Genomic DNA, 119696 nt, shown 5'->3' on the forward strand with positions numbered 1-119696 from the left:
TTTCATTTTATTAATATAGTAGCAAAACCTGCTTGGTCTAAAGCATGTTTATATTGCTTTATTTCTAATATTTCTAAATATTGTAAATCTATTTATTGCAATAGATTTATAATAGGGATGCTTTCATGTTACCAGATGTTTTGTTGCCTTGTTCTGAATCACAGACAATGATGGCAACATGGTGCTACACATACATTGAAACTTGTAAATCAATGTAAATTGGAGGTTTTACATGTAACCATGTACTTGGGAGTTGTAGTGTGGTTTGAAATGCTCTCATCATTGTCGATTCATCTTAACCTCGAAATTTAAAAGTAGCGTTGTAGTTCCCCTTTAATCAAGCAGCTTCAATATATTGTTTTAGATCATCATTTGACATGGTTCCTTATAAGATGAGTAGAATCAACTGCATGGTCGCATTTCTCATTAGTGATACTTACGAGCCCTAAAGCACCTTGAAAGACTCATGGGTTACTGTTGCAAGAAAAAGCCGAGGTTATCTTTGATGATTCAAACACTGTCAAACCCATCAACCAACTGTGGTGTGATACCAGTAAGGGAATCCTGGTCACAGTGGCCCAATGACACAGCCCAGGTTTGAAATGGCCACAGCTAGACCAGAGGATGTAACCTGATGAATGATTTTATTGAATGAGTTGGGGACATTTGTCTCCTGTGAAGTCATTGCTGATCTGAGGAGTGGGATCTCAGGTAGGAAGCTTCTCCATCACATCTCCCTTTCTCACCCCAGAGCAACATATCACATGTTTAAAAGGGAAACAAATACTTAGTAAATGGAAAATGAAGAGAATGTGTCTTTGTAATTCTTTGCTTCTATTCTCAAGAAGGACAGTGTATACCCCATATGCCCAAGATTCCTCTCAATTGCATCCTGGAAGACAACTTGGAATTCAAATACAGAGAAACATTATGAAAAATTCTAAAGTGAGGCAAACATTCAGAATACTATGAGGCAGCATTTTTAATCTATGTTTATCCAATTGATATATAACTGAAGGATTGAATAAAAGGAAAATATATTAGAATTAAAAATGTGTAGGTTTGACATTCAAAAGAGAGTCACTCACTAATTTGGCAGGATTTCTTCTAGACAGATTACTGATATTTAATCCCCTTGATTCTGTCTGACAGACAGATTTTTTCCCATATACCATGTATAGAGAACACCGTGGGTGTAATTTTAAAAAAATGCAGTTAATATTTATATTGCTTTTTTCTCTTAGTAACAGAAAGAACTTGAGTTAAATAAGTCAATCGCAATGGTAATCAAAGAGTCCCTGAAGGCTGTTTTAATGCCCCTTTAATTATAGAACATTGGGAGTTTTGTTTCTTCTATTTCAAAAATAGAGTGGGAAATTCAGAAAAGGCAGAGAAAACAGGTTTTAAGTCTCTCTCCTCATGTAAAGTCCAGCACACCCACAAACAAATCGATTTGAAGTGTTAAACAAATCAATTTTTGTGTTAAAGGATCAAGAGGTTCATACACATTACTTGGCTATCATATTCAATGTTATTGATCAATGCAGAATTGCAGGGTGTCAGAAAGGAGGTAGATATAAGGCATTCCAGAGGCACTGTAATATGAGCAGCTGCCATTGTTTGAGTTTTTGTAGCAGCTAGGACAATCACATTGGTAGGGCTTACCAAGTGACTGGTAAATATTGTATACAGATACAGTAGAGTGCAGCAAATGTAACCTTGATGAAATGAATGCCCAGCCAAACAAAAATTAACCATAGTAAAATACTTTAAAATGCACTGATCCAAATTTATTTACTGATAAATTCCCGAAGATAATGTAAGAGAACATATTTCAAAGTGCACTAGAAATGCTTCATGTTCACAGCACTGTATTTTAAGTAAGTATCGTGTTAACTGTTAGTTCAATCTATTTCTCAAGACATTTTTAATATAGCAACATCTGTCTTTAATAGTTTTATAGTAAGTTTACATTTCTCCTCAGGTGAAATGCAAAGGTGTATCGGTGGTGAAGAAACCAGCTGTAGCTCAAATATTCATTCTTATTCCAATGCCAGCTATTGTACTGTATACTAGGAATACTGTTCTTAAGGTGATCACATTAGGACTTCATATCTAGAGGAATAGGACCATATTTTTCAACAAAGTTTACTAAGAGACATAAATCTGGAGTGGAGCATCTTTAAAGATGTCACTTGTCGTTTTTGTCGTAAGCTTGAACAGCATAATTCCAGGTGCTAGTGATGTATTAATAAAACTTAATTAGATGTTAAAAAGTTGATGTAAATTAAAAAGGTTCTCACTCATGTTGTTACTATTATTTCTGTAATGTATAACACAAAAAAAATTACAAATAAGGTTGCTGTACGTTTTCAATATTTATTGTATAGGTGCATTGCAAAGTTACATACTATTTGTATTGAGTCTATACTGAGTTTATATGTAGAGACCCTTAATACAAACTTGTTTTCAGAAACTAGTTTTATGAATATTTACAGTAATCTTGTTTTCCTGGTTAGTTGCTGGTAGTTAAATAAAATAACAAACAACTACAAGGGCGTTTAATGTTTACTGTTAAGCAATTAGAAAGAAGGTTTGGCAAATATAGTGTAATTGAAATTAACTGAAACAAATGAATCTTTAAATGGCCAAAGATGTAGACCATATGTGATTTCCTTTCACAGAATGTGTTACATTTTCAAAAGCAAAGAAATTGACCTAATGAAAAAAATAAAAGATATTTGTATACACTTTTGTATAAATTTGTCATTTAAAAGGGAGAACCTCAGGCCTTGACTGGCTTCAGAACAGTGAGATGTGTTGTGAATTACAGTCATACTGTAGCTACTAAGCTGAGAGAAGATGAAAACAATCTCTGTGAGGTTGGTAGTAGTTTTGTCTCAAAGCCTTTGCTGAGTTTCAAGGTCTTCCCCACACAACGCCTCCCATTTGCAAGAATGTTCTGCATGAGATGATTCAGGAAAACCGAGGATGTTTGTGGTGAGGACTGAGGTTGTGAGGAAGAAGACTGTTTTTGCCTCAGCAACAATTTCAGAAATGGTATCCCTAGTCAGCATTGCAAACCCTGGGAGGATATAACCTTGGGATAAAGAGTGCTGTGTTTTGCAATGTACAATAAACTTGCTTTTAATAGAAAGTATTACTAAATCTGTGTTTGAAATTACATTATAACTATCTCCCACAGCAGAACATCTGCAGAAAACAATGAAGCAAAATAAACAACTGAAAAAAGAACAGATTCCAGTTGCTGTCAGAAGCTAGAGCAAACACAAGTGAAGAGTTTATTTTTTTCATTTGCAGTACTAGAAGTGAACAATATACAACAATGTTAAGTTCTTGGGGATAATTATACAAAATGACCGAATGTTATAAACTCATATGATAAGTATGAAATATTATATACAGTAGCACTACATCTATTAGCGCTGTCAACAAAGTGCAGGACACATACAGTAAATTCTCAATGTAATACAGTAACTCACACAGTGAAGGACAAAGATAGAGCAAGGTCCAGTACAGACAAAATCAGCAAAGAAGGGACAAACATGAAATTTAGAATATCAGCATTTTATTCAATAGTTGTATATATTTGCATTATGAATAGTAACATACTTAAATTTATTAAAAGCCCTTATTTATCCTTCTTTCTTTAAAAATCAAAAGTGATTCAAATTAAATGTGTGCTTGTTTGAGGTGAGCTTACTGCTGTAGGCTCTGAAAGTCAAGCTATGCAATATATGAACAGTGAATGAAAATAAAGGGTTTTTTCAGTTTATTATGTCTTTAATCGTATAATACCTGGTCAAATACCATAGCTTCTGATACTGTAAGGAGGATTTTTTACTGCTACAGCATGTATAATCCGTTTGCCTTCAAATCTTTTTTTTTCTTCACTGTATCAAGACTATTTGAACTTGAACTTTGTACACATATTAGGCATTGAAAAAAACTACATTTCTAAAAATGATTGTTAAACTACAGTAACCCACCCATGTTTAATTGGGGTGTCACCGAAACACGGGCAAAGCTTAACAAAGAGATAGTCATGCTATTTCAAACTGTAACACCCATTCCAGTCCAGTTCACAACTTAGTATTAAACCTTTAAAATACAACCTTGTCAAGACAAAATTAACCTGTAAATAACACATAATTATTGGATAGAAATATCTGGATCACACAGTAGACACATACTAGTTATACAACCATGTCACCCATGTAAATTAGACTTAAACATTTATAGTACTTATTTTTTTTTACACTTGATAGCTGATCAGTCCTGACACATTACCTACATAACCTTTTTAACAAATCATCACAATGGACATTCAATTCTTTGAGTTAATCCACTAAAGTAGCTGAGCGCTTGTTTGGAACAAATGTTAGATGGTACTATAAACTTGTCACCATGGAGTCTGGCACTTATATTTTCTAATAACATGACTCTAATTGTCTCCAAATGTATATCAACAGAGCAGCTCTCCTAATCCAAGGTATGGGACCCCTGACCTTTGTCCATGTAGAAGAGGTTAAAGACCAGTGTCAATGAAGAAGAGGTTACATAATTACTGTATTGGGGAATTTAACTTCAAACAGGGACTGGGGAAAACTGGAGCAGGTTACCTCAGAGTTACTCATTCTACTGACATGCCACTAGGCTTTGGAGAAGTTTGTAACATCCACCTTCTCTTTTCTGTAATTGGCAGTACTGATGTAACAATTAGAGGCCTAGTCGTACTACAGGACTGGAATAATGGATTGGAAGGGCTGTATCTTGAGTAGCCTGGGGTTACAGTAATGTGTTCCAAACCTAGTCCTTTATTAAAATCAAAGAAAATATAAATCGGAGGAAATCAAACATTGCATTGCTGGGTTTGCGCTTGTTGATTTGTTTTTGTTCTCAATCCAGTGTTCTAGGTTTTTTAATTAACATTGTTTTGCCAGCTATATCACCCTGCAACTCACAACTGACAACCCACTGAAGCTAAGCAGGTGTGAGCCTGGCCAGTACTTGGATGTGAGACCTCCTGGGAAAAACTAAGGATGCTTCTGTAAGTGGTGTTAGTGGGGCCAGTAGGGGGTGCTCACCCTGCAGTCTGTGTGGGTCCTAATGCTCCAGTATAGTGACGGGGACACTATACTGTAAAAAGGCACCTTCCTTCGGGTGAGACGTAAAATGGAGGTCATGACTCTCTGTGGTCATTAAAAATACCTGGGTGTACTCGAAAAAAGTAGGGGTGTTTACTCAGCGTCCTGGCCAAATTTCCCATTGGCCTTTACTAATCATGGCTTCCTAATAATCCCCCTCTATGAATTGGCTTCCTCACACTGTTCTCCTCCCCACAGATAGTTGGTGTGTGGTGAGCGTACTGGTGCACTATTGCTGCCGTCACATCATCCAGGTGGGGCTGCACATTGGTGGTGTTAGAGTGGACTCCCCATTACCTGTAAAGTTCTTTGAGTGCAATGTCCACAAAAGTGTTATATATCAATATATATTATTATATATATAAAATAATCATCATCATCATCATCATCAATTGAATCATTCTCTACAGGTGTTAAACTACTGAAGATTTAAGACTAAGATAACCCATGAAGATCAAGGCTGGAGACCTATGGACTACAAGGTGACAAAAACATTCATTAAGAAGAAATTGAATTATACCGCAGATTATGAAAAGCTCTGTGATTTAATAAATAAAAAGTTACAGAAGTTAGCAATGTATGAAAAGTTTTATCTACTAACCCTGATTTTTGTTTCCAACAGAATTCTTAATTGGGCTATTTAATTTATTAAAATAAGTTGTGTAATTTTAAATTAGAATTACAAATTATACATTCGTTTGGTGAAGCAGCTGAGAACACAGCTGGAAAATATAAGCAAACTATCTCAAGGACTGGTTTGGGAACATTCCCTAATGGCCTTTTGGAACTGTGTGTAATCCAGGCTGAGGCCTGCACTCAATCAGAACCCAGTTGATTACTAAAAACCCCTTATTAGATAGGGTTTCCACTGGGTTGAAGCATGGAGCCTCTGGCAATCAGTAAACTAAATACTGGGTTTATAATTTACAGATACTGGTGGGTGGGTCAAACTCTCATGTTTACAATACAAATTCAACACTCATTCATATTTACATGACCTGTGTCCTGTGTCCTGCTGTGGACAGAGCAACTATAACAAATCCAGGGAGCAAAGACATAATGCTACTGCCAAACCAGTTCTACAGAAGACATTCTAAAAGGTCAGTTTAATAATTTAAAAGGATTACATTTAGCTTTAATTACACTAATTAACTCCAAATCATTGACCCCACTGAATTTAAACTACACAATTCATGACTTAAAAATGTTAAACTTATAATTTTTCCCTTTATGTCTTTAACATACCTAGGTATAATATATCTATACTGTACCTATAGGATCTGTCCTATGAATAAATGTTACTGCCCTAATTCACAATTGTATGTCTTACTCTAGCTATTTTAAAATCACTTTGTACTTATATAAACAGTTCCGTGTTTGAAAGTGATGTTCCATGTTACAAGAAAGGACATCAGGTGAGGTGGGGCAAAAAAAGCGATAAATACATAACAAAACAGAGATTCACTTAACTGGGTCAAAGGAAACTGTACACAGCAATGAATTGAATTCCTATTCTATACATGAATGCTCTTCAAATCTGATTTTATGGCTTTTACACTACAAGGGAACAGAAAAAAGGTGAAGATGGAAGTTGAACGGGTGCTTCAACTGCTGTTGTGAGTCAGTATGTATTTCATTTCCTCAAACTTGGATATTAACCACAAACACAATACCATTAGTGAGACACTGTATAGGCCAATTCATTTGAGTCAAATGTGTTAGTGATGCCCCTGTACGCTATATGCCCAGTTTTCAGTTCAGCTTGTAGAAAAGGAAAGGACAAGCCTTTTGAGCTATGTTTTTGTACATAAAATAAAATATACCTAGATAGAAGTCCAGTGAGCAACTGTAATGTCACTGACAGAAGGACACAGCATTTAAGCCAACAGCAATGGTAAGTTAACCCATACAAACAAAAATGAAATATGAAATATGAAAACAACATACTGTACATATAACTAGGAGAACTGCATAGTGTGGGAAGCTGAAAAATAAACTCTAATGTCAATGACATTCCGCTTACCCAGGCGGAACCAGAACCAGGGAGGAAAAAGATACTTCCCTTTTAGATCCTTGCACTGCTCAACTGAAAACCATTATGAAAACCATTACCTTGCAACAGAGCTCGCTGTATCACCTGCAAATACACAGCCACCACCACACTCATTCAAGGCCCCTCAGGACAATTCCGGATCACCCAGACAGCATCTTGTACCTCCAGCAACCTTATTTACTGTATCTCTTGCAGTAAATGCCCAGCCATCTACATTGGAGAAACAGGAAGGAGACTCGGAGACCGTTTCAGAGAACACGTCAGGGCTGTAAAGATTAAAGATCTCTCCAAGCCCATTGTTTCTCATTTCACTTCTGACGGCCACGACCACTCTAATCTCTCCGTCTGTGTTCTCAAAGACGGTTTTCCGAACTCATACATCAGAAAGACCACCGAAACTAAAATTATTCTGCAGCTAGGATCACACCTTCTCCCTTCCCTTAACGACAGACTACTGTTCTTTTAAATTTTCTCCATTCATTGGAAGTTTCATTTCACACCTCTCTGCACCCATTCTGACTTCACACCTCTTGATTGGCCTCTCTTTCTGTCCCCTGCTCCCGCCTCTCACTCCTCCTCCCTCCCAACCTTTGTTCTCCCGCTACTTTACCTTTGCCTACTGCCCTGTCTCTCTCACACCTGAAGAAGGCTCCACGGCTGAAACGTTGTGTTCTCTTTCTTCTTTTTTTCAGCATGGAATAAACCTATTACTTGTTCCTTTGAAAACCATTATGCCAAAGTACAGCAGCTTGTCCCAGGAAATAAAAATCCAGCTACTGTACGTGTCTGCTTCCTGGTCTGGAAAGGCTCAGTTAGAAAATCTCTATATGGCTGCTTCTTATATTTAGGAGGTCTGGCCTTCTGATTCAATTAATCTACTGACAACACTTGTCACAGGCTCTTGTCTATTCCCACACAGTCAGGGAGTGGACCTAGACTTGGAAAATAAATTAGGGGACAATGGCAGCAATCTTCACATTGTTTTTCCTAGGTAACCATCAATTAGCAGATTCAGGATTTGACAACTCTAGGGTGTGGACCATAGCTGGGAATGACAAAGCAAACAAAAAGACAGAGGAAAAGAAATCCACCACACCCAATTCTTGTCAGTCATTAAACTATACCACCTCTCTGATTCATTTTTCAGTTAGCATACAGTTGAAGCAAAATACTTTTACCGTTACATGACGTGTTTTCTTGGAGGAGCTTGAAAAATCATAAGGCAAGCAAGCTAAAACTGATTCAAGTCCCTGCTTCTTCAAGGCTAGACCAGTGTTTTACTCTTGGCACTTGGGGGGAAGTAGAAGCTGGATTGAGCAGATTGGAAAATCTTGGAATAATCCAAACCTTGCACTTTTCAGAGTCCAGTTGTCAAACCAAACCAGATCATAATGGTTATGTGGTGACCAGAAATTGGGAGTAAACAATTTTTCATTCAAACCCCATTTTCATGTTTGATGATCTCTTTGCTGACTTAGCATGAGGCAAGTTATATTCCAGGTCGGACATGAAATTGGATGATTCATCGAGACACCATGTTACATTCAATACTTACAAGTTTTTACTTACAACTTACCTTGTGGCTTATCATTGGCATGTGTAATACGAACCCTTGCAAATCTCTTACATGAAATTCTAGGTATGGCTGCTCTCTCTATTTATCCTGCTGAACAACCACCCACTGCTGTGCCATCTACACTGTCTCACTGCCGTGTCATGTTATGACTATATCCTGCACTATTGTCTGCACTTGACTCCTGCTCTCCTGCCCTGTATTTCAGAATGCTTATTTTCACATCACTACTTACATCTAAATACCTAATTATTTATTTATCTATTCATCATCTGCTCTTTACATTGTTTTTTTTACTTATATACCAATACTACCTCAACAGTTGCTAATGATTCTCGGTCCCCCCACCTCGTGTGTGTTCTTTTGTGTTGTACTGTGACATTATGCTGACTGTTTGTAGTGTTTTGTGCATCTCAGGCCAGGAGAAACTATATTTCGTTCTCTCTTGTACATCTGTATAGGTGAAGAATGACAATAAAGTGAATTGAACTGAACTGAAGTAATCTATTTGAAAAAGGATGGTACTTTTTTTATGTCATCCTGTTTAGTTTCATGTTTTTATTCCACAGGTGAGAGCTGGATAAGAACAAGGTGACAGGAACTTGTTTAAATAAAATTAACAAATGGAGTTGACACAGGGTGGTACACTGGTGGTACTGTGCTCATAGCCTGTCAAAGTCAAAACCCACTGTTATTATACGTTTGTGTGGAGGTATGAGATAAGATAAGACTTTATTGATCCCGAAGGGAAATTGATTAATTCTACTCCTCACTGAACACTCTTGGTTGGTGTCTTATGATTCACAACTATTGTATAAGGATCTGTGTGGGACTGATGAAATTTCATCATAGCAGGCACAATACAGAGAGTTTCTTTCTGTCCTTTCTGGACCAGATGAAACTGTTAATATTTGATCTTACTAAATATGAATAACATTATATGGTGAGTCTTAACAACTTTTGTAAACGTTCTGCATACTACTTATGTTTTTAATATATCTTCTGTGGAAGAGGAATAAAAGAAAGTTCCTTAATTAAATTTCATCAGGTCACATGTAGAATACTAATGGTTATTTTCTCTATAAAGACAAAAATAAAGAATATGGACTATGAGATCAGACAGTTATATACAGAGGAATCAAGATGAGCTATTGGCTGAATTTAATATAGGTCTACTAAGGTCTACTAAGCTTTCTCAATACTATGTAATAAAAGCTCAAAGCTGTATCAGAAAAAAAAGTTAAAACAGCTGTGAGTAGTTCTTAAAGTGGGAATATACTCACATCTAAAGTGGGAGGTGTAGTGTACAAATATCACTGAAATAGATTTAGATAAATATTAGGTTAAATTAAAGTAGTTATTAGACTTTAGTTCAAGCATGTATTTAAAGGATCGTGAAATTTTTACTTTAACCTTAAAGTGAGGAGGGGGAGAAATATCTAGGGTGCTGTTTTGTTCGGAAGTTAAATAAAAGCAATGACCTATCCACCAATTACAGATCCCAAACATGGGGTCTGATGGAGGCTTTCTGTGAAGAAGATCCAGTTGAAGAGTTGTCATCACGTTCTGGATGTAGAATTTGTCATGTGTGGGTGAGCTACCATTTTGACTTGGTCCTAGCAATACAATGATCTTTAAATTCAGAAAACAAAAATAACAACTAATTCACTTACAGTGTATTGTTGCAATGTATTTTTTATGAAATAATTATATATCAGCTCAATAGTAGGGATTAATTGCAGCTCAGAAGAATGTTACTGAACTGTACATTAATGCATAAAGTAACACACACCCAGCATCTAAAGGTGTGCCCATTGTATGTCATCTACTGTTTCCAGATAGAGGTGAGCTACATGCAATGCAGGGTTGCTTTGCATTATTGAAATGCATTTTTTCTACTAGCAAGATGTTATCAATGCACTCACATTCTAATTGCATTGCATACTGTACGCCCACAGCACACAGCCATTACTGTTCAACGCCCTGGTCCAAAATAAATACAAATAACCACTGTTACTAAGAGCAAACCATACTGTAGGAACCCCAGAAAGCAAAAAAAAAGTTTTGGTTAAAGTGTTTGGACTAAACCTCACAGGGATTCTTCCTAGTTGGTGGATCGATTTTCCAGATACAGTACAATGTTCAAGTGGACCCCTAAATTCTCCCTAATTTCTGGAAGAAATTGTATCAAATTCAAAAGTCGCTAAATGCTAAGAAGGTGTTTGGTGGAAGAAAAGAGAGGGAACAAGTTTTTTCCTAGAGTAAAAAAGCTTTCAAAATCCATCAATCCATCTTCTAGCAGGTGAGCCAGAGCCTATCCTGGCAAGCAATGGGTGCAAGGCGGGGTACACCCTGGATGGGACGCCAGTCCATCTCAGGGCACACACAGATACAAACATGACCACACTCACACCGAGGCCAGTTTTCCCAGAAGCCAATTAACCTACAGTACCAGTACCACAACTCCAGAGGACACCAGAGCACCTGAAGAAAATTGGGTTGTTAACATGAAAAGAATTTCCGGAGGACAAAAAACTTCCAAAACTTGTCAGTGATTGCAGGTTGAAAAATGGTGCCCTGGAAACATTTTGGATGTAGCACATCTTGCAAAAGTGTTTAGTACATAAGCTGGTGTGTTACTAGGTAGACATTAGAAATACATTATAACATGCAATATATTGTAACATACAATATTTCTAATTTGGTTTACGTTTGTTGTTACATATTATGCAATCTTTATTAAAACATTTTAATTGTTCTTGAAATACACTGACAACAACTGAAAACCTACATACTGTATTATATTTTCTTTAGAGTAGCATTATAAAATATACATATGCTAAAAGAAATATTCCCAAAATTGAAAAATGTTTTTTTTCCATTTTTTTTATTCTATCATCATCGAATGTGTATTATTGTGTTTAAGAAGGTATGGTACTTTTGAGCAGTGTTGCCTAGAATACATCAGAGTTCAGAATATTATAGTCTGAACTCATCAGAGTTCTTATAAGGCCTTATCTGAAGTATAAATGACTTGCTATATAAATGGGTCTCTAGGTTCTCATTGTAAAATAATTTGTTCTCAGTAAAGGATTGAATAAAAGCAATACTAGATGGATCAGAACTGAAAAACGTCACAGACTTCCTGTAGTTAGGTAATACTAACAATATGATCATAATTAAGCAGGTATTAAGTCCAAGCCTTGAAAAAAATGTTCTGCTACAAGGGAAGGTTACGGGACTGAAAATAAAGCAGTGAAGTAGTGATATGATAGAATGTGGATTGATGTGAGACCTGTTGTGAAAGAGAACATTTTAGAATGGTAAATAATAGACATTTATTCTGAAGGCTCTCTTCCCCTGACATTGATCTCTAAAACATTTTTTTTGTCCAGAACCTTGATATTTCCTTTTATTTAGCAAAGGGAATATCCAGCCATTACAGCAACCTCCTTGTTTAAGGAGCAGGTAATGACCACAAAAACACATTGCTTCATCAAATTCCCTTCTGCTTATGATATTTACAGACAGAAGGAGAATATAATATAGGGATCTATCTCAGATAATGTTCCTTTTGATTTTTGAAAACAGAAAGGAAATAGTATTAACAATCAGACCAGGTGAAATAACAGAAACGTTCTTTAATTAAATAAGATTTGGCTAATGATATATTGTCACAACAACAGAGAGGACAAGACAGAAAATTGGAGAAAAAGACAAGTGAATCATAGGACAATCTTCTGGAAGACAAGAATTTAAACCTTTGTCCAAGTGTTGTCACCTGGTTCTGATTAAGAAACAGAGAAAATGTCAGAAACAAGAACAGGGTATTTGACTGACGAGGTCTGATCTTGCTTCTTTGGTAGGTAGATGTTTACTGAGATGATAATTTTATATACTGTATTAAAAGAAACAGGTATTTCTTGAAAAGTCTACATATAGTTTTCACCACTGGTTTCAACCACATTATGTTTAAGCTTCCTTACATTGTTTGAGCTTTAAACTAACCTTTTGCTTTAACTTTTTGCAGTGAGTTCAGGATTTTGAATAATTGGATCAAATATCCTCACAGTCTTCTCTATTCAAGGACTAAACAGGGGCTTTTCTTTTAACCTTAGTCTGTAACAAGCTATCAGAAAAGGAACCAAACAGGTCACTCGTCCTTGAACATTTTGTGTGTCACATTTGATATACAGTATATGGTCTACAAGAACCAGAACAGAAACATAGTCTTTGAAAAAACAAAACCCTACATTCTGAAAAAGATTTTTACTTTTTTACCGCTGTTTCCACCTTGCAGCAGAAATGCCAAGACTTTGTGGAAAATAAAACATTCAGCCTCACAGAGCCAGCATTACTCTGTGCGCACCTCAAAGTAATATACTGTAGTCAAGGTTAGTTTCCTACTGTAAAAAAGCACATGACACTAATTATACAGGCTAGATTAATAGACATGGGATTGCAGGTTGGCAACTCATCTACTTTAAACTCTCCAGGAGCTTCTGAATATCTATAGCTCTCACACATTGTATATACCTATCATGTGTTTGTAACATAATTAAGGGTTTGGGAATAGTTAGGATTAAGTTGGGGTTATATTTAGGGTTGAGTAGGTGTGAGAAAGTCTTGAGCTAATCTACGCCAACCATCCAAACCACCAGCATTGGGGGTGAAGGTTAAAATTTAAATTAGTGAGAATCTGCCTCAGCACTAGATATGAAATCAACAAATGATTAAAAACAATCTAACATCATCCAAGAACTCTGATGTTTGCTGTTTTGTGTGGTCATAATTTTCTTTCTGCTTAAAATATGCAGATCTATACTAAAGAACCCCACAAAGGTGAACAGGACAAAATCACAGAACAAACATGAATGTGCATCTGTGCATGTTCTTTGTGTGAAGTGTATATGCAATGTCAATACATATGTTTTTGCACCAGGTCAAATTCCAAGTACATGTAATGTACTTGGCAAATAAAGTGATCCTTTACAGTGACAGGTATTTTTGTTTGAGAAATGAGCACTACTGTATATTACTGCATACTTTCATTCAGAAACAATACGTAATGATATGTATTATTTTTGGTTGTTAGTCTTTTTATGTTTCTTTACTAATTTGTAGGTGGTAAAAAGTAATAAATGAAGCATTTCTGTGTTTTTCTCATCATACCCTTTTGTTAACTTATAACATACTGTACTAAGTGTCAAAGAAATATCAATCTAGGCTACGATTTTACCATGTTACACTTGAGTGACTTTGACAGTCTCAGAGGCACTAAATCACCCCATTACTGAGAGTTTATTGGTAATAAGGTTATTTCATCAAGCCTGGTGAAAATCAAGAAAGAAACTCATATACTTTACTTATAAAGAGATGTTGGAGGCTGGAGTTAGTCCAGCACCCCTGTCCATCTGGATCGAGACTACGATACTTATAGCCAACTATTTCTAACCTGGCAAGACATTACAAAAACAGGCCACATTTTGGGAAACCACCTGACACCTCAATGAGATCAATGTGGAGGTCCAAGTGGTCTGGGCAGGACTGTCTAGTTGCTACCGCACTTGGAGTGATGGAAGTAACCTGAATGGTTGAAACTATAGTTTCTGTGCCAGGACCTCTCTTGCTACTCTTTGTTACGGCTCATCCTGACATGACAACACGCCAGCAGGATAACACGTCCTCATGCTGTGTGAATAACCTCTGACTTTCTTGTGCGAGAGTTATGTGACAATTATGCCACGAATTCCCTATTTCTCAGACTTAAAGGCTGTTGATTATTTGTAATGAGCTGGGATAACATGTGGCTTGTAGGGTTCAGAAATCAGCGAACAGGTCTTTTCTGTGCTTATACAGTATATGCTTATCCAGATTGTTCAAAAAGAATAATCCTGAATCCCATAAGACTACCTACAAACAGGTGCTAAGTCTGGGTCACCGATATACACAAGCACTACCAGCAGAATCCCTCTCAATCAACCCTTTTGATGAGCAGTGGTACTGAGCCTAACTCATTTAAATGTCATTTAAATGTCTGAGCACCTGCTAAAATGATAAAATAAGACTTTGTCATTTTCCTGATAACATTGTGAATTTGTTGCAGTTAAAAGTGATATGTTTCTTTGCTTGAATATATATTACATACATAGAAATGCCTCTATCAAGCTGCTCTCCAGAAAATTCCTGAGAAAAGATTAAGTAATGCTAAAGGATTTTCCTGAACTATTTCTTGCTATTACAGTGAAGTGCTTTTTTAATATTTGATTTTTATAAATTGAAACATTATTAAGAACAATTTATTGAGCACTATGCTTTACTAGATTACAAGGCTATGTCAGTTTTATTGTTTAAGCACAAAAGCATAATGTCAATAATAAAGGAAACAATGTCCCAAAAATGTGCACCACATCTGTCTTTAAATTTAGCAAAGTACCCTGCTGAGACTTAACTGGTAGAGCTGGTAGACTACAACAGTATACTTTATTGAATCATGAGATACTGCTCGAACTGTGTCAAATATAACGTTTGATTGTGTGTTAGGGATTTTGATACCATTTAAAATTTAGATTTAGTTTTATTCCCTTTTCTTAGAACCTGACAGAAGATAATATCTCTTTCCTTTTACAGACTCATTGACTCAAGCAATCCCAAAGCCCTTCCACACACAGCTACAGGACTAAAGGACTTTATGACACACATGACTTGATACACAAGATTGTATGGGACAGTGGAGCTCTTAAACATTTATGCTGTGCTGATGTGATGAGGTCATACCAGGCTACTGGCTTTGTCAAAGATTTCTCAGAGTGGGGTTAATTTGGAACTCATTACAGCACATCCTGACCATTGTTCCCAATTTCAAAATACAAAGTATAAATACAAATACAAAGTACTAAAGAGAACATACTCTGTTTCCAAATAAACACATTTCTTCATTTGTGATTAGCATATACAGTATGTATATAAAATAGATATAAATTCTATCCATCCCTTTTCTAACCACTTTTATCGAATACCCAGTCACAAGGACCTCAGAGCCTATCTACAACCTATCTCAGCAAGTAATGTGCGCAAGGCAGGATACACACTGTATGGGATAACAGTCCACTCCAAGGTCACACAGACACAAACACATTCACACCAGGACCAGTTTTCCCAGAAGCCAATTAACCTACCAGTATCTCTTTGATCTGTGGGAGGAAACCCACATAAACACAGGGAGAACATACAAATTCGATGCATATAGCACCCCGGGTTTCGAACCCAGGCCCCATTGTCGCAAGGCAGAAATGCTTCCAATGTTCTACTGTGCAGCCCTGCAGAGAAGATGATAATCAAAATGATATTGACACCTGTCATAAAATTCAGTTTATGGCATTTTTTTCTGCACTTTCCCATCAGTTTTAATTATCTCACTGATACAAGCTCACTGATACAAGCTGTTCTCACTCTCCACTCCTATCTCATCAAGCTCACTGTACAACATTTCATTGAACAATTAGAAGACAGGTAAAACCAGCACTTCAGTCTGCAAACCTGTTGCTCCTCATCCTGATTGAAGTAATTTTGGATTCCGTCTGGTGGTGCTCTTACTGTATGTCAACTGTCACACTCAAGGGAGTATCTGAAGAAAATATGAAAGAGGCTGTGTATCCCCATATACAGTACAGTATATCGGTAAAGAAACAATCTCAGTACGTAAGGGAAGGAAGAAAGTTAACAGCCTTAAAAGGTCTTGGCTTGGTACAACACTAAATATGTATTTTATCTCAGGTTGAGTAATTAAGTGACTCCTGTACATAAATTGCCTTTATCAGTCTAAGTACATACTAATTTGCGAGGCGGCCTCCTATGAACAGTTTGGCCCGGTTTGCTGTTGAGGCTGTACTCATCGATAAGAATTAGCAGTTTTCAAAATGTAGCACAAGCTGAGTCTGCTACATAGGAGTTCACATACTGTACACAAGGACAACAAACGCATTTTTTAAGTACGGCTGAAATGCTAACGCCACAACAGATTTAACTTTAGATTTTGTATAAATATAATGAAAAATATGTAATGTAGAAATAAAAACTTTAAAGGATATTAACCTTCCTGCATTGTAAATCGTCGCTATTTGTCCATAGTATACAGTATGTGGAAAAAAATGTTTTGCAATTATATACCCACATTATCTCAGGGAAAACAGAGCTGAAATCTGGTAAATAATAAAAAGACATGGTTCATATCTGATGGACGAAAACAATTAAAGATAAAAGTCTATCGTGGAACCTTACAAGTTAAATTAATTTAGGACCAATGATAATCTGGTTTGGTTGCCTGAAACTAAATTACTTGCGTTTCACATAATTTGACAAAAAAGAAAATGTAAATGGAAAGTGAATTAAGCCACTCGTAGTTAAAAAAACCCAAGTTAAACAATTCCTTTATTGATAGAAATGAACGTGATTACGGCACACCAATGCGAACACTACTCAAGACTAATTTACTATACAAGCAATAATTTACAGGCGAACTGTAGCTCCTGCAAGAGCCAGCGGAGAAAAAAAAGGGTGATGCAATCCAAGGAGGAGGTCCGAGACTGTGTTTCCTTTTCCCAGAGGCAAACATGAAATTCCTGAGATCAGATCGGCACTCGGCTACCCAATAATATTGTAGTATTGTGGAGCCCTGCCCTACGAGTGGGCTGGGAGGAAATCCCCCCTCCCATTTACACTTGTGTTGGGGAGTCGGAGTTACTGGTTGAGAAAGCAGGCGGTGGACGTTACCGGAATTATTCAGTAAAAGGGGGAGAAAAGTAAGATTTATGCTTCATTGCAACTGCAATTTATTATGCATTTGTTGCAGGTGTGATTAGATATTGTAAAATGGGTTGGTCTTATGTACAAATTGTATTTTAAGTTTTTTTTTCTTTCCGTTGTCAATAAGGACAGAAAGTACGTCTGCAGCCGTTGTCTTCTTTTCCCAAAGATCGGATGTAAAACGGTTTGTGTAGCGCCAAGACACTAATTTTCTTTGAACCGTGTTAGAATAATTAAAGAGACATTTTCTAAGGAAGAATTTTGCATTGTTTATTTTTTTAACAATGAAGGATATGTACCTGGATGCAACTGGTACAAACGGTGCGAGGTTTTTTAAATTTGCAATAAAGTATAAGTACACGCGGTAATTAGGGTGCACTGCGTTATTAGTAGCGTTCGCACCTTTTATTTACCAAAATTGATTTCTTAGACGTTGTGCCAAATTTGCCTCTCTCATTTGGATAGTTTAAAAGCGTATTATGCTTTGGTTTCTAAGGTGTAACTGCAGAGAGCTGGGTCTGGAGCTGTTAGGGGTGTGCCACACTGTACTCCTAATCTCAGTCTCTGTTACAGCACTGCTTCCCATTTTAAGCGAGACGTTGACAGTCGAAAAAAGATTGAGTTTTTACAGCGTGCAGTACTTTTACAGCGGTTATCTGTGTAGCAGAAGGAGCTTGGTTGAGGTGCAGTTTGGATACATTCAGTTCAGAAGCAAACTGAGCCAGGAAACGACACAGTTCGTGTGTTTGACCCAGCTGAGGCAGCGTGGTCTGTTAGCTGGATATCCGTTTCCGAGCGTGTTTTGGGATTTTAGGAAAAGCCATTTAAAAGCTTCAGGCTAAAAGATGTGTGACGCTGTTAGTCTGAAATAAAGATGTTCACAAATTTTGAAAACTTAAATCTTATTTTAAACTCATTTGTTTCAGAAGAATTTGTCAGGCTCCAGGCTTCATTCGGAATAGATTATGTATTTCCTTAGTTATATCTTACATGAAGAGGTACTGTACTTTATTCAGAGTACTAATTCAGTCTGAAATATAAGTGTTTCCTCTCGTGTTATCTTACGGCATTGTTATGAGTGTAATGAATCGTCGTTTAAAGAAAGGGCTTGTATATCACGAGTAATATTAACGCCAGCGTTGTTACGATGAACCTGGCAAGAATGAGTTGCAAAAGAACAAGTAAAGGTTTATTCCGTACTTAGAAGAAAAGAAACGCACCGTTTCGGCTGTGGAGCCTTTTTCGGGTGTGTCAGTCTCCACCAAACGTTGTTTCTTCTCTTTTCAGCATGGAATAAACCTTTACTTGTTCCTTTACAGCCTACGCATGCTGACGCAGCTACCTACTCGATCTACAAGAATTAGTTGTATTCTTGATAGTCAGGTATTGATAACCTCAAGGAACACATTTCTTTGTAACAGGCGGCCTTAACAGCTGTCTCTGGACAAGAGCACCTTTGTCCAGAAAGCTCGGGAAAGTCTGATATGATTTCTCATAGGTGGTCAGCACTGGTATACTCATTTTCTATGCATTATCGGGTTTATGATATTTGATTTTTTTCATGAAAATATCCGTCTAATAATAAGCAGTGATAGCTTAGGAAACTAAACAACCTTTCAGATCAAAGAGTATAGCCATCTGGTAATTGTCATACACTTAGTTACTTAGTTTTTTCTTTCAATTGTGTGAGTAATTAGGGTTTCAATCTTTAGAGTCTGTGGATGCCCCAGTGTGACATCGCACTGTACATTCTTGTTGGAAAGTGCATCTGAATAGAAGCAGGTCCTAACTGGTATGTCAAAAATAAGAAGTGTACTGGGGGGGGGGGGGTATTGAACACAAATGAACATTACAGAATGTGCTGCTTTTATGGGTTTTTTCTGGCATGATGCCAGAATAAAAGACTGAATGTTTGGAAGTTCTGTACAAGATCTACAGAGCCATGTATTTGTAAACTTTGTTGGAGTCCTGTCCTGGTTGCCAGTAGGCCTTTGTTTTGAAGTGACAAACTCTTAAAGATGGATTTCCACTGGCTTCAGTGCTCTAGTAGGGCTTAGAATTCTTTTCTATTCTCTAGAATTTGCTTAGGAATGGCTAAAATCTGCTGTCAAGAAAACTGATTCCAGTGTTGCATTATCCATTAAATAGTCATCCAAAATATTAACATTTGTATATAGGTGTCTGGGACCATTGTACTGTTTCACTGTCAAATCTAAATGCTTCTATTTGGTTGAATATTTTAAAGGCAAGTTCAGGTCCTGGTGTCAGGTAATATGTTAGCTTTTGCCAAAAGAATAGACACGATTTAGTTTTGATAACCATTGTATTAACCGTTTCACCTCTTTGCTGTGGTTAGGCAAGGATGGCCAGATTGTGTATTTAACAGCTACATCCATATTTTGGAGCTTAAAAATAATATTTTTTTGAATATTGTCAGCAAAATGGACAATGACACTCTGAATTTCTCTTTTCAGAAGAAAATAACCCTTGTCCTTGCATAATAGTAAATACAGCCGAATATACCATTTTGGGTGTGGTACTGACATGGCTATAAATGAGTTCTGTACATGGGTTTTTAAATGCCTCAGGCACGGGTGTGGCCTGCATGTTTTTTTTTTTCTGCTGCTTCTACATTTAAAGGAATTCTCTGTGATGTGACTGATGTGATCTTCTAGGTGTGTGGCTTTTAGTGAGCAGAAGGAATTATATCTGAAGCTCTGCAGCCTCTTCTACAGCAAACAATAACGAATAGCCCTGCAGTTCCAGCTTCCATAAGTAACATTAGAGTAATTTGTGGAAGTAGATGTGTTTTATGACCTTGGCATTCAAATGGAAGGTTCAACCTGCTATGAATCAAACAAGCCCAGTAAATCCGCCTTTAAGGGTACTTGGCTGGATTCCAAAACATTCAGTGTTGCTCTTTCCGAGTGGTGTTCTAACTTTTCAGGTATAAGGTATGTTATTTTTCCTTCCATAGTGGATATATAGTGAAATGTATGGAGTCTTTCGGTTATATGTAAAGGTACATTCTTTTGTACTACATAATCTTTAATTTTTTTCTTACAGGAGTGTTAAGTTTTCCGTCTACAATTGTTAGTTTTGAAAATAAATTAGCACGAATTATGTAGAGCAGCCTTAAATATTCTGTGTTGCGTTTTACAAATGGCTCCTCAGAAGATTGAAGAGATGTGGACTGGTTTGAGCTAATGTGCTTGCCTAATGAATAATTGAACTACACTCTACTCTGCCATTGCCACATCCTGAGGCATGCGGCATTCCTAAGATTTTTCTACCCAAACATGATTTTTTTTTGAGATGATGCACGTATTTTGATAACTTGTATTAGGACTGTTCACTCCTAGGTTGAAGAAGGCTGGTGTGCAAGTATTCATTACAGCTCATTGCTAAATGAATTAAATTAGTTTATTATAAGCTTATTTCGGTCCAAATTTACCATTTCTCTCAGCTCATCAGTCGCTGCTGTGACTGTGGAAACCTGTGAATACTCCAGCCATCCAGGAGAGCTGTGTTGTAGGAAGATGATAACTTTTTTGAAATAACTCGCAAAAACATTTGGTGGTTATCGTCGTACAAGGTTTTATTTAATTTTAATGAATTTATTTTTTTCTTAAGACAAATTCAACAAAGAGAAATGTTTGGTCTGCTTTCTGTATCATCTCTTAATACCTTTAAATCTTTATATGCACCCAGTTGGCAACAGGAAGATAGTTAAGCTTGCTGCGTATTGTTTTACAAACAAAACTCTAAAGAGAGTACTCTAAAGTTGATCCTTTTAGACTTGATAAATTGTCAATTTGGCTCTTGTAAATTTGAGACTTTTTCATACCATGACAAATGTATTTCATGTTGAGTACGTCAAGGTCAAGCTTTAAATAAAGTTTAGGACCTCAGCTGTGCACCAAACTTTGAAAAAGAGACTTGAGCCTAAACAATAAGTGCATCCTTTATAAGTTTCTGTTGTCCTGCTATATTGTTATTCAGATAACAGTACCTCTACATATACTGTATTGAGGGCACAAGAAGCATTATTTCTCTATGCTTAATGCTGCAGAGACTGATCCTAAGAATTTGTCTAGGTAAAGTTAGTGTACTAGTTAGTTAATGCAGGTACCTCAGCAGGTTTTGTGATCTTTTTTATTATCGTCCTCCTGACACTGCAGCTCAGAAAGGTATATCGATCTAAACACCCTCGGAAAAGGGTGCTGCTTTAGGTTATGTGTCAAAAGCTGAAGTACAACAGCAGACATTTTCACTCTGTATTAATATTCATTTTCTTTCTCCCAGAGAAGAAAAGTATGGCTGTTTGTTAGGGTGAAGTAGTTTTCAATAAATGTAGAAGAGTCCTTGTTGATATAAATGTATAGTCTATCCACCAATATTTACTAAACTTAAATAATTTTGTGTTAAGTTCTGCAACTGTGTGCATTGTGTCCTATGCAGTACACTGGAAGGATCTCATATTGAAAGGATTTGAACTGGAATTTAAAACTCATAAAGGGAACTGAAATGTGCAAGTAATATAAACAATGTAATTACAGCATAAACTCATTATAAAACTACTATGTCGGAGTTAAAAAAAGTTTGGTGTTAAACAGTTTTTAAATATTTGTATTAACCCAATTAAAATGGTTTCTAAAAGTTAACACTGATCTACCAATTAAAACTGCATGTTGCCTAACTACTAATTATTTTTTCATAATTAATATTCAGTAGATTTTTCTCTTTAGAGTTTGATTGTGTTTTTCTTTTTATTATGTTTTTAGGGTGGTGTTTGGAAAGTAGATTTATTCTAGGAAAATGGTTGCTATTAACATCCAGTACAAATTATCCTATAATCATTACTAATACATATGCAGGGAGAAGCTGATGTAATGTTAGTGGCGTCTTTACTGTTGTTACCTGACAAAGCCTAGAGATCTTGTGTTTTGGACAAATACTCAGTCATCAGTCATATAATATATCTATAGCATTTTATTACAGCACTTCAAAAGAGAAACTTTGGTTGTAGGCCCTGTTTTTTATCCAGAAAAGGCTAGTTGGTTTTTTTTAGTACAATGTAAAGGAAGTTGAGGGGAAATTCCTAGGATTCCTGATTTTTTTTTTCTGTCTTGAAAGCGTTCTTTTCCTTAAGCTTGAATGTATTATGTATAAATTTAGAAGTGTTCTGAATTCTCATTTACACTAAGTTCATGTTATGCTCTATATTTTAGATTGATGTGCGGTAATTCAAATAACCATGACTGCAGAACCTGGGTCTTACACAAAAACTAAATGTGGATTTTAGATGCTGTATTAAGAAGTTAAGACATCCTTGTTACATTTTGGCATTGGTATCATGCAACAATTCGTTCAGGAACTCTTATCTGTAATTATCGAGCTTATTTTGTTGCTCTTCATGTTAGGACCCAATTACTGTATGCGCATGATGTTCTTGGTTTTCTCATGTGACAGGCATGTCTAGACTGGCCAGAAAGGCAGGTATGTGATTGAGCTATACTTAAATACACATTCAATACACATCACTTTGTATATGGTTATTTTTGTTCTTTTAAGACATCTTTGGGTTAAACCCAGACTTGTCTTTTCCACATCCTGCCACTGTCATTTTGTTTTGGTCTATGGACCGTTAATGGTGTCATAAATTGTGACTGCAGTAGTTATTGTTCATTTCTCCATTATCAGTACTGTATTAACCCTAAGAGGTGTTGACTCCTAGCTGTCGCTAGCAAAAATGCACGATAAAAACATCTGAGATGAAAGACTTTTGAACTTTTATATTTTGACTTTTGACTATTATTTTTTTATTGATAAAGATGACCAGCAACAGTGGTTTGCTACTGGGAGTTGTAAGATATTTTAAAGAGTTTTGTAAAAATGTATAATTTTTAGCAGTATGTTTTTCTCATTTGACATTGTTAAATATATGTGAAGTTGTTACTGGTGGGTAAAAATACGATTTTGGAACAAACACTTTTATAGATACATCAGGAAACGGAGAAAGCAAAAACATTTGTTTTTTAGGAGCAATTACAGCTGGCAGAAATGTGACTCGTGGCTAACAGCGTGAGTGAGAAGCGTTGTGGCTGCTTTTATTGCTTTTGGAAAACGGTGAATATCTAAGTACATATAATTTTCCCTACAGAAAATCCAAATATAAAAGCACATAATTTTGCTGTTGATAACCAAAGGTTCTGTTCTTCTACTCAGTAAATGTTTATCAATACTAATGATACTAATTCTTATTTTGCTACAATTCTTTATTTTACTTATTTTTTATTACAGTAATCATTTTTGTTCTGTTTGTTGCTGTAAGGGTTGCTGACAGGACCATACCAGGAATAGAACATTTCCAGATATATGCTGTTACTATATCATGAGGTGCTTTTTACCTGTATTGTCATCAAAAGTTTGTTCTATGTGAATTGCAAAAAGGAGAAGAGCGTACACTATGGGGATAATGAGACTGGTATTGGCTCATGGTCTGTCTGATCTGTCTTTATCCTTATTAGAACTAAGTTTTAAATGATTTTTTTTGTCATCTTCCCCCAGCCAGCATCTGGTACATTTTTAGGCTCGAGGTACTTCAATTAAGATATTAACGGATTGTTAAATAAGCCACTTGCCATCTGTGCTCATTAAGCATTAAATTCTGGCTTCCTTACTTTTTGGAAATCAGCCAACTAACATAATGAGTTATTCTCTAAAGTCTGTGTGGGTACAAAAGTAGGTGTGTACAGTAGCCTTCAAATATATTCATATCCCTGATGCAGAATGAACACCTGAAGAAGGCTCCACAGCCAAAATGTTTCTTTTCTTCTCTTTTCAGCATGGAATAAACCTTTACTTATTCCTTTTCACTATTATGTTAATCCAAAACTGAAAATGTATATGTCTTTCTGTATTATTGTCCTGTGTCTAATAATACTTATTCAGTTAGTAATTGAAGGACTCACTTGCTAATTTGGTAAAAAAAAATAGGCTGCTTGATAGAAGCTTTGCAGAGATAGGTTTGGGCCACCCTTGACTGTCATTAATTTAATGGAAGAGAAGAAGCACCTATGGTAAATAACAAGCACGTATCTGACACCCACGAAACAATCAGTTGTAAACGCACAGCCTATAATATCTGGGAACTCCTAGGACATCATTTGCAGCCTACATATTAAAGGTCTATAGTCTGTCTTCGTGGCATCAACATGGTCTAAGTGGGACGTGGTATGTGATTATGCTCTTCCTTAGGCTAGTCCTCATCCCAGCACCCCTCCTTTGTCTGTTGCCTTTTGTTGCAATCAGCCACTTAATTCAGTCTTTAAATAATTTGTTTAGCTCTTCAATATGGGTTTGTCTGAGGCTTTGAGACACCCTTAAAATATCATAACTACTTTGCCGTTTCCATCTTGTAGCAGCAGCTAACTGAGAATTTAGATGTTGAGATTTTATTTAGCCACCATCTGTTAGGATGCAACTAGGTGGAGCTGCTACTAGGCGTGGAGCCCTAGAGCCCTTTATTTTTACCTAATGTTTATCCAAACTACAGTGTGCAAACTCTTTTGTCAGAGTATCTTATGAGATTTACCATTTGCTTTTAGGTTGTGTTGAATACTAGGTGCTTACAAAATGGAGCATATAAATACTGTAAGATGCCTCAATAAATCCACATTGTTGTATTCAGACAGATGTATAGTCTTAATGACGCTCACAGCTACAAGCCCTGCAGCAGTCTATCCAGCAGCTGTATTGATAGCACCGTAATAGTATTGTGAGAAAAGAAACGGGCAGAAGTTTAAGTGCATCACATAAAACATTTGAACGATCGAGGCATAGTTGATATTGTATGTGTGAACATATTATATGTATTTAACTTATTAAAATGACACTGAGGCAGAAATAAAGCTTACATGAATCTATCAAAAGTGGGGAAAGGCAAGTTTGAAAGAAAATTGAAAAAATATCATGTGCTCCACAAACAATTTAGAATAGTTACAACAGTGCCCTAACCTGCAGTAGACTGAATAGATCACATGGATCTCTGTAATGATCAGTGATTGATTAGAGACAGGGATGTTGCACATTTAGAGCAGAGACTAATTTAATTACAGATTAAAGTTGTGGACTGGTATATAAAAATGTAACAGGGTGGAATGCCATTTTGTGTAATTAAAATAAATTTGGTTTCGATGTGATAGCAGGTTTAATCTCTCTAGGACTTTTATGTGTAATATGTATGTACTTACTGTAGATCTTGGAAGCTAAACAGTGCTGGGCCTGGTCAGGATTAGGATGGGAGTCTTCTATGGAAAACCATGCTGCTTCTGTAAGTGATGCTGATGGACCAGTAGACTGCACTCTTCTATCTGTACCAGTATTTCCAAAACCCAGTACCCCAGTATGGTAACTAGGGCAACTGTTGTAGAAGATGCAATCCTTTGGATAATCTGGATAATCTATTCTAATGTCTTGGTCATTAAAGATCACAGAAGTACCGAATAGAACAAATTAAAATCTTAATGTTGAATACTGGGGAAGTATTTACTTGGGTGTGATTCACTGAGCTACAGAAGTTGGTATATTTCTGTTTGAAAAATGGAAGGATGTGTAAACACTGGTCAGTCTGGTGCTGAAAAAAGAAAAAGCAACTGAGGATATGGTATTCAGAAAAATTGCACATTTTAATCAAAAAATGTTTAAACTAATATTAAGAGGTTTGCTTAGAATGAAGGTGGTTTATGAAGAGATTTGAATTGAGTTCTTGGTAAATAGTAATTGAAGCTGATTTATGGCTTTGTATTACTCAAAATAGCTAACACACTTCAGTTCTGCTGTGCCTTTGTAAATTCACATTCTCTGCAATTTTGTCATTGGGATTTTTGGCTATTTCCTGGACATTGTCCTATAAGTAACAATTGAGTCTTGTTCTGAACACTGGCTAATTATAATTATAATGTTACACACTTACTCTTCCAAAAACCTTGAAATGTTTCTTAATAGGACATTATAGTAATTTGGTGAGGGACCCTTTCTTTTTTGATATACTTTATTCAGATTAGTAAAGTGAGCTTTAAGTGCGGTCACACTAATCTGAATACTTTCTAGTGACCTTTTTTGTGACTAATTCTTCTAATGAGGCATAATATCAAAGTCTTCTTGTAAAAGAATACTAGCAGTTGTGAATCTGAATTAATTTCAGTGTAAATCAATTTGAAAGTGGGACACTCTACCATAGATCTAGGAAGGGTTATTTGCTTTGTTGTACTTTGGGAGTAAGTTTTCAGAAGTCTGCAATATAACAGTTCTTAACTTTAATAAAACCTTAACTATAGAGGAGTGAGAAAAATTACACTTGTTTGTGATACCCCTTTAACAGTGAATGAACCACAGATACTGTACACTTTTTTTTTTACTGTATGTTTTTTTTTAAACTAAGTGTTTTAGTGACACACTCTGTTACACTCGTGGTGTGATTGTGGAGTTAACGGAGTTAAGTTTGTTTCCTCTTGAATTTTTGAACACCTCAGATTGGGAGGAGAGAGAACCCATTGTGAATTCAAAAAAAGTACAGGAAAATAATGGCTGCATTTCTTCTAAGAAGGTCAAGTTGAAATAAAACAACTTATGTGCTCTTTTGTTTGTCATTAGGATAAGATATGAGCGGTTTCAGCTATCTGTTATTATTTCTTTCCAGACTGTATACAGATTGAGTTTTCTCCTAGTTTGGTGAAATTCTCAGCTTGCATCAGTGGATTTTTTAATCTGGCTTTGTGTATAGTTGTGTTGGAGATATTTGTGTAGTACCTTTATTACCTTTACTGAATTGACTTGCCTTAGATTTATGGGTCCACTCAGTGCTTATGTACTAGAATAGTTCCTGAGCAGAGCATAACTTCATGTTCTTTTCAACCTTTTGTCTTATTGGTTGCTGTGGAAAATGTAAGACATCAACAGAATCTTGTTCTGATATGCAACCTTTTGTAAAATAATAGGGCAGAATGTGTACATGAGTCTCCATCTGTGTTCTCATCATGGTTGCAGCAGGCAACACCAACATTGCTGCTGTTAAGCAAGGTAAGGTTTTCATGCCATGAAACTACAGGATTGCTTTTGTACCCCACAAGACAGAATTTGCTTTCCATTAGGCCTTGCATTTGGAGGGGAAGAAAGATGATAAAAAGGATTCTTAAATGGTAAGAGGGAGACTGGGTTGGATTACGCAAGAACGTTTCCTCTTGAGAAATAAGTAAGTCCTAGTAAGTCTTTTTTGTGTGGGGTGATACTAACCTGTAATATCCACCCATCCCACATCCAGCTAGAAAGATCATTTGACCATTTTGGCATTCTGCAAAAGAAAGCAAGCTTCTTGTGAAATTTTCTTGTGGAGTTGGCAGTTGCATTCTTGGGGTATTTTCACAGTCATCCAAAAGGCAAGAAGAAAGATATGAAGCGTGGGGGGAGTGGAGGGATGATGTCTGCTGACCCTGCTGTATTAAATGTAAAAGTGGCTTAATAGTGTAATGACAGAGTTTTACAAACCTGCATGTGAGAATGCTGTTTGTTTTCTATTCAATATTTCAGATGTTGAAGGCAGTTTGTCCACTGTAGTATATAGGACATTTTACAAACAAGACATGGCCGATCAGCTCGTCTTGACCATATGGTAGTAGCTAATTGAGCCGAAGATCTCATTAGGCCATTTCTTAAAAAATGCTAATGTATCAATTTCAAAATCTAGGCTGGGCAGCTTGTTTCATACTCACACAATACTTTGCATAAAGAAGAGTTTTCTTTTCTCTTTGCTTTGCCAGTTATAAATGAATTTATGGTATGTATATATCTATCCATTAGCTGCTTCTTAGCACTGAGTAGGGTCAGAGAAACTCCCCAGGCCTATCCCAGAAGCAAAGAAGGCAATGTTGGACTACATCCTGATATGGGACTGGCAAGCTAGCATCTTCAGTCAGGCTTCTTCTTGTTTTGGATGCAATGCATTGTGTGTCAGAACATTACCAGAAGGAATTGCAAAAAGGAATGAGATCTAAGGTTCTTTCTGGTGTACTCCAACAAGTTAGAACAGACAGTGGCATTTTAATTACAATCAAATTAGGTTGCTTGAATGAACTCTTTAACGCTTTTGTAATAGAGACATTTTTTCTCTTCATTTGAGAGTAGGCCTGTACTTAATTACAAGCTTCTAGGCATATTAGCTCAGAAATTAATTTGTACTTGGAACTCGTGGAAAATCTCAGTTCAGTTGTTGCCCCTTTTCTTAAAGACCTCCATACTGTTGCATGGAAACATAGCAGTGTTGTATGTGAGATCAGGGTGTCTCGCCTGTGATTAACAAAACTCACTCAAGACTCCACCCCACCACCACCCATGACACTGCAAAGGCCTCATCAGTAAGGAATGCACTTTTGCATGCACAAAATGCACTAATTAGAAGAGTTATCTTCTGACTAGTTGTGCTAGGAAATTCTGGAGAGCTTGGGGGATGTCAGACCTTTTTAGTATTTGCTTGCTTTCAAATGTCAAGTTCAGGTTCAAATCTGTCTGATGGAAAAACATAGAAATCTAATTGTGAGACATTTATGTCTTCCTTGTTTACTGTAGCATCTGAGCCTGTTAAATGTGACCAGAAAGTGGTAGCAATTAGGAAACTAAAAATGCAAAACAAGATGAGAGAAGGCCATTTGGCTCACGGTACTTGTTTGATCGTGAGAGCTGATCGAATTCAGCAAAGTGCACTTTTGTTTTTCAGGAAGAAAAACTTTAGATAAGCGATGGACAAATATAGCTAAGTTGGCACATTGTCTGGATTTTGTACAGATGAGGATTTGTAGTATACATTAAGAAATAGTGTCAGGTTCTACATTGTTCTACTGTTTACTGACTGCTTTTCTATACTTAAATGGTGTGTAAAGCAGTGATTGTTTTATTTTCTTGAAAGGAGCACAGCCTCTTTTGTAAAACTTTTTTTTACATTATAAGCGTGAAGAATGTTGGTCATTTTTACTGCATTTTGCATTAGGCCATTATAATAAACACGTTCTCGTGCTTTTAGTTCCTTAAAAAAATACAGATTTCTTTGAGGTATTTTTAATGAAAAGGTGAAATTGTCAAATTATGTCATAGATATATCAATAGCGAGAAACAGTTATTTTTAACTGAATTGTTTTATGAACAAGCCTGAAGGAATGTCAACTGAAGTACAGGAAATTGAAGGATGTAAAATTGGTGAAGAGCTGTATAAGCATAAGGAAACCTGAAAGTCCTGCCAAGTCGCTGGAGAGTGTAATGCATTTGAATGTGTGAAACTTGACACAAGGAAGGTAAAGTAACTTTTGTTGCCTGCCAGTGGAATTTACACAGGACTTAGATTTAGACAGCCTTGCATTGGTTGACTCCATCCTCCTACAGAAAAGTACTTCTTAGTGTATCTTACGGACTGCAAACTCTGTACTTTGTGTTCTCAGATCACAGCTGTGCTGGGTGGGTGATAGGGCATATTGTTGTTATACATGGGTTCCAAAGGACAGTAAAGACCTTGGACCAAGCTGTAGTAAAACTGTAGTCTTTTACTGTGCACTTTGTGTGTTTTTTGGGTTGCAAAAAGGGATTGTGATTTGAAGGATAGTAATGTGTTAAACATCTGCTGGATGATTGACATTTTTAACATGTTAAGAAACAATCACATTTATAGTTTGATGTAAAAGTTCAAATATGAATTTGGTTCAGTCTAAATGTCACATTGTAATCATCATTAAGTTGGGCATAAATCATGACTTCACAAAGTTTCAACAGGTTAAGGCTAGATCATAGTATCCATCTAGTTTAAAATGTGAATAATGTACCATAAAGATACAGTATGTCAGTGATGAGAAACATGTTGGGTTTTACAGTTGAGAAAGTTTGTGAACCCTTGGAATCACCTCTTTTCCTGCATTAATTGCTCCTAAAGTGTGAACTGATCTTCATCTAAGTCATTCTTAGTCATAATAACACATCAACACAATCTGACTAAACAAATAACACACAACTGTACTTTTTAATGTCTGTATAGAACACATTGTTTAAATATTCACTGTCAGTGCTGGAGAAAGTATGCAAATTCCTTTAGCAGCAATGACCTCAACCAAAGTGTAGCTTTTGATCAGTCCTGCATATCAGTGTGGGGGTATTTTGGCCCATTCCTGATTACAGAACTTTTTCATTTAAGTGATATGTTTGGGATGTCTTGAATGAACACCTTGCTTCAGGTCATTCCACAACATTTTCAATTGGTTTAAGATCAAGAGTCTGACTTGACCATTCCAAAATCGAAAATTTCCTTTGTTTAAGCCATTCTGTTGTAGATTTACTTCTGTGTATAGGATGCTGCATGATCCAGCTTCTATTAAGCTGTAGATCACGGGCAGATACCCTGATATTCTCCTGTAGAGTTTGCTCAAACTGTTTTGAAACTATTGCAAGCCATCTGCTCCCTGAGGTGGCAAAGCAGCCCCAAACTATAATGCTTCCTCTACCATTCTTCATAGCTGGGATGAGGTTATTGTGTTGGTATGCAGTGTTTTGTTTCCTCCAAACACAATATTGCAAATTTATGCCAAAAAAGTTCCACTTTTGTCCCGTCTGTCCACAGAACATTGTTCCAGTAGTATGGAATATCCAGGTGGTCTTTGGCAAACTTGAGATAGGCAGCAGTGTTTTTTTAAGAGCAGTGGTTTCCTCTGTGGTATCCTCCCATGCACACCACTCCTGTCCAGCGTTTTTCTTATTGTGGACTCAAGAACACAGACATTAGCCAGAGCAAGAGACAGCTGCAGATCCTTAGCTATTAACCTAGGGTTCTTTGTCACCTCCTTGAGCATTGTATGACGTGCTTTGCAGTGATTTGTGTTGGATGACCACTCCTGGGTAGAGCAGAAATGGAACTGAATTTCTTCCATTTGTACACTGTCTGGCTTAGAAGTCTTCAGAAATGCTTTTGTAGACTTATGAGACTTGACAACTTCTGAGGTCCTCTGAAACCTCTTTTGATCACTTTGTTTCACTTTGACAAACATGTCTTGTGAAGAGCAGACTCTGTGGTAAAACTTGTACTTTTTCAGAAGTTAGGGATCCAGCGGAGACTCTGTAATTGCTAATTGCAGGTCATCGTTGTAAATGAGAATTTCGTTCCCTGTTGTACAATAACAGAATAGAAAAGTGCTTGAAGGGAGATGGGCAGCTGCAAAACAAACTGAAAACAAAAGGCACTGCATATGTAATAGCAGATCATCTGAACAAAACTCCTGTTTTTCCTGTCATTGGAAGGCATTTCAGTTTTCATTGCTACATTTTTGCTGCTACATTTTATTAAGTCTTCGTACTGTGCGTTGACTGCTTGGTTTCTCTGCTCTTTAAAGCTTTCTTCTGCTTTATCACACAAGTAGTAATGCTCCAAGCCCACTGGGGAGCTGAATTTACATTGTGAATGTGAACTCAGAACGCAGAGGATTGGATAGAACTGCAGTTTCACTGAGAACCAGAATGAAGAAATACTGGTCTCGCCATGTGCTGCTTGAAGATTTTTGAGTTCTGGTACTGTAGTTTTAAGGCTTAAACTTTGATAGTTTTGAAACATTGAGAATAAATTTCAATTGGCAAAACTACAGGTTCTTTAAGGTTTAATAAATGTGAACTGTGTAAAGCATAGCTTCTTTGGTACTGACCTTGAAGATGAACCTTGGGAAAGAATGTCTTTTCCTCGCCTTTCTTCCCTTGTTCGTGTTCAGAGGTTAAATATAGATGTGCAAAATATTAATTTGTCTTCTTTCCTAGTAAAATTATACTCAGATAACCTTTAGCAAAACAAGGTCAGTTTTTCAGTTAAAAACAAGAACAGTTTTGTGCACATCTGTGATTCTGACAGCTGGAAGATGTAGCAAATATAGTGTTTTACCAGAAAAACACACAAACGCTTCTCCGTAACCGTTTCATTATGTGCCTGCATAAGCAGACGCAGACCTTTTAATCTTAATTTCTCAACCTGGTATGTGGTACGTCGGAGAAACATCTATAAACATTCCTGTCCATGTTACAAAAAACCCCAATGTTGGGCACATCTGTTGTTTCATTTGCAGGAGAATGGAGAAACTGAGACTTTGTGTTAATTGTATGTATAGACTGGAAGATGAGTGAGTAGGTTTTACTCTTCTGGGAGGAGAGCGGAGGGAAAAAAAAAGATCGCACAGAAGGCTGCTCTCATTCGCTGGCAGGAAGTGTTGTGACTTGCCGACTGAAGTCTTTGTAAGTCAGACAGGAATGCTGGGTTTCCAGATTAGCGCGAAGGGCGTGGAGGGGATCACTGCATCTGCCGGAGTCTTTTAAAAGGAACTGCAGCTGCAGGTCTGGTCTTATTTTGGCTTCTTTCTTTCTAATTCTTTGTTAAAGTGAGAACTTTCCCATAAATGTTTTACGACGGGGTGGAGGGGTTGTTTGAAGTTAATAACTTTTTGCGTTTCTGCATTTAAAAGTAGAATATTTTCTGCCCCGTGCTTTTCTCTTACTTCATTGTAACAGTGCTGAGGTCTGAGCAGTGGGTCAGTTGTGACATGGTTGTATTTGCTTTGCACGCATATGAAAGTAATTTATTTCAGAATGCATGGTGGTATTTTTTGGGGCATTTTTTTGGCAGATATCAGTTGAGGGGTGATATGCCGAAGCAATATACTGTAGTCTAGAATTCTATAGCAATATAGAATGAATGGAGCCTGGATCGTTTTTGTAACTTAATAAAAACTGAAGGTAAATCGCGATTTCATTACCTTTTTTATTTATTCAAAGGGAAACTAAGAATCGGGAAATTCACCTTTATTAACTTTGTGCCTGTTTCTATAGCATAATGAAGTGTGGTTTTGAAACATTCTTCTCTTAGCATAGTATAATTAATTTGGGTATATTTGTATCTTGTATTTGTTCTACCTTCTGTTAAACATGAAAGAGTACAGCAAGTTTCTTGAACATTAGCCGGCAAAAAAAAGTAAGGGTGTTCCAGGAGGTGGGGAAGGAAAATCATATTGGATGTTTTCCTTGCCCTCCTCAGTGTACTTAGACAGGCACAGCACGGTAGCAGGGCCCTGAACCAAGGCTGCCAAGCCTTGAGGTAGCTAGTTTGTGTCAGCAATGTGGCCCAGTTTGTGGTTGTATATGGATTTTGAAACGCTAACGTGTGGCATAGTTGACCGATGAGGTATACATTTAGCTTTAGAATTGAAAAACGTTTGTCATGACCATGCAAATGGGAGTTTTGTCACATGCATTCCAGCCAGACTGTAGTTGTTAGCTACTGCTATGCTACTTTGAAGGTCAGCTTTTAAATCAACATAGGCTGGTGGTGCTTGTTTGGTAGGGGGAAGGGCTACAATAGTAGGTCAGATGATATCAGTTTCAGCCCGTCAGAGGATTATTTGAAATGGAATCTCTCTTTCCTGCTAGATTTTGTTTAGCAAGTATGAAGTGGATATGATTTATGGTGCATAAATCACACTGTTTATTAATGCAGTTTGTTAGGAGGAATTTAAACATCAAAGTATCACAACTATGTTGAACATCTTCAAAAAAAAAAAGTCAAATATCCTTGCACCTGATCTGCTTTTCCCCTTTCTGATAAAGAATATTAAACCATTTCATCATTTGAAAAATGTATTGCATTGGTTTCAGTGGTCTTTGGGCAGCATTGGTGTGTCACATTGCTTTAGTGTCCTTTCAACCAATACATTAAGGACTCATTAAGGACTCTTAGCTGCATTCCTTTAGCTTGAACCTCTTTACCAGAAAGGCAAGAACCAATCTGACCTGATGCAAATGCAGTTCTGAAAACAAAGCGTTTACATTCGGGAAATGCAGTCGTAACTACTTAAGAGTCTTTATGTTCTGCAGTACTGTATCTGAGTGCATGCAAAGTTTATGCTCATGGGAATACACCAGGAAAGGAGGTTCATTTTAAACGAGCTCTGGGCACACACTCCAGGTGCTATTTAACTACCAGATCATTTTACCTTGCTTTGTGATTTTGAGTTATAGGAGAATGTATATCTAAAAAAACAATCTTCAGTATATCCCCATGGCAGGTGAGGTCAGTGCTCGTAGTTCCAGTCTATATCCTATATCCCCCACTTGGACTTCTATCAAAGAAAAAATCTTTTGTGTCAACTAACATTTACAAATAAACAGAACTAGGCCAGTCAGGTTGTTTATAAAGTTTTATTGATTCAGCCACCCACTTCCTGCTTCTATGTTATTTACTACTGTTAACAAATAGAGTTCTGAAAAAGGACAATGTTGCTGTGGCCTGTAAAAGTCTTATTTTTATTGCTCACATTAGGGTGTATTTTTAAAATTAAACTTTAGATGTTGATTGGGCTATCTTACTAAGAGTTTCATTTGGCACAGCAATGTGTGCTCAAAGCTGATGTAGTCTGCCACTCAGAGCTGTGGCTTTCATCTCGGTTTTGGAGAGACCTGGAGCCCTTTTTTAACAACTTACCAGGCAGTGGAGTATATGAATTATAGGCTACATAAATACTTGTAGCAACATTATAGGTTATAGAGACTATAAATTGTTTATCCTTTCCATTTCATTTGTTGGGCCTCATGAGTAGCTTAATTGGTAAAGGTTTCTGACTGTCAGGCAGTTTGATCTCTCTAATCCAGATGATGGTGTAGAAGTTGACCATGATGTCAATTTCCAAATTGGTTGCACACTGTTAGCTGAACACAAGTATGGTTTCATGGATTTAAATTGGCCAGGATATGAGGTTGTCAGTGAGTGCAATTACCTGCACTGTTAACTCAACTGCAAAACCCTGTAGAACTGGCTATATGTAAAATATGCTTCTCACATGTTAGTATTTTGGAATAAAATTGTTCACAGTGGTCACTCTTTCCCATGCTAGTACACAGCTCATACCTGTGACCTCATCTGATTAATGATTGAATCAACTGGATTTAAAATTGGGGGCATAGCAAGAAAAGCAATTTAGATATTAAGCAAAAATGACCTATTTTAGCATTTAGTTTTCCCACATACAATGAAACCTTTTACTGGGTTGGTACAAACTGAATATCAGAATTACATGTCTCACACACACTCTTGACGGTAAAGAGTATAGTCAAACGTCAGTTGTGTTGAGTCATTAAGCTAGTCCCTGATGTGGTGGGTTCGAACACTTGAGATCCAGTTGGAATGGTGTAATTGTTGCTAGTTTATTATGTGTTTTCCTCTCAACACTGCAGGAATCTTAATTAATGGTTAGCAGTCTACATATTCAGGGCATGACTGTTCCATATGCTGTGAGATGTAACATTGACATTATACAGGCTACATCCTTTTCAATCCAAGACTTGATTTCTTATGTGAGGGCATATGAGTACCTCTGAGAATTAATGGAAGTGTTGTTGTCATAAGAGGCTCCTTGTAACCTGCTCATAGTGTTACACAGGCTGAACAGTGGCCCTCTTGTTAGCACTGCTGCCTCACAGCTCATTGGTTAGATTCCTTCCTTTAATGCCTGTCAGAGTTGTGTTCTTGTGGGTATTTTATGGATTCCTTAGTTTCCTCCTTTGTTAAAGACAGGTCGGATTTGATTGACTTCTGTGGATTGTGATCCCCAGTTTTTGATTCAGGTAAAGAAGGCGACTGCACTCTGCAGCTCATTTCTTTACTTTGGTGCCCCTGATCCCTAAGAATAGATCCCTTAACTTCTGTTTACAGAACTAACAAAACAACAAAATCTGTGTTAAACTCCATACTCCATACAGTTTTCAAGTTTCTGTAACACAAGTCAGTATAAAGATCCGACTGGAAGGTTGCTCTGTGACCGAATGATGCAACATTGTAGATCAATGAAAGGTAGATCTCAAGAGTTCAGTTTTGCTTGTGTAAAGTAATTCCCTTCAACACACTCTGAGATTTGTTGAAGGGAATGACCTTAGATTGTGATACTACACTCCTTGATAATGTTCTCTGGTAGTTTAAGGTGGGCTGTGTTTAAAACAACAAGGTCACTAAAGAATTATTATTATTTAACACAAGATCTTTGCATTAAAATAGGCATACTCAAATAATCGTAAGCATTTTATAATAAAGGTGTATTTGGATTGCTTCAGTCCTCAGTTGAACTGTTTTCTTTAAGTGATTTTGTTTCTTAAATTACCCTGCCTGTTCTTTGCTTCAGAAGTGTGTTGTTTACCTGAACATTTAGGAAAATGGAAGTTTGTTTCAATATGTCCCAAACAATTAAACAATTCCTGACTGTAGCTGTCTAAACAAGTCTTAGTACATTAATGATGTCTCTTGCATTGATCAGGAACCTGACACCTTTTCAGACATTCATCTTTTTGGAATATGTCTGTACTTATGAATGACGATAACCCTGTCAGCAGATTACATTGTAAAATCTGAGCTGAACCACTGTCAGGAGTAACTCTGTCACTGATGGTTCCCCTAACTTTGCTTTAAATTTGAGTCAACCAAGACAAGACTCATTTGAGCCTCCACAGGTTGCTAACATTGTCCCACCTCTGTTGCTAGTCACCTAGAAAGTGGGGACGATAAGGTCATGTCTCTGGTATCACTCTGAGGCTGATAATCTCTCTAGGGCAGGTGTGTTGGTTGGGATGTTCGCAATGTCCACTGTCCTTCATGTACAGGGTGCTGCAAATCTTTTCCTGGCTAAACCTTCTGGTACTGGAGTCAAGGCTTAGCAACAAGCCTTAGGATTGTTGCATCCTTCTTAATGAGTTGCAGATAAAAAAGTGGGGTCTTTTCTACAGGTTCCCAGGTTCATCATTTGGTAGATCAGCTTTGGTTTAGAGCCCTTAGAGATTTGTTGGTTTGGTTGTTACTCATAAGGTGATTTTTATGCTCTTTTAAGGAACAGAGACTGAGAACTAGCTGTTTCTCGATATTGCTTACATTGCTTCAGGATTTTGTTCTAAGCAATGCCTGATTCTTTTGAAAATCGGGTGATTACACATGTTTAAACTAATTCAGGTTCAATCAAAAACCTGGAGTATTGTTAATGCACTGAGTGCTGAAATTAAGCAGTGCAGGTTCTATATGTGGAACAGAAATCCTCTCTAGGTAGAGCTTTGCATTTTATGTAATATGCGTCATGCAGTATTTGCATGAGAGACAAATGAATTTCACTGGCACGCATTTTTCAGATGTACATTGGCTATTAAAAGTATTCACCCCCCTTGGACTTCAATATAATATATTGAATCAAAATATATTTTACTGGGAGTTTTTGCCATTGATGGACCGAAAGCACTCTATAATGTCAGTGAAAACGATTCTGCAGATCCCTCCAAATTAATTATAATTATAAAACAGATACCTAATTGCATACAGTATGTATTCACCCCCTTTGAGTTAATGTTTGGTAGAGGCATGTTTGGCATGTTTGAAATTACAGTATGAGTCAGCAGAGATAAGTTTCTACCAGCTTTGCACATTTGAACACCACAATTTTTGCCCATTCTTCTTTGCAGAATTGCTCAGTTTCTCTCGGGTTGAATGGTAGAACTCGGGTTGAATTTGGTGAACAGTACTTTTCAACACCTGCCACAGATCCATGATTGGATTGAGGTCTGTGCTTTCACTGGGCCACTTCATAAAATTGCCCTTTTCTTTTTAATCCACTCCAGTGTGGCTTCGGCTGTATGTTTTTGGGTCCTACTGCAAAAAGAATCTTCTCCCATCTTCCTTGTATCTTGTAGACTGCAGCAGACTTTCCTCATGGATTTCTCTGTACTTTGGTGCATTCATTTTTCCTTCCATCTTCACAAGTCTTCCAGGCCCTGATGCAGTGAAGCTTCCCCATAGCATGATACTGCTACCACCATGCTTCACAGTAGGGATGATGTTCTCAAGATGATGCTCACTGTTATGCTTGCGCCAAGCATGACACTTACCATTGAGGCCGAAAAGGTCAAAGATTAGTTTCTCAGACCATAGGATCTTCTTCAACTTGGTCGCAGTCTTCCACAGGCCTTCTGCCAAAGTATAGTCAAGATTTGATTTATTTTTTCACTCTCCCATGAAGCCTAAATTTGAGATGCACACAAGCGGTTGTCATAAGCACAGTTTCTTCCATTTCAGCCATGAAGGACTGTAATTCCTTTAGATTTGTCACAGACCTCTTGGTGGCCTCCCTGTCTAGTTTGCTTGGATGATCATTTTTGAAGAATGAGCATCCAAGCATATTTTCTACATTTCTTTATAATGGACTTTACTGTGCTTTGGGGGATATGTAATGCCTTGGATTTGTTATACCTTCCCTTGATTGGTGCTTTTCAATAACCCTATCCCAGATTTTCTTTGAAAGTTCCTTTGTCTTCATGATGCAGTTTTTGTTTTGAGCTGTATAAATCAACTGTGGAACCTGCCAGAAATGGGTATATTTAAGGAGGTGAATTTTCATGCAATTACTTATTTTCTGTTTTATGTTTGTTTAGAAGAATTCTGCCTTCAATTTGACATTATAGAGTGTTTCGTTTTGATCAATAGCAAACAATTCCAAATAAATACATTGTGATTCTATATTATAACACAGTAAAATGTGAATAAGTCCAAGGAAGATTAATACTTTTGATAGCCACTTTATACTAGTGTACAAAAGAGACCACCACAGCAGACCTCAAACTTTCTTATTCAGGTTATTTGGGTATACAGCTCATACAACTCTCTCAATTGAGTTAATCAAAATTGTACCAGACCTTAAAGAAACCCCATGATTGTTTTCTTGTGAAAGAATGCGCGTGTTCCTTATTTCAGGACTGTTGCCAGGGAGGCTTTGGTATTCAGCATGCAGTGTCAACTAGTTTTATTTCAACTCCCTGCTTGTATCAATGCTGAAATAATGAACTTTGTGCAGTTTGACTTTAATTTCCTTGGCTTGGTTCTTTGAGGCTGCAAGCAGAGATGTGACTTGAGGGCAGTAATAGTTCTTTCTAGAGTGTAGGCGTCAATTACGCATTTCATTTTCTGGTGTGGCAAGGAAAAGGTTTATCTCTGCAAAACTGCTTTCAGACAGTGTGCAGTGTCCACTGGTCTTTTGTGCTTTGTTTCAGATTTAGCTTATTAACTTAATTATTTGCAAAGCGGGAAGCGTTTGATTGTTTTCATTGCCTCATTCAGCTGATGGCTAATAGGACGCCATGAAAAAAGTTACACACCAGCACTGCATGCTACTTTTCCTTTATACCTGCGCCGAGATTCCTCCACTGTACAATCAAGTAAATTGCTTTAATTAAAAATGTTTTTTATGTGATTAGGTCATGCAATAAAAACACACACCCTGCGTATTCCTTATCAGATGAGCTGCTCCCTTTCATTTCTTCCCCCAAACTGCTGAGGAAACATTACAATCTATTGTGATTTTTCTGTAATTTTAAGTTTCAATACCTTCTTTCTTTCCTCTCATTCTAATCCCCTTGGACAAAACACAAATTTAATAGTTTTGTTAAGATCAGCTTGTTGATAAATGACAATTGATTTAAATTGTAAAATCTAGAAACGAGGGACTAGATCGTGCTGTATTGTCGACGAGAAGGATGTACAGATTTGTCTGAATTCTCAGATGACCTGAGCAGTTTTTTAAACTGGCCCAGTTATGCCAGTAAGGTAGTTGGAATGTGCAATTGATAGCTGCAGTGGAATTTATACTAGACACAGGAGCACTTAAAGATCAGAATTGGATAGCCTCTGCAGATTCATCTGGGGCTTGGTGAGAGTTTGTAAAGCTATCCAGTTACTCAGAAAAGTAGACCGATCATGTAACTGAAAGCTTGGGTTGAGTGAAAGCACTGCAACAGACAGTGCAACCACTGTGTTGTGACAGTGAAGACTGCTTTTTTGTTCTGTTATTACCAGGGTATTACCAGCTGCTATGATAACACAGCTACACTTTTTTAATGTACTATCACACAAAAGAGTCAAGAACATAATAAGGTTATTATGGTTATTATGGGGCTCAGGGATAAAGTCCTGGCCGATTTTTGAAAAAACAGCTTGTTCCGCTTTGTGCTGCATGTGGATAAGCAGCCTTTGGTCATCTCATTTACAACCCCTTAGCAGAAGTGTTGTTTTTTTTTACAGCTAGCATTTGAGATGACAGCTATGGAACAGCCCTGTGATATAATTTTATTTATTATTGGTAATATTAAGAAATGTTGCATTGCTGTCATCCAGAAATGAATACACTATAATAATATTTTCTAATCTGACCTCTGAACCTTGCCATGCTTCCCACAGAACACTTCCTCTTTACAATCATTCAGACCCCCGTTTCTGACACAGTTCTTGTCTGCCATCCTCTTGGATTGTATAAACCATTTATTTTACAAATTCATAATGTAGTTTATTTTGTGAAATTCAGAGGTGTTATTCTGTAATTAAACTGTTGGGATTAATTTGTCTCAATTCAGAATAATTTTCATAATCGGGTCACAGCGGATGGCTAAATTGCAGAACTGAAACCGCTGAAACCTTTATCAGTGTTACTGTACTAAAGACTATAAACTGTAATTGTAGCACAGATGCATTATAATTACAGTGCTTTTATACATGGGAAAAAAATGTTCCTAGAAAAAAATCTCATTACATATGTGATGTCAACTGTGTGTGTTTTTGCAAATTTTGGAGATGATACGTCCTTTCCATGATGCTACAGATTTGTTTAGAAACAAATGGAAATTGTACCATACCCTGCTGTGGTACGGGACGCTTGCTTTCAGAAGTAATTTATCATTGAACATCTTATTGATGCTTCCGAGAGCATAGTTGATACAATAGTCAAGGTTCTATTTATCCAGTCATTTCTGTTACCTACACAGAACACCCAGCCATGTTTTTATCACTCTGCTGCTTGATTACTATGCAGTAGGGAAATTTGTAGAAGTGAGGTGTGAGTGTCTTTTCATAGTCTATAGCTGTATATATGTCAGACATTTACATATTCAGGATGTTTAACCAGTTGGACAGTCCTCACATACAATAGTTCTTAGATTATATCTCTTCTCTTTCCCACACCTGCGCGAGTCTCAATAGGAGCATCAGTATTATTTTGCTTAACTGAGCTGACAGTAGGTTTTTGTCATTCATGCGGTACTGCGGTCTGAAATAAAGGGATATGCATTTTAAAAAGCTAGTCGCCCCTGAGCCATTGGTAACTTCAGAAGAGCTTTCCAATCCAAAGTTTTGACAAGTAGTACTTTGATGTTTCTAAGGAAGATTGACTCACTGCATTCATTGGTCTGTGCCTTGAAAATGTGTGTTCAGGAATGCAATAAAGTTTGTGCCATATTGGTCTATCTTTGCAAAGCAGTTTGCAGGGAGTGGGATGGGGGTGAGCACCAGTGATGGCCTGCATTTATACATTCACTCTTCCACTCATTCTCTCTTTTCTGTTGTTTTAATTACACATTTCTGCTTGCACATGATAGTTTTATAAGATGAAAAATAGAGATTGAGGATAAAAGAATCACTTGTGTAGCTTTTTTTAAACTGTGTGTGCAGTGTATCTGGAAGTTGTCTATGGAATTTCAGAGTGCAAATACTTCCCAGAAAATCTCCCACTTGCTTGTGTATTGTCCCTTGTGGGCACCAGGCTGCTCTGGAATCCTCTCAGTCATCGCCCCTGGGTGTTGTGGCTTCCTTCTCTCAGCCTTGAGCTTGTGCTGTCTGGGATTGCCAGCGTCAAGGCTCTCCTATTTTAAACCTACGGTGCAGCACTGCTGATAGGCTACTGTTCACAACACTAAGGAGGTTTTTATAAGGGATTCCACTTTTACTTGGAGTATGGAGTAAAGCCCTATTTTACACTTTTTGTGTATTAGTTAAAAAACAAATCTCGTAGTTCAGCAGAGGAAATAAAGGCATGGTTTTGCAGTTGTTTTGGGAGACTTACCCTGGTCATTTCTCATCTTCTTTGTTTGGTTTATGAATTCTCAGGTTCTTCAGAGTCTTTTTAGGGAGGCCAAAGTTAGACTTTAAAAATGCCAGCTCCTCAGTGATGTTTATTCAGTTCTTTCTCTTTTAGTTTTTTTAGCAGCCTGTTGCTGATTTCGTTCTCCTCCTCACAGAACCAGTAACAGTCTTGGAGCAGAACCGGAAGGATCTCAGAGGGAGATGGCGGGCAAGATCTCGAAGGACGAGCTTGAGGAGCTAAGGGAGGCCTTTGAAAAAGTCGGTGGGTGTCTCTCAGTCTTTGACTAATTGTGGATTCCTGCCTCAGTACAACCTGGAAAATCCTGCTCACCCCCTACAATCTTTGCCTTCTAGCGTAGGTTTAGCTGCATGAGCAGGTCTTCTGATTAGGGTGCATCTTAAATATTAACTAACAAATTCTGATTGTTCCTGCTTGGCTCTGTATCATAGACTTTTTGATTAAAACCCAGTTCAAATTTTCATCTGGTTATTTGGCTTCGAGTTTCTATTGGAACTGAAATGTATTTTAAATACTGCTAGTTTCCTGTGTTTCTGAGCAATAAATGCTTTCTGATTTTTTGGTAGCAACTGCAGCCATTTTAGGCCATGATGATAATTTACCTTTTCCTCCATTGCACAATGGGGCTTAAGGACTAATTAAGAAGGGTTCCAAACAAGAGGAGGCCAATCGACCCGTCTGGCCCTTTTGGTACTTAGTAGCTTATTGATCCAAGGATCTCATCCAGCCTTTCTTAAAGAAAAACAAATGATCAACTTCAGTTACATTTCTGGGTACTGTAGCTTGTCCATACAATCCTTAGATAAAAATGTGCCTCCTATTCTCAGTTTTAAACGCACTTCCGTGAAGTTTCCTCTTGTTTCCATTCCTTTGAATGGCCTTCTTTTCAGCAACTGGGAGCCTTGATAGTCTGTAAATTGTTGAGCTTTGTTTGATAGCTGTATTAAAACAGGAAGACACAGAAATTGTTGTAACTACAGTCTACTGGGAGCTGATATGTTCCCTACTGTGGTAATCAGATGCTAAATGGCTCGATTAAGAACGAGTTAATTGTTACTTCTAAGAGGACTTAATTTCTTTAGTATTTTTAGATTACCATAGTTCTTGCTTAACATTTGCCTCCTTTTCTTTTAAAGTAGAAGGTTTTAATCCCCCTCCCTGCTTCAACTGCATTTTGTCATTAATTTTTTATTAGAATTAATTAAAATTAGCTGAGTTCGTTTATACAAGCATTTGAGTAATTGCTTACTGCAATTTCCCGAATCAGACACATGGCAACGGAGACTTCAAATAGATGACTGCATTAACTGATAAAGATAGCACATTTATTTTCTCTTAAATTGGGTTCTTTTTTTACAAGGATGGCCTAATCATTTGATGTCTATCAGCCCAGGAAAATCACACAACCAATGAATGATTATAGAATGTCAGTTTCCAGAAATATGATTTGATGTTATCCACTTTATTTTATATCCATGAACTCTAAACACAAGTTCCAAGCTCCAGTCCGGTTTATACAGGCCACTCAGAATCACCTGTTTTTTTTCATTTAGGTACATTTGGGAGTTGCTTATCCATTTAATATTTTTATCAATTAAGGGAACTCAGATTTTAGATGGCTAAAAGATATTCATTAAAAAAAAATCACCTGTTCTAACTGATCACAGTTAAGTTGTTTGAGATCTTTTGAAATGACTGATTTAAGGGCTACATATAAAACCTGCTGAATAGAGTTGTAGTGGTACACTTTTGGAGGGCTAATTCATTTGATTTTAAGTAAATACTTAAATGCTTACTTGCTATTGTCCAGGAGTCTGCAGTAGTTGTCTTGGGTACCCACCTGGCCCTTCTGGTTTTTGATTAAGCTCTGCCTCAAATGAACAAATATTTTAAAAAAGGCATGATAAAATTGTCCAGATCTCCTCTCATTGAGTTTTTAAAGTTAGGTTTAATGTTCCAGACTCTGCAAAACAGCGTGCTGCAGCAATTATCATTCTCAGAAACAAGTCGAAATCACCTCCTTATGTCAATGTTAATACCAAGACATATTAACCCCAGAGGGAAAAAAATCTAAGCAGAAAAAAAACCTGGGGCATATATAGTACCCTGTACAGGTGTCATAGATGAAAATCTAAAATGCACATTTCTGTGAGCATTCTGTTTGGTTTATTTTATCATTGTTTCATTGTAGATCTCAATGGGAATGGCTACATCTGTGACTATGAGCTACACGAACTATTCAAGGAGGCTAATCTTCCTCTCCCTGGCTACAAAGTGCGGGAAATAATTCAAAGGCTTATGGAGGAGGGCGACAAAGACAAGGATAACAGGATCAGCTTTGATGAGTTTGTTTCTGTAAGTATATTGATATTGAGAAAAGTGTTTGTTAAAGGGTGAAATAAGGAAGCAAATTATTTTTTATTGTATGCTATGAAACCTGGCAAAGAGTATGTATAATGTGTCATTAGATTCAATGCAGAAAGTCAATAAATGTTACACTCCCAATTGATTATCCTAAGGCAGACCAGTACAACAGTCAGTAAATTTGGGTTATAGGTCTAAAAAGTAAGATATGTACTGCTAGAATTCTAATTGTTATGAGTCATTGGGGCATGATGTTATTACATATTTGCAGGATTGTTTTTCAGTAGTACACACTGGTGAAATACACAGTTCAGCAGTAACAGCAGTACTGTGTTTGTGAATATACAGTTTGGAACAAATGTCTTGACATTTTTTCTTCTCTTAATTTTACTCCTGCTGAAGATTATAGTGTAATAAAACTGATTTTGTTGAAATGCCCCTTTGACACTTAAGATTCCATTTTAATTCTTGATTTAATCACAAGTGCTTTCTTAAATACTTGTTTGGGTGGCTCTTTTGTGTTCATTTGTGTTCAATACAAATTTTGTGTTCATTTGTATTTCAGTGTGCTTGTAATCTTATTTGTTTGCTTTAACCCCCAAAGACAAAGCTCTGTTGCAGAAGTATATAAACTGAAAGCCCAGCTTATATCCCAATTGTACTGTAGATGTTACACTGATTTTCCAAGCATTTTAAGCCCTCTTTTTTAAGACATTTTCTCCTTTGACAATAAAGATTATCTAAGAAATTCGTTTCCACATTCACCTAAGTGTGAAAAGTATATGACGGGGATTTTACAGTTTATTTCAGCTATGCTCTTAAAGAGAGAATATGTCATTCATCTTCAAAAAGTAGTCGACCCATTGTTCCTGAATGTTCAGATGTTTCTTAGTGTTATTACAGTGCTTCAGCTGTACCATAAACACAGTTGTCATTTGTTTTTGTACTAGACCGTGAACCAGACAAGCTTGTGTGAGGTGGGGTGTTATTGTTGCTGTGGCATAGTGTAACTCACAACCCATTCCATATGGCTTAGCAAATCATTATTTCACTATGTGGTTCATTGGTGTTTCAAGAAGGTCACAATTAATTTCCTTAACTGCTGCTGAAAACACTTGCAACTTAAATTTCAGATTATTTCTTAAACCTCTTTTCAAAAACATACTATAAGCACTGTGTATCCTAGATGAATTTCTAACAAATCTGTTGTTGGAATGGATCCTACCAGACTTCAGCAGCTGGTGAAATCAGCTTTCTTGTAAACTTTGCTTTACTATTACAGAAACAGCAGGATAATTAAAAAGGATGCACACTGTAATGTTAAGGGGAGTTATTTACTGAATTACAGTGAGCATTCTCAATTTCCTTTTCTTCTGCAGGCCTTTTATCAAGAAACTGCTTTCAGTTTGCATCTTTAATTTTAGCATAAAATTGTGTATTATAAATAGGGTATAGTGTTTTAAGAGCATACATCATAACTCGGTACAGGTTAACACCCTAAATGTACTAGATACTTAAATGTAATCACAGACTCCAAGATATTGTAGAGGTGGTACATTCTGTGGCCTGAGTATATAGGCCAACATCTAACACCCAACATAACACTATCTAGGGTTGGGAATACACAGCAGGCCAGCATCAACTGACAGCCCTTCAAAACTTAGTAAGATGAAAGCTGTATGCTGAAATAATCTTTAAACCTGATGGCAACAACAAAGCCAGAACAGGAGTAAATGCCTTATAATTATTATGGACTTAAGCATTTATTGCTTATTGGAACAAACCAAACTAATTCAGCTTTCAGAATGCATCGATACTGTTGCTTTAAGTTAATTAAAATCCATGGCTGAGTGCTACATGACTGCTCCCCATTAAAGCCCAATCAACTGCACATTTCTATGGTGTTTTATTTCCATAGCAAACTTGATTTATTATCTATAAGCCTGACAAGTTGAATATAGTTCAGGTGGGTAGCTGTGTCAGCATGTGTAGGCTGCCAAGGAACAAGTAATAGGTTTATTCCATGCTGAAAAGAGAAGAAAGAAAACACAATGTTTCGGCCGTGGAGCCTTCTTCAGGTGAATATAGTACAATGTCTAGGGGGGAGGATAAGAAATACTGGAATAGTCCTGTGAGTGATACTATGCCTCGCATGGGTCTTTCAGATTCATAGTACAGGACCTTCTATAGGGAGTGGAGAAGGCAAAGACACCGGTAGAGAATGTTTGATCTTAAAGAATTAGTGCCCCAGAGGGCAAAGCTAATTCAGTTCTTTCTCTACTGAGCCTTAGTTGGCACAGGGCAGTATTATTCATCTTAAGGAAGTGATGCAAATCAACCTCATAGAGTTTTTTCTCTTTAATCCCTTGTAGTCAGGTTACAAATTTTCTATAAGGCTTTTGGCTAAGTTTGCAAACGTATCATTAGCACTGAAATGGGCAGAATTTGCTGTATAAAGTACAGCACTCCAGACAAGCTGTTTTGAAATTTTATACCAGCGAGGGGTTTAGGGTTTACAAATTCATCAATAAATTGAAATGGCTCGTTCTTTTTTACTGCTGTAAGGCCAGCAGCTAGGTCAGAGCAAGCCATAGACTCCACATACACCTGTAAAAAATATATTATAATAAAAAAAGGAACACGAACAATTAGAGGTTCCTCAGTTGTTTTTGTTTTTAATTTTGAACACACAATATTTTTTAAGGATTTCTTGGTTGGATAAGTATGCAGCACTGGAGTGAACAAACAGATTTTCAAAGCTTAAGAGTGAAGGCAAAATGGCATTTGTAATTTATTGCTCCAAAAAATCAGTACTTTTACAAACAGGATTTTAGTTAAATATGATCTTTTTATTATTTCTGTGATTCATACTTTCTTTCGCTTACGTAATTATAGATGGATCTTAGCCATTTTCATGGCAAAAATGACCAACTTTGAATACCACAGACAGAGCACGTGTCTGGGAGAGGATGTAGAAAACAGAATTGAATGCTTCACAAATAGTCAGCTTGCACTTTAGTGCTCCAGCTTATTGTCTAGAGGCCTATGTTTGTTATAATTCTGTGGCAAATTCGAATTAGTTTTAATTTGATATATGCTTGCTGTTATATGTGAACGATCAGTAGGTTATATTTATCCAAAGCTTATTCAAATTGCAGTTATATTAGCAGTGTTGTTGACTGAAATGAATATGAATGAAACAGACTATCGATATAAACGTTTTCAATATTGACTGGGCGAACAGCTGATGTTCACAAAAAATCATCTCAATTTATTATTGCCCTTGCCTTTCAGATTTTTCAAGAATTAAAAAGCAGCGACATTGCCAAGAGCTTCCGGAAAGCCATCAACAGGAAGGAGGGAATTTTGGCTATCGGTGGCACTTCAGAGCTTTCCAGTGAAGGAACACAGCATTCTTTCTCAGGTACGCTGTAAGAGGCCAATCAGAGATCCATTTTGATATATTTTTTTTTTTCCTTTTCAAACTTTTCAATTGAAATATTTTATTGCGCTTTAGCAAAATGTCATTTATAACGGAATCTAGTGTAAGTGAAAATATCAGATATCTTGTGTATTGTCAAACAGATTTCTCTATCAAAGACTAATTGATCAGACTCTTTCTCTCTAAAGGAGTACAGTCTAAGTATAAAGTTTGTTGCTTTGAGTATTTTGTAGTTTAAGTCATTTCCTTGCATGTTATTCCTGTTTGTAGCAGTTGCCTTATGTTTGGAAATCAAACCATAAGTTGAAGAAGAACTGGGAAAAACCTTTCCCATAGGACAAGTTAAGGGCGAGAGCCACACAAAGAGATTAGTTATCCTTTTTAAAGTGCTTGGTTGATGGAATAGGTGTGCATAATGTTAAATATTCATATTTGAGTCAGATCATGCAGATTTAGAGGTTGTGGTCTAAATGGATTTCTAATTGATAGAGGCTAGAAACACTATATAATCTGTGGTCATACAGTTTTATCAGGTGAGCCAATTACAGTTTGTGGGATGTCACCTGTTACTCTCCTGTCCACACTTAGATGTGATTTTGACTCAGGATGGACATTTTGAAAGATCCTAGTGAGTAGGCTTCATTGCTATGACTTTCAATGTTAAGACATTCTGTACTGGTCTATTTTTTGCTTGTTTAGAGTTGAAACTTGAGTGTGTAGATTTCTAGAACTGACGGTAATTGTGAGAAGTGTCCCCTATTATTAAGACGTTATGTTTCATGGTTGGAACCACCTGACCATTTCGTTTAAATTGCATTCTGGCAATTGTATGATAATTTTCTTTTCTAGAATTCTATGTGGTCTTCTCCCAAAAATCTGTGGGATTGAATTAAATAAAGTGGTTATGTTGCATTTATTGTAAATGATGTCTACATAGAAATCATTTTTGCTTTTTTCAATGTGTTTAGAGTCTTAACTGTGTAGATTGAATGCAATTAATTAAAAAAAAGTTTGATGGTCTGATTCAAGTACAACTGTTAACTCCACCCAAAATATCCTTTAAATAGTCATGGGACACTTCAGGAATTGTGTGCCAGAAAGGTGTAATAGTTTGACTTTTATACATATTTAAATATATGAAACCTGCAAACTTGCTCAGTGCTTTTGTTTTAAATTTTCCAATATTTATGAAGTAGTCTTTGGATAATCAGAATGTGAAGACAGGTAGAAGTATTTAAGTTTTTAAAAATAAGCTTTTAGCAGAGTTATAAGAATTTTTCAAAAATGCATATCTGTTTAATATTTTTACTATGAAGTAAAGACCAGTATTGGTGTAATAGCTTTAATATGTTTTTATGTACAAAAATAGTCAATCTGTGAATATCATCGCAGTCTTTAAGAAAATTTACAGAAGTATGGTAAAGCTTAATATTGAACAAATGTTCCTACATTGAGAAATTGAACAGTGATTTTTCCTGTTGTTGTCTCTGCATTAACATGCACCAGGTGGTACAAGCATGTTAGCATGCTGGTGTTCAAAAGCATAGGGGCTGATAGGCTGGCAAACGTCATACAGAGCTCTCTTCTCCTGAAAGGTGGTGTGTTGGAAAAGAAAGAATAAACCTGGGGAAATTAGTTGAGGTTATTGGGGCATATTAAAATCAATAGAAGGGGTCTTCTGCCTTGTGCTTTCATTAATGACCTTTTTATCAGAAGTCCCATGAAGATGTAGGAAACTACTAAAGGTGGACTGTACGCATAAGACCCAATGAAAGAGCGGGCAATAAGTTGGACCTGATGTGTACAACCGAGGTTTTAGCCACACTGAGGAGGCTGCAAATTTACAAAATGCGTCACTTATGTGGGGGAGAACTGGAGGCACATGGTGGACAAGTGCCCTTGTATAACTTCAGAGATCTCTGCAAGGGGAATTAGGGATCAGAGACAGAGAGCCAACCCCATGCATCACAGGCATGGGCCAGGATGTTCAGTCTGGACCGAGGCCTGTTGAAGAAATACAACCATGTAGAAAATAGCACATAGGTTTGGTAGTTGGGTAACTACGGGCTGTAGGTTTTGAGCAAGCATCAACCTTGTGAGATCCTGACTTAAATCCACTATGGCCTTGTATGGTTTGGCCTCCCTAAAGTTCACCCTTAATTTTACTGGTGAAGCAGTTACTGTGTAGTGGGGTAGCTTGATCATAATGGCAGCCACTCTTCAGCGGGTAATGTGGCTCCCTTGCTATACTGCATTTTAAGTGCTTTGGACTCCTTTGGGTTGAAACTATATACATGGAATGTATTATTTGTAGGACAACTACACTGGTATCAAAAGCCATAAGATTCATGTAGGTGTCTCTACTGCAGACAGTACAGTAAAATAAAGATATAAAACTGACCATATGATTTAAGTTTTTGTTGGCTGCTATTTTTGGTGGTTACCACCATAAAGTTGAATTGCGCACACACACGAACAACAGACGTTTTCTGTCTCATTTAACCAATATGCCTGACCTGAACCTGAGCTCAGTTATTTGTACCATGCTGAAAAAAAGAAGAAAGAGAACACAACGTTTCGGCCGTGGAGCCTTCTTCAGGTGTCAGGCTCCACGGCCGAAACGTTGTGTTCTCTTTCTTCTTTTTTTCAGCATGGAATAAACCTATTACTTGTTCCTTTGCAGCCTACGCATGCTGACGCAGCTACCCACCTCAGTTATTTGTGTACCACTTTAATTGCACAGTACAAAACAAACAAAAGGAAAACCTGGTTTATTGCAGTTGTTCTCTTGGACACAATCCATGGCTTAAGGGTAAGAAGAAGGAAAAAACCCTTGATCAAATTTTACCTCTTCCTCTGTCCCCGAGTGATCCTGGCAAGGATTTATTCATTGAGCTTTTTCACAAGCAAGCCTTCCGTGTCTGAAGAAGTCTACGGAGCTTTCTTCAGACACCTGAAGAAGCCTGTAAAGCAGAAATGTAGTCTCTTTTCCTTTCAGCTTGGTACAAACCTTTACCTGTTCCTTTGCAGGATACACCTTGACCTAACAGTTTTACAAGCAGCCAATCATATTTATAGCATCTCACGGTTCACTAAGAAGAGCACTGCATTAGTCATAATGATACATAATTTTTATCATTTTAAAAGCAAAGATTTCAAGTGCAGGCTGAAGTCTTTTGTAAGATGGTGGAAAACCGTGAGCAGAGAAGCCGAGGTACTCTACAAACTTAGTATTAAAAATGTCTTATTCCTAGTGGGCTGCTCAAAATGGGATGGATTTCCTCTCTAGTTCTTTCTCTAAGAACCAAGTTCCTTACAGCATGGTTATCGAGATGTTTTAACTTCAGTTTGGCACAAGCAGGAGATGTTTGAGTGGGGAACTGCGTCAGCATGCATTATGTGTTGACTGCAAAGAAATAAGTGAAGGTTATTCCACGCTGAAAAGTACACACCATTGCAGGAGGCTATTCTTAGTTTAGTCTTGTGTTCTTTTCACCCATGAATTTGCTGCAAATTCAAGAATGGTGGTTTGTCATAGTAAAGTAAAAAATGTTATTGAGAGTACTACAAGTTTTATGCATAAACAATATGTAGGGAAAAAAATAACACTCCCTTACAGTACAGTCGTTAGCATATGCATAGACAGTAGGTACTATCTGGTACTACAGTATGCACTCACAAGCCTTTATTATAAAAAGTTAAAATGTAGTAAAATTAAAAAGTAAGTTCCAGAAAAAAAAAATTCAGCAGTACTTTATACGTGAACCCATCTTCTTGTTAAATAAATTGGTAGTAATTACTACTGTAAATCTCATATATACAAAAAGATGTATAATGGTTGCTTGTATAGTGAGGGATTACTGCATATGAAATGTGCTTTCCTGACTGATCAGGAAAAGAGCTCAGAGAAAATCATTTCACCTTCTTCTGTAATTGGCAAATTTTGAGTGATTTCAAAGGGAAGTGGATTAGGCCAAATGTAAATATAAGTATATAAGTGATGTAAACACCAGAGGGTGGAACACTAAGCTAAGCTAATACCAGTTTCTAAGCTAAGGTAGTATGTTCAGTATTTTGTAGGCCGGGCTTAATTGGTATTTGCTCATATTTCATGTACTGTACTTTCTATTACAGAGGAAGAAAGGTTTGCCTTTGTAAACTGGGTAAACAAAGCACTGGAGAATGACCCTGACTGCAAGCATGTTGTTCCTATGGATCCCAATTCAAACTCTCTGTTCAAAGCTGTTGGAGATGGAATCGTGTTGTGGTGAGGAGAATGTAACCATGTTCATGCTTGAGCTAGTTACAAAAGTGATATCACCCCCCTCTGAAGTCTAGATGGTGTAAACTCTGCTGTGGCAAAGAACTGAGTCTTATGGTGTGATGGAGTTATCTGCTGTCTAGGGTTTGGCCTAACTTTAGGTTTTCTTGTATTTTCTCTTTTGTGATATAAACATCCAGTATAGTGTTAGTTATAGTATAGAGTTAAAGATATAGGGTAGAGTTATAAAGACTCAAAATCTTCCCTAAACAAAGAGAATTTGTATATTACATGGCAATGTGAATTTACCCTGTTGAGAGAATTGCTTTAGAAATGGTTTCATCCCTAGATGTTTGATGAAAGGGTTTGCTCTACTTTACTTGTAGGTGCAAAATGTCTTCTTAAAATGTTTAAACAGGTCCCTAGAAAAATAATGGATACCCTGCACTTTTTTTCCAATAATATTATGTATCTTGTTCTTGCATTTCTAAATATGCTACAGAATGTAAAGAGTCTCCATTTCTAACTTTAACAGATGAGCTCTCAAATTCCTGAGCAGCTGATTTTTTTAAAAACAACAGGAGGAATGTAGTTGCTGAAAAAACATAATTAGCTTAATTAGCTGAATCTTGATTTTAAGGACAGTGTCAGTGTCTGAAGCAATAAAGGAACATGAAGACTATTGCTAATGACTGGTTTAAAACAATTGCTCTTTTCTCCTTTCTGTGCTGAAGCAAAATGATCAATCTGTCAGTACCGGATACAATTGATGAAAGGACAATAAATAAGAAGAAGCTGACGCCTTTTACGACACAGGTAAACGTTTTCCACTTTCTGAAACTTTCTTTTTTGTAAAGGAGCTTTATAAAATAAGCAAAGCCGTGCTGATGATCAGATGCTTTGCTAGTTTAACTTGTGGCTATTTGTAGATCAAAACTCCTTACAGTAAAGAATATATAGTATGAAGAGGGACAACCACCCATTTATATAACAGCACCTTCACATATCACTAGAATAGCTTTGTGAGTGGTTCTACACTTTTCCCTCTAAAATGTAATACCTGCTTTCCAGTGTCCTAGACTGGATGGTACATGGACAGAGAAATGTATCCACATGCACAATGATGGTCCATCATCTGATGGATACATTTGCTTTAAGAATGGGATAGTTTTGTGAATCTGAACTGAAACATTTGAAAATGTAAGCATTCACACAGTGATTATCTGCACTCTTATTTGTGCCTTGATCTAAATTGTAACTGCACATTCTATTTCATTTTCGTTCTTTGGTCACAAACAGAGCTTGCTCCTTTAGCATTTTTGTTCTGGACATGCTATCATATGCAAGATATTTCTCCTTTCCTTTTTTGCCATGGCTGCTGTTTCTTGTTTGAATACCGATTTGTTGTCTTGTTGGCTAATTTCATGTAGGACAAGTTACACATGAACAAATTAGAAGTAAAAAGTTGCCAAATGCATGGCATTTGCCCTAATCTTACGCCACGCGTCTCTCCGTGTAGGAAAACCTGAATTTGGCCCTGAACTCCGCCTCTGCCATCGGTTGCCACGTTGTCAACATTGGAGCTCAGGACCTGCGAGAAGGAAAGCCTCACCTGGTGCTGGGGCTTCTGTGGCAGATCATCAAGATTGGCCTGTTTGCTGACATTGAGCTGAGCAAGAATGAAGGTGTGTCATGTGATCTGCCTTAGTGCGGGATTTCTCAGCTCTGGTCTTCCACTAACCCCGTTTGCTGGCATAATTGATCTAATTTGCCTAATTAAACACTTTTTACTCAATCCAGTTACTCCCACTCCTCTGGCTACATGGTGGCTCTACTCTGCAGGTCTTTATATAACCTAAATTTCATGTCAGCGGAAGTGACCGTTTCTTAGCTGTGAATACGTAGAAGGTGACCATTCATGATCCCCTCCCTTATTTTCCCTAGCTGTGTGGGAGAGTAAGGATGGAGGGAGGGACAGGAGAGCAGAATTGCAGGCTCACCAGGGTTTATTGTCCTTTAATGGCTAGCAGGTGTGTGTGTTAATCACAAAGGGGGGCTAGAGAGCAAAAGATAGACCATAGCAACATCTAGCAGTCCATAAGTGATGGATAAAAATTTAAAACCATAATTATACATTGAATAATTATACATCTTGCATACATATACAGTATTATAAACAATTGTTTTAATGCATCTATAAATACTGTGCATTTCATTACCTGGCACTGTACTGACAATTAAAAAATAAAATACACAGCAAGCGATAAAAAAATCACTTAGGTGCTTCTCTGAAGTGATTGCAGTATGGGTTGCAATTAGAAGTAACTAGATTTTATGATGGGGCCCCTGGGAGGTTTTGACATCAAGTCAAGTTTTTGTAAGTTGGATCTTATGTAAACTGGGGATAGGGTGTATTCAGTTGCTGGTTTCTGTTTAGTCACTAACCTTAATGCTGGATAAATCTCCATTAAATTAAAAAAACATACTAAATTAGTTTTGAAACCATCCTTGTCTGTATTTAGCCGTTTTTAAAGTAGCGTGTTCCAGGCAGAGCATCTGATCTTTTGATCATGAAATATTCCCACGCCAAATTACTTTTTTCTGTGTTTTCCTTTGCAACAACAAACCAATTAAACAGTCCTCAAATAAAGTCGCAACCTGGATTTTCTATTACTATGCTGACTAATTCCTCTGGCATGTTACAGACCTTTTTTCCAATAAAGCAAACATGCTCTCATCTGTTGAACATTCAAAAAATCATCAGGTTTCAGTAGAATGTAGCTCAGCTTGATTGCAGAACAGTGTCTCCTAAAGACACTGATACGTTGAAAAACAAGTTTGGAATAAGACGTTTGACAACAGTATGGAAAAACTTTTATATTTATCACTGTTGGGCAGCCAGATTCATTTTAGTGTTTTAAGCAGTAGGCTTTTCTTTTATTTAACCAGATGCTGGAGACCTCTTGTTTTTTTGAGTACATTCACAGAGGCAGATGCGTAAATTTCATGTATTATATATATTGGTTTTTTTTTGCTACATCAATTCAACTTCTAAAAGTGCCTACAGCATGTAAAACCTGAAATGGATCTGTTAAAGTGTTGCTCTGAGCTGCCGCGTCTGTATGACAGGCTCAGGAGTCCGCTTGCCTGGTCCAAGTGAAGGCAAGCAGAGAGGCGAGAGCTTGGGGCTGACAGGCAGACAGGAGACAAACAAAACAGCTGATGTGCTGTGCATCTGGGCTGAATAGACCAGGGAAGACAGGTGCAGCTGAGCAGAGCAGGTCTGGAGAACAAGGGTATTGCTGAGGTTTAGCAGTTATTGGGTGGTCGGGGATCCAGTTGGCTGTGCAGATTTGTCATGAACTCAGGATTGAGTAGTCGAACTGGTTCGGGCAGAATCCTTGTTTCTCTGATGGGCTAGTTAGTACAAGGAGCACTTCCCTATGTCCGTAGGAAACTCAATGACAGAGCATCTGACCATGGGGAGGACAGGGTTTAAGTCATTTGGAGATGATTAGATGATTACCTGTTACTCCAATTACCTGGGGGAAATTGGCACAAACAGCTGTCCTGTTCGAGGTCTCGCATGTCAGCTGACATTTTCACTAAAATAAAAATGACTAGGATTGAAAAAATATTTTGGAACTGCCAGGTATTTTTCAAAGCATTAAAACCGGGAGTGAAAGATTGAGGCCGTCTGACCCACCTGTCATCCCTCCAGCTTTGGCGGCTTTGCTGCGCGATGGAGAGACTCTGGAGGACCTGATGAAGCTGTCTCCTGAAGAGCTGCTCTTGAGGTGGGCCAACTTCCATCTGGAGAATGCTGGCTGGAACAAAATCAACAACTTTAGCTCCGACATTAAGGTAATCTAGCAGTTCCCCTGTCCTCTGTGATACCTCTTCAGTGCTACTGAAAGCAGTTAAAGAACAAGCAACACTTCTACTTGTGCATCACTCACATGCTGCTGCAATTCTTTAAATTTACAATTTTCCCTTGTTCGTATCCTGACATTCAGATTATCGTCTGGTGTAGTTTTGAAGGGTATTGAATCTGCAACATCTTTGAGGAGATATTCCTCTGCTAACTTGCAGCCTCATGAACTGACATCTTGAATGTGCTGTGGGTGGAATTTAAAAGAACTTCACATAGTGTGAACAGTGGTTAAATAAATAAAGGCCTGTTACCAAAGCTTGTTGAGGTGTATAACTACAGGTTCTTCTCAGGTTAAGTATGCTTTATTTGCTTGTTTTTTTATTGCTAATGTTTTTAAATGCTAGATCCTATTTCTTTCTTTAGGAGAAATTAGTTCTTATTTTAAAATGCTTGGGAACACAAGACTACATGCTGCATGGACCAGTTCCACACTGGGATGAATACGGTTGCTTGTGTGTCACACAGGCAGCCTGGCAGTTTTTGTTTGTGTTCTTCCAGCTATAAATCAGTCAAGCCCAAAAACAATGAAAGCTACTGGGTGGGGAAAAAGTCTTTCAGTCAATATTTTTTATAAATTCCTTGCACTGAAATTTACCTTTTTAAAAAATGTGACAGATTTTGTCATATTATAGAAGTATTTCAGAAGTATTAACTCAGTCACTGCAAAGTTTCTTGCAAAATAATGTGTAATGAAAAACTCTGTTAAGATGAATGAAGTATTGATAGGAGATTATTTCACTGGACTTTGAAAACAGTAATTAACTTCACTAGCAGGAGTGCAATGCAAAAGAGCAGTTTTACTGTTAATTAAGCCTTTATTAATAACGAGATGCTATTTTTTGTATAAGGGAGTCAGGGGGCCAATAAATTCTTTGTTAGTATGAATACATTTTAAGACGGGTAAACCAAGTAATTTTGAAAAGCTTGTACCTATGCTTAATATTGAATGAGTAATTCAAACTGTCAACATTTCATAATCACAAATCCTAAATAGGAAAAAAAAAACATTTGTAATGTTACTTCCCAGACTTTTAAAGGCTTAGAGAGGAAAAGGAAAGATAGTTGCACATTCCAGATGTGTCTCTAGACATATGACTTCTGCTTTTTCAGAAAGCAGATACAGTTGTAGGCTTTCAATAAGTATTCTGAATTTTACTTGCATAAATATTTATGATTTATGCATCCTGCTGAAGATTTCACATTTTGAGAAAGGTGTATTCTAGAAAATGCATGATAAATGACCTAATACAAAACGCAATCTCCTTCTTGAATTCAGTGTCATATCCTCTCACTCCTGTCAGTTTCAGTGACTGGACAGCACACAGATACACATGCAGATTATCAGCTTACCATTTCCATGTCATCCCAGCAGAACTGTCCAGAAAAAAGACCTATCTGGTATTTTACATTTAACATAATATAGGGATCATTCCAATTATTTTTTGAACTATGTACAAGTACGTACATCTAATGGAGGTTATCCATCCATCCATTTTCTAGCTACTTGTTGCAATTCAGGATCTTGGGGGGGCCAGAGCGTATCCCAGCAAGCAACAGGTGTAAGGCAGGGTACATCCTTGCCAGGACACCAGTCTATCGCAAGGCAGACACATAGGCACACACACTCACACCTAGGGCCAATTGTCCCAGAAGCCAATTAATCTACCAGTATGTTTTTGGACTGTGGGAGAAAACTGATGCACCTAGAGGAAACCCAGGGGAGTTTGGAGTTTGCAAGGTCTGGAATTGAACCAAGGTCCCCAGCGCTGCTAAGCAGCAATGCCAACCACTACGCCACCATACTGCCCTATCACTAGGTTTTTATTTGTAATGATGGGCCATGTGCCAGCTGCCTGCAAGCTTAAGCATTATTGTTCATAAACCACAGTCAGCCATATTCCACGTCCTAGCAAGGTCCTCGTGCTAGCAGAAATGAGTGGCCTTCATTATGGCAGTGCATCATCCTGGGCCTTGTTTGAATTGGCAAAATAGGAGTTCATTGTTTTTTTTTTCTCAGTAATGAAAGGTTCAAGCCCATACCAGGAAATCATCTATGATCCAATTGTCTCAAATTGCTGTGCCAGTGCATTTGGTCATTCACGTTATAGATTATAATATAATTTTTTGGGTTGTTTATAATTGGAGGCTTCATTAGAGTTGAAACCGGATTCCATTTTTGGTGAAAGTGTATTACGGTGTATTTTAGTTAAAAGATAATCTCAGATGTATTATGATAAAAGACAAAGCAGTGCCATTTTGAGCCTTCTGATAGCATTTACTGGAAAACCCGCTTGTGTCGTTAATCTGCCTGTCTGGCTCTCTAGCCCCAGGGATCCGTACTTATGATAGATATACCATGCAGGACATAATCCATCCATTCACTGGTCAGAGAACAAAAGATTTTGTGTCGGTACACAAAAATATTTTAAGTATTCACACCAAACTCCTGACAGGCAGGTCTACTTTTAGTACAAAGGATACATGAAATATTGTGGAAAGTTCATATATTTCCTTATATACCAGTTTACTTTCTTCTACTCTTTGAAATATATTCCAGGTCTGGAGTTAATACATTTTAATCTCTTCAATAAATGTTTTTTAATCCAAAGGATAAATGCAATAAACTTCTTAATGCTCTCTCTCTTACTTTGTGGATTTTCTCTGTTCTTTTACTTCCTGCTTTGACCTACTCCAGTAGACTCTATTTACAACCTCTCCCATCCAACACAGAATTTTAATTTCCTAAACCTTCAATGCAGTCAATATTTAATGGACACTGCTAGATGTTTTTTTTTTACTCCAAATGCACAAAAATAAAAAATCTTAAGCAATTACAAGCTTACCTTTTCATCTAATTAGATCTTCTGTATTATTTCCCAGTGGAAGGTTCCACTTGTAATTCTGAAAGCAGGAAAACATTTAGTTTAACTTTGAATTCAAATTGGAGTAGCAGTGGCAGAGTAGATTATCAAAAGTAATAGCAGCAGCAATGCAAAGGTTGAGGACACCACGTATACACCAATGCAAAACCAAGTTTAGCATATGTAACAGGAAATGCCCTGCAAAATTTTGAGTCAATTATGGCATGGACAGGCAGTTCTGGAGTCTTTCAAAGTCTCGTTTTTCCCCACTTTTGAACAAAAAATTTTGTTAATGAAAATCATCATAAACCAAAAAAAGCAAATGATTGGTGGAAAAATATATTTGTTCTACCCCATTTTTGAAAGTGCCATTATGCTAACGCTGTTTATGAAATTCCTGTCTTTCACCCCCCTGCTCAGCTTTACTGTATGAATTGTTGAATAATTTCTTCCTTTTGTGTTTTCTTCTGCTCTTTGAAAATGCTGTCTCTGGACGTATTCTGTGGTATTTCTGATTCTGCGCTTGTCTTTTCTTGTACACCAGCTAGCAGACTTCAGTAATTCAGTAAAGGTACTTTTCTTTTGTTCCTTGGTCTTGTATAGTTTTTGTTGCCTCTGTCCACACCGAAGTCACTTGTGTTCAAGTGTCCACCACATTTATTGCATTGAGGTTAAAAAAATTCTAGGTGTTTTATTTTTTCCATAAAAAACAGTCATCCCATATCCCATTTTTTATGTTGTGCTCAATCATCCTGCTTGTTAAGGTTAATGACAGAAATTCTTTGAATTTAGAAAGCTCAAAACGGTTGAAAGAGACAACTTACGTTTTAATTGTTATCCTGATTTATTTCTGTTGCTTGTCCTTTTATAGGATTCAAGGGCCTATTTCCATCTCCTGAACCAGATAGCACCTAAAGGGACCAAAGAAGGCGAGACACGCATTGACATCAATATGTCTGGGTTCAATGTAAGTAAATTTTCAGTTCAAAGTAAAGCTGATTGGAGAATGGAATCTTTACATTTCTTTGCTGGACATGTTCTATATAAATGGGTGATCTTTTATTCTCACCTGCTAAAATGTTCATGCTAGGATATAGGAATTTACTATGCTACTATATTTAAAAAATTCTAAATTAGTACTGAAAAGAGAGGTAATTTGTGAACAAATCTTTGAAAGTAATTTGAGAATATTTACCTCTTTTGTGTTATCTGAAATTAAGATTGAGCCTCAAATTAAGCCAAATGCCGGAAATTAATATTCCCAGAATTATAGTTTTAGTTGTTTCATGTTTCTATTGAATATCTGTGGACAGAATAAAACTGATTTCTAATTTCATCCATTTTTCTAAGTCTCCAAAAAAGCCTGTACAATGACTGAATGTTTTTAGGAGGACTTCATTAAAATTGGTCCTTTGCTGATTAAACAGATATTGAAAGGATGGCAGTATATCTGTAAAACATTTGGCTCTCCCTGCCCCTGCCAGGATTTGATCTGCTTATTTCCGGGCTCCAAGCACACAGAGTGCCGCTCCCTAAACAATAAATAACTCCTTCACGCCAAAACACCAGGTCCTCTGTCACTGCAGAGTTTTACACTGTCTAGATTTCAGGGGAGTGTGATGTCACTTCTGTAATCATCCGTGATATACATGTATACTCTATAATTTTCTTTACATGTACATATGACATTACCTGTAACATCGTTAGTGGCATTAATGTTTCCTTGGAATCTACTGAGTGACCTATTATGACTGTCGTAACATGCCTAATAAAGGAGACCAGTCTCAGTGCATACATACAAGACATAAATATGTAAAATGTTTGTAAATATATCCTGGAAGAAAAAAGGCATCCTGCTTGTTCACTGAACATCTGTTTTGGGAAGGTTTCAATGTGTCTGGGAGCATTCCATTCCATGGAGCAGGAGCTGCACAACAGCATGTATTTAATTCGGCTGACTGCCCTCTGAAAGTTCAATGTGAAAATTGAGTGCACAGGGAGCAGGCTTAACTACTTTAGATAGCAGCCAGCTGTACCAAAAGCCGTGGGAGAGAACTATAGTTCCTCTTCTTATTTCACTTGAAACGGTGAGAATTGACCTACAGTAAGTCTATAGCAGTAAAATATTTTATTTAAATTGCTCATGTTTATCTAATCTTGGGGAGGGTCACTGACGACTGGATTGGAACTCTGTGGCAAAATGTCCGGGTATAAAGAGCAGATAAATTCTTTGAGTGATGAATGGACAGTTGTAGAAGAAACCCCCTAATGAGATGATGATGGGCATATTGATCCCATCGGAATGCCGTAAATTTCACTGGAATAACTGTAGCCAGTGGAGATTTAGTAATTTGCACTCATTCTGCCAAACATATGGAAGCCATTCATTGGGCTAAAGAAGTGCATCATGATGTATACGTACTTGTTCTTGTGTAATCACTAGAAGCGACTAATACCAAGAGTCAAAGGGATAGCTTTAGAAAATAGAAAATCACTGCATGACTTTCTTTGCATAATCTCATATGCTTATACTTGTGCACTTCTCCTGTCATTGAAGTGGTATTACAGCTATGCTAACAGATTTCAGTCAGAATGCTAATGGGAGGTGAAGGTTGCTTTTGTCATTTTCACGCACACCTAACTGCCTTCCAGGCATGTACTCTGTTTATACTGTACAAGTCACTCTTGTAGTAGTCAGCTCCTAGCTTTAAATGTTTTTCTACCAAGAGTGTTATAATATCTTTACATGCTGTGTATTTGTCCACTGTAAATGGTAATCATTTGTAGAATAAATTAATGCAAGTTCTGATGTGATTAATTAATGTGGCATGAAGAACAGTTAATGAACATGTAAAGCCCTTGCCAGAAGGAATCTTGTATGTTTAATGGGATTCTTGTAATGCCTTTCAGCATCTATTTCTCTGTTCTCCTTTGGTATTTGAAGTGAGTCACATTTGTACAACTGAAACATCAAAACCAAACACTTGACACTTAAGCCGGAGACAAAAACATCTTATTGAATTTTGGAAGACATTAAGGTCACCAGTTTTCAAAATTCTCTGGGCTTTACCATTAATCGGCATTTTATGTTTTGGTGAGCATGATATTTATTTGCATTTTAATTGAGAAGTTTCTGCTTCTTTATTTTTTTAACTTGAAATGAGTAGTATGAAATCTTCCCATAATTGACATACACTAAGAAGTCCTAACCTAGTTCTAAGTCATTTCACTTTATTAAACTGTTGGTCACATTCTTAAACATTTGGAATCAGAAGCTATTTGGTTTTTACCTTATTTGAACTGGCTACCCTTAATCAATTTGACAGACGTATGGCAACATAATTGGGAAGAAATACGTTTTGTTCTGAGTTGTTAAATTTTGACACACTGCCATGACTTGGCAAGGTCCAAGAGTCATTGTACGGCCGGCTCAGATTTGCATATTCCCTGTGGTTTTTTTATGTTAGTGCGCATCCACTCGGGGAATCATGGTCATATGGGCTAATGAACGAGGTGTCTGGACTGTAGGCCTCAAAGTTTGCTCTGAGTGGGTACGTTTAGTAGTCGAGACACTCAGGAGTTCCAAGATCTCAAACATCGAATGCCATCAGTTTTGAGATTTCTTGATGAACACAAAAACATGAGGTTTTTGTCTGTCGTTTCTTTTTCTCATTTTAGATCTGTTTGCCTCAAGTGAAGTCAATGTTGAAATATGACACGTAAGCTGTTAGACTTGTTAGTGGCCATTATTCTAAGTGAAACTAACACTTAGGCTTCTAGTTAATTGAAGAGCCAGGAATGTTATGGCCAGTTGTGTGCACATAGAAATGTGAAATTTGAAACCTTTTGATAAGGTCACAATTGATTGTAGTAATAAGAGCCACATGCTTCTTAATAAGAATGACTGTCATGGAAAAGGAAGCATACATAAAGTTTAAATGAAAATGGATGTAGGTTTTATCATTTATTTCTCTGAGAGGTTGTTTCCCTGCTCTCCTTCACATACCTGTGACTGAATCCCTGCATGTACTTCACTTTGGCAGGAGAAAGACGACTTGAAGAGAGCAGAGTTAATGCTGCAGGAAGCAGAGAAGCTGGGCTGTCGACAGTTTGTCACCCCATCAGACGTGGTCAGTGGGAACCCCAAGCTGAATTTGGCTTTTGTTGCAAACTTGTTCAATAAGTACCCAGCACTGATAAAGCCAGAGAACCAGGACATCGACTGGGGGCTGCTGGAAGGTCAGTTGGTTTCACTGAGCTAAACCTACTCTCTCACCCCCTCAAAAATATTTGCCCCAGAGCATCATTTGTACGTGTACTGTAACCAAAGGTGGTAAATGAATCAGAGAGTCCCAAAAAGTTTTACAGATTAACTGAATTGCATTACGACACATTTAGGTTAAATCAAATCTTTGACCCACCTGTGAACTGCAGATTTGACACTGTGCCACCCAGAACCTGATGGTAGGTTGCCCTTGGGAAGAGAGGTAAGTGTCACTGGGCAATAAAAACCCTCTTCAAGGGCAGCTTGTTTTTTTATTTAGTTTGAGCCATAGTTTAGGAATTACAGCCAGATTTCATATGGAGACCTTACACCAGAAATAAAATACTAAATGTCCCGTTTGAAACAGCTTAATTGACCAGTTCAGTGGTTACAACAATAGTCCACTGGCATCTTTTTAGAAAAGTCAAATATCAAACATTTAGGATGTTTAAGATTCAGAACTTAAGATTGTAATATAAGTGCAATTTGCTCTTGTGTGTGTAAGCAAAGTGTTTTCTAAATGTGTATAAATTAGTGTGTAAATGCAGATGAGAATATGTGCCATTTCACCTTGGTCAGTAGATTTGTAGCTGCACTTTAAAGCTGTTTACACCTGGCCCTACATTTCTGTTAGTTAAGAAGGTGACAGAGGACAGCTGCTGTTAAGCATTATTCATACTGTAGAATTGGCTGTAGTTTTTGAACTGCATGTCACTTGATCACCAGTTCTTCAGCCCAACTCTTTGAAGAATCCAGGTGTATAGGGTGGCCCCAGGACACTGCCCTTTGAGAAGGGCTGGAAAATTAAAGTAATGAATGTTTAAAGTGAATACATTTACCTCTGCAGAACTGATACTAACTGATGGCAGAGACTTGTGTTTGTTTAGGAAAGAGCTTTGATCTCTTTCTTTACTTTCTATTTGAAATAAAGCCATCTTTTCTATTATAAAGGAAGAGCTGGTAAAGTCTGTGGCCTTGGGAATATCATGTCATTCTCCAAGGTTGATTTTTGAACCATTTCAGTGCATCTTCAGTGTTGACTTCAATAACATCCTAGAATTTGTGCTGTATTTAGAGCGCCATCTATTGGTTGCAGTTTCCATTACTGTTCATGGAAAGGTTCATCGGGGAATGAACCTTCTAATTTATGATATATTATAGACTGGCAGTTTCTATATTTGCTTGAAAAACATTTTCTAGAGAATTGTCTTCTTTGAGTTTTGCTTTAGTTCTAAAAATGAGGTCTTATATTTTATGCGCATGTCATTTATATATTGACAGGTTGGAAAGAGGATTTTCATTTAAATAGTATTCTGGGCATATTTAGAAAGTTCTCAGAAAAAATAGTTTACTATTTGATCCAGTATTTTGATGAACCAACATTATGGCATTATTTTGGAAGATTTGTTATTAGTTTTTATGAGTGTTTTGCAAGTCGAATCCTATTATTGGAATACCTTCTGTTATGCATGACAAAAAACACTTTCAAACCAAAGATTTAATAAATTAAGGCACTCCTTCCAGCCCCATTGCTTACTTAATTTAGAAATGTAAAAATTTCAATTTTTAGAACAAAGCTTACAAAGAAGAGAGAGCCATTTTGTTTATCTAGCCCGTTGGAAAGTAGTTAATTGATCCAAGGATCTCATCCAGTCCATACAGTGTAATTAATTCTGTACAATGAGGCGTATACATACCAGGGGTAGTTGTGTGCAACTGTAGCTCCACCTTTTGACTCATCGAGGTATTGTTTATTTCCAGGTGAGACAAGGGAGGAAAGAACCTTCCGGAACTGGATGAATTCTTTGGGTGTGAACCCCCACGTTAATCACTTGTTTGCGTAAGCACGGACTTTACTCTCCTGTGTTCACTTTGTTGAATCAATTAGTTATGATATTACACTCGTTATCTTGCTTCTTTTACAGTATGTGTCCTTAACTTGATTTGTTCATTTTTAAAAAATCTATTCATTCATTCATTTTTTAACCGCTACTTCCAATTCAGGGGGTCAGATCCTATCCCGGCAAGCAAGGGACGTAAGGCAGGGTACACCCTGAATGGGACGCCCGTTCATCACAGGGCACACACAGGGAGAGGCATGCACACACTTACAACAGGACCAATTTTCCCAGAAGCCAATTAACCTACCAGTATGGCCAGTACCAGTTTGACTGTGGGAGGAAATCTGAGCACCCCGAGGAAACCCACGTGAACATACAAACTCTGTAAAGATAGCAACCCGGGTCTGGAATTGAACCCGGGACCACAGCACTACAGGACGACATTTCTAACCACTGTGCCACCTTGTTTTAAATATATTTTTGGTTATATTTCATTCACAGGGCCAGTTTTATGCACACTGATATTAAGGGCTTTAGATATTTCTATGTATTGACTTAGAGCCATTTGAGCTACTAAACATTTATTAGCAAGCATCGTCCTAATGCTTTTTTTTTTTTTTTTTAGTGACCTGCAAGATGCCCTGGTTATTCTTCAGCTTTACGAAAATATTAAGGTTCGGGTCGACTGGAATAGAGTGAATAAACCACCATATCCTAAGATTGGGACCAATATGAAAAAGGTAAGATCACAAGACATCCACACTTCAGGTGTCTAGAGGTCTTTCTGATACTGCATTTTTCAATACTAAGTTTTTCAGTCTGGAAAGCTATTAAATCCAGGCTCTGCTGCCAGCCCATTCGCTTCTTTTATTTGGTAATGGAAAAATTTATTTTTTTAAAACAAAGTTTACAAACATAGAAAAACCCAGGAAATTGAATCCTGCTTTTTCATGTAAATGGATTCCTGAAATTGTATACCATTCAGTTTTTCTCTTGTCTTCATCTGGATCATATTTTTCCCAGTTTATTTGTTCTTTAACATACAAAGTTTAAAAATGGCATTTTATCATAAAATGTTTATATGATTTTCATGAGAGCATGTTAGAAAGCACATGGACGTGTAAACTGAAAGCAAAAGTTGTGGGGTAGTTTGTAAACTGTGAACTCAGATGTTCTGATGTGCACAAGCTTAACAATTCTGTGATTTGCAGCTGTTGTTGAGGAATGTTGTGCTGAGTGAAGGACAATTTACTGTTGTTGTGGTACAGTACCTGGACTTATGTGAGAGGATATTTTGAAATTACAATGCGTTAATGGAACTGCTCTATTGTTATTACCTCCGCTACAGTTAAGGTAACGTAACTGGAAGGTTGTGAGTTTAAATCCCTGGTGAGACACTGCCGTTGTACTGTTAGGCTAGATACTTCTGCCAAATTCGACTGATAAAAACACCCAACTGTATAAATAGGTGCAAATAATTTTCTTTGGATAAACTTATCCACCAAATAAATGAGTAATTAGTAGATGTGGAAGGGAATTCTGGCAGTACTCAAGAGGTTGTGAATACAATGTCCTACCAAAAACTGAATCTCAAAAAAAGACTGTATGCTACTGTTCCTGCTGTAAAGGAGCTTTATAGTTATAAAGTGTGGCCTTAATTTAATTAATTTACAACTAAAATGTTCTAATTTGCTCAAATGTGTTTTACCTGTTTGCATTTGTTTGCAAACCACTTATCCCTCATATACATTGGAATACACTGCGTTTTGTAATGTTCTTTGCTTGCTTATAAAGAGATATTAATATACAAATAAAGTATTTTATTTATTAATAGTTATTTTGTTATTAGTTTGACAGCTATATGTATGATTTATGTATGATTCCCTTGTCTTGTGCCCTAGTCTTCTGGGGCAGGTTTCAGATTTCTCTTACTCTGACCATGTGTGTTTTTTTATCAATTTAAATTTGACAGTTATACCCATCCAGTGTTAGGATGAAGAAATATAGGCAGACCTTGAGCCATTCGTCTTTTAACATGTCACAGGGAACAGCCTTTAATGCCCAAGGCCCTGTGCTTGTCGAAGGAGGGGCCTAGATCTTCATTAACATCACTACCTGCCTGCAGGCACCTCAGGAGGCTACAGAGTTTTCTCTGCCAAACCAAGACAAATCTAGCCAACTAATCAGCCAGTTGTATGCTACTGCTTGGGGAATCCCACTTAATGTCAGGCTTGAACCAGGCTCGAACCCGTGGTCATGATGCTTTACCTGTACTTGGGCAAGCATTTTTCTCAATATAGCCACCCGGGTAGTCCCCTGGCTTTTTTCCATAAAACGGATTCCTTTTGTCTCTACAGCTGGAAAACTGCAACTACGCGGTGGACCTGGGTAAAAAAGAGGCGAAATTCTCCCTGGTGGGCATTGGTGGACAGGACCTGAACGATGGCAATCCTACTCTGACGTTGGCCGTGGTATGGCAGCTAATGAGGAGGTAAGGGGAATGATGCATCTCCTTGTCTGATGTGCACAAAGATCCAGTGCTGTAAAGCAAATGGCTTTTATGAGAAAAAACAAAGGTCTCTGGCCGTTAAAGGTGTTAATTGTATTATATTGTGTTCTGTAGTGTGTTAAGCCGATAATTTAATGTCAGAGAGAGGAAACACCTTTAACTGCCGAAGTCCTTTGCTCTTTCTTGTTCTATGTAATTATGATGAAATCAATCATGTAATACATACAGTACTGTCTCAGCTGAGACTGGAATTGCAAGTTCAAGAATAAAATGTGGTTTATATGTTTTGTATAAATCTTTTATTTCCAAAAAAAGTCAAAACAATTGGGCACCTAAAATGATAAAACAAAAAATATTATGCATCTATTTACCATTATAATATGTGGTTGTATTGTTCTATCTTCTCATTGTGGTTTTATATTTAATAGCTGAGGTCCCTAACTGAAATCCTGGAGAACTTGGTGTGTTCTGGAGTTTGTTCCTACTGAATAAGCCTACAAAAATGACCTAATTAATAACAGTTATACATATAAATTCTTACAGTTTCCTGTAAAGCACTTTTTATTACAGTTATTTAGATTCATACATAAGTGGAGCAACTACACAAATAACTGTTGAGGTGTAACATGAAGGGTGTTCAGGAACTGAGTTTGAGACACCTGCTTCATAGTTGTTAGTATTCACGGCATAACACTCATTTATCAGCACTCACCCCTTTTACAATTGAATTCTTTAAAATAATGATTCTCCAAAGAAAATGTGCAAAATGGTTAAATAGAATATTACAAGAGAAATTAAGAATTCAGTGTGTTGTTTTGAAGTAAATATGCAGATGTGCAATGTTTAATCAAGTGTGTATTTAAGCAGGAACGCTACTGAAAACAGTTAAAAGTGACATCATTATCGTCCTTTATTAGTTATGGATCACAGTTTACGACTACGACTGGGGGCATGCTTCATGATTATTATTATTGCTTTAATCAGATTCTGAAATTATAAAGATGGGTCTTGTAGCATGTGCCTACTACTGGAAGTTCAGCCTGCTGGTAAAACTACCTCAGCTATTTTGTACTGATTTAATAAAAAATGTATTAAGAGTTATGTCAATATAATAGTGTTGGTGCTAGTTGTGATAAAGGAGGGCCAGGTCAGGGTCTTCTCTTAATAACCTAATGAGCTAATCATTAGTTTACCAATTTAACACTTTACAAAAGTGAACTGGTGATCATTTAAAGAGAACTAGAAACCTACTAGATTCTGGCCCTGGAGGGCTGGAGGTGTTCACTCCTGCTCACTCCTTAGTGTGATTTACCTTTTAATTGTATCAAAATGAAATTAATTTGCTTCTCCAGAAGTCATAACATCTGGTTAAAAATCAAAATGCAAAAATTTTTCTTGTTGATTCTTGATCTCTAGGTACACTCTTAATGTATTAGAACACTTGGGAGATGGAGAGAAGGCCACAGATGAAATCATTGTTAAGTGGGTCAATAAGGCACTATCGGAGGCTGACAAGAAAACCAAAATCCAGAGCTTCAAGGTTGGTTTCCAGATTCTTAAAAAAGTTGCGTCTTTTGCTGTCCATTTGTAATGCACCGGTATTACTTAGGAGGTCCAATTTATAAGTTATAACAGCTGTTGTAAGCTAGTCAGGACTAAAGTATTTGCATATCAAAATTATTAAAAATACTACAAAGTAAAAAAAAACCTTGTGCAATGAAAACTCTCCGCAATAATATGGATTTGTTTTTTTTTACTGCTCCTCAGAATTGATATCTAGTTTACTGCCTTCATGGCATAACTTCCAAAATCTTCTCACTGCCTAGGCTTTTCTTATCTAGAGTATTTATATCTGCACAGTAGAAAGTAGCTTACTGCACAAGTAGTGAAAAGAGAAGCCGTGTACTTAGAAAAGCTTTTAATCCAGTCCATCATATTTACAGAGACAGTATACCCAGGCAGTGGCTTATATCAGATCAACACTATTGTCTAACATATTAAGGATGTCATTAACAGTAACAGCAACTGTCCAAGGGCAACATGGGACCAAAAGCAATACGTTTAAACTGTACTTTATTTTTAGGACAAAGAAATTAGTTCCAGTTTGCCCGTTTTGGACTTGATTGATGCCATCCAACCCAGCTCAATCAATTATGATTTGGTAAAGACGGGGAGTCTTTCGGAAGAGGACAAACTGGAAAATGCCAAGTAAGTGTGTTAGAGAAGGAAGCTCAACCTATCACTTTATGCAGCTTTACGTTTTCAACTGCATTTCTTTTCAACAAAGACTGCAGAAGAGAGGTGATTCCCTGAGCTTCCCTTCTTCGTTGTTATGCTTATTTTGCAGGGAGTTTTCACAATTTTGTGCTTTAAAATCTTCATGATGCATGATAAAATGTTATAGCATTTGTTCCATCATTTGAATGATAGTAAAATATCACTGAGTGACTCTAGTGTGCTGTGATGCACAGGGATTTTGTCAGAGAAAGTGTATAAATGTAATGATTAAATATTTATTAGTCCAAGCCATGGCCTCCATACTTAACCTGTCCTCCTGGTGTAGGTACGCTATCTCCATGGCCCGGAAAATTGGAGCCCGAGTTTATGCCCTACCTGAAGACCTAGTGGAGGTGAAGCCCAAGATGGTCATGACAGTCTTCGCCTGCTTGATGGGAAGAGGAATGAAGAAAGTGTAACGCTGCCACTCTGGTGCTGCAAAGCAAACTTCTTGCCCACAAGCCATTTTGCTGGTTAAAAGGCTTTTGGTTAAAGGATTTAATACAGCCATCATTTGAAATATCACTACATTTCTAAACAGTTTTGCTTAGCAAGACGGCATTGTAATAAGGGTTCTTCGAGGTTGGATGCCCTCCCCTCTCTTTTCCCAGTCCAATGGTTTGATTTGCTAAGGTACACATTGAAATGCATTCATATCTTATGACCCAAATGCCCATGTGAGTGTTGGTTTAAGCCATGGAAGCGAACTTGTGTGTTTTAGAATTTGCATATTAATCTGGGTGACATTGTCGAGGGGAGGTTTATAGTTTTGCAGTAGCAATCTGAAAGGTTTGGGGTTGTTTTATTAGACTATACATCTCGATCAAATTATTTGAAACTTAAACAGGGCTCACTGAATGCAGTATTGCTGTTATGCAGTGCTTTCTTTTGTACCATTCAAATGAATGCTTATTTTCTTATTTTTTATACTTGTATACCAAAAACAAAGTACATCCATAAATCCATTCCAGGTAGAAGCTTTAATACATTCCACAGTTATGAACGCATTTTAGTATGTGTCTTGCATATCTGTATACTCAGACATGCTTTTTACATTAAAAATTTAAGAGATATAGAACTATGCATGAAAAACTCAGCATTTTTATTTAAATCATTATCCATTCTGAATAAAAGCTTTTATGGCAGGAGAAATACCATATGTCCAGAAGATGGGGAGTGAGAGATTTGTTGAAGTTGTGCTGTTAAGGGTCAAGGTTATTTTTACAGCTTGAAAGAGGTGCTGTCACCACTGGTTCACAGAATTAAACTTTGTTGAGAAATAATTAAAGGTTGTGGCTGTATTATGCTTTGTAATTTCTGGATAAAAGTTTATTGAATAAAAACTTCATTGTAACAAAACCTGTAACTTGGTGACAACTCGTTAACTAGAATAAATCTATTTCCAGCAGATTACTTGTCTGTTTTAATTAATTTTGGTACAGTATACTTGTTCAAAAAGTGTATTTAATCAAGAAGAAGCAATTGAAAAGAAGCAATAAAAAATAATGATGGAAACTTTGGTGTGCATTGTGATTCACAAAATCCCTACATCTTTATGTTGAGGGTGTTCTCCACTCTCAGTATCTTTGAATAATTTGCCCAATGTGTATGTGCACAGACAGAAAAGATTTTGTGGGTGCTAGATTTACTTATATTCCTCTGTACATTGATTTATTCAATCACACGTCACTTTGGTTCAAAATTCACGATAATACATGGATATACATATTTTAGGAATCTTGTAGTACTCAAAATGTTCAAATTTGTAGTGTTTTGTGCAGCTAAACTTTCCAGGTTAATGCATAAATAAAGAAGGTGAAAGAAACGAAACTGGTCATTGTGATCATCACATGAAACGTGATTTCTTATTCAAAACAAATATTTTTTTTAACATAGCAAACATTTTGGAACTTGTTAGGATTATTGTTAAACCATTTATAAAACAATGTAAATTATGATCAGAGCCAACTGGTGGCAAATTCATCTTGTCACCCATTGAAACAATCATTTTTTCAAATTATTTGGTCACTTTGTGACTTGATCCTACAAGTACCACCTCAACTTAGCATTGAATCTTAACAACAGGCTTTATCTGTTTACAGACAAAACTCCCACATCACAGGAGCTGTGTTTGATGCTTCAAGGGAATCTTGTCATTGTATCGAATTTTTCATGAGTGCTCTAAAAGGTCAAAGCAGGCCTGGCTGAAAATTCAGGGTGCAGATTGATAAGAGGTTAGCAGTGAGTTGATTAGATTAGCAAAAAAGAGGCTGTAAAAAGTAATTAGAGACCAGGAAATTCATAGAATAATGGACTGATTATTCTGGTGATCTTGTACCGTGATGTGTACATCCAAACTATATAACTGGATTATGCCTAATAGTAGCTTTACTGGTATGGAGTGCACAACAAAAAATGGCACCCAAGTCAGTTTTTTTAGGATTGAAGACTTTTTTGAGAAATACCCTGAGAAAAAAATTTATTCGGAAAACAACAGAGAAGCTAGTTTTCTGTCATGCTTTAGAAACTCTTTGGTACTTTACTTCCAGTCTTAATTTTACTCTATGGAAATGTGGCCCTAAACTGGGTGAGGGTAGTTATTGTGCCATGATTAATAATAAAATCAAACATTTTTTGTTCCAACAGTATTTACACTCGAATACCAAAGGCAGTAGTTTAGTTCCCTAAACATAAGTTTTGAAGCATTAAAATTCTCTAGGCACTGGGAACCCTTTAGATAGTCCTGCTAGAGTTTTTCCAACCGTCAAGCCATAGTACACTTTATTCTAGATATGCAATATTTATTTCAGCACCAGAACAATGTGGACAAAAAACTGCTGAAGGAAGCTAAATTAACTTGTACTCTTGGCATGGTATTGTTTTTATTCTTTAATATTTGTGGACATAAAGCTCAATTGGCCTGCAGTAGGTTGTGGTCCAAAACTCTCATAATTACAATCTTTACATCAGGAAACATGAAAGTCTTATTCTCACTAAATCATTTTGGACAATAAGATCACTTTATTGGCCATATACAATTTATTGTATTAGAAATTTGTCTTTTTTCACATACCCCAACTTGCTCTCCATTAGACACACACAGACAGGGAGAGAAGCTTGGGGTCAGAGTGCAGGGTCGCCATTTATACAGTGCCCCTGGAGCAGATGGGGTCAACGGCCTTGCTCATGGGCCAACAGAGTAGGATTCCTCTGCTGGCTGCAGGATACGAACCAGCAACCTTCTAGCCACAGGCACAGAACCTTAGCCACAGAGCCACTGCACCGCCCATGTAGTGTCCCACAAATTCATTGGTAAAAGTTATCACGTCAATCACAGTAACAACACTCATCCAGCAGCAGTTCTTGGGCAAAATAAAAATGGTTCTGACAGAATTAAAATGATATTTTCATGATATTTTCATATCTTTTGTCAAAGTACTTCAGTTTCTTCTCACAGTCCAAACGAATACATACTCTCTGATTCAACCCTAATTTGCACACACGTATGAATGAAGACTGGCACAGTGGCACTGTGGTTACTTTGCTGCCTCATAGTGCTGGGTCCCTGGGTTCATTTCCTGGGGTGCTCTCTGTGTGGAGTTTGTATGTTCTCCCCATGTTCAAACTCTGGTTTCTCCCCACAATCTAAAGACATACTGGTAGGTTGATTGGCTTCTTAGAAAATTATCCCTGGTGTGAGTGTGTGTGTGTTTGTGTCAGTGTGTGCTTTGCAATGAACTGGCATCCCACCCAGGGTGTATCCTGCCTTGCAGCCTTTGCTCCAGTTAATTTGTAACCCTATATTGGATAAAACAGTTAGAAAAAGGATGGATGTAAAAGGATATGTGGGTGCTCTGTGATAGATTGGTGTCCGGTCCAAATTGTAGTTATGCCAGGAACCCTTTTTCTGTTGGGTTAGACTTTGATTCAAAGCAGTTATGGAAAATGGATGGATATAAATACAGAACCTAAATGCTTCCAATTATAATACATGTATTTAGGATTGCACATTCTGCAAATCCTTTTTTATGCAAAATTGTGAGTTTACAAAGGGACTACGAATTAGAAAATCAAAGATTTTTTCAGAACAATGTGTAGAAAATGGAGGGAAGATAACTTTAAAAAGGATGTATAGGACAAATTTTTGATTAAGTACAAGTCAAGAGAGCAAAGGAAATAATAAAAAAAGTAGAAAACAAACATTGGACAAGTTTTTGTGAGAGGAGACCACATGTCCGCCTTTTCCCTTTAAAATTATGTATATTTTAACAAGCCTAACTCATTACAGTAGTTACAAAAATGTACTATAAATACACCAGTTAAAACAAATCCACTCAAATGCTTCAATGGACACAACATAGGCATATGACACTGTTCAGAAAGAAATTGAGTTACTATTCACTTGTTTTGCAATGGCAATAAAATGATTTGAGTGGACTATGATGCGGAATTTTTTACACACAAAAAAAGACATTCGCTGAGTGAAACCAAAATGTTCTTATGGGTGCACACGCTTGGAGCCACTAAACTCCATAGTAAATTCTCCAGCAAATGTTCTTAATTGACATCTAATTTCTGCATAAACTGTTGTTTTAATGTGATCATGTTTGTTTTCATATAAGGACGGTAAATCAATATTAGGGACAATGGCTGCTTAAATTTAAAAAAAACATATTAAAGATCTCATGGAAGAAATATATTTGTATTCATATTTTAGCTTGCTTACAATCTGCATGTCAAACATTAAAGATACGGCATATTCTTATAGTTTTTATTTTCCTTTTTGTACGTTGAAACAGGATACTTTCATTTTTGTTCTAAAAACTCCCCCAGTCAACCTTTCACGGTGCATTCTGGGAAGCTGAGTTTGCTTGGCAGTCATTGGTTCGCGAATAGCGTGATGTCACGTTACGGCGTACAAGGTACATTTTGGACAACTCAACATGGCGGATCAATAACAAAATCTCTGGTGCGGTGGCAACATTTGAGTAATATATCTGTAAGTTCCACATCAGTCTTTTATTCTGGTGATATGCTATCGTGAGTCGGTTACACCTGAGGTATATATATTTTAGGCTGAAGCGCAGTAACCAGCAATGATAAGTGTATTTTAGCCCAGTACCTTCAGAATTACAAAAAGGGTGGGGGCGCGCTAATGAAAATGTAGACTAGCTGCGTTTGCAAGCAGACGGTTTTATTTAACTGCCAGATGGCTTTTTAATTAATAACCTACTGTAGGGCGAAATGCATGAAGGAACTGCACTCAATCGTACTCAGATGCAGTTCTCCTTATTACTTCTGTACTGGTCGACTGCAGGATACATTTAGTAGAACTGAAAAAAGTCCAAGTGGTATGCGACACGTCGTGGGGTCTGCCGTGAGAACCACGCTGTAGTTTTTCTGTATTTTAGGTGCTAGTTTCACGTCTCCGAGTGCTTCCGGTTTGTTGTACCACAGGGAAGCTATTCAGTAGCGTCGATGTGGTTTGAAAATGCAGTGTTTACAGTGGAGTTGAGAACAATCAATAGGGTATCGTTCACAAATGGCGCCGTTGAATCCTGACCAAGGATATTCTATTTAACGAATGGAAAACGAGTTTATGCACTACTTTATTGGGTCTTTTTTTATTATGTAAGTGATCGCAAGTAACCTACTGGCCATCATCAGTAAACGTATTGGTAAATATCTTCTTTTGACCGGTGTTGATATCGCAGCGTTTTAACACATACTTGTAAGAATGTGTTGTATATTGTTGGTACTCTACGTAAAACATTAAGAGAACCCAGTCTTTTTAACTAGTTGCAAGGTTTTAAGACGTGATTATTTTTTACTCATTTTCATTTTTTGGAGATTTATATGAGGCGTTCTCCGGGTGTCTGCGTTTTCTCCAGGACATCCACTCCCATAGACATGCTGTCTGGGATAACTGGTGTCTCTGAATTGACGCCTTGTGTCTCTGTGCCCTGTAGTGGAGTGGAGTCCAATCTAGGTTCTGCTCCACGTGTTCTCAATAACATGTTACATATAAATTGATGCTTCCCTTGTTTGTTTCTTTTCCTGTGCTGTTAATTAGTACAGTTCTTTTTTTAACCTAATATATCTTCTGTGTGCTAAAATTAAACCGTTACTTCATAATAATCATCAAAAGTTTCCACCAAGCATGGACAAGCTGGAGTATTTTTAATATACAGTATTAAATATCCTTCTCTCAGTCCTTTAACTTCCTGATATTACTGATGAATATTTCTGTCCTTTTTTTTTTGCAGTGGAAAAATGACTGACAGAAAGGTGAAAACTTTAGGTGCCAAGAGGCCACTAAGTAAGAAGGAACAAGAGGAACTGAAGAAAAAGGTATGTTTCATTCAACTTGACTATCCAGCACAGGATCTGCAACCTTTAAGCCAACTACCTCTTTTGTAGTGAAAAACACTGTGAAAGTGGTGCCACAGGGGCATGTGTGACCCTTTAGCTACATTCAAAGAGAACTTTAGAATTGTTTATACAGTAATTCAGGGTAATGCTTTTTGAAATTTGAATTTGAAGGCCCTAATTTTCCATCTAGGCGACTGGATCAATTTGTTTAATTTTGTATGCATGTGAGTCTGTAGGAATACTGCCTACAGGGAGAATCAAGACCATTGTTTTTAACATCTGCTGTTATGTTTAGCAACAATGTTGAATGTATGGGGTTCAATTAGTTTGCCGTTTACTAGAAAAGAGGTGTACATTCAAAGAAGTGAGACTGTCATATTTGTTGGTTTATAATACATTTAGCACTCATACTGACAAATTTCAGTCATTCAAAGGCAGTTTATTCAAGTGTACAACTTATGCAGCACTAATTCCTGCTTGTGCATTAGCTAGGCTATCAAAGTGTGTGAAATGTGAAATCTTTAACATATTATTGTCACTGACTCCAGCAAGTGTAATGTGGAGTGTTCCTTTCCATTGCAGGAGGAGGAGAAAGCAGCTGAAGTTTTTGAAGAGTTTTTAGCATCATTTGACAGCAATGATAAAAGTGGTGTTAAGACCTTTGTGCGAGGTGGCATTGTAAATGCAACTAAAGGTACGTGGTTCACAAACTGTAGTTAACCGGGTATCGTTTTCAGTCCCATTGTTGCAGCCTACTTTGTAGACCATCCACTCTTTGGGAGGATCAGTTATGAATCCCCAAACTGAGATACAAGAGACTTATTTGTTGCTCAATGTATGAGGTTAGGACAGTGGTAAGATGTTGTTAAAACTGGCCTTATATCGTTGATTTCCATAGACATTCCTTGACAACTGATGACAACCTATTGTTGGAGAAAACTGCTGCTGTATGCTCCTCAGCATTAGAATGACAATCACTTCAGTTGCTGTTGTATGAACCACTTAGCTCGAGTACAAGTGCAGATAGGGCTGTGTTTAAAGATGCAAACCTTCAAAGGTCATTTTAAACCTTTAATAATAAGGGTCAGTATACAGTCCACAGAGAGGCTAGCATTAGGTGTTCCTTGAAAATAAAACTAATTTTTATAACCCTGCTCCTGCCTTTGTCTTTTGATTTTCTTCGTTCAGAGGAAGAAGCCGCTGAAGTCAAGAAGAGTAAAGTTTACCGCCCAGCTACAAAATTTGTACCAGCACCACAGAATGTTTTATCTACACCAGCGCCGCCTGAAGCTAAGAAGCCTGTATGTACAAAAATGTGTTCTCTTATAAATGAAAAATATGACTGTTTATATGAAGATTATAAGACTGGTAAAGTGTGAAGTGAAGCAATACTCTGTTTTCATACATTTAGTTGAGTAAATTTTATCTTCATAGGAACATTTCTTAATCTTTTTGACTACCAATCTTTAGGGGTAAAAAGATGTATGGAAGAAAAACTGTACGTGGTTTTGTTTATGTATCAGTTTTCCTGTGTATTATTATCTCAAATTAATTTTTCTTACAAACTAAAAACAGGCTTTTCAAGGCTAAGCATCCAGTAGACACAGAAGGTGTTACTTCTGCTGTTGTCTACAGTAACGCTTCAGTGTTATCCTGGAAATTCTGCCCCAGCTTTTGCTCACTGATAATGCCGTGTCTGTTAGTAATGAGGTGCTTGACTGAAGTTAACATACAAGATATATTCATATTGTGTGGAATATGGAAATATTTTGTAGCCTTTTATTAACCAATATCTGTCCATCCATCCATCTATTTCTAGTCATAGACTGTCTATGGGGCTCGTTGTTTTTAACTTAATTAAAAAAAATCTTAGTTATCCACTTGGGTCCTTATCCTAATCCATCATGTTATTAAGGCCGTTGATACTATGAGGTTACGAACCTGTACTACACAGAGCTGGCAGTGATATTATCATCTTCTCTTGAATTTCTCCATTTGAAAGATAACTTAAAAACATTCCTACTTGGTGCTAGGAATGTATGCATATTAATATTCTCATCTAACCCTTTCTTGAATAAAGCCAAGGTATCGGTTTCAACAGTCCTATTGAATATCTAGTTCAAACAGAGAAGTCTGTTAGTCTTTTTTTTTTTAAACAGTTTGAGAAATATGAAATTTAACTCGGATTCCTTTATAGTCTTCTCTGTCCAAAACTACTAAAATTCAATTATTTTATCCTTTCAGTGTAGGATAGTTCTTTAAGCCCATCAATATACTGGGTTGCTCAAATTTGGTTTCCTAAGCAGCAATAGCATTTCTATGACAGAGTATTTTAAATGAGTGCATTCTTACTGCATTTTTGTGAGTTTAACATAACCTTCCTTAGTTTTAAGTTCTGATTGCCTATTTTATTCCTTCCTCAAGGTATTTGCGTGTCTTCCTACTTGGGTACCATCTGGAAACTTTGTTAATTTACTAACACAATAATGCAAGTTGAAAAGATTAGTGGTCCTAATATAGATTCTGTGATACTTTCACCATTTAATGGAAAAATCATCTGAGTTAAATAATTACAATCCATAAATTTTGTTGGGTATAATTTATCTGCATCTTCATCCTGAAAATACTTTTTAGACTTAGCAAAGCAATCTGATCTAAGATTTTGATTTTAAATTAAAACATATGGTGGAATCTTCCTAATTGTTTTAATAAGTTATTGTATAGATACATCACATAATAAAAGTTTCTACAGTTTGAGCATTTACCTCTTACCTGCTCCATTTCCTGTCCTAAATAGTTCTTAATCCAAGTAATGCATTAGCTTAAATGCCTTTTACCTGCATTTTATTTATATAATTTTGAGGACCTTTATCAAAAGCCTTCTTAAATTTTAAATACATCATATCGCGTGCTCAGTTTGTATAACACTTTTACTGGTTCAGAGAATCTTAAGGAAAACTACCTTGTCTAAATCCATGTTGACTGTCGATTAGAATTTTATTTCCGTACAGCTGATCCTCTGATTTAGTTCTGTTGGTTCCATTACCTGGTGTGTAATAGAAGTAAGACTTGTCTAATGACTTTCATTGCTTTTGTTACTGTTTTTATGGAGTAGAGCTACATTAGCAAATATGTATGCTGTATAATCCCTGTCCCAAGAGACTGTTAGAAGAGTTTTGAAAATGTCCTATGAAAAACAGTTCTTGTTTCCTTACATAGAATTGGTAGAATACTGTAAGGCCCTAGATATTTATCTTAAGTATTTCTAATATCTGTAACACCTCTGAATCTTCTGTGCTAATATTCTTTGATATAGAACTTTGTCTGGGTGTTCACAGTGGAGTAATAGGAACTTTGCCTGAAGGCACTAGTGTTTTTTTGCAATAGGAATCAAATTTAGTAGTCTATGTAACCATCCATTTTAATATGGAGCAAAGGGCAAAGTATGACATTACCATTCTGCAAAGTAACCAAAGTAATTTCTGATTCACAGGGCTTTAAAAAGAAAGCAGAAGAGAAGAAGAAGAGCAACCTTGAGCTTTTCAAGGAAGAGTTAAAGCAGTATGTTTTTTTTATAAAATGTATTTTGTCTCTAGTTTTTCTTTTTGTGCCTTTCCAGTTTTGGTATTTAAATCTTCACGGCTCACCATTGTAACCCTGTGTGAGGGCTTTAAAAGGTTTCAAAATGCTCATTGTTGACCGAGTTACCGTTTTATGCCCTGTGAACTGTATGGTGCTTTATAGCAAAGTTAGTGTGGAATGGAAGAAATATGCATCTCTCACTGACTGTTCAAACCCTGGCTCTGGGCAGGTCCCAGAGGTTGCAGTTACATGACAAAGAATACGTTGCCCATCTCTGGGCAGCTGTCTTATGCAACTTTTAACCATGGGAAAAGTTGGAAAATTGTTACAATTGAGAAAATTTGGACAGTCAGTTTATGATGGAGCTTTGATCCAGTGATATCTGGATTTTAAGGCTAGTGAGCAAGTGGCATAAGAACATAAGAAAGGTTACAAAAGAGAGAAGGCTATATAGCTTATCTTGTTTGTTTAGTGGTTAGTAGTGAATTGATCTGAGGATCTCATCCTTCCATTTCTTGAAAGAAGCCAGGATATCGGCTTTAAAATCTTATCTGGCAAATCTGATCTGGACTCCCACAACCTATACAGTTTTGACAATATAACCAAGCCCCTGTCTTTATGTTGAGCAGAATCCTTTGTGCACATGGTCCAATGTTTAGTACAATTATGAATCTTGATTTTATTTTTTAGGATACAGGAGGAGCGGGAGGAAAGATACAAAAGGAAAAAATTAACGAATGAGCCAGGTGGTTATGGAGACATAGATACACTGCAGTCTCGACGGTCATGTAAGAATAAATTTGCCCTCTGTGATAATTTTGTAACATGTCAAGCATGCCAATAATTCAGTTATTCTTTCTAAAATCTGATCAGTATTGAAATGATTAATAATTGTAATTTGTTGGCTCAAACCTGTTCTGAAAAAAAAAATCATAATCAAGCTGATAAAATACTTTCTGTATGTTTGATACAACATGCTATTATGATTCGGACTTTCTGGACTGCTTACTATAGGCATATCAAAAGATAGAGGTAAACTAGGATAAACTTACATTTCACAAGTTGAGGAATGCCACTTTTTAAAATGAGGAAAATATATAGGTTCCATAATAATTTGTTTAGAAATGATAACCAATTGCTAAATTGAATTTGAAGTAGTGCACTGAAATATTGATAGTAGCTGTCATCACTGTTACAACAGGTGGCTTTTCTATTGTTGGTACACACACACACATCTTGTTACTAATGCTCAATATATTATTTTACCTGAAATCTTACATTATTGCACGTTTTTGCTGGAGTGCCCACATTAAGTTTCAGACACAACACACAAATGGCACCCATTGAAAGAAAACATATTTGATTTTTGCAGTGCCATTCCTCACCTTTGGGGCAGTTGAGAATAGTGGTTTGGCCTCAGTGTTGCTTCGATACTTTGTATCCCGTGAAGTTTTCAGATTTATGGGCTTTAAGAGCATGACACTAACCTTGAACTGAAGACATCAGCTTGCATTTGGTGAAGTGTGTGTCCTCAAGGCTATGATCAGTCTTCATTCATAGCTCCTTGAGAAACACCTTTGTCCATACTTTTATCTGATGAAAGTGCCAATAGATGGTGTTTTCCAGTGGCAGAGTAGGACATCAGATAGACAGAGGTCCCAGGAATAGACCCTGCAAGCAAAAATGCATGTTTTCAGTGCCAAGAAAAATGTTGTGAACAAGCTACAGTAGTCGGTGTTCTTGTACTGTTCGGATCTAAAAAGCAAATATTCATGAAAGTCTCAATAAAGGGTGAAGCCTACCTCATTAAAAGTATGACAAAAACATAAGATTTGTGTTATTAACAAAATGAAACATCAATAAATATCCTTGGGTGAATAAGTATTTAAACCCTTAGATTCAGTAACTCTTGGCACCTTCCTGAGCACCAAAGATTTGTAGTAAATGTTTCCTGTAGCTGTTTATCAGTTTTGCATCAGCTTTTATGAATATTGGCCCATTCATCCTTTCAGAATTGCTTCAAGTTAATTACATTTGATGGTTTGCTTAAGTGAATAGCTTACTTTCAGGGTTTAGGCCTGGACTTTGACTTATACAGTCCAAAAATGTGAAATTTATTCTTTAGCCATTCTGTTGTAGATCTGCTCCTACAATGTCTAGCTGCATGACCTACTTTCATCTTTGCTTCAGCTGACAAATGGATAACCTGACATTCTCCAGAACTTGCTGATACAATGCCAAATTTATGATTCTATAAAATATGCCAAGCCATCTGGTTCTTGAGGCAGCGAATGGCCCCAAAGCATGATATTCCTACCACTGTGCTTGACAGTTGGGATGAGGTTCTCCTGTTGGAAGGCAGTGTTATCTTTTGCTGCAAAAAAAAAATGTTTCTTATTGTGGCCACTTTTAATTTGACTGTCTAGAGAACATTTTTTCATTAGTCCTGTGAGTCTTCCAGGTGCTCTTTGGCAAACCTGACATGGGCAGCAGTGATTTTTAGAAAGCAATGGTTTCTTCCTGGATATCCTCTTATGAAAACCATTCCTATTTAGTCTTTTCCTGATTATTGAAGAATGAACACTGCTGTAAGAGAGGCCTGCAGATCCTTAGTTCCTTAATTCCAAAGTTATGAAAAATCAACTAGGAAGTCACACAGGTCTAGGGGCGATCTTGGCAGTAATCCTTGGTCCCTGGTAATTTCCCTGGTAAAAAATTAAATATTTTCCATTTGTAGACTCTGACAATAGATGGAACCCTCTACCACACCTGAAATCTTTTGACTGTGGCTTGATGTTTCCCTTAATATGAATGGTGAAGGCCAAATTTACAATTTCTCACCACCATATAACATAGCTGTCCAATCTGAGTCTTTGTTTACTTGTTACTTCATTATTTATCTACCTAATTCTAATTATCCCTGTAATTGTGTTCAGTAAACTAGGGACTAACTTATTTCATATATACCGGTTCTTTATTTTTTTTCAATTTTTGTACTTCATATTCCATTGTGGTTTGATTAAAAGGGTAAGAACATATAATACCCATAATTACATTGGGTTCAAACTTTTATGGTTGGCATTGTTTATAATTTCAAAATGCCTTTTCTTTTAAAAATTTTGAAGGTATAAAAACTTGTTTTATCTCCTGCTTAAAAACGTTTGATGTATGTTTGTTTTTTTTCTAGTGTTTGATGACGATACAGGGGCACCACAGACCACTAATTTGTACATAGGATGCATTAACCCAAAGGTAACATCAGAAGTTCATTATGCTTAAAAAACTTCATCTAAATCTGCATTCACATTTTCTACTGGGGCACTGTTCAGTATAAGTATTTGCCATCAGATGCTGATGGGGCTGTAAGTGGAATATCTTGTGGACAAAATATTAAAAACAAATTAGGTCTAATAATCCTCAGGTATTATTTTGTCAGCTTTTACATATGCATGTTTGGGCTATTGTTAGGGCAGAATCTTGTTAGCAGTGAACTATACTGTGTATTTACAGAGGACTATAAATCATGTTTCCAAGATTGCTGGCTTGTCATGGAACTTAATATAGCAACTGCACAATATGTCTGGGGCTAATGATGCGTGGTGCTGTCATGTGCCTTTTCCAAGGCAAAAGTTTACTTCCACTACATACATCAAGGACAGATAATGTACTTGAAATGGATCAGACTGTCCTATAATGATAGGAGCTTTGTGTGTCTGTGACTCGGGTATAATTTTTAATTTACCTGCATTCTAAAGAAACAACACTTAAGATACAAAAAGAAAAACATGTTAAATTCCTTCTGGTCAGTTTTTCAAAGTTGTGTAATTGAACAGTTTGTTATTAACTCAAGTTTGTAAAGTCAGTGCAGCACTGAGTTCCACTTTAGTGCTCAGGGAAATGGAGTGATTCATAAAGGCCCTTTATGTTTTTATGTGGTGTGTTTTCAGGTGTCAGAAATTTAAAGGTCCAGATAACACAAGGCATAGACCATTTTTAACTGCTCTTAACTGGTAACAATATTAGATTTTTTTTTCTCCAGATGAATGAAGAGATGCTTTGCAAGGAATTTGGCAAGTACGGTCCTTTAGCCAGCGTAAAGATAATGTGGCCACGAACTGACGAGGAAAGAACAAGGGTTACTAACCGAGGCTTTGTAGCTTTCATGAACCGCAAAGATGCAGAAAGAGCATTACAGGCACTTGATGGTAAGTAACTAATTTGTTTCATTGCAAAGGTAGCTGTTTTTAGGATTATTTGTTTATCACGGAACATAGAAATCATATAGCTACCTGTATTGAGGATTTGGAAGATCAAATAAAGCATTGATTTTTTTCATCTAGCTCTTAAGTTAAGAAGAGGGGTATTGACAAAATAAAACATTTGGTAGTTAGAGGTTAAATATTCAGTTCTTTCACTGAAAATAGTAGTCCTGACACTATGCACAAATATTGCATGTTTACTTTTCCATGAGCATGTTGATGTTGTAAAAATAAAAATTAACTTAAGCGATAAGGATAACAAAAAACTTCAGACATCACACATATTAATATTCAGGGCAGTAGTTCTTGCATGTCACATGTAGCACTCCCTAGAGCACAATGACCCTAATGCACTCAGAAATTGACAAATTATTGTAAGTATAAGACTTTTGTAGAACTAAACGTACTCAGGTAAGCTTGTCCTCTAATCTGATGCAATGAAGGAGGCAAATTTGTATTTAAAAAGGAAGCAAATAGTTGTACAAATATGCAAATACCTCTGTTTTCCCTAAATGTGGTTTTAAGTCTTAATAATGCCAGACATTCTGCTTTTAAACAGGTGTTTTTGGAGTAATTAAAATAATGACAAGGACAAGAGCGCCAGGGTGAATCATTGCTAATAGAGTAGTGTTAAGTGAGGCATTGGTGTATTAGATCTAGCACACAACACGCCTCGTAATACTGCCTCTAATCGTGGATATCGGTTATATGGAGTCGGACAACACCTCCGTGGGGGGAGTTCTGAAACCCAATGTTAAAAATTAACCTAAGCAGAAAAGAACTCCTCTGGCATGGAAACCAGCGGGTTTTTTTAGGAGTGTTTAGGAAAACCTGGATTGGTAGTATCAGATAGTCCCTCACCTTCTTTTTTTGCCTATACAGTTTATTTGTGTATGCTATTGTCCTTATTTCGTTTGTTCTCTTGTTCTCTTGGCACAGGCGTCTCAAAGTCAGTTAAACATTTTTTTTAATTTTTACTGACAATCTTCCTTTGTTTTAAAATACAGGTAAAACAGTAATGGGCTTTGAAATGAAGTTGGGTTGGGGAAAAGCGGTGCGTATTCCTCCACAACCGCTGTACACTCCCATCGGCGTGCTTAAAATGACCACACCACCTCCTCCGTCTGGTTTGCCTTTCAATGCCCAGCCACGAGAGAGGTTTAGAAACCAAGACTTCTCAAAGCCCTTTAACAGATCCAAGGAAGAATTTGAAAAGGTAATGTTTCCCGATTATAGCAATGAGGTGTGTGCATGGTTTATTTTGTTTTCAGTTTTAGAGGAGAGGATAGTAGTAGTAAGACTTAGATTTACATTAGTCTTGTCATAGTAGTGTGAAGGTAATGTTCAGAAGAGTTTACTGCTAATTTTGTTTCAAGTGTAGTTCACTTGATAATTATATGTTTAGAACAGGGCATTAAAAAAAGTTTAAAAAAACGAATGCAGTTCCAATATGTACATTAAGCTGCAGAGTTAGAACAGAATTTATGTAACATTTGATACATATCAGATTGTTTTCAGATTATAACATTTTGTTAATTTACTTTAACTATAAATCTCTGCTGTATATGATGCTGTATATATCCTGCAGTGTTTCATCTGTATATACTCACTTTCTTTATATTTTTACTATTTGATTTGACTTCACGTACAGACTCTGTCCGAAGCCGTAGTCAAAGTGGTTATCCCAACAGAAAGGTACACTTTCAATCCATTCTTACTACTACTGCTACTACGACTGACCAGCAATTCTTACAACACAAAGTTTAGAAGAAAAAAGGCCCTGTATTCAAGTTTACGAATGTAAAAACAGGAAGCACCCCAGTCCTACGAGCAAATCAGCTAAGAGCTGACTGATAAGGAAGGTATTAATTGCTAAACATGAAATACTAAATCCCTGTTTCTTTTTTCCCTTCTTTGAGTTTTTCAAGTTTGCCTGGGTGTTTTTTTGTGCTATTTATTGTGTATGTTAATTGTCAAAAGCCTTATAAAATATAAATAAAAGAACTTGCTCAGAGAATTGGGGACTTCTACTATTAAGATCTGTTAAGAATAGTTTGTTTTTATTAAATGGAGTTGATAGCTATATTACTTGAGTGGGATTTTGGGTCTCCAATGGTTGAAAAGATCTGGGAAGTTTTAAGATGTCGCTTGGGCCTGCAGAACACCTTACATTGACATACATTACTATAAAGAAGAAACATCCTTCCATTTATTTTGTAACAAATGAGTCTAGGTAAACTCAAATGTAGTAGCAAATTGTAACTGAAGTACAGATCATGCCTTTTCTTTGGGTTTAGCTATGTACTATAATTTCTACCAACTTGAGGTACAAACATAACACATCGCAGGCATATTTCAGTCATGAACATGTTTTCTAGAGTGGTTGCCTTACTTATTTGGAAGTCTTTTTTGTTTAGTTTTTCAATTTTTGTGAGAGGCTGTGACTTGGAAAGGGGTTAAGGGATTTTACAGATTAGATGAAAGCCTGTAGTAGCTAATAGTAGTAAGTAATGCTATTCATAGTAGTTCTTTACAGCTTTCATTTTTTAGTTTTCTGTGGGATTGAATTTCTGCACTATTTGTGACATGGCCCTCGTTTCAGAAACACTGCATGAACCCTTGCAGCACTTTAAGCTAAGCAAAAGAAAGCCTCTTTAGAGTACTGGTCTCCTTGTTTTCTGCTGTATTTTAAGTGTTGCAGTTTAACACCCAGCATAGCATCAGTGTGATCTCATTCAGTATGAGAAATAAAAAAAGGTCAAGGCCGTAGGACCTGATGCTTGAGAGGTATTAATATGTCCTGTGTTTCTCCTTGTTTTTTACTAGGAACCTTTTAGGCCTTATCCACAGAATGATAGAATTTGTGGTGCGTGAAGGACCCATGTTTGAAGCCATTATTATGAACAGGGAGAAAAGTAACCCTGAATTCAGGTGAGGATTTAGGCCTAATTTATGAACTTGGTGTTTGTGTTTGTGCAGAATATTAGTCATTCATGGCATGTGTGAACCGTTTCAGATTCCTGTTTGAAAACAAGAGTCAAGAACACGTGTATTACCGGTGGAAACTTTACTCAATTCTCCAGGTAAGATCCCTCTGGATACACTGTTGTACTGAATGTAGTGTATGGTATAATATCCGACTCAGATATTAATAAAATATTAAATAAAGTCAGGGAATCAGCCTATTAAAGAACACCCTATGCTACTGTTTCTACTAAGAGAATGCCAACTGAGCTGACTAACATTTGGAATTACATAAATCATCTTTTCAAAATGACAGGGTAATTCCTATTGTTTAAAAACATGAAGACCATAAAACTACAGGTTACCCTGCAACACAGGCAAAGTAGAAAATTAATAGTGGAAAATGGTGTGCTGTTTCTAAATAGGGTGTACCAGGCAAACAAGCAGTTATTGCAACCAGAGTGGAATTAAAAGTTCTTTTAGAAGGTCAGTGATTACAAACCAGTCGCTTGGTGTACATGTGCATATGTTTGTGCATTAAGGCTAAACTACAGCTTCATCTGTTTTATGTGCTACAGGGAGACCCCCCAAATGAGTGGAGGACGGCGGACTTTCGAATGTTTCGAGGGGGTTCATTGTGGCGACCACCACTGTTAAAACCTTATCTCCATGGAGATGAGGATGAGAGGGAAGAGCCTTCTTCACCTTCTCAGGAGGAGGAGATAAAGAAGGGGCAGCTGAAAGCAGAGTAAGACATAGTCATGAATAGGCAAATCTCTCGGAAACTGGAAAGTTATCTCCCAGAGCACTTTTATAATGTGCTTCGGAAACAGTCACTCTGCAGCATGCCTCCCAGTTTCCTAAATTACAGTTGCTGCAGGTGTTCCCCAAAATCTCATCTTTTTCCATTCACCATGTGGTAGGTTATCAGATGTCCAGTAGAATCATAGAAATCTTAGTAATGCAGCCAAGAATAATTCTGGTTTGTTAAGGATAGAATGAAAGGTTTGCACAGCAAGGTCTGCAAGCTGTTCAACAGGTAGTACCAGTGTATTCTTATGACGTATATCTTAACTACATTATTCACAGCTCCATGTATATATCCAAGTTGGCCTATGCCCACATGTGTTTCTTTTTTTCCAACAGACACAGAGACAGGCTTGAAAATACCTTGAGAGGGCTGGTGGCTCGCAAGGAGGACATCGGCAATGCCATGGTCTTCTGTCTGGAGAGGGCAGAAGCAGCAGAGGAGGTGGTGGGGTGTATCGCAGAGTCCCTGTCCATCTTGCAGACCCCTCTGCAAAAGAAGGTTGACACAGCTTCCAGTGTTTCCAGCTTAGATAAATTAATTTGCACTGAAAAAGAAACTTTTGGATTCTTAGCTATTGTTTCATGGAAAATGCTTAAAAATTACAGTTGACCTAAACAAAGTTTCATAAAATCTGGTTTGCTTGTGAAACAGTACATCCCTCCTTTCCATACTGGGGCTTGGCTTAACTATGCATTACATTATTACATTTGGCTGTATCTTTTTTTTAAAGAAGGTGCAATTATTTAAGAAGCACAAAAGGTGGCAGTTTATTTGCTTAACTCTTTGTGTTCAGGATATGATCAATTTTTCAAAGTCAATATAATTGAATTCAAGTTTTTTTTACCAAGTTGTTATTCTTAGTGTTTTAAATTGTTCAAATTTAATATTTTTCTCTTTCTTACAGATTGCGAGATTATATTTGGTTTCAGATATTTTATATAACTCTTGTGCCAAAGTTGCCAATGCATCATACTACAGAAAATAGTAAGTGTTTCTCCTATATTTTTATGGGTGTGAAATGTGTGATCTGCCCTGTTAGATATACTTTGAAATCAGAAATGTATATACTTTAAAATTAGACATATTGGTATAATAGTGTATTGGTCAGATCTTAGCCGTTTACCAGTTACCATTTTATATTATGGATTATATTGTAGAATTGAGCCTGTCTCATGCAATCTTATATCCTGGTTTTTAGTTCTTTCAATTCATCCTGTCTGATCACTGAACATTCATAAGCATTTCAATAGTTAGAGGCTCAGCTCAACCCTAAAACTTTCTATTAGTTGAAAATTCTAATTGACTTAACCAATATCTTACACGCCTTTTCTTTTGGGGAGCAAGTTAGTTCAGAGGTCACTGCTTTCATTAACTGACTCCAAAAGAAAGCTTTTGGGAAATGGTTCACAACTGGGACTGGAGTGCATTTCAGTTCCTAAATCTACTTCATTACAGATAAAGGTGTGGGTACTGTTGACTTGCAAAGTTAGTCATTCGTCAGATACTTTGCTCTGCTGTTTATCTTGTAGCATTGCCATACAAAGAGAAATGGCTTGATAGCCTTTTTCAGGACCCCTATTGCTGAGATCTCAATTAGTGAATAAATATGTACTCCTTAATTCTATTCCACTTAAGTTTAAAATATCACATCCCTGTTGAAGCCTTTTTATGTCATAGGATCACCTTCACTTGAGGTTGTAATGAGGTTAATAGTGTATAATCTGGAAATGCACATGCTACTGGTTCCACCTGTTCTCAAAGGTGATGGAGGTCTTTCTCACCCTCTTCAATATAAAATTTCTCCCCAATGAGTCTGTTTGACTTTTTTGTTCCAGCTGAACTCTCAAATAAATTGAAATCTAAGTAATTTAAGTCAGCTTAATTGCTTCCAGCTTTTAAACTGTTAAAACCTTTAACATTTTATACAGCTTTAAGGAGTTACTAGGTACTTTAAGGAGGTACTTTAAGTACTAGGTAAATATGAGTATAAGAATGCAATAAAGTATGTGGCAGTCTCAAAAATAGAGATTCTCTTATTAACTTCTCTTATCTCTTATTTGGGATGTAAATATTTTAAAATAGTGACGTGTTTAAGTTGATTTTGCTTTTTGCAGAAGACTAATGTGTTATTAATTTGGGGGATTCTGAGATTTTTTGATATTGGGGTGTAGAATGAACAATAACCAGATTTTTCTTTTTACAATTTTTCTTTGTATATAATGTATATTTTTAAAATAAGCTTCTGCAAAAGGCTTCACATTAATTTTTCTTGTGTAAAGCTCAAAAGAGTTTGTCCTTATTTTTAGCTTTGAAGCAAAACTTCCCCAGATATTTGGTGATATTGGTGAAGCGTACAGAAACATACAAGCCAGACTTCAAGCTGAACAGTTCAAGGTGAGATGTATAACTGGTACAACACTGAATAATTGTACTATGTATTTGTTTGCATGCCTGGCTGTTGAGTCATAGCTGAAGAGTTCTCTATATGCATATATTTACATTGCATGTTAATTCTCAACTTTTCTTTTCTTCACAGCAAAAGATAATGTCTTGCTTCAGAGCTTGGGAAGACTGGGCCATCTATCCTGAATCATATCTGATTCATTTGCAGAATATTTTCCTTGGCTTGGTGAAGCCAGGAGAAGAAGTGTTGGACAGGTCTGAGGTTCGTGTTTCCTTACAGGATCTTGATTTCCTGAGTAATTTAAACTTTAGCCTGTCTTTATTTGGAAGGCACACATCAGAGTAAAATAATCCAAAAATATGACTTCCAGATTTATGCTTTTCATAAGCTCCCACTTGATAGCTGTATTTTTCAGGAACAAAATAAAAATGTAGGGAAAGTGCTTTCTTTCCTGAGCTAATATGAATTGAGTGGTGATACTTCCACAGCTTTATAGCTATGTAAATGATTTAAACTCCTTGAACAATTGGGAAAAGGAAAGGAAAACAGTGTGGAAATCCCCATGTGGAACCTACCATGTAGGTTCTTCTAAAGCTGACCTCTGGCTGAAGTTGTTTTCTTATAAACAGAATCTGCACACTGTGGATCAGCTTTTGTGCTGCAACTGAAGACAAAAACAACTTGCATATTAAAAGAATAGGTTGTATTGCAAAAGATTGACAAGGGATTCCTCATAGCATTATAATATAAAGATATCAGATTGAGAAGTAATTGTACTCTGAGATCTCTTTAGGGACCTCTAGTATTTTGTGGATTGAGTGTGTAAAGGTATTTAAAGATATTCCAGTGAGTGTCCTGTACAAACTGACCTAGTCTGTTGTTTGGGCACAGTCCCCAGATCTCGATGGTGCACCTCTTGAAGACGTAGATGGGGTTCCCCTGGAGAATGTGGATGGGTCACCCATGCCCAACCTGCCATGGGACCCGGCTTCACTGGATGGGACTCCAGTTGATGATATTGATGGGGTACCGCTGGCTCCATCAGTAGATGACATCGATGGAATGCCTTGTAGGTTGCATTCTAACAATGAATACTCCTTCAAAAGGTTCTAACCCTTCTAGTATCAGGTCTTTCAGCAAGTAAGGATTTGTGAATGAAAGGGGCAATGTTCTTCTATTTAAATAATCTGAAAACTTTCGCCATCTGTCACTTGAGTGGTTTTATATTTTATATGAGCGATCTCTGTTTCTGACTTGCGTTATTTGTATGTGGAAACGTCATGGGTCACAGAAAGGACCAGTAAGCCCCACTCTTTGAAGTCAGACTACTGGAACAGGTGTTAAGGACTCCTTTTGCTCATGCTTTCGAGATATTGATTTAGTTCTGGCTTTTGCTTTCTTGTCTTTTTGGAATTCATATTTAAGGGAATAAATGATAAATATATGTAATGCCATAAATATATTCTTGTTCCAAATTCATTTAGTGTGACCCCGACAAGCAGTTGAGATCTTGGAAAGACAGAAATGTATTATGAAACATTACATTTAAGTACATTTTGTTTGGCGTAAGGGAAAGTTCCATTTATTTATTTTTTATTCTCAGTACAAGAATCGTCAGTTTCAGAAAAAGAGAAAAAGCTGCCTCATGCCAGACTGACTCTGTCAAAGTGGGAACTTGTTGAAGACACAGAGGTTATCCCTCAGGGTAAAGAGAACACCTCTTTTCATGCTCTGTAAGGTTGTCAGGTGTCATAAAGAACTGATAACCTTATCTGAACACAGCAAATAACCATATTCTGCATGTTTTGCCATAGTGCTCTTAATTTCTAGAAGGTGGAAAATATCTGATTATTATTGGTCAATCATTTCGCAAACAAATAATAGGCTTTTTATTTTTAAGTTGTAGGCTTCTGTCCATTAAAAAAGGTTAGAACAACAAATCTTTAGTTTTTGCATAAATATCACATTTTATTAGGTAAAAATTATAAATCACTTGCAACTGAATGTAAGTTTTTCAGGTGGTAATTTGCTAAATATATATATATAATTGTCACACTCGTATTTGAAGCTCCTTTACCTGCTTAAATGTCCCTCATTCCAACAGTAAACACTGAATCAAAATGGGATAATCTTGAGGATCAAAATTCAGACGAAGATGCGATTGCTGGGTAAGGGCTTTTTATGTACCTTTTTGAAAATTTCTTTGCAACTTCTGAATATAATTTTACCTTTGCCTTCAGTCAGAAAGTAATGCGCACCTCACATATATGGCAAGAACTTCAGTTTTCTTAGAACAAAGTAATACATTTCCAGAGGCTATCCATTGAATGAATTTGAGTTTTTAGTAAATGTATTTGAATTGTTGCTTTCTTACAGTTGGTGGAGTTCACAACAGTTCTGTTGTGTTTTCTTACCTTGTCTTAACACCTTCTTAAGTGAAGGTTGTGATGTCTCATGGTTAAATTTTTCTTCTGTGTTTAGCCAGGACACGAAGGAAGCTGCTGAGGATTCGGAGGAAGACAGCAGTGATATGGACTCCTCCAGTCCCTCCAAGTATGATGCAGCTGACTTAAAGACACCCCTGAGCAGTTTTGACATATCGGAGGGAAAGAGAGCTAAACTACGGGAGTTGGAGGCAAGTCACTCGTATCATGGTATTGATATTGGCAACAAAAATTTACATTGTGCCAGCATTATTGGTGTAATCTAATTTATTAATTGTTTAGATTTCATGGTGAAAGGTACCCAAGAAGATGCAACAGAATTTGAGGCTGTATAAAGGACAAGTAGTGAATTTCTGAAAACATTTTCTTCTCATCCTCTCTTATGCACTGTACTCGTGGGAGTCATCTCATGGGGTCACTGTCTGGTGCTGTTTGACTGAACATTTAAAAAAACATGCAGTGTCTATATTCCATATGAAGATTGTGACAAACGTAGTTAAATAAATTATCCTAGGAAAGGATTATATTTAATCTATTTTATGTTTCTTTTAAGAAAAATCCTAAGCAGTGCTTATTTATGGGGGAACATCTACATCTATGATGTAGAGGCTGGCTTCTACTTATGTTTAACTACAGGAAGCTACTTGGAATGTTTCCTGGAAATCTGAATAACTAATGGACAATGAAATTGTGGCTTGTCGTCAGTGTGTGTTTACATGCGACATAAGTCTTTATACTAAGAGTGTCATTATCATTGGGCAGGTTCTTATTTAAGTGACTCGGTATATGAGATGTGAAAATAGCTTAGAAAGTAAAAGCTTGTTCTTTAGCGTAGTATATTCATAGCAATAAACTAGATTTAGTGTATAATAACTGAGACTTGAGCTTGTTTTTTCATTTTCTTCAGTCATTCAGACTTTCAGCAAAGCATATGTGTGCCTGCAATATATGGAATATTTATTCATGCTGAACATTTGCTTTGGCATTTTTATACATGGATCTCGACGATTGGCGTCGATGGGAAAAAATACAACTGGAGCAAAAAATGTTCGTAGAGCTGTTCATAGAACTTGGAAAGGATCACCTTTTATGTAGATTTCTTTGGTAATGGATAAAAAACCTGATAAAGCAGTCTCAATAGTAGAGTATAGGCTATAGCTTGATCTAACTGGATTATATTTACATGCTTTAACATCTATGTATATCAGATATGATAATACCATACCTACGTTTCTTATTATAAAAGAGTAAAGTTTGATTCACGATGATGGAGTTCTTCATGAGCTATTATATTTCCTGACCTACAACTCGTTTTTAGGCTAGAAGAGATTCAGGTGCTTTGGAAAGATTATTATTATTATTAATTGTGATGTTTTCAGTTCTATTTTGTAGTTTTGGATTCACAAGATAGAGAACTGTTAAGTGGTTTTTAGGTATATTTAAATATTTTTGCACTATTGTTTTGTTTGCAAGTTGCCTGGAATAAAGATATCTGCCAAGTAAGTTTAGGAAATTACAAAACTTATAAAACTTGATAATCAATCAGGATGATTACCCCAATGAAAATGTATGTTATGTGAGTGGCTTGTTGTGTTTTCTTTGCAGTTAAAAGTCATGAAATTCCAAGATGAACTTGAATCTGGGCACAGACCTAAGAAGTCAGGCATGACGGTTCAGCAACAAGTGGAGCATTACAGAAATAAACTCATACAGAAGGTATACCATTGTGTAATTTGTCTTCATTGATTTTAGTTTCCACTTTCAACCTTTTTATGGCCCTAAAATAGTAATCAGAGTTGGCTTTTTCCCAGACATTTCAGGATCATAAATATATTAATTAACTTCCTTGTAGCCTTTACTGTTCAATACTAAATTTAGGTTACTTCCTTTACCTGGTCTGCTGCATAGCTCAAACATAGGGAAAGGAATGGATGGTTAATGTAAAAGTCAAGCAGTTGTCGGGATTGTGAAAATAGGAGAGACTTTGTAGTACAAGATGTTTGAAATGCAATACATATTTTCATTACTTAAAGGAATGCCTGAGTAAGAGAATTCAGGAATTGGGAAATAAGGAAGAGGTTCCAAATATCCTCCTGTGTGTTTCTATTCTTATGCTCGTTGCGATACAGGATAATCTGTTGAAACACTCTCGTGCTTTGGCAAAATTTCACAACAGTGTTCTGGCAAGTGCAGTCTTATTCATTATAAAGCTTTGTCCAGCACTTGAAATTCCTGAAGTTGTTTTCTTTTTCATTTGTTTTCTTGGCATCAGTGGGTACAACACTGCCAACACATGGAATGTGCATGTCTTACCAAATTGTTTACCATTAGAGTTTGCCATTTCAGATGTTTTTGTTCTATGTTATACTGATAGCCAATGATTTCCCAATCAAGATTTAGTATTAAGAAATGGGAAGGGAAAGGCCAGAGAACAAGCCAAAGAAAGCCATTTGGCCCATTTAGCCTGTTTGGTTGCTAGCAGGTAATTGATCTGAGGATCTAATCCAGCAGTTTCTACTATACTATAATTTTGTATATACTACTGTACACTTATCAAACATAGCCGCTGCAGAATATTTAATAGCGATAGTTGTAATGATAGTGATATTTAAGATGATACAGCACTGTACATTTCTAGAAGAACAGTAAACTTCCTGCTAGACAGTGTAAAACAAGGCTCAAGCTGGTAAAATGTACTAATCTTCAATGAAAAAATGACTAAACATGCAGAGCTATGAATTCCATTAAATGTAATTTAATGGTAATTACTTTTGCCTGGGTATCTTCTGTCTATTTTTTTTTCCAGAGTTTTAATATTTGAAGCAGGTGGCTGCTTTAATCTGGACACTTTATTCTCTTGTTGTCATTTTTGGAAATGTGTGTAGAAAATCATTATATTTAGAGGAGTGACGTGCATTGAGGGCATCTGTTAAATTTGTACTAATGTCTCTATCAGCGTTACCTAAACAGAGACAGGCACATATTTTGCTATCCGATGCCCTGTTATAAAGTTCACACGCTTAAAAATAATTATAACTGCACCTTTGAGACACATTTCCAGCAAGTGATAACACTTTGCACAGTAACAAGGTACTAATCTTACTTTTGCATCAGTTTGTGCAACAAGTAATACAAATAATAATGCATGTTATTGACTATGCCAAAATATATAGATTTTTTCTTATGCATGTAAATAATATAATTAATTTTTCAAGTTATCCACATAGGTTTTCTGTCACTTCTGTGATTACATTTGACTTATTTACAGAAACCTTCAACCCCTTTCCACAGTTTATTTTCTTTTTTGCTACAACTTCAGTCAGTCACTTTCAGAACTTCACTTTTGTCTCAAATTCTGCCCAAGATGCACTAGAATGCTGACAGAGCAATGTTTGAGTCGTCTTAAAGAGTGTGTCTTTTTCAGGAGTGTGAAAAAGATGAGCAGGAAAGAAGAGAAAAGGGTATGCAAAAAACAAAAGAGCGAAGCAAGAAAGAGGAAAAGAAGGACAAAGCAGAAGAAAGGACTAAATCGAAGGATAAAGACAAAAGGAGGAGTAAGGAAATGGTTCAAGACCGGGAAAAGAACAGAGGGAGAAGTGAGGATGAGGAGAAAAACAGGGATCGCACCGACAGATACCGAGGAGGCAGCTACTCATCCCCTTCAAAGTAAGAAAATGTGTACAGTAACATTTTGAGTTGCTTGAAATGACATAAATCTAAGATTGAAAATGTTGTAGCCAACATCAGAACACCACCAATGTCCACTAGATGGCGCATGGAAACTAGCCCTTGTGAATGAGAGAGTATTAACTTTACTTTTGAAACCTCTGTAGTGTTCTGTAGAAAAGAAGAGCTCTGACAATTGCAGCAATAATTAGATCATCAAAACTGGTTCATTGTATTTCAGTTCCTTGTCCTACTGTTGTCAATGCCACTATATTATTAGTTAGTAAATTGCGTGATTTAAGAAACACTTTGTCACAATTGCATTATTACTGCTCGCTTCCCCAGTGATTTCAAATGGGGGAACAATTGATTACTTTTTCCATGAAAGTGAAATCTATCGTTAACTATCATGAAGCTATTAACTGCACATTATGTGGAACCTTGAAAAACTAAAGCAGTTGTGAGCTGCGATCCTAAGAAATTAGATCAATTCAGACATCCTCTCCTGCTGTTAGGAGTAACTCATTCTTCTTTCTCGTTTTCTTCTTATTTTCCAAGAGCGAAATCAAAGTCCCCTAAGAAATCCAAGAGGTCGCGGTCACCGTCACCCAGCCGAAGGTCATGGAGGTCAAGTTCCAGGTCGCCTCACCGCTCCCACAAAAAGTCCAAGAAGAGTAAACACTGACCCAAGAGGCAGTAAACTGGTGTACATAAACTGCTTCTTCCACTTCTTTTACTGACTGGAACATGACATGGTTTTCTAATGTACATGTACGATCTGTTTCTGTTCTCCAAGACTTTTGTTCCACCTGTGCTTTAACTGATTAAGTAAAGGTTTGGTACATTTTGTAAATGAGTTTTGTAAAGTTTTTGTTTGTATGTTTCCTTTTATGCTTAGTTTGGTTCTTCCCTTTTTTATTCAGCTTCAGTGTTTGTGGTTTTTTTATCCCTTTTCAAATCTTGCTGGCTATTGCAAGAATTCCGATATGTCTGTAATACTTTACAATAAATGACTCTCGTGATGTCAAATGCCTCGCACACAGCTCATATGATTTTTTTTTTGCTTCTCTGTGTGTGTATAGGTCTATCTCATTCAGTCATGAACCTAAATTTAGTGCATTTTCTTAAGATTTTGATTAGTTTTTTTTAATTAGATTTCTCTTTGTTTATCAAGCACTCAACAGAACAAAACGTTTGGTAGAAAATGTATTATTATTATTATTTTATTATTATTATTATTATTTTGTGTGATTCCAATATCCAAGATAACTGGCAGTCAATTTTATTATGCATAGGATGTATTATTCATGCATATATATATATTTGTGTAGCAACTAGGCTTATGATCCCCAAAAAATGAGTAAATTAGCTTGGTTAGAGTTCTTTCATTTTAACCTTCAGCAGTTGGCAATGTAGTATAAAAATGGGAAATGTACCAGTTATCCTTTTACCAGAAGATGACTGCACCTCCTTTCCTTATGTTTTAAAATACTCTTAAAATTTATGATTGCTTTAACAATCTTGGTATTTCTTCATTACTTCTGTGTCAGATAAAGATTAAAAACAATACTCCTCTTTCTGCACACCCTTTTAATAATCCAGACGGCTGCTCATGTGTGAAAATTAAGCGCACTTTTTTACTTGTCATCCTATTGTATAAAGATTTATTAATTCAATTAGACAACTGAATTACACAAGAAGAAGAAATGCTTAGGAGTTTGTCAATACATGAGTAGTCCAGGCCAAGGTGGAAATTTGCTCTTATAGGGAAGGGTGATAAACTCCCCCCTTATTATTGGACCAAAATTATATTTACAAGCATTAATAACTTAATGCATGTTTCTGAACATGGTATAGCTGGCTTATTGGTTTTTAAGTCAAATTTTAAAATGGAAGAAGATTGCACAATGCACAGGGACTCTTTTCTTATCTAATCTGAAATGCACTGGCAATAGTTTTCTAGACATTCTCCAATTTGTGATCACTTAGGCATCCACACAGCTATACAGTGCCAGAAAGCTGCTTATTCCTGGTAGACGGGCCTATTTCTTGGATTGAATGATAGTCCATCACAGCGCACACTTAGGGACAAATCAGAGATGATCAATTAAACTAGCCAGCACCTCTTTGGGAGGTGGAAACTACTACTGCCTCTTACATCTTTTGTTTCAGAATTGTAGCACTGCACTCCTCAATTCCCTGTGTACAGCCAGACTAGTACTATTCCTCTTAGTCTTTACTCTTTCCTGTAGTCAGTGGGTTAAAATACCTCCAAGGCGATACGAAAACTGCTCAGCTCTTCAAGGAGACGTGTACTTCAAGTTATTCCTGCTAAATGGGGTGACAGAAGTTACTGAATCAAGGAGTCCACTTTTTCACAGGAAGACACTGAATAATAATGTTTCTTTATTAGCCCTATACAATTTCTTGCATTAGAAATTCGTCTTTTCGCATACCCCAGCTTTTCTCCATGAATCCTGCCAGTTTGTTTTTAAATAATGACATAGAATTTTTATCTGCTGTTTGTCAAATGAAAAAAAAAATCTACTCTTAGAACTTGGTGTGGACTATGAAAAGGTCAAATGTGCTTAAACATGTTGAACTATAACATCTTATGGGGGTAGAGCTTTTTTCACTACACTGTATCGTGAAACTTTACATCATAATCATGAGCATCAATTATTTACTATTCCTTTATCCCCTTGTCTTCAGAAGTTGTGTCTTCTAAAATTTTAGGTGCTAAAAAATAGGGTATTTTCTTCACAAGAACTTCACTACACAATCTACAGTGGCTCATGTCACAGCAGCATGTGAGTTCAGCTGATGTTCAGGTAAGTGAAAATGCAGATGGTACAAATTAAATTAGGCCTGATTTATTTGCACATTTTTTTGTTTGGAATGTTTTCAAAACACAACAGTCTTAGTTAATATCACTTAATATTAAACAGTACATATAGTATACAGCTTAAATTATCTACTATTGGAAAATATTGGTTCTATTGGAAAATGAGGTAATTATATTAGAAAATGAGTTTTTTTCATTGAACATTCTGTTCAAAAAGTACAGTGATTTTTAAAGAAAAAATATTACACAATAATATAAAGCAGTTGCTGTAGGTTGTTACAGAGTATTGTCTGTAGCATTCTAGTTTTGGTTTGGATAATTTTGGACTCATCCAGAAATGGTCATGGTGTAATTTAGTACCAATGGCTCATTCTTTTCACACATTGTATTACGTGGGTTTGTGCTCACTTGGGAAGAGTTAAGTACAAACAGACGGTTTCAGACTGCATGGGGTATATTACAGCAGCGTAAAACTACTCCGTCTCATGTTACTTTGTACTTTTCTCATGTTTGAAATTCTCTGTGGATATCATAACTAGTACATTGCCATGTGATAATCTACTTAGATTCCTTGAATTTTATATTCACGATTGCAGAGGAAATAGGTCACAATAATTTTGTATTTCACTTACTGTAGCATTACTGTACCGGCGTTGCTCAGGATGGGTCTACATTTATTTTACTTAGAACAATTTGTTTCATTCATTTCATCGAATGCCTGCCATGCTTCTTTTGTGTTTGAAAGCCTTAACATAGACTTTAAGTGTCAATATACTTAAGCGTGTGTATATGAAAAGTTTAATTCTTTTCAAATTAACAGCAATAATTAAGTGCTGTTTAAGACATCTGTAATCCTAATACAGATCAATCATAATCACCATCACTCGGAATAAGGGGGAACACTTCACGAATTAAACATTGCTGATGCATTAGTTTATGCAGTTACCTTATATAAGGAAATATTAAGAAAATCATGTAAACTGAAAACTGCTTTTGTAACAAGCTCATTAGGTTTGGAATGCTCTAGACCTTAAATCATGCAGCAATTAACCTTAGGAAAATACAGCTGACAACTGTGAAAGAAGTTAGAGCACACTGTTTAGCTTGGCTCATTGGATATGTTATAGTTCAGAAGCAATTTCAAGCCTGATGCATTTAAGTGTTTTTAGTTTTTTTTAATTAATAATTAAATGAGGTTTCAAATTACAAATGTCTTGAATTCCACAGCTCTGTAGTGCTTAGCTGTACTGTAAAACTTCCAAGCAGCCTCTGTATAAAACAGCTTCACCACCAGCATTTGTGGCTGCAATATCTAATGTAAAGCTAAATTAAAAACAGAAACAGCAGGGGGGCATTTAAAAGCAGTTAAGATTGAAAGAGGGCTGTGGAAACATATTTTATTTTATTTACACTCACATATTTAAGTTGACAAAAATAAGTAGAATACTCACTCTACTGTAAGATATCCTTATGAACATATCAAACTTCAGAGGCTTAAAAATAAGATTTTTGTCAATTTATTAGGAGCTGACTTTCAGCAAGGTTAATGCAAAAAAGGAGTTGGAAAGCCATGACTGCGGTACAATATCCGGTCCCACCATGGTCCAAATTTATTGCTCTAGAAGTTGGATAAATTAGTACTGCTGAAGCAAGGGATTTGTATAGATACAACAGATGGATCAGTTTTATATATCCCTTAGGACGCTGAGTCAAAAATATCTCAGTGGATGTGAGTTTTTGTTGTACATATTGTCCTGAAAAGAAACAGTTCAACACCATCTCTGCAGTGATTATATAGCTGCACACGTTCCACTTTATGCTGTATTACTTATCATCACAAGTTAGTTTTTGACAATAATAACACCAATAAAGTAATTTAGCACAAGTTTTCCTCGAAAATGATTTAGACTACGGTTTTTACTAGAAAGTACAAGCGACAGCAGAGGAGTCTCTTACAGCACTTGGATGTGTGACGCATCAAAAGGACAGAACAAAAGCTGTTCAGAGAGCCAGTGGCACAGCCAAGTTGAATGAGAAACCTCTTACTACCAATAATGTTTGACTGCTGAACCAACTAGTCAGCAAGCGTATTTTCTTGTGGAGCTGTCTCTTGTTTTAGCATCTGACTCTTTTAGAAATGAAATAACCTTTTGCCTATTCCATTAGTTAAAATAACTGTTGCACATTATTATATGTAAGGCTTTCTTTAATAATCCTACAGTACATATCATAGGTTTAGTTTATCTTTGAATATGTGGATGTCTAATGTTTTGTAAACATTTTCATACTTACAGTAGACTTCTTTGATCACCCCTTCTGTGACTGTTCCTTCACTACTGTACAGCAGATATTTTTACTGTACTGGCTTAAGTTTAAAGAAGAAACTATATGATAATATTAAGTATTAAGTACTTAAAATGATCTATAGTTAAAATTAAGGTTAAGTATCTCTCTTACCCAAGTGTTCTCAGACACATTTTACAAATACAAAATGCATCACTGTCTCCCAAATGCTGAACCCTAATACAGCTGTTAGGGGTAATTATGGTAATTTAGAAGTAATTGCTTTGACAGTGGTAGCAATCAGATGGCAACGATGCCTGATCAGTATCAAGTCATAAGATGTTTGAAATTATTGGTAATGAAACAGATTGCTGCTAGTGAAAAAATGCAGAAGTCACAAATAATAGATGGACTTTGAAATCTGATAGTGTTCCATATATTATAATTCAGAAATTCAATCCAAATGAATGGCTCATTCCTCTTCTTTTACAGATGGGACATCATTCTTAGCCAAAAAAGGTACCCTAAAAAAGTTCTCTATTCCAATAAGACACCTTCTCCATTCAGTATTAACTACATTTTAATTAGGGTTTCACAGAACCACTGAATTGAGACTTAATTCTCATTTGACGTATCTGGGTAAATAAAGGAATCAAACTTATTTTAATTTTTATTGCATACAGTATCTCTCATAGAGCTCCATAACGTCTGGATAAATTACCAGTTTGTGCTTTCTAATTTTCTCATAACCACCACATTGCCATCACTCATTGATGAAAAGCTACCAAAGTCACTTTGATTAGAAGATTGTACAGATAACGTGTGTTAAGGGTTCTATTAACAAAATTAATGAATTGAACTTCAATGGAAATGTTTAAAAAGCCTGTTACAGATGAATATATTGTCCAGTTTTCCAAGGAAACTTTTTTTTCCACTTTACATGTAGGGGAATTTTGGTTATACCAAAAACGCCTTTAAAGTGGAGACATCTGAGTAATTAATGAGACAAAAGGCTGACCTCCCCTTGTTTGTAAACTTTATGTGCTATGTTGTACTAGTATGGGAGAAACACAGACAAAATAGAACAAAAACAAGGATCAAGCACTTTGCTGCTAACTGTTGATGGTAAAACCTTTAAGAATTGATGCTGTTAATGGTACCACCTTTAAAAATCTCTTATTCATTGATCAAGTATTGGAAGTGTGATGATGTATGGAGTAAAGGAAGTAACATGGGGTGGTTCTGTTTTGTTTTGTAATTTATGAAAATATGAGATTTCTACTTGAACGATAGATTTATTCATTAATTTATCAAATAAAGATATCATTGGAATAATAGCATTATTTTGATAATTGAGAAACATATCAAGATTGACTGACACATTAAATGATGAATCTGATGATCATTCAAGCTCATCTCTTCCATACAACTCCATACTGTGTAAAAATCTGATGAAATGTCCATGCTTTTTAAGCAAATGAATCACTTTTGGAAACAGATTTTTGTCAGCTGTGCATTTTCACAGTATCTCTGAGCAATCCTCACAAATGTCCTATGTCTTAGCAGTGGCAGAATTGTCACACAAAATTACTTAGAGCACCTATGCTCATTAGAAATAATCTTTAAAGCTTTTTTCTATGGAGAAACCATTACTGATTAAACCTGCTCTATATAATAATAATAATAATAATAATAATAATAATAATAATAAATGTTTCTAGTTTACTACTGCACTACTTCACTACTGAGATAATTGTTAGCAGTGTGTTTTAAGAACACAATTATTCTTAACTTACTGATGTAGTAGCAGTGCCTCTTCATAAGTGTTACCACATTTATTTCAGGATAATTTAGCATAACCAGTAGTATAAAAGAGGTTCTTATTGTGTCATTTTCTCACCAGGGATTGATGAGAAAAGTCATCTCATTGCATTAGTCCCAAGAAGACAGAGTGCAGATGATTTGAGATTTGTTATTTTCCTGTTTTCTGTTTTTTTTGGACATTGTTAAAAGATGTTTTCCATGCCATCTGTTAGCAGAAAGCTCCATGAATATAATGCAGCACTCTGTAAAAAAGGGCTTGATTATTACACTGTCCAAGCAGACCCTTCCTTATGGCAGTTTGCCATGGTCACAGGCAAGGAAAATATGGTTTTCTCAAAATGTAGTAACTTTCCTAGTTTTTCATATGCATGATTCATAGGATAGTCAGTGGGCTTGAGTCAGTAGAACACCATGGGATAGGCATGTTGCTTATAAATTTAAACAACATCCATCTATTTTCTAACTGCTTCATCCAATTCAGGGTGGTGGGGGAGCCAGTGCCTATCCCAGCAAGCAACTGACACAAAGCGGGGTACTGTCACGGATGTCGGGAAGGACGAACCGTGGAATGGCTGGAGAGAGTAAAAGACCCTATGCGTAGCGGCGAGATGGGGGTTAGCCCGGGCTCAGCAGTTCAGGAAATGCCGTATAGAAACCAATGCCCTCAGGTAGCGGACGTGGGGCGACCTGGTACAAGGCGGGTTTCAGGACATCCAAACGTCAATGCTGAGTGAAGGTGAATGAAAGACCCAGAAATATATAGCCCAGGGAAAGAGAGAGACCGGAAGGACAGCAAAGCAGGAAACTAGGGACAGGACAGGGTAGGAGCACCATCTGGCTGTAGAGGGCGTGACAGGTACAACCTGGATGGAATGCCAGTCCATTCATAATTAAGGCCAAACATAATTAAACAAAGGAACAAGTAATAGGTTTATTCCATGCTGAAAAGACAAGAAAGAAAACACAACGTTTCAGCTGTGGAGCCTTCTTCAGGTGTGAAGAAGGCTCCACAGCTGAAAAGTTATGTTGTCTTTCTTCTCTTTTCAGCATGGAATAAACCTATTACTTGTTCCTTTGTAGCCTATGCATGCAGACGCAGCTACCCACCTGAAATAATTAAACAAAAATAATTTAGTGTCAAACCATAATCAAAGAATAAAATAACCATGCAAATTAGAATAAACTTTTCAAGTTTATTCAATCATAACCACACGGAACACAGTAACAAAAAATTATAGAGCAAATAACTGCAAACATACCTGACTAATTCTCTGCATTTCTTTCTGCTGCAATCTTCCATGTCAACTGCTAATCAATTCCAACAGTATAGGATGATCACAATAGAAAATTCATGATTTGGGTCACTGTAAACAGTGAAATTATATAAAATACATTGTTTTGCCTTTGTTTCTTAGGATTACAATACTTTAATACAAGTTAGAATTAATAAGAAATAATGCCAATTCAGCAAAGAATTAAAGGACAGATAACCACTTATTTCAGATTTAGAGGAAACATTAAAAATCTGTCCTGCTTTAAGGTGTCTGGTTATTACAGGTCCATGTTGCATTTGTAGAGTGCTGCAAGGGATCCAGCTGATCTAATTTGACATCAAAGCCCTTTCTTTGTAGCTTGGAGTCTATGACTGCTAGCTGCACAGCTGGGTGTTGAATTGGCAGTTTAACCAAGAATGTAGCGTAACACCTAACACACATGTTCTGCAATACTCTTGTCTTGAGTCCCTAACAAAGTCTTTATTTCATAAAACAAATCCAGAGTACACTTGCTAAAAATGCTGTCTAATTATAAAACTCTTAATAGTTTTAAGTCCATTCTTAAACACAACTGAGCAGAAATTTAGGCGTTATGGATATATTACTTTTTCAATATGATATATTGTTAAAAGTTTGAGTGCCTAAACAGCAGTGTTAACCAGTGTTAACCTTCACACCTGGTTTTGTCAGATTTCAGAAACTAAGAAAGGCTGGGTCTGCCTTAAATTGGGATGGGAGACATACTGTATAAACAACTTGCTACTGAAAGTGTTGTTCTCTGAACCAGGATTTCCAAAACCAATGTCCCTGTTATGCTGATCTGGGACACCATGCTGTACAAGGTGCTGTTCTTCAGATGGGGCAGTAAACTGAAGTCCTGACTATTGTAAGGACTACTGGATCATTAAAGATCCCATGGAACTGTTCATTAGACCATGGGTTTTTACCTGGCTGAATTCTGCTCTGAGCTTGCACAATCTGGGCACCCTAAAGTTTCCCCTTAGTCCAATTTAGTAGTTTGGATACATTCTTATTAACGTGACAAAACAACGAAAATAAAGGGATAACATATTTAATATTTTAATGTTTGGCATTAACTTGCCTTGTTGAAGAAATGACAGCCCTGGCAGTAAGGTCAAGGTTGACAAAACCCCATAACTTGTGAGGAATGAACCAGGGAGGCAGCTGCAAGGGTGAAGATCAGGTGGATGGGTGTAGAACAGATGTGTGCAAAAGGGACTCAGCAAGCAAACCTTTTTATGTAATAGAGTGGAAGTGTGTGGTCCCCTCCTACATTTCTGTTTAACAATTCAATTTGGTAAAGCAAAATTCTCACTTCTTCACCTCATCCACTGTGTTGTGGGACTCCTGGTGTATAATGACTCATTCAGTCATGGAAGTGGATCTTCCCTACTGTAAAGTGGTTGGGATGAAAATAAATATATACTGTAAACTAAATTAATTAAAAATGCTCACCATGTGACTTTGCTAACTCAGCTGTGTGAATGAGATTAAGTCCAACTGAGAAGCTAGATGATGTTGAAAATTATTTTGGTTTTCTGTGGATTTGAGAGGGTAATTGTCTTCTGCCTATATTTATTTCGATTTATGTTAGATGCTGGATGTTGTCTGAGCAGTGGAAGCTGTCCTGTGTTGCAAAAGTCTATTTTACTGAAAGGAACTGCTCGACAGCATCCAGTAGTTACACTGAGCAAAAATACAAAAGAAGACAAAATCAGTTCTCTTTGCTCATGTTTGGAATTTACACACAAAGTTCATTTTGTGTTATTTTTATTATTTCTCTCTTTTATTTGTGATCAATAAATCAGTTCTCTTTAAAAAATAAACAAAGACAGTAATATTTTTATCACAAACAAGGCCAAAGCAAAATGTCCTTAAAATGTCCTTTATTAAAATGGAGCTTGACATAAAATAATAACTTTCTAGAAGGGAAAACTTTAACAGGGCAGAATTAATAAACTGATTTGAATGTGTATATGATACAGGAAAAAAAAATCTTCTCTTCCAATATTTTTAATGAGAAAGAAGTAGGATGCAGAAAATAAGCATTGCAAATTCTTGTGTATAGAAAAGACCAGTAAATTTGAATTTTTTTCTTTTCTTCATATTTATATTTACGCATGAATTCAAAGCTTTTGCAAAGTATTTCTATGATCATTGCTAAAAAATATTTTAAAAGCATGATAGTTAAACTTTATAGATATTTTATAGTCACGTGACAAAAAGGAGTGCAAAAGATCTTTGCTGTGGTGTTACAGACCAAAATTCCATTCTGTATTACACTCATAAACTACTATTATACTGTATTACATTACACATATTGTAAAATGATACTGCAAAGTAGGCCATACAAAAAGAATGACAGAAATTTTCACATGTTCATGTTTATATGACTGTAGGTTAAAACTGTTCCTGAAACATCTGGCAATTGCCTTAATAAATCTACCATTTGGATGTACAACTTTTGTCCTGAAGGAAATAATGGCTCCCTAGTTTTTGTACCTCCTCTGACATAGCTGAAATACCTATTTGGTTAGGAAGTTGAATTGAAGTTGTTTTAGGTACTAATCAGCTGAAAAATACCTGTATGGCCTGATGGGACTCCAACCCCTGAGGGTCTGTCTGATCTATTGCATTTATCAGATGGAAGAAGTCTAAACAAACTACTCTTTCAAACCCACAGGAAACCAAAGCCATTTTCCACTTGATCTAGCTCTTCAGTTGGACTCATACCCATGTCGTGACTGCTGAGCACCAATAGATATAACCTTCCTGGTGGCACTGTCAGTATACAGAGTGCTAATAGATAATACTGTCCCACATAGTAGGCTGTCTTCAGGAATTTTATGAGCTGTGAACTTGTGATCTAAACCTTAAACAGATTCTTGTAATTACTCAGTAGAATTGGAATAGGTGGACTCAGACCTCTTCAGGTCAAGAAATACACTCACTGTTGCTTTTTTGATCACAATGGTATTTAACGGATCATTGTTATCCTAATTGAGACTGATAGAAATCAGTTCATGTTGTCAATTCTGTGTTTGCTGGGCCTATCTGTGTTACCAGATAGATACATTTTTAAGGCTTCCAGCAAAAACAATCACAATGTAGTTGACATAAAAGGATTATTTAGTTACAGTACAAGCTGAAATATAACCAGATACATCTTATTTTGTTAGAATGAGAGAATCCTTGTTTACTGATTGTCCATTCTGTTTCTTGCTATATCTTGGTTGTACTACAGAAACTTTTAGGTTATAATTATATAATATTCTGTGTTATGTTGTCAGACAGCTGTTGTTATTATTACTCTATGCTGTTTATACAGTAACTGTCACTTCTGTGAGTTTAGATGTTACTGTATAAATATGTATATGTGTATATATGTTATGGTATATCCTTGCCAATTAATACAGAATAAAAGCACATTTTATTCCATTCATGCTATAACGATATTTTACAGTGGAGACAAGCCAAGTGTTAATTCACATTTAAATGCCTTTCTTTCACATTCCTTACTCATGTAAATGAGGTCATTGCATCAATTAACTATTGACTGCCAAATGGGCTAGATGGGTCAAATGGTCTCTCATTTGTAAGCTTTCTTATTATCTTATCTATAGCCTGGTTCAGAGAGCTGAATCATAATTATGTACTTTTGGGCTAGGTATGTTTAGTTTTGATAAAGAACTCAAATTTGGTGATTTTGTCATCCTATACTTAATTTTTCAGATCATTTAAGAAATCACTTTTTGTTTTCTTGTTTGCTGTTATACTTTGGTAAGTCTGTGATAAATAGTGGCAGAATTGTTGAAGGAACAGTAGAATTGTAGCTTATCATTTACAAATGTTTGAAACTAGACTGATTTCAGTTCATTCCTGAATGTTTTTAATGGTGTAAAAAAGTTTGCTTATACTTTGTAAACAATGAGAGAAACTCACCAATTAAAAAAAGGACCTGCCTCTGGCCTTGCTTAATTTTGGTATGAAATCTGCTACACTGAAATGTGATGCTCCAGTAATAATGCGGAGCTAAACTGCTACAATATGTCAATACATTCAAGCTGTAGTGCCTGATTAGTCAGAATATGTTTTTAATGTTCTCCTAAATCCCAGGAGTTTGGCTGAACAAATTTTCTTATAAAGTGGATTAAGCAATTTAGTAAGGAAACTTAATTTTAATACATAAATGTATCCTTAGTAATGTCTCCACTTGTATTTTCTTGGTCCTTTGGATGTCTTACACAGTTTCACTTTGATGTGGCAAAAACAGGACATTGTTCAATAATCATTTTAGGAAGCTATGGAGCTCATTAGCCATGTTTTCAAGATGCAGTATTTGACTCTTTTGCCATGGAAAAAGAATATGATCTTTTTATATACAGGAATGTGACTACAACAGTTTGAGCACATTCAAATCATAACCGCCTAGCCATTGTCGAGCATAGAGTGATCTGTTGATGAACATTGATAATGAACATTGATAACATTCACACAGTTTTAACTAATAACTATGACTAGCAATACTTTGATAATAAAACAGGTTCTTCTTTACAGTTCCTCTTGGAAAAATTGTATGCTTTGAGAAAACAAATAGCTAGCAACTCTTATATTAATATTAGGGCAAATCGTAGGAGACTTTGAGAACCAATCAAAGAAACAGCAAGTCAGGTCAGATTTAGAAAGTGTTTGGTGGGTGGAAGTAGAATCTCCTTTTCTGAAACATGTCAGTCTATACCAGATGTACTGACTCCTGGCTGACATTTGTTCTATATTTATTTACTGACCTGTACCATTGGCCTTGGGAAGACACATACATTCCCATCTATGTTGCCGTTTCATTACTGTCTTTCGTGCTGTTGATTTGCTTCAACTTTAATTCATGAACTCACCCTGTTTCTTTATGGCACTGAATATGAGTACCATCATCCATCTTTCATGCATTTTTGCCTCAGGGTTTTATAAAGAAACCATTGTTTCAGATTGGTTTGATTTGCTGCCTCACAGCACTGGATCCCTGGGTTTAATTTCAGACCTGGGGTGCTATCTGTGTGGAGTTTGTATGTTTTTCCTGTGTTCATGTGGGTTACCTCCGGGTGCTCAGGTTTCCTTCCACGGTACAAAAACATACTGGTAGATTATTTGAAAATTGGTCCTAGTGTGAGTGTATGACCGTGTTTGTGTCTGTGTGTCCTCCAAGTGATGGACTGGATAGACTCAATGTTTCTGTGACCCTTACCAGGTATGGGAGAAACACAGACAAAAAGAATGACATACAATGTAGATTTCTGACTGTGGATGGATGGGAAAAGAAGAGAAACTTTGCTATCATAAAACGTAATCTGAGGAAATAAAGGGGAAAAAGTAGGGAAGAAACATAAATATTACAAAAAAATAGAAAATGCTACTAGACTAAGGTTATAGTTCAATCGCCTGATAAATAAATTAAATAATTAGTGGGATGACTTGCAAGGTGTCTTGCTCCTGAAAGAAAAAAGTATTTTTTTTAAAAAGCATAAATATAAGTGTATGGAGTATAGTCAATATTTACTCAGTTTAAAACAGTTCTAGAAAATTATGTGGAGACTGTGTGCTATTAGGTGTCTCAGGATATACTGTATTTGAGAATATTTTTCTAGAAATGTTTTTCTTTTATAATTTTGTAACAGAACAAAAGTGGTTCATTTTCTTCAAGTCATTTCAGTACATATATTTTCCTTGAATATATGGTTAGCATTATTGCTTCCCAGCTCTTGGATTTGATTCCAGCTCAGAGAACCTATGCTCATTTGGGTTTCTGGCAGATGCTCCAGTTTAGGAGCTAGGATAGTATTTTGGTACAGTACCATGGCACATTATATTTATATATTGGAGATGTGATATATATTTAAATCTTGAAACTAAGAATAATATTTAGGGCACAATGTAGCATGTATCAAGTATTTATTCAGCCTGTAAAATTTTTGTGCTCTTGAATAGTGGGGCATTTTTCCAGAATTTCTTTATCTGTTCATTCCTTGAAAGAGAAAACCACAAAAAACAGAGGCAATTTTAGTTTATTTTTCCTGATCCCATCGGTTTTTTATTACTCCCAAGGCAACTTTGTCCCCGAGTTTATATCCTGTTTTTTTTGCTTATTTTTAGGTTTCACAGGCTTGTCTTATTCCTGTTTCTTATGCTAATGGTCAGTCCCTGCAAAAACAGTGCTTTTAGAGATATTAATGATTAATACAAGAATGTTTGCTTAACAAGCCGAATTCTTGAAAAGCAAACTGCCCCTGAAATATTAACATGGGTAAGGCACAAAGATCCTCACCAAGGAACCTTAATGTGGCAGTCCAGCAGTAATTAGGATAGCAATTTGAACTGATCTGTCACTAAAGGTCATTAGAATCTCTATTACTTGTAAATAGGTTCATATGTGGCAAATTAGTTGATTAATTAATAATTAAAGAAAAGACCCAAGAATCACATTCTCACATGGGTTTAAGGTAGACGTTTGTATATAAGGTGATTCACAGGGCTGAGTATCTTCAGTTTGTGTTTTGTTTTTCCTTGAAGCACTTGTGTGTAAATCTTGCACAGTATTTTGTTTTTGGTTGCGATTTCTCCCTCTGATATTGATCCACCTGAGGAGAGGCAGACCTATCAGTCTCGCATGGATCAGTAGAGAAATTCCATTCCAATTTTTTGTGTACAGTGTATCAGAAATGTGGTGCATATTATTCTTGCTAGGTTAAAAATGTAATTTCTTAGTCATGTTTGTTCACAAGCCTGTTAAGGGTCTTAGAAGTACAAAAGTGCCTAATGTGGAAGATTATCTTATCTGCATGGTAGGATGGCTTCAGGGACCTCCAAATCTGAACCATATCATATGGTATCATATCATATCTGAAATATGATAAAACAAATAAAGCAATAAAACAATGTAGTGTGGCTCAGTTGAGCTCTTGCTAAACCCTTAGATAATGGTCATACGTAATGGCATAGAGAGCTGTGCTTACCCAGTACCAACACTACTGAAACTAAGGCAACTCTCTGTTTTTGTGATCTACTTGATCCAACAATTAACATTTCTAGTCTGCCAACCCCAGATTAACTCCTTTATACTGTATGCCAGACAACATCTGATACACAAAAGAAGGCACACATTTCAAACCATCTGTCTAATTTCTTAGCACTTTCTTCCAATTTGGTGTTAAAGGGGAGCCAGAGTACCCCCTGGATGGGATGCCAGTGCAGAATAGGGCATAAGCTCACTACAAACTCCACACGGGTAGCACCCCAGCTCTGAAACTGAACCCATTGTTCAAGCACTGCGAGGCAGCAATGATAACCACTGCATCATTGTGCCAATCTGTCAATCAATTGACTATTTGGTAACACTGTTTACAAATGGACTTGTCCTGAGGCTGCCATGGTAGCCTCTAGGTGGCAACCTCATGGTTATTACATACTTCTGTCTCAGTCACTCCTGCCACATGGGACAAACAAATCAAAAGGCCAGACTGGGAAACATTTGCCTCACTACATCACTTTCAATAACCTCTTATCCAATTCAGTATCACGGTGGCCAGGAGGCTATCCTGCACAAGGCATGATGCAACCTAGATGGGATGCCAGTCCATCACAGGGCACACACAAACAACATATATACACTTGCACCAGGGACAATTTTGATCAAAAGCTAGTTAACCTGCCAATGTGTCTTTGGATAGTGGGTGGTGATTACAGGTAGAGCATGCAAACTTCATACAGTTAGTACACCAGGAATTGAACGCAGGGCAACACCACTGTAAGGCAGCAATGTTAACTACTGCAGCACTGTCGTCCCCATGTCTCAGTTATGCTTTTTTTCGTTTTCATATTTTCACATTCATAGTTGTGTTTTACATTTGCTGTGTCTATGTCAATGCTACCCTTTACATTTTAGTGGCTTGCTGTATATGTAAACTGAAAAACAGATACAACAGTATCAAGAAAACTGAACCCTTTAATCTACCAATACATCCAGATTGCTTAAGAAAAATCTAAAATAAATTTAAAACTAATTTTAACAAAAATCTAATGAAAACATAAAGCTGAAGTTTGTGATTAATAACCATAATAATAATAATAACAACAACAACAACAATAATAATAATAATAATAATAATAATAATAATAATAATAATAATAATTATTATTATTATTATAACAAAAATCTAATGAAAACATAAAGCTGAATTTTGTGATTAAACAACTTATTTAAAAAAACGACTTTATCCAAATGTCTCATTGGACTCTAAATGATGCAAACAGCATAGTTCAATCTCATACTGACGGATGTCAAGTCTGTCATTTAATTTCTCATACAGAGATTACCCAGAGTTTCCCATCAAATACAGTGAATACTGCTTAGGACATTGTGGTGTACCAAGATGCAGCCCCAGAAGTACAGTTGATATAACATTGATAGCACCACTTTCCCACGCACGCCTAGAGACAACAGATTAACCATATGTAGTCAATCATGACTATGTGCTATTAACAGCATTTAGCCAGTTTTGGATGAGTTCAATGACTTGAAGTCTTAAAAACTGAACAACAAAATCATCAGAGTCACAGCTTGTAGCTTTAATGTGCAAATGTTTATGTAAAACAATCTTTATGGACAAATGTTGCTCTTAACTTGCTAACACCTGTTAAGTACTTTGGTTCTCATCTACTTATGAGCATTAATGTCTCTGTTTTTGCCAGGGTTTTGAAGTGTTCCATAAAAGGCAAGAAATTTACATGACTTTCAGATGCTGCATTTTTCTTAAATTGTTGTTCTATGATATTACAATTGTTGTTGTAATGAACATCTCGATTACTGTGTACATTCACTACCAGTGGAAGAGACATACCTTGTCTACCTTGCAGCGTTTCTGCGAGGACAGACATGACAATATCAAGGTTAGAGCCCAGATATAGCCCAGTAAAACCATTGTAGATTTTAGTCAGGACACTACAAATAAAACTCCAACTCTTAAGAACAATGACATTCCACAGCAAAACCTATATAATTATAGGCAGTAATAACTTATCCTGGGGAATACTTTGGCCCCTAGGAAAGGAAATGTCATATGACAAGAGCACGGAAATCATTTTTTGTACTAATGAAAGGCTACTTCAATTTGTTATTGACTGATTGAAGAGCTCATGTCTGCCTGCTTTGAGAGTCTGTATATCTCAGTATTTAATAAGCTTAATACTTAAGCTTATTAAGTCAGTACTCGCCTCCCTTCAGCTCCATTGGACATAGGAAAATGTCCTAAGTACACAACTCTTGACAGGAAGAGCTTAAGTGCGCTTACATAGTGGCAGGCCAGCATTCCATACCCTGACAGAATTTATATTTGAAGGGCCAATAAGAAATGGATGCCAGGTCTTCTATCTAGATGTGAACTCAGTACACAAAATAAGCAACAAATAAACAGTCCTTTCTTATCTAGAAAAACACATGTAGATTGCATTACTTAAATATTGCAAATGCCCTGGGATCCTTACTTTCCCATGTTTCTTTAGTGTGGCAATTGATAAATGTTTTTGCATCTGGATTGAACATCAGATGATCTGGACTATTTCCTGTCTTCTCAGTGCACCGAACACTATTACTAATGGCTTACCAGTAACTTTCCACATCCTTGTCAACTTTCAGTGCTTTTACATTGTTGGTTACAACAAATCTAAGGTTTGGACCTTTTCAAGTAATAGCAATACATGGAATGTAAGCTAAAAGAGAAGAATTAAGATTCTGAGATGAACACAAAAGGGTTTAAGTGGTAGACAAATCACCTGTTGCCAAACATTTGAAGAAAACGCCGTTTTTGTTGTAATAAAGAATATCCATCTTAAGGATGCCCTTCTCTTTACAAAGAGGTTACAAACAGAGGAGATTCACACCTACATTCTTCTCAGGTTTAGGGTGACTTTATACTATTGTGTTCTAGGATTTACTTTATTTAATGTATATTGCTCTAACTGCATTTTGTCACAGTTTTTGCAAAACAATAAAAAGATTCATATTTGTTTCCTTTTATATAACAGGCTTCTGTTAATAGTCAGGTTCTGTGCGTATTATAATGAATAGACTGTACTACACTGCATAGAATAGGTTATATATTTCTATATCCATTTAGTTTGTAACTTTTTTATCCAATTTTGGATCATGGAGGGGCCTGAGCCTATCCCGGTAAGCAATGGACATAAGACGGGACACCAATCCATCGCAGAATGCACACAGATTCACACAAACTCAGACCAGGGCCAGCTGTCCCAGACGCTAATTAACCTACCAGTAGGTCTTTGAATTAGAATTGTGAGAGAAAACCCAAACAAACATGGGGAGAACATACAAACTCCACACAGATAGTACCCTGAAAAATGAACTCAGGTCCCCAGCACTCTGAGGTAGCAATGCTAACCACTGTACCACTGTGCCACACATATTTCTACATATCTGAAGCAATTAAAAATAGCTTATTTGGTCTTAAACATATAGATCTTTCTATATATTCATGTAATCACAATCATATGTATAGGATAATGTCCATCCTCCACAAATGTTCCACAAAAACATTTTTCATATTCATTAGATATGCACAGATTGTACCATAAGGCTCTGGAAGTATAAAAGTACATACTATCATAAAATGTTTAAAATTGACCACAGTTTCTAGGCTTTGAATGTAAAGAGTTACTTAAAGTAACCATGCTGGAATTTCAGATGTTTTCATTTTAGGGACTCCTCATTTTAACTTGTTTTTCTGATCGTTCAAGTGATAAATGTCTGTTGTGGGTAATTACTGCAGAATTGTGTTTTCTATGACAGGGAGAGCAGATGTTCAGGGACAGTGCATGTTCAATATCATGCCCAGAAAAGTAAAATATTTAATGACATTTTCACATCTTTTGGATGCTTGAAGGGGATTCAACATAAAAATGTGAAAAAAGACCAGAAAATTTGAAAAAAGAGAAACATATTCTCATTATAATGGAAGTATGCAAGATAAAGCCATTTGACATAAATGTGCCAATACTTTTGTCAATCAGTTATGTGTCCCAGAGACTTCACCTGCTCCAGTCCCTGAAATACCTGATCTGCATCTCTGCCAGGACTAAGGACTGCAAAGCAATCTCACCCTCCAACACACTCACCCTTGTAAAGAAAAGGAAAACATGTTAATGTTGTTCCTTACTATTAAGTACGAGAGATATTTGGAAAAAACAGTCAATAATCATGGAAGTACAATAGAATTTAAGAAAAGTACAGTTTCAAGACTTTTATATAAGACCTTTGGTTGAATTGTATTGTTTCCTTTTAATGTTTAAATTTCTAGTGTCAATAAAGTGTCATTAAAGTCTAATCACTGTCATTTAATAGGAATAAATATTTTCACTTAACAAACAGACCATTCAGCAAATGAGGCACTATAAAATGGGCTTTTTGTGGAAATGCTTTATGCTCTGTTAAAGCCAAGAAGCATTCCAGAGTGCTTTCACTGATAATGAGAGGGAGTTGCTGCAGCTATAATTGTCACATAACATATTGCACTCCTATAGCTATCATTCTACCAAATTGAATAACGGGTCACACAGTTGTCCCTTGTGAATTGACCAGTAGACCTCCAGAGTATTTAGCCTCCTGGTAGGTTGTTATTCAGCGATTTGAATTGCTGATGGCAGTTTTCAACAAAACAAAACAAATATTACTAAAAACATTCCTCTGTTTTACTCACAATCTCACTCCCTGTTCTAGTTTTCTAAAAATACAGTTGTGAGGGTTTACTTTTTAAAGATAAGAAAAGTCGGAATGCCGTTGGTAAAATATCTATTTGCAACAACTTACTTGCTGCCTAAAGAACTAAAATGGAGTTATACATCTTGCATGAAAATAGCTCTTTGATGTGCTACATCACATTGTATGCCACAGTGTTCCTCAACAATACATTGCAGAAACACAAATAATGCAACAGACGCAAACATATTCTTAGTTATTTCCTGTTAGCTTAGTAGAAGTAAACTTCAGTATTTTACCGAACAGTGAAAAATAAAGATGTTGACTAGAAAGATGGAATAATTTAGAATTGTATGACCATTGTGTCACCTGAGTAAGACTCTAATTTTGAGTCCTCCGTCACTATTGTAGTATTATCACCACCCATCCATTTTCTAGCTGCTTCTTCCAGTTCAGGGACTTGGGGTAACCTATCCCAACAAACAACAGGTACAAGGAGGGAGGGGTACACCCTAGACGGCATACCTGTCCATTGCAGGGCAGACTAACACAAACACAGTCAAGCATACATACACACCTAAGACTAGTTTTCCAAGAAGCCAATTAATCTACCAGTATGTTTTTGAATGTGGGAGAAAACTGGAGCACCTGGAGGAAATCCAAACAAACAGAGGGAGAACAAACCAACTCCACACAGGTAGCACCTGAGATTTGGAATTGACCCCAGGGCCACAGAGCTGTGAGGCAGTGGTGCTAACCACTACACTGCCCCTGTAATTGTTTCCTGAACTTTAAAAGTCAAAAGATTTTGACTTTTATTCAGTGTAGATGCCACTGACTATCTTCTTTTCATTTAAGTCATTTTCATTTATCATTTAATGATGATAACAAAACACTGAGGAAGGGATGCTAAGCTGTTGCTAATAGAAGTCAGATATTACAGTATTCAGCTACGCATCTTGCTAAGAGCTTAACACAAGTTTCTGAATGGCATCCCTTTCCATGTGCATGACCTTTTGTACTGAGGATTCATTGTATATCCAGCTGCTGGACACTCAGAATTGAAGTTACTATTAATGGCTATTTCAGTACACACACATTAATATCCAAACAGCTCACAAGGTTATCCAAAGTTAATATACAGTATTTAGTGATGAGCAAGTAAAAAATGAACATATTTTCTTAGCTTTTTAGTAAAAGATATACCAAATGAATTATATTTAAATTTTACAAAAAAATTACTGAAATCTAAATAGTTTGGTCCAGTAAGGTTAACAAAACCAATACAACTGAAACCTTGTAACTTTAAATGAAATATAATAGTGGACAGCAAATAAATGCTTGTTCTTGGAAACATACACATATTGTTTTCTGTTTTTTCAACAGTTTTTATAAGATCCTCTCTCATTGTGGCTTTGCACATTTGCATTTCTTATGCACAATGATGACCTGAGCCTGAAAGGATTATTGACGAGAGAAGACACCCATGGCTTTTCCTGCATGTTTGTATGTCAAGTTAGTTAAACAGTGACAAAATCTCACCAGACATGATGGTGCATCCCATCAATTAAAACAACATGATTAGATAATTTGTTTCAGACACTAATCACTGTTTATGTACAGCAGTGCCTCTGATTGTGAATTTTATATGTACCTACTTCATTTTTTACTTGTCATCTTCCCAGGAAAATGGTTGTTTCTTCCCAGGAAGCTTGAATGAACCTTTTCGGGAATTCTAAATTCCTTCCTTTGTGCTCAAGACTAGATGTTTAATTTCTTCATATTAATATAACAGTATTGTTTGTTATGCTAATCTAGCAACAATCTTAGTGCCCTTGGCTATAAAGGACTTTAAAGAAGTCATAGCCAACATTTGCTTGGAGTTAATTCCTAACCCAAAAGCTGTGGGTTAGCTTCCTATGTGCAAATAGATGTATTTTATTGAGTTTTTAGAGTGAACTATGGCTTAGCCTCCTCAGCTGAGGTTTAGCCGTGCAGAGTGAAGAGTGAACCAAGGTGCCAGCTGCAAAGGTGGATGAGGGATACTTGAGATGAAATATGAAAAGAAAAAGAATTTGAGTATGAAATATATGGTTTAGGGCAGCACAGTACAGTGGGGCAGTGGGCATTTCTGTCTTATAGTGCTGGAGCTCTGGGTTCAGATCCTGTCCTGGAGTGCTATATGTGTGGAGTTTGCATGTTCTTCCCATGTGGGTTTCCTCTGGGTGCTCTGATTTCCTTCCACTGTCCAAAAACACACTGACAAGTTATTTTTCTTCTGGTAAAACTGGTGTGTGTATTAGCTTTTAGCTTTCTAATAAAGAATGTAGTTTTCAATGTTACACCATCTTTTTACAGTGCGTAAGTAGCTTTCTAGGTAAAATACTGTAGCTTTTATTTGGCTGTATAACACAGTTACTGTAGTAGTGGCTACATACCTCCATTATTTGTGAACTGAAGAACCTTCTACAGTTTACACCCTTACAGCCGTTTTTCCTATTTCTTTCAAATAAAGACAGAGAACATATCTTACATGCCAGTTTTAGTTTTTTACTTGCAGATTTACAGGAACCTCAGCTTGGAAGAAACTATTTACTTTAAAAACATGATATCCACATGTCAGCACTGGGAATGAACAGAGCTGTAATTCATGGATAGATTTTAGCCACAGCTCCTGATTTTTCATTTCCTTATTGTCAAAAGGATAGTTTAACACTGTTAATCCCGTATTAGGGTCCGTCACAATTCATCGTTTTGTGTTACTGTTGTAAAAGGAACGAGAAAAGAAGTTTATTTAAAAAAAAGCTTTAGATTTTTTAATGGTGTG

The 119696-nt window shown here is 36.6% G+C and overlaps 2 protein-coding genes across 4 annotated transcripts; both read left to right on the forward strand.

Moving 5' to 3' along the window:
• The first annotated feature begins 17511 nt into the window (after nt 1-17511).
• On the forward strand, nt 17512-71874 carry LOC148828557 (plastin-3). 2 transcript variants are annotated; one of them, XM_088925654.1, is made up of 16 exons: nt 17512-17595; nt 42743-42849; nt 44798-44961; nt 48265-48394; nt 52547-52679; nt 53408-53489; nt 54193-54358; nt 56395-56537; nt 60340-60435; nt 63512-63707; nt 65494-65572; nt 66199-66313; nt 67931-68064; nt 69499-69622; nt 70166-70290; nt 70646-71874. In XM_088925654.1, exons 2-16 carry the CDS (start codon nt 42789-42791, stop codon nt 70776-70778), a joined length of 1881 nt encoding a protein of 626 aa, XP_088781780.1. In that variant the 5' UTR covers nt 17512-17595; nt 42743-42788; the 3' UTR covers nt 70779-71874. The 2 variants fall into 2 exon arrangements, with proteins under 2 accessions (XP_088781780.1, XP_088781781.1); XM_088925655.1 differs by lacking the exon at nt 17512-17595 and adding an exon at nt 32937-33001.
• A 3347-nt stretch (nt 71875-75221) lies between these two features.
• Nucleotides 75222-97899, forward strand: LOC148828558 (U2 snRNP-associated SURP motif-containing protein). Of its 2 annotated transcripts, none has more exons than XM_088924838.1 (24): nt 75222-75358; nt 76626-76710; nt 77314-77425; nt 77920-78032; nt 80225-80292; nt 81004-81101; nt 83501-83565; nt 84353-84518; nt 85580-85788; nt 86224-86267; nt 87399-87503; nt 87589-87655; nt 88115-88284; nt 88683-88845; nt 89252-89331; nt 90654-90741; nt 90884-91012; nt 91643-91820; nt 92355-92456; nt 92856-92919; nt 93233-93386; nt 94801-94911; nt 96620-96861; nt 97420-97899. In XM_088924838.1, the coding sequence occupies exons 2-24, from the start codon at nt 76633-76635 to the stop codon at nt 97544-97546; spliced, it is 2733 nt and encodes a 910-aa protein (XP_088780964.1). In that variant the 5' UTR covers nt 75222-75358; nt 76626-76632; the 3' UTR covers nt 97547-97899. The 2 variants fall into 2 exon arrangements, with proteins under 2 accessions (XP_088780964.1, XP_088780965.1); XM_088924839.1 differs by having other exon boundaries at nt 75227-75358; nt 81004-81059.
• Nucleotides 97900-119696: the final 21797 nt, after the last annotated feature.

Source organism: Atractosteus spatula, chromosome 9, assembly GCF_055471065.1.
Source record: "Atractosteus spatula isolate fAtrSpa1 chromosome 9, fAtrSpa1.hap1, whole genome shotgun sequence".
In the NCBI taxonomy this organism is placed as follows: domain Eukaryota; kingdom Metazoa; phylum Chordata; class Actinopteri; order Semionotiformes; family Lepisosteidae; genus Atractosteus; species Atractosteus spatula.

Bases quoted from the DNA above. Each gene is read 5' to 3' on its own strand.
- LOC148828557 (XM_088925654.1), top strand. From the start codon at position 42,789: ATGGCGGGCAAGATCTCGAAGGACGAGCTTGAGGAGCTAAGGGAGGCC. The intron at 56,538-60,339 runs GTAATCTAGCAG...GTCCTTTTATAG, and splicing joins ACTTTAGCTCCGACATTAAG to GATTCAAGGGCCTATTTCCA. The intron at 63,708-65,493 runs GTCAGTTGGTTT...GTTTATTTCCAG, and splicing joins CGACTGGGGGCTGCTGGAAG to GTGAGACAAGGGAGGAAAGA.
- LOC148828558 (XM_088924838.1), top strand. From the start codon at position 76,633: ATGACTGACAGAAAGGTGAAAACTTTAGGTGCCAAGAGGCCACTAAGT. The intron at 76,711-77,313 runs GTATGTTTCATT...TTTCCATTGCAG, and splicing joins AAGAGGAACTGAAGAAAAAG to GAGGAGGAGAAAGCAGCTGA. The intron at 87,656-88,114 runs GTAAGATCCCTC...TATGTGCTACAG, and splicing joins AACTTTACTCAATTCTCCAG to GGAGACCCCCCAAATGAGTG.